General features: G+C 38.3%; 11 protein-coding genes and 2 pseudogenes across 11 annotated transcripts in view; 12 read left to right on the top strand and 1 right to left on the bottom strand.

Annotated features, from left to right (window-relative positions):
• The first annotated feature begins 1405 nt into the window (after positions 1-1405).
• Positions 1406-5671, top strand: LOC107326580 (vomeronasal type-2 receptor 26-like). The gene is made up of 5 exons (XM_088143931.1): positions 1406-1783; positions 2300-3154; positions 3400-3627; positions 4262-4388; positions 4770-5671. Exons 1-5 carry the CDS (start codon positions 1406-1408, stop codon positions 5669-5671), a joined length of 2490 nt encoding a protein of 829 aa, XP_088000057.1.
• Positions 5672-20130: 14459 nt separating this feature from the next.
• Positions 20131-27340, top strand: LOC103065027 (vomeronasal type-2 receptor 26-like). Its single transcript, XM_088144085.1, has 6 exons — positions 20131-20342; positions 21410-21584; positions 21767-22627; positions 23727-23956; positions 25276-25400; positions 26439-27340. Exons 1-6 carry the CDS (start codon positions 20131-20133, stop codon positions 27338-27340), a joined length of 2505 nt encoding a protein of 834 aa, XP_088000211.1.
• Positions 27341-34880: 7540 nt separating this feature from the next.
• On the top strand, positions 34881-37331 carry LOC103065263 (vomeronasal type-2 receptor 26-like). The gene is made up of 2 exons (XM_088144084.1): positions 34881-34989; positions 36430-37331. The coding sequence occupies exon 2, from the start codon at positions 36432-36434 to the stop codon at positions 37329-37331; it is 900 nt and encodes a 299-aa protein (XP_088000210.1). The 5' UTR covers positions 34881-34989; positions 36430-36431.
• Positions 37332-47241: 9910 nt separating this feature from the next.
• Positions 47242-48771, top strand: LOC148215244 (vomeronasal type-2 receptor 26-like). The gene is made up of 2 exons (XM_088143930.1): positions 47242-47359; positions 47870-48771. The coding sequence occupies exon 2, from the start codon at positions 47872-47874 to the stop codon at positions 48769-48771; it is 900 nt and encodes a 299-aa protein (XP_088000056.1). The 5' UTR covers positions 47242-47359; positions 47870-47871.
• Positions 48772-59444: 10673 nt separating this feature from the next.
• On the top strand, positions 59445-62235 carry LOC148215243 (extracellular calcium-sensing receptor-like). Its single transcript, XM_088143929.1, has 3 exons — positions 59445-59663; positions 59902-60735; positions 61984-62235. The coding sequence occupies exons 1-3, from the start codon at positions 59445-59447 to the stop codon at positions 62233-62235; spliced, it is 1305 nt and encodes a 434-aa protein (XP_088000055.1).
• A 1463-nt stretch (positions 62236-63698) lies between these two features.
• LOC148215242 (vomeronasal type-2 receptor 26-like) lies at positions 63699-66452 on the top strand. Its single transcript, XM_088143928.1, has 2 exons — positions 63699-63807; positions 65551-66452. The coding sequence occupies exon 2, from the start codon at positions 65553-65555 to the stop codon at positions 66450-66452; it is 900 nt and encodes a 299-aa protein (XP_088000054.1). The 5' UTR covers positions 63699-63807; positions 65551-65552.
• A 77-nt stretch (positions 66453-66529) lies between these two features.
• On the bottom strand, positions 66530-78277 carry LOC103065753 (vomeronasal type-2 receptor 26-like). The gene is made up of 8 exons (XM_088143927.1): positions 78261-78277; positions 77352-77643; positions 75887-76732; positions 73902-74129; positions 72362-72488; positions 70979-71229; positions 68222-68341; positions 66530-66559 (listed from the first exon to the last, which is right to left on the bottom strand). Exons 1-8 carry the CDS (start codon positions 78275-78277, stop codon positions 66530-66532), a joined length of 1911 nt encoding a protein of 636 aa, XP_088000053.1.
• A 1657-nt stretch (positions 78278-79934) lies between these two features.
• LOC148215241 (vomeronasal type-2 receptor 26-like) lies at positions 79935-86846 on the top strand. The gene is made up of 3 exons (XM_088143926.1): positions 79935-80080; positions 85426-85717; positions 85953-86846. The coding sequence occupies exons 1-3, from the start codon at positions 79935-79937 to the stop codon at positions 86844-86846; spliced, it is 1332 nt and encodes a 443-aa protein (XP_088000052.1).
• A 4226-nt stretch (positions 86847-91072) lies between these two features.
• Positions 91073-99147, top strand: LOC103066005 (vomeronasal type-2 receptor 26-like). Its single transcript, XM_025173769.2, has 3 exons — positions 91073-91968; positions 96245-96536; positions 99121-99147. Exons 1-3 carry the CDS (start codon positions 91073-91075, stop codon positions 99145-99147), a joined length of 1215 nt encoding a protein of 404 aa, XP_025029537.2.
• A 1598-nt stretch (positions 99148-100745) lies between these two features.
• On the top strand, positions 100746-103213 carry LOC103066242 (vomeronasal type-2 receptor 26-like; annotated as a pseudogene).
• Positions 103214-109960: 6747 nt separating this feature from the next.
• LOC148215240 (vomeronasal type-2 receptor 26-like) lies at positions 109961-120429 on the top strand. Its single transcript, XM_088143925.1, has 4 exons — positions 109961-110715; positions 112665-112920; positions 115826-115952; positions 119513-120429. Exons 1-4 carry the CDS (start codon positions 109967-109969, stop codon positions 120427-120429), a joined length of 2049 nt encoding a protein of 682 aa, XP_088000051.1. The 5' UTR covers positions 109961-109966.
• Positions 120430-120607: 178 nt separating this feature from the next.
• LOC148215239 (vomeronasal type-2 receptor 26-like) lies at positions 120608-134738 on the top strand (annotated as a pseudogene).
• Positions 134739-141877: 7139 nt separating this feature from the next.
• Positions 141878-144179, top strand: part of LOC103057796 (vomeronasal type-2 receptor 26-like) — a 6396-nt gene continuing 4094 nt past the window's right edge. Inside the window, exon 1 of the mRNA XM_088144083.1 lies at positions 141878-142696. Within this exon, the coding sequence (XP_088000209.1) occupies positions 141878-142696 (819 nt within the window). The remainder of the gene's footprint in view (positions 142697-144179) is intronic.

Raw genomic sequence — 144179 nt, 5'->3', positions numbered from 1 at the left:
ATTGCAGGTCATTTGCACAGAACAGTCATGGCTTAAGTTCTAACAGTCAGCAACCACTTAGGTTGAACAGTGCTAGAAAGAGACCTTGCTGGGTCAATTCACTGCAGTGTGATTCATAGCCAGAATAGTTCTTGAAAGATGATAACATTGGTGTTGCTGATATTAGTGCTGCTTCCACTGGCAGTGTGCACAATTCCTAGCTTTAGATGTAATGTTAGTGAGCCTCTTCCTATTCATCATAAATATTATAAGTCTGGAGATTTCATAATTGCTGGCATCATTTCTCACACTTACTACTTTTCAAATCCTACTTCATATGAAAAACGCCCTTCTTCTGCACTCTTTGGTGATTTTGTGTAAGGCACTCAATTTTATTTGTTTGTTTTTTGTTTATTTATTTATTTATTAAATTTGTATGCCGGCCATCTCCTCCGAATTAAGGATTTTCTTAATCCTACCATATGTGTGTTCCAATTATATTCTAGGTCTGTTTCTCTGTTGTTCTGTGTTGGAGGGGACTTTGTCGATCCTGGTTTGTTTTAGTCATTTCTGAGAAAATATTGGATACTGTTTCCCTTTTCTTCTTTAAGAATGGTGGCAGACTCCTATCATGATGAATTCTACCTTCAGGTCCATTTTTATGCTGGTTCCAGTCCTTATACACTAATAGTTTAAAAATGTGAGGGTTAGGGTTTTTCAAAATAACAGTCATTTGTCTGTGATGTCCCTCCAAATTTTGTGAGTTTCCATCCTAGGACATTTGGAAGGGAAGCAGATTAGGAATTCTTCACTGTGAGATGTATCTGCAAATTATTACTTTTTTTCCTGCTACCCATACTACTGGGTGATAGATATCTTTGACTTTTAAGAGAATATTTTGAAAGAGTAGAAACAAGTATGCGTGCACATTCTAATATAATTTACTTCCCAATGTTGTAAACTGAATGAAAAGCTTGTTTGTGAGACTAATTATCTCCTCATTGCCCTCACCCTAATCTTTGTATGCTCCATGCAAATGGTCTAAATATCTTATACTACAGAGGTTGAAGGATGGAGAGGATAAAAGGAGAGGCAGTTTTAAACTTGCCCTGCTATATACAATAATTTCAGTCTTAATCTGAATGTTCTGCACAAGTTGAAGAATGAGAGGGGAATAAGAAGGACAGGAAGTTCAAAGTTGGCATCTAAAATACAATATTCTCAGTCTGAATCTGGGTGACCACCATTTATTTGAGGGTGACAAAGGGAGAAAATAAGCCATCCACTATGATTGTCATGGATCCTGTAGTTGTTGCTCTTTTTCCTCTAAAGAGAAGATGGCCGATAACAGAACCAAGAACAGATTCACAGAGAGTCTCCCAGAAGATACCAGAGTTGTTTTGTAACCTTCCCAAAAGTTATGATCATGGGTATTAAGAGGCCAAATTTAATTTCAAACAAGATCTTTGCTAAAACATCAACATTTTTCACTGTTAATTTCTCTCATCATAGGGTCCTGAAACAGCACTACCAACATATCTTGGCTTTGGAATTTGCTTTAAAGGAGATAAATGACAATACCAAATTCTTACCTAACATCACCCTGGGCTTCCATATTTATAATAACGATTTTAGTGCCAGTGTAATTTATCTTGCTTCCATGGAGCTTCTGTCCACAAAAGACAAATTCCTCCCAAATTACAAATGTGATGCCCAAAATAATCTGGTAGCAGTTATTGGGGGACCTAACTCTGATGTCAGTCTCAACATGGCAACCATTCTCTGCATGTACAAGATCCCACAGGTAGGCAGTGTGGATAGACCTTAAGGATTTAAGAAGGGAGAATCTCTTCTATCAAATGTGAAGTATTTTTGTGGCCAAGTTATGGAAAAAAGTGAACAAAATAGAGAGAAATCTAAGGACTTAACTTAAATAGAAACTCCTCCTTCCAGGAAAGAATGTATTAATTCCATTTTGACTTGTCAATTCCTTCCTTCATGAAGATAGATTATGTCATGTGAACAGGAGCAGCTTTTTATGATTTGCTAGCCACATTCTTGTAAATAAATTCAGGCAACTGGGAGGGGGGCAGGAGGAAGACTTGCTTTATACAAGACAATGCTAAAATTTGGTGCATTGGTTTCATGCCATTTGAAACAGAAATACATGATAATTGAATTGTGAACAATAAAACAAGAAATAAAAATAGAAGAGAGAATTTAGATTTTAATTAGATGATCCATCAGCGACCTGTATGTACAAACACCCATACTTGTTTTATTTTGGAAATATCTTTTCCGGTGTTCCCTTTTTATTAAGCTGACATATGGCTCTGCTCTGATGATGGAGAACCAGACCCAAGGAGTTTTTTTCCAGCAGATGTTCCCAAGTGTGGCCCTCCAATATGAGGGTATTCTGAAGTTATTGCTGTATTTCAAATGGCGATGGGTTGGAGTGGTTTATCTGAATGATGTTAATGGAGAGAGATTCATACAGGAAATGCTTCCCATGTTCTCCAAGAGTGGTATCTGCTTTGACATCATACAAAGATTCCCACAGCTAACTTTTTCTGTATTTGCTGATCAAATGGTGAAGGAGGGCTTTGAAACATTCCTGGGTATCATGAAAAGCACTGCAAATGTATTGATTGTACATGGTGAAATCCAGACCATCATTATTTTGAGAATGGTACTTCACTTCCCAAAATTTGAGAATATACCAATGGTAACAAAGGTCTGGATTATGACAGCTCAAATGGACTTCACATCACTTCCCTTTCAAAATGATTGGAATTTAGACTTCATGCATGGTGCTCTATCACTGGCAATGCACAGAAAGGAATTGTTTGGCTTCCAGAACTTTGTTCACGCCAGAAATCCTAAAGGGACAGGAGAAGATGGTTTCATCAAAGCTTTTTGGGAACAAGCTTTTAACTGTGTATTTGCTATTTCTCTGGTAGATCAAGAGGAGAGCAAAATCTGCACTGGGGAAGAAGAACTAGACTCTCTTCCTGTAACTGTTTTTGAAACACATCTGGCCGCTCACAGCTACAGCATCTATAATGCTGTCTATGCTGTAGCTCACGCTCTGCATGACGTGCATTCAACCATGTCCTTGCACAGAGCAAGAGCACAGGGAGGAATATGGAAACTGCTGAATCAGTCACTCTGGCAGGTAATGGTATTCCAAGCTGAAATATATATGCCTGTTCACCACATCTGTAAGAGTGGAAATCTAGGTTATATACTGTCTTTTTAGATACTGTATATTAGTATTTCTTTAACCTAGATAAAGCTTCTGGGAGATAAGAGAGAGGGAGAGAGAAAGAGAGAGGGAGAGAGAATCTCAGATGTGAAAGTTTGCTGCATTAGCTCTTTTTGAATATCACATTCATATTTTTTCATTCTTTCTGATTTCAGTTCCACCGCTATCTGAGAAGCGTTTCATTTAACAACTCTGCTGGTGAAAAGCTTTCTTTTGATGAAAATGGTTCAATAATAGCAGGATTTGACATTTTAAATTGGGTCACTTTCCCAAACCAATCCTTTCGGAGAGTAAGAGTTGGCAAAATAGAGCCCCCGGCTTTTTCGTTAAGAATGTTAAACATTCATGGAGATAATATTGAATGGCCAAGTAGATTCAACCAGGTACGAACTGAACTCAGTTTGTGAAATTGGGATTTTCTGATGTTGAAAAAAGTGCAGGCTATTCAGCCCCTGAAGTAACTGATCTGTCATTGGATAATTCTTTGAATTTATCTCACTTTATCTCACTTATTCCCTCTAGATATTTCAGAATTCTACTTCCATTCATTCTAGCCTCCCAATGTAAAGACATCATTGTTTGACTTGTGGTCCAAATCATCTCTAGGGCCACATCCCTGGGTGACTTCTCTTATTTTAGCCAAGTTTGCACCACATTAGCTGGGAATGCATGATATGTGAATCCCTCAAGCTATAGTTTATGAAACACAGTGGCAAAAAATAAACCAATCACATTATGCCAGCTACTAGTCTGTCTTCTGTACCTATCATACAGGGAAAAGCAAAACAAAATTAAAAACCAGACCTAATAGCTATGAAAAACTATAATGTAAAACAACTGAATAGAAATAACTTAAGGTAGTGGGCATGGTTGCCAAAGCTTACATCATATTTGTTAAAGAGTGAAACTGCTATATATCAGTCCCCAAATGCTCTTGAAAAGTGATGCTAGTATGCCATTTCTTAGCTTATTTCATAAAGTAACTTTCAAAAATTTTAACTCACTTACCCTTTTCAGGCATGGCCCCTTTCTCTCTGTAACAACAAATGTCATGGAGGCACCAGTAAGACAAAGATAGAAGGGAAGCCAAACTGTTGCTACAGTTGCCTTCCATGCCCTGAAGGGAAAATGTCAAACCAGACAGGTAAGAGATACGATACAGAGAGGTTTTCAAAATATTGGCTGTGATCTTGAATCCCACAAGATCATTCAAAATTTGGGGGTGATTGCTGGATTAGAGAAGGGAAAAAAAAAAAGGTCCATGGGCTCATCTCTGTGTTCTTGAGTATAGCTTACTTGGTATCTTATTTGACAGAGACAGAATATATAGGGATACAGTCAAGGGCAAGAAGGAGGTAACTTCTGTGATACGCCTGAGTCCACTTTTATCTCTCTCTTCTACCAAGATGCATTTTCTTTCACAATGTCTAACTGAAGTAGTACATAAATCTACAAAATTTCAGTAGAAATCTACATACATTTCTAAATCATCCCAGAGATATCTTGCTAATGCTTTCTTTTCCAGATATGGATGACTGTATCCAGTGTCCAGAGGATAAATATTCAAACTATGGCCAAAATGCATGCCTTCCAAAAGATATAAGCTTCTTGTCTTATGAAGATTCGTTAGGGATCAGCTTGGCCATATTTGCTCTTTCCTTCTCTTGTGTTACAGCTTTGGTGCTTAGAATCTTCCTCAAGCACCAGGACACTCCCATCGTGAAGGCCAATAACTGGAACCTTACCTACACTCTCCTCATCTCTCTCTTCCTCTGCTTCCTTTGTACTTTGCTATTCATTGGGCAGCCTGAGAAGATACCATGCCTCTTCCGCCAAACAGCTTTTGGCATCATCTTTACAGTGGCAGTCTCTTGTGTACTAGCCAAAACCATCATTGTGGTTCTGTCCTTCATGGCCACCAAACCAGGATCCCAAATGAGAAAATGGGTGGGCAAAAGACTGGCAACCTCCATTGTTCTTTCTAGCTCCTTTATACAAGCCTCTATTTGTACTGTGTGGTTGGCAACCTCACCTCCATTCCCAGATTTTGATACTCACTCAGTAACTGAAAAAATTGTTCTGGAATGTAATGAAGGTTCTGCTATCATGTTTTATTGTGTATTGGGTTTTATAGGTATCTTGGTCATTATCTGTTTCACTCTTGCTTTCCTGGCCAGAAAGCTACCTGACGCTTTTAATGAAGCCAAGTTTATCACTTTCAGCATGTTGTTATTTTGCACTGTTTGGTTGTCCTTCATTCCAACCTACTTATGCACCAAGGGGAAATATATGGTAGCTGTGGAGATCTTCTCCATCTTGGCATCCAGTGCTGGTTTATTGATTTGTATCTTTTCCCCAAAATGCTATATAATTGTTTTCAGGCCTGAGATGAACAGCAGGGAATATCTAATCAGGAGAAAGAATTAAAGAATATCCCTTGTCCTGATGAAATTATCTATAATTTAATTTTATTTAATTTTAAGAGACTGGGTTTAGTCACAATAACATGTTCTATTTGCACAAACAGTATCTGATCAGAACTAACCATAGATGGAGTGGAACAATCACTTTTGTTTTTTGTATTTCTTCACTGGAATATAAATTTCATAGGAATAATGTTTAATTTTGGAATAAAACAAAACTATTGTAAAAATATTTGCAGATGTTCCTACTTTTGGAATTACATTACAAAGACCACTCTAACTGCTATAAATATCCATTGCACCATACAGACAAGGCTTCTTCATGGATATTGTACATTAGAAACATGACCATTTCTGCTGAATGAATTGCCATTCAAGTCAGAATCCAGGACTCATATCTTCTTGAATTTTGTTGTATGCTTTAATGAAAGATTTTGGAAAGCAGATGGTAATGCAGTTTGTTGGTGTTAATGATGCTGGTATTAGTGATGTTGCCTTCTATGGTATGCAAATGTCCTGTGGGTCAGTGGGCTACTCAGATACTTCTTCCAGCTTTCATGTTCAATAACATTTGACAAAGCTCCCTCTCCTGAATTCTTTGATGACATCATGTAAGGAATTATTGGTTTACTTATTTAAAAAGAAATAAAAATATAAAACACACTATTGAATAATATTCTTCAATAGGTTATTTTTATGTTGCATCCATTTTGGCAAATATATTCATTAAAATGTCTACTATGATCTCATTCTCCAATTTTTGCACATTGTACAGGATTCCTTTTAAACTTTAAGGAACATATCAAGGTGGGTACTATATGATTTACTTTCCATTTTAAGAAACATTTTATTGCTAAATCCTTTTTCCAGATTCTTTTTGTTCCCCAAAATTACATCTGCTTTGTCGTAAAATAGTTGCACATCCCATAGATTTCCCATTACACTCATGAACTGAACAGAGTGGTCCAAATGAGCTCAATGTTTATTTAAGAAGAAAGAGCGAGCACATTTTCTAAACTTTGAATGAAGTAGTTCAGGCTGTATAGTCAGATGTCTTGGAGAAAAAATTCATGGAATTAAATTGTGATTTGCCCTCATTCTTTGGTTGTAAAATGGTGTGTCAGTCAGAACTGATGTCTGTTCATTTGTTTTGTAAATTTGAGTTTATTAAATTAAAGTAAGACTAAATGGAATACTTCTGAAAGCTGCATATAGCCTACTCATACAACATCAGGATGCTCCATCCTAGCATATTCCACAACTCCATTCATAACTTTTCTCTGGTTTGGCCAATCTACCATGTTTGCATGCAAGGAATATTTGGGTAGGAAATCTTTCATTCTGGCATTGCATCATAAGGTACGCTGGCACCATACAGGTTACAACCCATGCTAGTTCGTCAAGAGAACTCAAGGGTATAATTGTGCCTTTAAAAGGAGTGACAGTTGACTGTATTTTTAAGGCAGAATATATTCATGATTCCTGAAAGTGGAACCCAATTGTCTGATTGGTAGTCAAGTTAACAATTAAAAGGAGAATTTTGTAAACCTAAATTGTCATTTATCATTTCATGGAGAATTGGAACTGTGTTCCACCTGTTACCATTCACGCTTATGTCTTTGTTCTGTCAACAAAATATCTGTAGCTAAAATGAAGTTTTATGCAGAGAGGTCAAATCAACCTCTCTGCATACAACTGTGGCTTTTGTTGATTTTATTTTTGTTTTCTTAGCTCTTCAGCATGTATTTGGAGTGTTTCCTGGAAAAAATGCAATTATCAGTCTGGAAGGATACTGATGAGTTAGTTTAGGGTTAGAGTTCTGTTCAGCAAAACATTGCACAGTTCTTGGTCAAGCTTCATTCATGTGTCCCTTCTACAACCCTTAATAGGATGATTCCTAGATTGATTTCAGCCACTGCTTTCCTCCCATGACAAAGAGGATCAAACATGAATGGAGATACAGTCAATCTGCTTTGCCTTTCATTGTGTAAGGAAACCAAATGAGTGATATTTTCTATCATTTTCAAGTTCATGGTGATTCCTTCTCTTCCATGTCCCCAGAGAGTTTTAGTGGCTACAATCACTACGGCTAATTAAAAAATAAATAAATAAATAAATAAATAAATAAATAAATAAATAAATAAATAAATTTCTATATGACCCTTCCTACAGTAGTATGAATTAAAGTGTTTAGGTTATTTAATGTATTAAAATTAATTTTTATTCAACTTGATAGGAGACATTGATAGCAACTTTTCCACTGATTTGAATACACACCAAAAAATGTCAACTAACTTGCTCTGGGCCCAACACATTGTTTTCAAGACTGTAAAGCAGTGGCACTTCTGAGTAAATTATTATTATCAAAATCACCATAATTAAATTGGCACCTTTCTGTCTATCAGCAGTAGCAAAACTACATATCAAAGATTAATGAGTCTACCATTCTAACAGTTGATCTATATGCTCAGTGCTCTACTTTTCAGGGCAGTTTTCTGCAGGAGTAGTAATTATTTAAATCAAGATGTGATGCTTAGATCTTCTCAATTATCGTTTTTTGAATCAATGAAGAGTTTTCTAAAAAGGAGATTTGAATGCAACATGGTGGGGGTAATAATGTTGGTATTAGCATTGTTACCTCATGTGGCTGGCAAATGTCCTGTTGATCAATGCCCTACTCGGGTTCTTCTTCCAATTCTTCACAAATATTACCATTCTGGAGAATTCAACATTGCTAGCATTACTTCTCAGAGTAATGTGCTTTCACATGCATTATCCTATGAAACAATTCCATCTCCAGAGTTCTTTGATGATATTCCATAAGAACCTGGGATATATTTGAATAACAATGTGTATCTCTCCTAACTATATATCTGAGCAAGTTGTTTATAGATGAACTTTTATTCAGATTCATATAATTGTAATATGACATAATTCTAGTTTTAAAAGAATAATGAGACCATGTTCCTTTATTAACAGAAGCCAGAAATTCTGTTCTTAATAATGTTTCTGTCCTCAGTTTTTTCTGGGGCTGGGCAGTTCAAGTTGTTTTTTTCTAACATTATAAAGACTGTCAAGTGCTAATAATGTTTTGATTCTCCAGCAAAAGTAGGAAATGTTTTCTGATTATATTTATTTCAGCATTTATTTGAGAACAAGACCTGCAGCCCAAATGAAGATGCATGTTAATTGATTTATTTTTCAAGATACATTTTTTCTACAGCCAGATTCTTTTGTAATCATTTGCTTTGGCTCCATAAAGTACATCTGCGGAATTGTAATCTATCGCTGTTGTAATAGTTTTTCCCCATACTGGGGAAAATGACCAACTTTTCAAAACTGGGACAAACTATATTTTAAGTTCTGAACAAATTAGTTGGAACAGAATTCTGAACTAGAGATGAATGATTTTTGGAACTTGTTTGTGTCTTTGGTAATAAATGGAAGCTAATTATTCCCAATCCTTGATTTTATTAAAAATAATCTTCCTCTTCTTCCTGCTTCTCCTTCTTCTCAAAATATCTTCTTAGCACATTGATGTGTTTGCCTGTCTGCATGTCTCTGTGTGTGGTGGTGGAGTGTTATGTTATGACACAAATATGAATTCTTCCCACCTATTGAATATCACTCTCTGAGGTTTAGTCCCTGAGAATATGTGCCACAGTAAACCTGATGGCCATTAAGATGCTATGGTAGGATTTTTCCTATTGTTATTTTAGCATATTGACATCCTTTTTTTAATTGAATAGACCATATGAATCTAATTTTGACAATGCTTTGGACCCCAGGTTAAGATATTCTACAAGTGAATGAACTGGAACATTGGGTTTCAGCTTCTTAGGTTATGCAGAACAATCGAGTCAGCCTGTGAATGAGTTAAGGAGTGTCAGCCACAAATTTATAATCTAAATGCGAATGTATGAATAGTTTGCCTTTACTGACTGCAGCCAGTTGCAGTAGGTAACAAAATTGTTGCACGCATGCTAACTAGAAGTTCCAAACTAAATTCACATTCAAATTTCAATAAGTGATGCCTTAGGGGAGTAGATTTTTTTCCCAAGTCACACTTTCCATAATAGAAGCTATATACTCTATCTGAGATACAGCATCATTTGTTTGATATATATTTAATTACAATATAGCACACATCACATTTTGAAGCATATGGATGCAACTTATATACTTCTTTGTAGGGTATTGATTCAGCATTACCAGCATATCCTGGCACTGGTGTTTGCTGTAAAAGAAATAAATGAAAACCCACATATTTTGCCAAATATCACCCTGGGCTTCCAGATCTATAACAGCCATTTCAGTGCAAGCTGGACTTATCTTGCCTCACTGGAACTTCTCTCCACCTGGAAGAGGTTCATTCCAAACTACAAGTATGATAGCAGGAACAAGGCAGTTGCAGTCATTGGGGGACCTAACTCAAACGTCTGCCTCCATATGGCCCCCATCCTAGGACTCGACAAGATTCCACAGGTAAGGAATATCCAGACCTCTGATGCCTCCATTATTGGTGTGATTAAAATAAGAGGAAAACTCTGTGGCCTCTTTACAGTTGAGGCTAACATGTTTACTTTCAACCTTCATATTTGAATGTCAGAATTCCTCTGCTTATAGAGACTAAAAATATTTACCCACATTTTTTTTTCTTTGAACAAAAATTTGCACCAGGTCCTCCATTTCTTTTCAGAAGGTGTGTCCAAAACGAACTTCAAACATACAATTCTGTTTGAAAGGCCCATACCAGGGTCTCCTTACCCCGAAATTGAGATTAATAGATGCTTACCCTTGACTCTTCATAATCTGATTTAGAAGACTCTTAGTTTCTAGAGGCTAAAAAGAACTAGAGGTGCCTTCTGTGATCAAAAGCCTGTACTAACTACCCTGTGTACATTTACAGAAGTATATTTGGAAAATTTGTTTCTTCTTATCGATATCTTCCTATTGATATCTCATAAGAAACATAGGATTTCGGCAGCTATAATGCTGCAAATATATTCACCCGTAGATATTTGGATATGTTTAAAAAAATAATCTTTTTCTTTTTAAAAAAGCTTACATATGGATCTGCTCCAGTACTGGATTACAAAAGCCAAGATGCCTTTGTCCAACAGATGTTCCCAAGAGGCACTCATCAATATAATGGGATTCTTCACTTACTTCTGCATTTCTGGTAGACATGGATCGGGGTGCTTTATCTCGATGTTGACAATGGGGAGAGGTTTGTGCAGAATGTCCTTCCCTTTTTCTCTGAAAGAGGCATTTGTTTTGATTTCATACGAAGACTCCCCAAACAAGGATTTGCTGGGGAAATGCAGAAACTTATAGCTGAAGGAGTTAAAACTTACCAGACCATTATGAGAAATACTTCCAATGTTTTGTTCATACATGGAGAAATACAGACTATACCAGTTTTGAGAGTCATGATAGCAGGTTCTGATTATATGGATGTGTCTTCAAAGCCAGGAGATAAAGTCTGGATTATGATGGCCCAAATGGATTTCACTTCCTTTGCATTTCAAGGTACTTGGAACATAGACTTCCTTCATGGTGCTATATCCTTAGCAGTCCACTCAAAGAAAGTGTCAGGATTTGAGGAGTTTCTTCAGACCAGAAACCCTATCTCAGCAAAAGAAGATGGCTTTATCCAGATCTTCTGGGAAAGTGTATTTGAATATTTTTTCTCAACCCCCACCCCAGAAGACTTGTCTGAGAAAACCTGCACTGGGGTGGAAAAACTGGAGTCTCTCCCTGGCTCTCTTTTTGAAATGAGGATGACTGCTCACAGCTACAGAATGTACAATGCAGTCTATGCTATAGCACATGCCCTGCACTTCATACATTCCTTGAAATTCAAGCAAAGGGCCATGGTAAAAGGGCAGAGAGAGCAGCTTCTCAATCAGTACTCTTGGCAGGTATATCACAAAGGGAAAATCACTTACCACATTTTTGTGTGCAAAGGAAGGTCCCCAATAACTTAGAAAGGAAAAGGTGACCACTCTTTGTATGACAGATTTCAACATTAGCTCTGCTTACAATTAGCTGATAAGAAGCTCATGTCTTGAACCTGGGGAAGCAGTGTTGTTAGGCTTCTTTTCCCTACAGAAAGGGAATGTGGTGGTCAGTGTGTTTTCTTCTATCAACGTGGGAGAAATCCACTTGCAGTGAATGCAGCTTTTGTCTGAGTAGATTGCCATAAATACAGTATTTGCCTGTGATATTGAAAAGGAGAACTGTGTTTGAAAGTTGTCCGCATATCTCAAAATGATGATACAAAATAGAGCATTTTGGAAATTACTAATAGATCACAACATTTTATGGAATTACAGGGATCTGCAATGAGAATTAACTTGATGGATAACTTATGTCCTATACTATCAGAAGTATTTAGAACAATATATCTCCCTCTGTCTACTCTGGATAAGCAACTCCATCCTGATCCAAATTTGAGAATTCTTATTTCCATCTCTGATATTTAGCGACTTATTCAAAAAACGTAGACTGGGATAACCAATGATGGTTTGATCATAAAGGTCACTGTGACCTGAAGAGAGAATCTAACAGATGTTCCTAAATTAATCTAGATTTGTGGAAGGAAGATCCCTAATAGCATCAATGTTGAGGTTATAAATAAATATTTATTTCAGGTCTAATAATTTCCACACTGTTGCAATTTGGTGCTCTGTGTATTTTTTCCAATGTAAGAAAACTTTGCTTTTGTCAGCTCTGTATCTCTAGCCCAGTGTTTCTCACCTTCTGCAACTTTAATATGTGTGGACTTCAACTCCCAGAATTCTCCACCTAGCACGCTGGCTGGGGAATTCTGGGAGTTGAAGTCAAGATATCTTAAAGTTGCTGAGGTTGAGAAACACAGTTCTAGCCTAATAGGATAAATTAGCAATTCTGTGTTGCTTTTTCAAAGGTCTGATAGTACTGTTCTCAGTAGTAGAATATTATCTGCCCATTGATCCTTGTGTGTTGTTTAAAACTTTTTCCCCAATGTGATATTAGCTTAATCACTTTCTACGAAAAGTATCATTCAACAACAGTGCTGGAGAGAAAATTTCCTTTGACCAAAATGGAGAAAGAATAGCTGGATTTGATATTATCAACTGGGTAACATTTCCAAATCAGTCTTACTTTAGAGCAAAAGTTGGAAAGATTGACCCACATGCTTCTCCAAAGAGTACGTTCATCATTAATGACAATAGCATTGTATGGCCCAACAGGTTTACTCATGTAAGGATCCATGTCTTTCCTGTGGTATTTCCAGATGTAATGGTATGTGGGAATGACCTTGGGAGATGGGGAAGAGCCACAGCCAGGGAAATGGTCAGATAAGAGGCAGCTGAGCCCACAGAAGAAATGGGGGCATGGCAAACATCTCAGAAGGGACCCTCCCTTGTTTCTTAGAGTGTAAAGGCAAAGGAGGAGAGATGTTCTTTCAGTCTTGCAAGATTCTGTTAATATAACCTTACAATAAAATAGAGTTAGTTAATATGGGCCTGCTTCCTGTTATTTGTTATCTGTTAACATCTGAATTAGTTAAAAAAAAAGGGGGGGACAAGGAAGAAGGCTTTTGAACAATATCGGGGGGGAAATGGAATTGTTGTAACAGAATTTGCCAGCTCCCCTTTCTTTTTTTGTTTACTATGTATTATGATTTTTATGTTTTAAGTTATATTATTTTGTTGACTGCATTCCATACATGTGTATTTTTCTTTTGCTAATTAGTTCAGACCATATGATGTAATATAATATGAACTTGTTAACAAAGTTCACACCAAATAATTTTTAAAAATTCCATACCCAAGGGCCATAACAATAGCTAAATGTAAACACTTCAGGATAATCTATATACATATATACATGTAGCCAACTATATATAAACTATCTGTACAGACAAGCAACACTAAGAAAAACCATCAAAGTACCGAAGGTTATAGAGAGTTGTACTTTTGGTGTTGTGATAGATATATTGAGAAAACCTTTAAAACAGGGGACTTTTTTTTTTCATAGTTATCATAATTAAACATTACCATTTCAATAACTCTAAAAGCCCAATACAGAAAGAGCATACCTTAACAGTTTTGCCATACCACCACCAAATTTGTCCTTAATTATATATCCAATTTTGTTTCAAACTCTCTAGACATATTTACTGACAACTTGATACTATTTCTTTTATATAAAGACACAACCTGTTTCATTGTGTAATGATAACTGCCATCAAGGATTTTATAAGAGAAAGAAGGAAGGGAAGCCATTTTGCTGTTATGATTGCCTTCCATGTCCAAAAGGGAAGATTTCAACTCAGAAGGGTGAGAAAATACATACCTAGAGTTTTCAGATGTTTTGATATTAGACATATGCAATTCCTTTGTCTTTACAATGATGTATGTAATTCATCAGCATCATGTTTAACAGTTCAGTTCATGATCTGGTAGTATAAATTTGAGATCAGGTTTGGGAAGGAGCAGGGAGATGAAGAAGAGCGAGAGATTAAATGTTTAAACATTAAAGATTTCTGTTTCTACTTTTTAGAACGTTTATCTCAGTCTTTTCTGAAGGCCTGAATCTGCAGGGCCATCTTTTCCACTCAGAACCGAACCATTTGGCCCACCCAATATGTACATGACAGTAGTCCTTCCATCTTGTGAGATGAAGGGGATTGAGGCCTACAGTGTTTTCAGTTGTGTATCCTATATTCTGGAATAGCCACCCTCTTGAAGACAGACAATCACCCTCAAAATGGCCTTCTGCAAATTATTCAGGAGCCAATTCAGGGACTGAGGAATGTTGCCATTAGCATGCATCTGCTTTTTTAAAGAAAAGTTCATTGGATTATTTAATCTATTTTTAATATATACTTTATTGTTTTAGGATTTAGGTTTTTTATGTTTTATTGATGTAAACTGCCAGTAGTTGGTTTGGATTATGGTAGCATAGAACAATATTATCGTTATCGTCATTATTACTACCTTACCACAACTACTAGTAGTGATGAATGCTGATAAGAAGATAGAATCTGATACAATCTTTGTCCTGTGTATAGAACAACCATTCTTAAAGCAATGGAGCAGATTTTAGGAAGGGAATTAAGAGTAAAATAAGTGAATGTGTAATTAAAGTGCACCCCAAAGGTTTGGAATTTATCTATTTATGAAGACATTTTGATCTGTCATACTGAAGGGTCAATAAAAGGACTGTTTTTGGAAAGACTCTTGTGTACCTGACATCAAAGTCTCACTTGATGAAAAGTGCATACTGTCAGCCTTTGAACTGGTTCTTCATCAATGAAATAGAAAGAATGTACAATATAATTCCATGCAGTCAATATTTAATCTGATGTTTAAAAACTGAGTTGTGTTACTCTATGTACCCATAATTATTCTTTATCTTATTCTTTATATTTTATTTGTTGTTGATTTTTGTTTGCTTTCTTTCAGTTTTCAGTCCCCCCCCCCCCAATATTTAAACGTATGTGATATATCTAGTTATCTTTTGATTTATCTAGTTATCCATCTGTCCATCCATCCATCCATGGCATCCTTATTTGGACTACAGTTAAATGCAGAACTAGTAGATGATAGCAAAGAGATATAGCTCTGCAACCCCAACAAATGGCTGGGAGTTTTTCAGCCTACACCTGATAGCCCTAGTGTGTATCTAGGCAATAAGGCTGTAGATATCATTAATGTATAGATTAAACACTAATGGGGCAAAGATACAGCCTTCTTTTACCCCCTTTAAGGCCAGGATAGGTCCACTAAGTCTCCTTTACAATTTACCAGAACTTGCACTGTTGTATCAAGATGTAGTGATATTATCAGTTTAAAAAGATGGCCACCAACCGATGTGGCAAGTTTTCTCCAGTATCTCTCATTTGATATGGAGTTAAAGGCTGCCTTTAGGTCCATTAAAGTGGCATAAAAGGACAGACTTTACTATTGGACAGACTTTACTATTCCTTGGCTAGGTGGTATAATATTGTACATTGGTCCATGGCTGAATGACCAGGTCTAAACCTGGTGATCTAGGGCCAAAATGGTCTCAGAAAGCATCCAGTCCAAAAGTTTGTAGTACAAAAATCTGGTATATAAATTTCCTAATTATAGATTAGGAAATTATAGATAAGGCAGTAATCTGCAGGATCTGACTTGTCCCCTTTTTTGTATATAGGTAGAATGATGAAATTAAACCATCCTTTGGAGATATGTAAGGAATTATTTATGGCAGTAAAAATGGGAGCTAGCACAGACACCCAGCAAGCAGAGTTAGATTTTAGAAGTTTGTCTTTGCTAAGTGCTTTTCTATTTTCAGCTGAAAAATTAACTTTTGAACTTCTGAGTGTGAGACTAGAAGCCATTCTAAGAGGAAGGTCTCTGGTGGTAAAACATAAGAATCGCCACCTGGAGATGTATTACAAAGGCCATGGAAATATCCCTGCTGAGACTCAGGAGAGATCAAATGGCCATTATTAGGTGGGTCAGATTTTACTGAGGATCAGAAAACAGGTGCCAGAACAAGCAGTCATCTTTGCTTGTTACAGCCTATTGGAGTTTAGCTCACTTCTTTAATGCATAATTTTGTTTCTTCTCTTTTAGAAGCCTCTTGTAACTCTCTTCTAAAGGTTTCCTGTGAAGAAAGTTCATTGTAAGTCTGGGCATTCTAACATAGAAATATTAGCAGTGCTTTCCCTGCAGCACATTCTCTATCAAACCAGGGTTCGGATCACTGACTGAACTGAAGAGGAGAGAGGTTAAACCAATTGAGCTAAACCAGTAATTTGTTGGGATATAGTGATTATTTCACAGGCATTACTAGCCATGCTCATAGATTGTTTCCAAGAAACAATTGCCAGAGCAACAAAGAATTGAGCCATAGCCACAAACAGCTTATTGGATCATACTGGGTGGAAGTAACTGTTGATAGCAAGGAAATCAAGGGCTTGTAAATATTGGCTCCATTCAATTAATAGTGAAGGATCCTGCCAGGGGTAGTTTGTCACTCGCAAGAGAAGGTTTGATGTGTTTCTTTAAAATTTTAACCCAATTAATTCCTTTCAGAGTTTTGACATTACAGAATGATGTTTTCCAGAGAATAGCAAGGAGAGATAAGAAGGCCTTCTTAAATGAACAATGCAAAGAAATCGAGGAAAACAATAGAATGGGGAAGACTAGAGATCTCTACAAGAAAATTGGAGATATGAAAGGAACGTTTAGTGCAAAGATGGGCATGATAAAGGACAAAAAAGGCAGGGACCTAACAGAAGCAGAAGAAATTAAGAAGAGGTGGCAAGAATACACAGAAGAACTATACAAGAAAGATCTTAATGTCCCTGATGTCCACGCTGGTGTGATCACTGACCTTGAGCCGGACATCCTAGAGAGTGAAGTCAAGTGGGCCTTAGGAAGCATTGCTAACAACAAAGCTAGTGGAGATGACAGTATTCCAGCTGAGTTATTTAAAATACTAAAAGATGATGGTGTTAAAGTGCTGCACTCAATATGCCAGCAAGTGTGGAAAACACAACAGTGGCCACGGGATTGGAAAAGGTCAGTTTATGTTCCAATTCCAAAGAAGGGCAATGCCAAAGAATGCTCAAACTAACACACAATTACACTCATTTCACATGCTAGCAAGGTTATGCTCAAAATCCTACAAGCTAGGCTTCACCAATACATGAACCGAGAACTACCAGATGTACAAGCTGGGTTTCGAAGAGGCAGAGGAACTAGAGATCAAATCGCCAACATTCGCTGGATCATGGAGAAAGCACAAGAGTTCCAGAAAAATATCTACTTCTGCTTCATTGGCTATGCAAAAGCCTTTGATTGTGTGGATCACAACAAACTGTGGCAAATTCTTAAAGAGATGGGAGTACCAGACCACCTTACCTGTCTCCTGAGAAATCTGTATGTGGGCCAAGAAGCAACAGTTAGAACCGGTCATGGAACAACCGATTGGTTCAAAATAGGGAAAGGAGTACGACAAGGCTGTATACTGTCACCCTGCTTATTTAACCTATATGCAGAATACATCATGAGAAATGCCAGGCTGGAAGAATCACAAGCCAGAATTAAGATTGCAGGGAGAATCATCAACAACCTCAGATATGCAGACGATACCACCCTAATGGCAGAAAGTGAAGAAGAACTAAAGAGCCTCTTGATGAGGGTGAAAGAGGAGAGTGCAAAAGCTGGCTTGAAACTCAACATTAAAAAAACTAAGATCACGGCATCTGGACCCATCAATTCCTGGCAAATAGAAGGGGTAGAATTGGAAGCAGTAACAGACTTCATTTATTTGGGCTCCAAGATCACCGCAGACGGAGACTGCAGCCATGAAATTAAAAGACCCTTGCTCCTTGGGAGAAAAGCTATGGCAAGCCTAGATAGCATATTAAAAAGCAGAGACGTCACCTTGCCGACAAAGATCCGCATAGTCAAAGCTATGGTTTTTCCAGTAGTAATGTATGGCTGTGAGAGCTGGACCATAAAGAAGGCTGAGCGCCGAAGAATTGATGCCTTTGAACTGTGGTGCTGGAGAAGACTCTTGAGAGTCCCCTGGACTGCTAGGAGGTCAAACCAGTCAATCTTAAAGGAAATCAACCCTGATTGCTCATTGGAAGGATCGATAATGAAGCTCAAGCTCAGATACTTTGGTCACCTAATGCAAAGAGAGATCTCTTTGGAGAAGACCCTGATGCTGGGAAAGATTAAAGGCAAAAGAAGAAGAGGACGGCAGAGGATGAGATGGTTAGATAGCATCACTGAAGCAATGAGCATGAAACTGAGCAAACTCAGGGAGGCAGTGAAGGACAGGAAGGCCTGGCGCAATATGGTTCATGGGGTCACGAAGAGTCGGACACAACGACTAAACAACAACAATGATGTTTGAAATGAATTACATTATTCATATATATTTTCTCTTCCAGACATGGATGACTGTGTTCAGTGCCCAGAAGGACAATTTCCAAATGATGCTGAAGATGGATGTCTTCTGAAAAAAATCACTTATCTGTCTTACAAAGAACCTTTGGGGATTGGTTTGACCATCCTTGCACTCTCACTTTTTTTAATTACAGCACTGATGCTTATGATTTTCATTAAACATCAAGGCACTCCAATTGTCAAAGCCAACAACCAGAATCTCACTTACGTTCTCCTTATTTCTCTCCTGCTGTCATTCCTTTGTGCTCTATTGTTCATTGGCCAGCCTGAGAAGATGACATGTCTCTTTCGACAAAGTGCCTTTGGCATCATCTTTACAGTTGCTGTGTCATGTGTCTTAGCCAAAACCATCATTGTGGTTCTAGCTTTCAAGGCCACCAAGCCTGATTCCCAAATGAGGAAATATGTGAGGAAATCCCTGGCTATTTCTATTGTTTTTTTCTGCTCCTTTGTCCAAATCACTATTTCTACTTTAGCAAGAATTCCATCAGGGTCTACTGGAAAGCCCATTAATATCCCACTCCCAAACCAATACATAAAACAAAGCTCTTTAAAAAAAAAATACTTATGATATGATTCTCCAATCCCAAATGCTCACCAAAAAATGTAATGTAGTGAAAAGTATGCACTGAAATATGCATAATAATGGAAAAAGTACACATACTTCTTGTTGTTTGCCTGTGAAATACACATGTTAAAAACATTGTATATTGTATGAACAGATTGAAACACAAACAGCAATGTTTCTGGACTCATTATTATTATGTTTTTGTTGTTGTTGTATTGGTAACAATTCAGAAGTGATTTTCCATTGCCTTCTTCAGGGAAACTTTTTCAACTTTTTCTATACCCTTGAGGTTTCCTGGCGATCTCCCATCCATGTTTCCACCTAGTCTCGCCCTGCTTAGCTCTTTCAAGTTCAGCCAAGACAAGCTAAAATGCCACCTGCTGTGACATATTAGGCAGAAGACTCACAAAAATAATAAATAGATAATAAATAAAATAGATAATAAATAAAAACCTGGAAAGATACAATCAATTGCAGTCAAAAGAACTTAAATCTGGGGAAAAAAGGACTAAAGGAAATGGAAATTAAGTTATTTGTCCATATATATAATTTGAACTATAACTTTCCTGCAATGGGAAATATATCTTCCATTGAGAGTGCACAGAATATCATCTAAGATATGATAAGAATATTTTCTCTGCAATACTGTAGAGAACCTATAATTGTGCAGATATGAAGATCTGCCCTCCCCCACTTATCAAATTAACACTGTTTATTCCTTTCTTCAAGTGCCTAGAGACTCTGATGCAACTATTAGAAAGGCCATTTATCACCTCCAAGCCAGATCTGCATCGTAGATCCTACTTTATATGGTAAAATTTCACCTTCAAGTGTAGAAGTGATCAGTCAAATTAGTCCATGATGTTGAGGGACACTTGGATAATATAGGAATGTGTGAATTGATGTCTTAATAGGACACTGTCACAAAAAATGGTGATATTTATGGTCTTCCTACTACTGCCACAGACAGTATGCTTGCTCTCTAACATGAAATGCCATGTTGGTGAACCCCTTCCTATTCTTCACAAATACATTAAGTCAGGAAACTTCATCACTGGTGGCATTATGTCTCAGGTTTACATCCCTTCTGAGCAAATCACATTTATCAGGCATCCTTCTCAAGATCTGAACACTGAAGTCATGTAAGGAATTGCTGTTACTTAACAACGCCAAATGTTCAAGACCTTTTTGAGACTTGGTGAGGTCTAGGGGCAGAATCTTGCAATGAGTCTCCTTTTCTTCTCACCATGTCCTATGTCTTTAGTGTCTTTTAAAGTCAGCAGTCCTAATAAGCAGGAGTGAAAGTGGAACCTAACATCATGAAAAAATTCTTCGTATTGCAATTTGGGATACGTTTTACTGCTTTGAATGAAAATATTGATTCTTCCAATTGTTTCACATCATAAAATATACATTTGATGCCTCCCCCCTCATTTTGTGGGGCCCAAGTTACTTTCTTGCAAAGAGATCAAGAGGGACAGAAAGTTTATTTGAGAGTTTCATTTTCTGTTCTCTGCATCTTTCATTAAAATTATTTCCCCCCCTCAGCTTTTTTAACCACTGATGTTACCATTCAAAAAACATTAATTTCTAATGTCCCAACATGCTAAATAATTTGGGGATGAAAAGTAGAAAAAAACAAAGAGAAATAAAGTGGAGTGGCTGGAATCCTGAATATTAGCAGTCTGAACTGCAGCAAGCTAATTTAGAATAAGCTTATTTTTGTTTTAATTCACCAGATAGCTGTCAGTAGTAAGAGTCTGTCTGATCTGTTAAGTATAGTTTTATCTACAATTAATACATATTAACTGTACATCATAGATATTAATACAGTCTGCTGTGAACATTTTATCTCAACCTATAAGTTCATGTTTATTTCAGTCAAAGATCAGAATAAAACTTTTATCTCAACAGTTCTGATTACTGATACTTGGCTATAAAATGTGATTTGTTATAGAGTGAAAGCATTTCTTTCTCCTTCTTCTCCTTCTCCTTCTCCCTTTTTCAGTGCAAGGTAAATATAAATATATTATTTTATAATGTCATTTTGTCAATAGCAGATATATTTCCAGATAATTCATAATTCTCATCATAGGTTCCTGACTCATAACTACCAGCACATCCTGGCCTTGGCTTTTGCCATAAAGGAGATCAATGAACATCCCTCGATTTTACCGAATGACACCCTTGGCTTCCACATCTACGACAGCCATTTCAGTGCAAGCTGGACCCTTCATGCCTCGTTGGAACTTCTTTCCTTGCAAGGATTCATACCTAATTATAAGTGTGACATCCAGAAGAATTTGGTAGCAGTCATTGGGGGGCCAAGCGCTAACATTTTTCTGCACATGGCACTCATCCTCTGCTTGTACAAGATTCCACAGGTAAGATGATGTTCAGAAAGTGAGAGTGAAGTAAGTTCTCTTCATTTGCTTAGAAACAGTAATTAACCTGAAAGAGCTGCAGACAGTTTGACCTGCACATTGTACATTTAAATGTACACAGCACACTGAAACAGAGATATAATTTTGGAGATTTATCTGCTCTTTTCTTTCTTTTCTGTGAGATGGCATATGGATCTGCTGCAGTGGTGAATAACAAAATGCAGAGTGGTGTCTTTTATCAGATGTTCCCAAAGGGGGACTATCAATACAAAGGGATCCTTCAATTGCTGCTTCATTTTCATTGGATCTGGATTGGTGTGATTACTCTAGATGATGATAATACAGAAACCTTTGTGCAAAATGTGCTTCCCTCCTATTCCAAGAAAGGCATATGCTTTGAGTTTGTAAGAAAGTTGCCTCAGTTAACTTATCTTACTGGCTTCCACCAGATGATTGAAGAAGGTTTTGAAACTTTAAATATTCTTATGGAGAAAACTACCAATATTTTGTTCATCCATGGAGAAATTCATACTATAATGGTTTTGAGACTGCTGCTCCATCTCTCAACATTTGGAGATAGGCCAATAGAGATAAAGAATAAAGTCTGGATTATGACAGCTCAGATGGACTTCACATCATTACCCCTTCAAAGAAATTCAGGCATATATTTTCTCCATGGTGCTATGTCATTTGCAGTTCAATCAAAGGAAGTTCTTGGTTTCCAGCAGTTTGTTCAGATCAGAAACCCTGTCTCAGAACAAGAAGATGGGTTTATCAGGGCTTTCTGGGAGCAGGCATTTCTTTGTTCATTCCCTACCTCTGGAAAAGGCCAACAAAATGAGAAGATGTGCATGGGAAAAGAAAAGCTGGAATCTCTTCCTGAATCTGTTTATGAAATGAGCATGACTGGCCACAGCTACAGCATCTATAATGCTGTCTATACAGTGGCACATGCTTTACATGACATGCTTTCATCCACACTGCAAGACAGAACAATGATGGTTAAAGGCAGGAGGAAGAATCTGAATCAATATTCATGGCAGGTAATTACTTAGTTATTATCCTGCTAAATCAGAGCAGCTCACAATATTTTTGCAGGCAACCCCAAGTTTCTGAACTAGTAAAAGGCCCTTTCGTAAGGCTCATAACACGGGCTTTTCCCCCAGGCACTGGCCCAGAATACTGACTGAACCTGCCTTTAGGAACATATGATAGTGTATTGATTAGTCTTTGGTTGCCAAATTGTTTTGTTGTTTTGATATGTATTTTTAATGATTATTTTCAATTTGTTTCTATCCTGCCAACAGTTGAGGTGAGTTGGGTGGCCATACAAATTGAATGAATGAATGAATGAATGAATGAATGAATGAATGAAAATATTATATCTCTACGAAGATGAGTGTTTTGGTATCTAAGTCTTGTTTACATTTCATTGACTTCATGTTTCCTAGCTGTTAATACTAGCAAAGTCCTTTTCATCCATGATGAGAAGCAGCATAGCTGGTATACCTTTAGCACTTGCAATGTTTGGATATATTGTGGTGTATGCTTTCTATCACATGTACTTACCCACATTGTAAGCTAGAACAATGAAATAGTGAGATGATGGTTTTCTCAATCAGCATCTTTTGCAGGTATCCATTTGGTCTTCATCTAAATTTCTAATCATTGGAATGTGCCTTCAAATTCCAGATTAATTCTATGGGACTAGATGTTTGTCATTTGGTCTACATATCTTGCCATCTGTTTTGGTTGGCTTTTTCATTGGTGTTTTCTGATTTTTTTTCTGTGTTTTAATTTTGGGGATGACATATTGCTTATTGTAATGTAATTGGCATTGTACCTTGGCTATTTTATTGTTCTGACTACACAACCACCAAGAATTCCTTGACTATGGTGCCCCCATATTTGAAACAATTGAATTATACAAGCAATATGAAGAAAGGTATATAGTTCACATGTTCAGTGGATTTTGTTCATGTGTAATCTTAAATAAGGCATGCCTCTTGAAATGAATGGAACTTAACAGAGCATCTAACTCAGGTCCTATGGATTTCAGTGCTTCAGCTTAATTAACCTGATTTTTTAAAATCTTTATGCCTTTTAACATTTTAATTTATTTTATTTTATTTACTGATTTAGCTCCATCACTTTCTGAGAGGCATCTCATTTAACAACAGCGCTGCAGAAAAAGTTTCCTTTGACCAAAATGGTGAAATCGTGGCTGGATTTGATATTATCAATTGGATCACATTCCCAAATCAGTCCTTCCAAAGAATCAAAGTTGGAAAAATAGATCCCAAAGCTCCATCAGACCAAATGTTCTCTATTTGTGAAGATGCTCTTATATGGCCCAATGGGTTTAACCAGGAAAAATCTGGGCACAAGATATGTTATGGACAACATTTTACAATATTTAAAACATGCTGTTGAGACATGGAAATAGACTTTTTTTCATGGCTTGGATTTAAGAAAAAGAAATAAATGTTTTCCAAGAAATAGACAAGAAGGTTTCTCTGAATTGAAACCAGACCAGGGGAGTGCAAAAAAATCTAAAAGCAAATTCAACATTCAGAAATTCAGTGATGATAGCTTTTTGCTAATGCAGTAGCAATAGCAAGTTTCCTTTTCTTTTTGTAATATGGTCCAAATTTTTAAGGCTGATTCAGATGTCTTGGATCAACATTAGAACTGCAACTCTATTATGTATCTGACTGTGTATTTTTATTTGGTAGAGAGCTATGACAGAATAAAAGTGCAACTCTCCTAGAGTAGACAAACCATTCCTTAGTTGGGGAGTCAGGTGAATATGTCGAGTAGGGCTGTGCATGTCTTGAAAATGATTACAAAGTGCTTTGAACATGCAGGAGCAAAAGTGCAGGAGACAAATATATATACATATATATATATATATATATCAGCTTTAATGAGTGAACTCATTTAACCCACACTGTCTTTAATCAACTGGTGTGTGTGTTAACCAGTTGATTAAAGACAGTGTGGCTTAAATGAGTTCACTCATTAAAGCTGCCATGTCTTTTTCCATTCTTATAAGTAAGCCTAGAAAAAAAATGTGGCTTCTTTAAGATGATGTGCTAGTCCTATTCCCATGTATTTCAGCACATGTAAAGAGCTTTCTGAAAATTTCAAGAGCCTCATCTCAAAACTTTCAATTTTTGCAGGACTGCAAAGGTTTGGAAATCGTTCCAACAACACAACTTCAGAAATAAAAGTCTTGGTTGATAAATATATATTTTTATCTGAGTAATTTTAGCTGAGTTAGTACAGCATGAATTAGGGAAGTATGAAAAATAGAGTAAATTTGCAGAAGACAATGAAAAGAGAACACAAAAATATAAGGATGCCCTTTATCATCATAGAAGAGTAACCAATAAAGGCAATAGTCTCTTTGTCTATAACTAGTCCCACCTAGTAGAATATTTCTATGTTTGACAAAAGTCCTACTTCCTGGGGTCACATTTATTTAATGACTCAAGATATTTCTAAAATCAAAGAGCATAATTATAGAGATGGTTGTGGAAATCCATTCAATATCAAAATCCAGAGAAAGTGGAACTTGGTCAACATCAACCCATCAGCCATAGAATTTGTAGATACCTCTTTCAAAACTTAAGCCATGAATGATTTTTAAATAAATAAAACACACCATCTTGTTCATTTATGGACAGGCACTACCCCTTTCTGTGTGTAATGAGAATTGTTATCCAGGTTCTGTCAAGAGAAAGAAGGAAGGCAAACCATTTTGCTGCTATGATTGTTTTCCATGTCCAGAAGGCCAGATTTCAAACCAAACAGGTATGGATGTCAGAGAACATAGCAATTGAATCTTGATAACCTTGAGATTCTTATCATAAATTTAAAGTTAACTTTCAATATGTGTGGATTTTCTGGGAGTAGTTTAGACAGTGCAGTTAAGTTATTCAGTTAAGTCAGAGCTTAGGCTATGGCTAAATTATTCAATATAGCATTTGTGTCAAAGGCTCAGCAGACAATCAGCTGGTAACCCATTTTCAAGGTGGCTGAACAATACCGGATATCTACACAACTTCCCGCTTTCATGTACTCTGTATTCTGGAGAATCTTCTTTTAGCTGCTTAAAAGACTTGTCCGTTCTCTCTCCTTTATGAAACCTCTTTACATATTGATTTCCCATAACCTTTTAGGAGGTTGAACTGTTTTATTTGTGCATAGGAGCACCCCTGAGAGTGGGAACCTGACCAATGATTAGTGAAGCAGGTTTTATAAGTATAACAGAAAGGAGATTTATTTACAGGAAATATGTTACAGGGAAAGACCTAGCACCTAGCCAACCACATCCTAAGAGGAGAAGAATCAAGCAGCAAGTGCTCTGTGCCCGTGCCAGGAAAGAAAGGCAGAAGGTAGTGACCGCTGACTAGCCATTTCATATATTCATATATCAGAAGCAGAGTTGCAGATGGTGCTGAATCAGGAATAAAGCAAATCAGAATCATCCATTTCACCTGTTGTGGGATTAAAAAAAATATACCAAATGGCCACAATACATGGGAATTTGCAGAGTCAATGCATAGATCTCTTTAAAAAGAAAAGAACAACAAAATAACAGAAAAAATAATCCAAGCATGAATGAAAACAACTGGCCTGAGGATATAAATGGAGTACTGAAGTGAGAGAGCTTCTGTATATAATCATACATTCCTGCCAAAGCTTGTAAATCATGCATCCATTTGATATTTTAAGAATATAATAGTATGACAAGGCTTATAGAGGTTTTGTTCAGAACATTCATACAAATTTGAGCATTGTTTGCAGAAACCTTAGAAACCTCAATGACTTGTTTGGCTGCTTTTTCAGATATGGATATCTGTTTCCAGTGTCCAGAAGATCAGTATTTGAATCCTGAACACAGTTTATGCATTCCAAAAACAACGAGCTTCTTGTCTTACGGAGAACCTTTAGGGAGCGGTCTGGTCATTCTTGCTTCTTCCTTTTCTCTCATAACAGTAATAGTGCTTTGGATTTTCCTTAAGCACCAGGACACTCCCATAGTCAAAGCCAACAACCAGAACCTCAGCTACATTCTCCTTGTTGCCCTCTTGCTCTCATTCCTTTGTGTTTTCCTATTCCTTGGCCAGCCTAAAAAGATAACGTGCCTCCTTCGACAAACTGCCTTTGGCATCATTTTTTCTGTGGCAGTTTCTTCAGTGCTAGCAAAAACCATCCTTGTGGTTCTGGCCTTCATGGCGACCAAGCCAGGATCTGGGGTGAGGAAATGGCTGGGAAAAAGGATGGTCACCTCCATTATTGTTTGTTGCTCATTTATTCAAGTTACCATTTGTATTATATGGCTGTCAATATCTCCCCCTTTCCCAGATTTTGACATGCAGACAATGGCTACAGAAATTGTCCTGGGCTGCAATGAAGGATCTGTCTTCATGTTCTATTGTGTCTTGGGCTTTATGGGCTCCTTGGCAGTTATGAGCTTTACAGTGGCGTTCCTAGCAAGAAAGCTGCCTGACAGTTTTAATGAAGCCAAATTTATCACTTTCAGCATGTTAGTCTTTTGCAGTGTTTGGTTGTCCTTTATTCCCACTTACTTGAGTACAAAGGGGAAATATATGGTAGCTGTGGAGATCTTCTCCATCATAGCATCCAGTTTTGGGTTACTGGGCTGTATTTTTTTCCCCAAATGCTATATTATTTTGATTAGGCCTGAAGTAAATAACAAAACTCTTCTAAGAAGAGGAAAGAACTGAAAAAGTATATGAGGAACTTGAACTTAAAGGACACACTTATGCAAGATCTGGAGAATCGAAAAGTTCTACCACTGAGACTTTTAGATAAAGTCTAAAATTCAGTCACATATTTTGCTTTTTATGTTATTGACAGAAGATGGTAGACATCTGGATTTAAGAAGAAAAGCTATCTCATCTATGTAGAAATATGGAGATGTCAATGAGGTTCTTCATATTATGTATGTGATCTATCACTAAGTTATTATCCTTTTGTAACTACTCTGCTGATTTCTCCTGAACTCTCTCTCCATAGATAATACTATAATAGTTGTTGTTATTGCCTTACACACCCACATTGATTTTTTTTTCACTTAAGTAATCAAGGAAATACTTATTCTGCATACTCTGGATGCTTACTTCTGAAGCTTTGCAAAAGAATTATTTCACAGACCCCAGAAAAAAGACAATATTCCTGAATCTTCTTTCTACTCAGCAAACCAAAAGCCTTTTCAATAAGGTGTTTGGAGCACACCCTTTCAGAGTGAATGAAAAGCAATGGTTTTGGAACAGAATTACCAATATATCCTGGCTTTGGCATTTGCTGTAAAATAAATAAATGAAAACCCACATATTTTGCCAAATATCACTCTGGGCTTCCAGATCTACAAAAGTCATTTGAGTGCAAGCTGGACTTACCTTGCTTCAATATAACTTCTCTCCACAAGTGGGATAGCAGGAATAATGCAGTTGCAGTCATTGGGTGACCTAACTCAAACACCTGCTTGCATATGGCCCCCATCCTAGGTTTATACAAGATTCCATAGGAAGGTTCTTTCTAGGTTTCCCTGGGCTTTCTCAGTGCACAGCTTTGCTCCCTCACTAATGGTATTTCACTACTTCTAAAAATTTAATTTTTAATGTTCTGTGTTCATGATTCTCTTTCTCTCCTTTCTCATGCATTGTTGATTATGCATTGCTATTTATACATTACACTTTAGCAGTTGCATTGTGGATTTTTGTTTTGCTATAATTTTAGATTGCTATTAGATTCTTTTTTTAAAAAATGGTTGCTTTCATTTTCTAAATATAGAAAATGGAAATAATGTATTTATTTCGGTATATTAGGTGGAAAAGTAGGATATACATTTCTGGAATTCATTAAAAACATAATTAAATAAACCATGTTTCATCACAAGATTGCCATCTGAGCTTTATCTGGGTGCACATTAGTATGAAGTGGACATTTGACTAGGGTTAATATGTTCTGAATACAAGGAGTGATCTAAAACAGCAGGATAATCTAGAAGGCAGAGTACAGTTCCACCTTGATCTAGTCAAGCAGTGTTTTGTAAGTAGGATTTTTTTTTTTGTCCCAAATGTAGGTTCTGTGGTGGTGGGTTGAGGGCTGGAAAGCTATCCTCAGAATTTTTTATCCTGTCAGGTAGAAATTATATATATATGGAGTTCTTGGGGTTCTCTGAGCTTGGTTCTTTTCTTGCAAACGTTTCATTACCCGGCTAGGTAACAACATCAGTGCTAAAATGGGATAGGGTTTGCTTTCTATTTATATACTGTGGCATGCCTTGCCAGTGCTGGTGTGTGTGTGTGTGTGTGTGTGTGTGTGTGTGTATGATCAATGAGTTCCAAGTGGAAATCCAGAAATATCAGTTGGAGATGTGGGGAAAAATCAGCCACCTCATAAATAAGCCACAGCTTCTGCGTGTAAATGTCTGTGGTGTGGGGGAAGAAGGAGGAGGAGGAGGAGGAGGAGGGGAGGGGAGGGGAGGGGAGGGGGACTGCAGATACCAGAGAATGATGACAAAGAGAAGCCTACAGAGGAAGTGCTGGAAATTATGCTTATCAAGGCCTGTAGAAACAGACTCCCCCACCCATCTATGCTGCCTGGTTGGGACCTGGCTCTTATATCAGGCTCTCAATAGAGCTGGTTCCTCTATTGGCATTTATTATGTGAGGAAAGGAAGGCACCAAAGCCTTCACAAGTAGGGACTTGCCTGTTTGCTGGGGCTGGGACGCCCAGTGAGTCTGCTGTGTGAAGGAGGATAATAAGCCTCAAACTGCTGCCATTTATTTACCTTGGTTTGACATTTTATTTTGAGAATTTTTAAGATCTTGGATTGGGCTGCTGACACTCGAAAGAGACTGTCTTTGTCTATTTCAAACCCCTGACTTTGAATGTTTAAGGATCTGGAACAATAAAATGCAGCAGGTTTTCTATATTGTTGGAGTCATGCCTTTGTTTGCTGTTACCTACAAGTCAGCTCCCTGCCTCTCTGTATACTAGCGATTTTGCCACAGATGTGTACCACTGGAAGATCTGAAGGACCAGGCTTGTAACAGATCATCATGGAGAAATTCTCTCTCTGTAGCCGCTAAGAGTCAACACTGAATTGACAGTACATCATCATCGTTATTAGTCTTAAATGCTAGAGACTATCAACTGTCAAAACTAGCTTCAGTTCTAGTATTATACTTTGTTGAGTTTCTGAGGAGTTTCAACCAGGTTGGCGCTCATTTTTTGGCAATATATAGGGACTTGCAGTTAGTGGGTGAGTCTGAAGTGAAACGGTCGCTTGCAAGCCAAAGATTCTGAGGATTGTATAACTATAGACACTGTCCCCTTCACCTGAGAGACAGGTGTGGGACTCAGAAAGGGAAATACTTTCTTTGTCTCTAGATACTCTTGGCTGGAGATCCTCAAAGAAATAAGGGTATTATATAAGTAGGCCTAAGTTTCAGGCCCTCTGCTGCAAACACTTGAGTGAGTGGGAACCAATAAGAGAAAGTTGGCATGAAAAACCATAGAGAGACACACTGAGATTTTGCATTTCTTCTCACTGCAATCTTTGTTCCACTTCTTGGCTCCTCTGTCCTCTAAATACATATGCTTTTCCTTCCTCAGAGAAATGATTTAAAGACTACCACTTTATGATGTCAGGTAATGAATCATAACATCTAACAAAATCTGAATTCAAGAGACTTCCTACCTACCCTTCTATACTTTAAATTTTCTTGCTTTCCTATGTTGCTTTCAAGAGCATTTTTTTTCGTTTTCTGCACTTCTGTGAAATTGTTGAATCAAACCAGGAATGATTACCTACCCTGTAATTATGAATTGTGAATTGGCCTCCAGTGATTTGGGGCTATGAAGAGCTCAGTGGCTGTTAATGACACTACAGATCAAAGGAAAGAAGGCTTAAATATCCCCTGGGCACTTCAGAAATAGGGATGCTACAGAGAGAGACTGTATTAACGGCTAGTAAGAGATGGTTTGCCTGATGCTTCCTGGGCTTAGGGTACCTCAACGTTAATGGGCCAGATGGACAAATGCTCTTTTACAGGCAGATTTTCAGTCATTATGATAACATTCAGATTATTGGTATTAGTGCCTCTTCCTAAGAGTGTCAGTAGGGTTCCAGTGTCAAAATGCCCCAGGACCCAGCCCATTAGTATCCTTCATAAATATTATCAGCCAGGAGACCAGATCATTGGTGGCATCCTCTCCCAGACCTTCCCTTTTTTTGACATAACGGAATTCAAAAGACACCCATTCCAGGACATACTTTCAGACCACTTGTAAGTAGCTGCGTATTTTACAATTACACGAAACTTTTTTCCCGTTTCCTTTTTTAAAAATATATTCCAATCCTTCACTACTCATATGCTTATTATGCCTTATCAACATATGAGAGAAGAACTTCTCCTTATGAAAGGTTCTGCAATTCCAAAGAGAATACAGTAATTTTCCAATTTTTTTCCAGATTACTGACTCAGACCTACCAACACATTTTAGCCTTGGCATTTGCTGTGAAAGAGATTAATGAAAGACCCCTCATCTTACCCAACATCACCCTAGGCTTCAACATCTATAATGACTATTTTAGTCCAAGATATACTTACGCAGCTACAATGGAACTCCTCTCTAATCCAGATGGTAGATTCATCCCTAACTACAAATGTAGTCTCCAGAATAATCTGATAGCAGTTATAGGAGGACCAAGTTCTGTTGCTTTTCTTGATATGGCCACCATCCTGACTCACTACAAGTTTGTCCAGGTAAGTACTTTGGTGAAAATGCAGGGCTAGTTTTTAAGTCTGTTAATCCTAGTAATCTATCATTACTTTTATTGTACATTTTGGAGACATAAAATACCATTATTGGATGATCTCACTTGAAGGTCTAAATGTAGCAAGGATACTAATAAAAAAAAAAAAAAAGAGTCACAATTCCCAGTGGACCTAACTATTTACATTTCCCATTTCTTTGTTTCATTTAGGTTGCATATAGCTCTACTCTAGAAACCAAGGCCCAAACCCAATCTGGGTTCTTTTACTGGATGCTCCCAAATGCAATCCATCAGTACAAAGGACTTCTCCAGCTCTTTCTGCATTTTGGTTGGACCTGGATTGGGGTATTTTACCTTGATATCGGCAACACAGCAGAGATTTTGTGGAGGATTGTTTTCCCCACGTTTTCCAAAAAAGGTGTCTGTTTTGAATTTATAGAAAAAATACCAGGTGGATTTCTCACTCAGGACGAAAAAACTATTCGCAAATCATATGCAACTTTCAACACTGTCTTCAATAGTACAACTAATATAGTGCTGCTGCATGGCGAATTTCAGAGTATGTTAAATTTAAGGTTTTTACTCAACGCCTTGGAATTTAATAATGTGGATTATGATACAAAAGTCTGGGTTATGACAGCAGATGTAGATTTCTCATCGGTTCACTTCCAAAGGAGTTGGGATGTTAATTTCATTCATGGAACTCTGTCCCTTTCAGTACAATCAATGGAGGTATTAGGATTCCAACATTTTGTTCAGATGAGAAATCCCGCTTTGGATAAAGGAGACAGTTTTTTAACCCAATTCTGGCAACAGACATTTAATTGTTTGCTCCCAACCTCTCCTCTTGATGAAGAGGATGAGAATATCTGCACTGGGGAGGAGAAACTAGAGACTCTCCCTATGACTGTCTTTGAAATGAGCATGACTGCCCACAGCTACAGTATTTATAATGCTGTCTATGCAATCGCGCATGCTTTGCGTGTTCTGTACTCTTTCCAAGGCCAGCAAAGGTCAGGAAGGAGACAGAAATTCCTTCGTCAAATGTCATGGAAGGTGAGCAGACTATTTAGAACATCTCACCAGGTACTGTGCATTGATTCAGCTGCAAAGTTGTCTCTCAGCCTTTTCTTCCTTAAGCCTATCAGATATATTTTCACCCTTTAGTAACTTCCAATATTTGTGACCGGTGGCTGACCTAGCTGCATATTTTGCAACTGTTAGTCAGGATGTATCTGGAGAGCACCAGCTGTTATATACTTTGTGGTTTGCTTTCTACATGGTATATATTTTTTCCTTTCTAATTCTGGTATTATCTCAACTGCTAATTTATACTGTTCAGAACATTTGACTGCGTTGCTTAAATATCTCATCGTTGTCCAATTCTAACATCACATCTCCTGGAGTAGCAATGCCATTAACATATAATATAATGTATTAATTTATTAATATAAAGTATTTATTTTATTTGCTGGGTACATTTTCAAATTATCGATTTATGGTGATCAATCAGAACGGATTAAAATTACATCCTTCTTTTGCCCTGAGGAAAATTGTGAAACATAATTTTAGCTTAAGAAAGACAAATTTGGCCATTTCTATGGTATAGAGAATATGATTTATCATTTAGATTGCTCTGTTGAACTGAAACACTATGCATTAAGAAAATATTATATTTTTATTAGTAAACTGTCTCATCACTTTAAAACATTCCTTCATAATTTATGAAAACAGCATGTTATATCTGGAGAAAAAGATATTTTCTTTGGGTTATCTGGATCCTATATCATTCACTAGTAAGAAAATATATGGTTCTCCAATTTACAGCACTTTGTCATAATATATGCAAGATATAAGTGAAATCATTATAATAATGGTTACTTCTAAATACTTTATAGGTTGTGTATAAAATGATTGCATGTTTTATTTGTTGAATTCCTAGAATCTATTACAGTAGCAAAGTGAAAGTTTTGAAGGACAGTAAACTACAATATGGACGCTGATCTAAACCTTTTCATCCCCTTTTTTAAAGCTCCACCACTTACTGCGAAGCATATCATTTAATAGCAGTCCTGGAGAGAATATTTCCTTTGATAAAAATGGGGAATTAGTTGCAGGTTTTGACATTATAAACTGGATCACTTTCCCAAACCAGACGTTTCTTAGAGTCAAAGTTGGAAGGATGGATCCAGGGAGAGCCTCTCACAAACTGCTGACTATTTCTGAAGAGAAGATCATTTGGCCCAACCGGTTTAATCAGGTGAGGTCCATCTCATTTCAAAATGGACTGGTTCAGTTTTACAATGGCCACTCATGAATATTCAGGTTCATACCTCAATAGAAAGCATATATATGCTGTTCCCCATGTTCTGAAGAAATGTGCACTTCTGATCAGTTTCTTTTTAATTTGCTTTGCAGATATCCTATTGTATAGCAACAGTGATTTTAAGTATTGTCGAAGGCTTTGATTTTGATTTTAAGATTGGTCTTGCGGAGTTTACCATTCTTGAATATAAAGATTTTCATGCAAATTTTCTGCATCTAAATTTATCATTCTGGAATTGTATAATCATATTGCTGAAGTGAGGAAATATCATTCCTTCCCTCTGAACTGGATGATGAGTGCCCTTTGTAGAAACAGAAGGACTATCATAAAACCCAGTACAATTTCTTACTGATTGCACTGATGTTAAAATCATTGTCAACTATGGAGACATTCCTATTGGATACAGAGGCATCTTGGAGATCTTCCTTTCTTTTTCTCTAATCATAGTTAATTCCATCTGGATGATTGGAGGAAGTACATCCCCCAGACTCTCTGAAATGGTTTCTACTAGTTTTGACTTTTTCAAATTGCATATTCAGGCTAGATCATTGCTCTTTTAAGCAGGGACCCTATTGGGGTAGAATTTGGAGAGATAAATTGAAGGCCTTATCCAGCAGAGTTGGATAAGATGACCACAAAATATCAATTATTATATTTTGAAACAATCTAAAATCATGGTGCATGTACTTGGCAGCATCTAATTACTCTTGGTGGAAATTCTCTGATTTAGGCTAGTTGAGAAGTCGAATAATTGCATAAATAAACAAATAAAAAATAAATGCAATGGAAACCTACACCAGTATTATAGTCAACAAAGAACGAGATGGGTCCATCTACTCAACAGAAGTTGAGCTTGATTCTAGAGGGGTTTCACCTGACTAAAAGGAGAAATTTCATAATATTATGTCTTGTTTCATCAAGACTCATCTGAGTGTTTCGGGAAACAGTTTGTTTCTATGTTTGATGAAAGCTGAAATTGACTATTCAATTTTCAGTTTTGTCTTCACACATCTAGTTTCCTTTCATCTACTTTGCCTTCTAATGTCATAAACTGACTCCAACCTGAGTAACAGGAGGGATTTGAAAACTCATTTTCTATAGTTCAAATTATCTTTTTTTCATTCTTGGACAGGAACGGCCTCTTTCACTCTGTAATGAGAAGTGCCATTCAGGTTACAGGAAGATCAAAATTGAAGGACAATCATTTTGCTGTTATGATTGCACTCCATGCCCAAAGGGGAAGATCTCAGACCAGACAGGTAAAAAGAAAGAAAGAAAGAAAGAAAGAAAGAAAGAGAGAGAGAGAGAGAGAGAGAGAGAGAGAGAGAGAGAGAGAGAGAGAAATAATATTTGGTAGAAGGACACTGGGTGCTGTGTGAGGCTAGGGTTTTCTTATATTTTCTCAATTCAACAGGAAACTGACTTGTGAAAAATGGGACTAGGGGGATATCTCCTCACAACTGGACATAAGAGGAATTCTGATTGTTAGAAAAAAGCAGTTCAACAGTGAAGTTGATTATGTATAGATATGAATTCTCCTTCACTATCTGTGCAGAAGCAGAGGCTAGATGTTTTTATGTCAATTCCTACTCTGAGGAGAGTATGGTTTGGACTAAGTTATTTATTTTTTTATATATATATATTTCAAATTTAGTCACCGGCCATCTCACTCAGCACCTTTGTGTGGTTTATAAAAAAAAATAATAAAAATCTATTAAAATAAAATAAAGAGAATGTTCATAAATAAGTAATATATTCCAAGGAATTGATGGTATATAATAGGTTATTGATCTATGGGAGCATCTTCAGGCTGCTGACCACCAGCAAAGTTAGTTACCCTTCCTCAAGCCCCACGTAAACTGGCAGAGTCAGGTCTTCACCCTTTTCTGGAAGGTGTGGAGTGTGGGGGCCCGCCTCACCTCTTGGGGGACAGTATTCCATAGGGCAGGAGCAATGGGGGAGAAGGCCCTCTTCCTGGTCCCCACTAGTTGACATTCTTTAACTGATGGGTCCGTAACATGCCTTCTTATTTCCCATCTAATTTCCAGGTTCCATATACTATAATTAACAGAAATACAACTGGAGTAGCCCAATGGTTTGTGGAAATTTGATTTCTATTGAAGAACTTTCTGAACAAGACATCTTAATTACAATAGTCATATGCACACACAAACATAAACTAAAATTGTTTATTTCTGTATAATTAAGGATTAATTTCTCTTTATCTAGAGAAATTCTTAAGATCAATATCGGAGGGAGGGAGGGAGGGAGGGAGGGAGGGAGGGAGGGAGGGAGGAAGGAAGGAAGGAAGGAAGGAAGGAAGGAAGGAAGGAAGGAAGGAAGGAAGGAAGGAAGGAAGGAAGGAAATATGTAGCTGTAATTCATCTAAAAGCAACAAGCTGGTACACAGTACAAAATAACATGCTTTCATACCAATATTTAACAAGTATAAATATTCTTTATACTATGAAACCTGGGCCAAGGAAAACTGATTCCACTGGAGTTCATTCGTAACAGCTACTCACAGTACGTACATACATACATACATACATACATATATATATATATATATATATATATAAATATGTGCACCTTCATGTACCTTTTTATATCATGACATAAAAAGAACTTTATTTCATGATATTTACTAAAGGCTTTCTGGTCTATTTTGACTTAAATATGTATATTTGGTTTTCCAGATATGGATGACTGCTTCCAATGCCCAGAAGATCATTATCCAAACAATGACCAGGATTTATGCATGTCAAAGCATGTAACTTACCTATCCTACAAAGAACTGTTGGGGACTGGCTTAGCCACATCAGCTCTTGTGCTTTCTTTTATCACGATATTGGTGCTCGGAATCTTCCTGAAGCATCACAACACTCCCATCGTCAAGGCCAACAACTGCAGCCTCTCCTACACCCTCCTCATCTCCCTCCTCCTCTCCTTCCTTTGTTCTCTACTTTTCATCGGTCGACCCACAAAGGTGACATGTCTCCTTCGACAGACCACTTTTGGGATCATCTTCTCGGTGGCCGTTTCTTGTATGCTAGCCAAAACCATCACTGTGGTTCTTGCTTTCATGGCCACCAAACCAGGATCTCGGATGAGGACATGGGTGGGGAAAAGACTGGCTCTTTTCATTCTTCTTTCCTCTTCTCTTATTCAAAGTACTTTTTGTGCTGTATGGCTTGAAACATCTCCCCCCTTCCCAAACTTTGACATGAGGTCCATAAGTAGTGAAATCATTTTAGAATGTAATGAAGGATCTGTTGCAATGTTTTATTCTGTTTTAGGTTTTATGGGCTTCCTGGCCCTTGTCAGTTTTATTGCAGCTTTCCTAGCCAGAAAGTTACCAGACACTTTTCAGGAAACCAAGTCGATTACTTTCAGCATGCTGGTGTTTTGCAGTGTCTGGCTCTCCTTTGTCCCTGCCTACATGAGCACCAAGGGGAAATACATGGTGGCTGTGGAGATCTTCTCCATCTTGGCCTCTAGTGCTGGGCTTCTGGCTTGTGTCTTTTTCCCCAAATGCTACATCATTATGGTGAGGCCTGATCTGAATAAAAGGGAGTGTCTAATAAAGAGAATTAATTAAAGAACAGTGCTTTTAGATTTCATTTGTTAACAGTGGGTTCAGCCATTAAGCACTATGAGATCAATCACCTGAGGCAGCAGGTACTTCAAAGATCACACATTCCATTTTCATGATGCTTCAAGTAATACAAGGGGACAGGCATAAAGGGGAAAACAGATGTTACATTTCATCTTTTTGGAACTTGTTATGTTGTCTGAGCAACTCCCTTTGTTAATGTTCTGAGTACCAAGATAATTGATTAATTCATTAACCAGGTTAATCATGTGGGATGAGAGCCAGTTTGGTGTAGTGATTAAGGTGCTGGCCTAGAAACCAGGAGTTGGTGAGTTCTAGGCCTCTCTTAGGCATGAAAGCCAGCTGGATGACTTTGGGCTAATCACTCTCTCTCAACCTATTGTGGGTAAATAGGAGGCAGGAGTATATACATACATTTGCTGCCTTGAGTTGCATATAAAAGATAGGATAAAAATATAAGAATAAGAATAATGAACAAAGGTGTTGAGTGGTTGAAAATAAAGAAACCAGTATAATGTTTGTGTTCCAGGCATGAAAAGAAGAAGAGATATTACTTTTCAAAGGAGATTTGGATACTTGGGACAATACATGAAACCTCATTAGAAGAATGAAGGAGACTTAGCTAGACTGATGGTTTTTCCATTTATCAGATCTCATATCTTTGGGTTAGTGGCAATGAAGCCCCTAAAATAGTTACAGGAGTTGATTGGGTTCTCCCTGATGTAGAAGAGAAAAAAATACTTTCCTTCTCTGTTAATTCCATGCATATGGTCCTATGTTTCTTCTCCGTACTGCTTAAAACAATGCAGTGTGATTGGCCTCTTCTGAGTCCTACAATCAGAGACCTTTTTGATCACGGAACCTAATGCATACAATAGTCTCTCGTCTGCTGGACTTGGGCCCATAAAAAAGCAGGGATTTATGGATAATCCAAAGTGAATACCTGAACTATTGGTAAACCCAAAGGGAATAAAGGAGTTTGCCTTCTCTTGTGGTCTTTGGAAAGATTTCTGGGGGTTGGTGACAGGGAGAACCACTTTGCTTCTTGACCAGTGCATCCATGTCTTTTGTGCGCGCATCTGTAATTCCTTCTATTCTGGGATGTAGATAGTTTTGTTCCACAAAACACCTCCCAAACCTGATGTAGCAGTAGCCTTCTCCATTTCTGCACCACTCTTGTATTGGTATATATGATCCCCTAGCAATTTTGTAATGAGAGAGAGAGACAGAGAGACAAAGGCAGAGCTCTTTTGCTACCATTTTAATATCCATGTTTAAAAAACACTAACAAATCTGGGAGTAAGAGAAACAGAATATAGAGTTAACTTGACATATTTTTTAAAGATTTAACTGTTGCCTTTCAAATTAATGGCAGGATATGTTATTTTTAGCATGAATTCCTTGGATATGAGTGACACAGTTCAAGTTCAAGGTTATTGAAGTTCAAGTTCAAGGTTATTAGGAAAACGTATTCAGATTTAATATAGATCTCACAAAACACAACCGCACAAAAGGTATTTATTTTAAAAGAATGCATTGCAGATCCCAGACTCAGACCTATCAACATAGCATGGCTGGGGCATTTGCTGTATAGGAGATTAATACAAAACCTAAAATTTTAACTAATATCACCCTAGGCCTCAATATCTATAACTATTTTAACCCAAAACGTATATCTGCGCTGCAGTGGAAATTCTCTCCACACCGGGCAGAGTCATCCCAAACTATAAATGTGATTTCCAGAATAATCTGGTAGCTGTTATAGGTAGACCTAACTCAAATGATTTTCTTGACATAGCAACTATTCTGAGCAAACACAAGATTGCACAGGTAGTTCTTTTGGGGGCATGCAGGAGGAATTGAAGAAATTATCCGCACTTCACTCTCTGGTTAGATGAGTCATTTGATCAGTACTTGTAAGTATAATTTTTTTTCTCCTACAAAGTTAAAGGCTCAACCAAGGATGTAAGTGAAGTACCCCAAAATATGGCATCTTTCTCTGTCTCTGTCTGACATATACAGTATATTATATTATATTATTATTTTATTTTATTTTTTATTTTATTTTTATTATATTAGGGTGCTTCTGTCTATTTGTGCAGGGAAAATGGGGAGATGAGTCTTTCCTTTTTTTCTCATATTATCATGTTGAGAATTGTTCATTGAATGTCTAAATTGTACTAAAATTTACAGGGTTTCAATCCATGTTTTTTTTGGTGGGGGAGGTTGCCTTTGAGTCTGCTTTGAATTCTGGAGAGTGCCTGGGCAAGTCCCTGCAGTTTTCTTGGCAAGGTTTTTTAGAAGTGGTTTGCCTTAGCCTTCTTCCTAGGGCTAGTGACTGACCCAAGATCACCCAGCTGACTTTGTGCCTAAGGTGAGACTAGAACTCACAGTCTCCCAATTTCTAGCCTGGTGCCTTCTCCACTACACCAAACTCTTGTTATCTGTGTTAGAGTTCATAATATACAAAGTGTTTTACTGCAAAGGAAAGAAGTCTAAACCATGGTTTCTTGTGGAACTAACCCTTTTATTTGAGCCCTAAGAACTCTGGTCCAATACTGCAACAATGATCATTTAGAAATAAACTATCAGAAAACCAAGTTTATGGCATTTGCCAAAAGGCCGAATCTCCGTTCATGGAGAATTAATGGCCATAGAACAAGTGACTTGCTTTAGGTATTTAGGAGTAGTCATGCATGCCACTGACTCAATGAAAGCCCAGTGTGAATATGCTGCTCTACTGGACAAAGATCTGCCAATACCATCCTCAAATTTTTCTGCTCCAAGGGAGGATACTATGTTCCAGCCGCACTTAAGCTTTTTCAGGCTAAGCCACTAGCCCAGCTCCTTTATGGCATCTTGGTCAGCCCCCCAGCTTCTTGTTTCACCTCCTTGGAGACAGTACAGTCTAAACTCATCAAAGCACATTTACATCTGGAGACAGGTATGATAAAAGTTGAGTCAAGACTGTGTTTAGCTTCTATAAACCATTGGTTAAAGCTTAAATTTTACACATCTCCTGGTTTCCAGCCTGGTGCCTTAACAACTACACCAAACTGGCTGTCTAACAAGCACTTACAGATAATTAAAAGAAGATAACTATTAATAATCCTGAAGGTAATAAAAGAGTTCTTGCAATCTTGTTGAAAATGGGCTGACTTTTTTTTTCTGCTGAATGCAAACTGCATGGCTACTTCAAGAAAAAAACATGGTTAGAAATTGGCTTTTCTGTTCCATCTTCCTTTGCATGTGGTCATTACAAATGTTGCCTCTGCGGTTGCACCATGGGAGTAAGCTGAAAAGTTTGTGCAGCACCAGGAAAAACATGTTTCCTTCCACAATATTGTAAATAATGAGGCACAGTTTGGACATAATCATCAGCCCGATTCCTATCATCTTAATTGACTTCTCCCTTGACTTTGGAAATTCCCTGTCATTACCAATTTCGTAATTCAAATCTAAAGAATTAATTATTCCTTCTAACCATTGAAATTGTGAATACAAAACAGTTGTGGTCCACCTGTTCGGAAGCAAGCATATTGTTCTAATATTTCTTGAGTTTGGCTTTGAATTCTGGCTATATAGTTTAAGAGTTTTTCACCAGTAGTGTGGGAAATGAATAGCTTTTTTACAGGAAGATTTTCATATATGTTTCTAATCGTTGGAGTGTTGGTCTTAGTGTTCCTCCCGATAAGTGTTTGCCAGATTCCTTTTGCAAAATGTACTAGGAGTGACCCCAATCCCATTCTTCATATATACCATGAACCAGGTGAAGTCATTCTTGGTGGCATAATTTCTCAGAACTTTGCTGCTTCTGAGGAGATCACATTCAAAAGACACCCCTTTCAAGACATATTTGTTGATTTCATGTAAGGAGTTGGATGTTTTAGAACCATGTTGTATCTCTGTCCTAGTAATAGTCAGAAACCAAATGATATTCTTGTTAGCTTATTGCTTCAGAGGGGTGGGAAATCTCTCCTGAAAATGAATCTTTTTCTTTATTTGACCAGATTAATTTATTATGGAGGAAATGTCCTTTCAAACTGATATTTTCAACTGCTGTTATATAGATCCAATCCACACATATGTATCTCTCTATCTCGATCATCTTTTGTTCTGAAAAGTAAAATAGTATTCAAGATAATATATACAACCAGTATGTGTTGAACAGTGGAGCATCATAGGTCCAACATTGTGCTTTAGGAGAGATTTATAATTCTTTTATTTTCGGGAAGAAGTCACTGCATTTAGCAGAACTTACTACTCTTGCAAATCCTATGATAGAAGAAGAAGAAGAAGAAGAAGAAGAAGAAGAAGAAGAAGAAGAAGAAGAAGAAGAAGAAGAAGAAGTAGAAGAAGAAGAAGAAGAAGAAGAAGAAGAAGAAGAAGAAGAAGAAGAAGAAGAAGAAGTTGTTCTCCCACAAAGGACATGAAGTGTACAAAGACCATATTCTATTCACTCTCATAATCAACATAACCCAGATATAAAAACTGCTAGTGTCAGATCTACCATGAATCTGCTGTAGAGAAAGATACTAATTCAGAACACATAGGAAAAGTAGTAGAATTAGTTTTCTAAGCCTTAGTTGTTATCTTCCAAATTAATGGTGGTAGTTATGAGCAGTGTTTCAGGGAGAAGGGCAAAGAAGAACAACAGCTTAATGTTGATGCCATGCAAGCATTTGTATGTGACAATGCACACATGTGTGAAAGAGGTGACGTGTGCATCTTGACAATGCAATAGTGCATTGGTCACTTTGACAAAAGTGCTAGCAACTGCAGGCACCTCTCAGAGCTGTGCTGAGTTGTTTCCAAGATGTATTCCATTGACATAGAAATAGACACAGGTCTATTTCTATTCTAATTAATTTCAAGATTGTTAGGAAAACCTTACCTTTATTTCAAGTGGAGGTAAAAACACATAATTGACTGAGTCTATTTATTATTTTCCAATTGAATTGCAGATTACTGACCCAGAGCTACCAACATATCTTGGCTTTGGTTTTTGCTGTAAAGGAGATACATGCAGATCCTGAAGTCTTAACCAATATCACCCTGGGCTTCAACATCTATAACAACTATTTTAATCCAAAATTTACATATGCAGCTACAATGGAAATTCTCTCCACACCAGACCGATTCATCCCAAACTATAAATGTGATTTCCAGAACAATCTGGTAGCGGTCATTGGAGGACCTAACTCAAAGGATTTCTTTCACATAGCAACTATTCTGAGTCAATACAAGATTGCACAGGTAGCTCCTGTTCATAAAGGAAGAGAAACTGAAGAAATCCTTCACAAATCCCTTGGCTGTTAGATACAAAAGACTAAGCTTTTTGGCTGCAGAATGCTTATTTGAGCACTAATTAAACACAATAAAAAAACAAAAACAAAATAATTGAACCCAGTAAGGGGGAATACGTGAAATAAGCCAAAATATGGAAATATTTATTTATTTAATTTTGAAATTCAGGTTACCTTTATTACTTCCACTGAACTATATTTTACCGTAATAAGCGCCTTAATTAGATATTTTAGTTTTTTGTTTTTTTTGTTTTTTTTAAATTGGCTTCAATTTAACTGCTCATAAAAGGCATACATTACATTAATATCAGGACCAGGTGATTTCAATCAAAGAAAGGCAGTACAGACTTAGAAATCACAACACACCGAGGGCTTTACTGCATAAACAAACCAAAAGAAATCTAAATCACTATTCCTTCTGAAATGAACCCTTCTCCTTTCTCCTCCTCCTCCTCCTGCATTCTCTTAGCTTGCCTATACTTCTGCTCCAGAGACAAATGGACCAAATCAAGCAGTTTCCTTCCACTGGATGTTCCCAAATGTGGATCATCAATATCATGGAATTCTCCAACTGTTACTACATTTCAAATGGACATGGATTGGAGTATTTTATGTTGGTATTGGCAGTCAAACAGAAATATTTCTCTGGAAAATATTACCCTTGTTTTCACAGCACGGGGTCTGCTTTGACTTCATTAAGGAATTAACAGGGAAGAGCTTTGATGGAGCTCAAGCTGTTGCACATGCCGCACTGCCAAATATAAGCGTTGCTTGGAACAGCACAGTTAATACAGTGATTTTTCATGGAGAATATCAGGCGATAATATATTTGTGGATTCTACTCAAACTTTCAGCATTTTTTAATATGTCAGAGAAAGCTAAAGTCTGGATCATGACAGCAGATGTGGACTTTACATCAGCCCTGTTTCAGACAAACTGGAGTGTGGATTTCCTCCATGGTGCTATATCCTTGGCAATCCAGTCAAAGGAAGTATCAGGATTCCAGACATTTGTTCAGATGAGGAACCCTATTTTGCACAAAGGAGATGGCTTCTTAAAAGAAATCTGGCAGCAACTATTTAATTGTCTGATTTCAAACTTTACTATTGAGCCACTGGAAGGGAATCTTTGCACTGGAGAGGAGAAGCTGGAGACTCTCCCTATGACAGTTATTGAAATGAGCATGACTGCCCACAGTTACTGTGTCTACAATGCTGTCTATGCTGTTGCACATGCTCTGCATGCGCTGTATTCATCCATGAACAAGCCAAGATCAGGGGTGACATGGAAACTTCTTCAACAGCAGTCATGGAAGGTAAGTCTGCTTAGCAGAGTAGTGCAGGATATCTCACCATATCTGTTGATGCAACAATAACATTATAAACTTATTTTGTTTCACTGATCCCTGCAAGATGTTTGGGACCTGAGATCTTCATATTTCCATGAGGAAGAACTCATGTTTTCTTCAAGTCATGTGCATATATGAACATCTGTGGCCCAAGCATATCAGCAGAGCAAAAGGTTGGGGTGAGCTGCCTCATGCTGTACATTTCTATTTAGCAATTTTGTTTTGATTTCTACAACTGTCCTAAGTTCCAGTTCTCATCCAGTACAATTCTACTCCCATAAAAGTATATTTCAAACTGGATGTGAATTGTTTTCCTTCATTTGATCATTAGAAGCTTTTCTCCATGTTGGACTCTCTCCATTATCCTTTTAGGAATGATTAACATTCATTGCAAATCTTTATTTGGTTTTGGTTTTGCACTATTTTTCAAGCAATTGAAAAGCAGCAATTGTCCAGAGGAAGGAATCTGGTCTCATCTTCATCCTCTGATCCACATTCTTCTCATTTTTCAAAAGGAATCTCCTTATAAAACCCCACCAACTAGATCTATGACTTCCTGAGTCTGCCAGATACATAGGGATCGCATGTCATTTCAAAACAGAATATTTCCTTTCTGTACTTCAGAGGGGCTTTGTAGCAAAATATTTTATAAGATGATCTTCTACTGCAAGCTCTAAGTGCAATTCTAGTTTTCACTTCTAGAACTATGCAGTTTTCCTATTTTCAGGTATCTGATTGAGAACCCTGTGCAATTTTATTCTACTTTGCATAGAAATTAGTTTGTTATACCTTACAGCTATTATCACATATTCATCTCACTATATCAGCATTAGGTTGCATGAAGTTACTTGCTTATCTATATTTTTAAATTTTATTATTTTATTTTATTTTCATGCTGTTATCATACACTTTTGGAAAAGAAGAGGGAGGTGATGAGAATGATACCAGACTCATTTTGACCTGTCACAACTGAGATTTTTCAAGATATCTTTCCATATTAAAAAATAATAATAATCCTATGAATCTAATAACTGGTCAAGATCCTTATATAGACACAGACTGGTTTGGAGGTTTTCAATATATTAACTAAGACATGTTAGATTTGCAGAAGAATGACATATTTTGTCTGTAAGAAATAAATAAATGTTTTATAATTTTTGGAAAATCTGTTCAGAGATTAAGCCTGCAAAACCTTATTATTTTTTTTAGAATGATAAGAAGCTTAAGATTCCACTTCCATGAAGACAATGATGCAATCTTACATCTAATGTAGTGTAATAGTGCTGAGTATCTGTTTTCTTATTTGCTGGCATTCATTATATTGTTACCATTATATTGGTAACATAAACATATTGCAAAGCATTAACAATAAACCATCATAGAATACTTTTATCTCTTTTCCAACTTTCTTATCCTTGCTGTTTAGCTTTACCATTTTCTGAGAGGTGTTTCATTTAATAACAGTGCTGGGGACAAGATTTCCTTTGATGAAAATGGTGAATTTGAAGGAGGATTTAATATTATAAACTGGGTCACGTTCCCAAACCAGTCCTTCCTCAGAGTTAAGGTTGGAACCATCGATCCAGAAGGACTCTCACATCAACTGCTGACCATTTCAGAGGACGACATCATCTGGCCCACCTGGTTCAATCAGGTAGAATTCATCTCATGTCAACATTGACTCATCACTTTACCCAATATTCCAAGGATGTTTTTGTAAAGCTAACACAATTGCATTATTTTCTGTTGAGTATATTTGTCTTAAAAAAAAAATCTGACTGAGAACTGAGCAAACCACATGACATAATATATTTATTTAGTAGATTGTCAGGGGATTATTCTGGTAAAATATATATTCTATTTTGCCTTGTTTGGGTTCAGTCATGGGAGTTGTTTGGGAATCTGAGTCCTTCTAGGGATAGGTTCAATACCCATGTACATATGGGGGCAGAATGGGTAGGTTAGATGACTAATTGTGCAGTGGGACCCAAACTTTACACTTTATGGGGGCACCCTCAGCTATGGTCACTGGCTTCAAAGCCCTGTTCCTCTTTATTGAGCAAAGCATGCAGTACACATTAAAAAGGGTAAGGATTTGATTGCTGGATGTATGAGCCATTTGGAGCCAGTGACTATCACTGTAAATGCTCCTAGAACTTTATCTTCTTGTATGCAATGCTGCAATGCAAGTATCAACCAAGGGCTTCTGTTGTGATGTCACAATATATGTTTCCTTATTCTGGAGTCACTCTGCCTGCAGACACATTTGTTAATTTATTCACCAATATATGAAGGATATAATGTTATGAAATACTGTTTTGTTATTTTGTTATTGTTTTCCTTGGAATAGTTTTATGCATCTTATATTAAGATATAAGCAATGATCTCAAAAAGGATATTGGTAAATCATATTTGTGAGATTCTTTTCCAAATATTCTCAGTATTTTCTGCATAGTTCTGGTAAATTTCTGTTAAATAGTGAGTTTTCTTGTGGGGAGAATTTCAGTCCTTCCCTGAAAAAACGTGACATGAGCTCCCACCCCATGTTGCCAAAACTGCAATGGGAGAAGAATTCTGAGCACAACTCTGGTTCTAATGTTAATATTGCTGAAGTTCATTTACAGAAGCACACATTCTCATCTTGCTATGCCTTACCAGGACAAACACAATATACCAATGGCAGAAAATCAGTAAGGAAAAGCAAGCAAATTCGGATAAAAGGGATTAAGAGAAAAAATTCAGAGTGGTTAAATTTACTTGCATATTCCTGAGGAAAAGAATCTGATACCAATCAATCATTTTAATGGGTTTAAGTATAGTATTTTATTGGGGTTGGCCAGAGGTCTTCTTTCAAGTGTGTCCCTTTGGATTACTTAGCTTTGATCTTCATCAGAACCAGAGGCAGCCATAGGATCCAGAGGTTAACCTGGCAATAATAAAATGCAAGTCCTTAAGCTCATAATTTAGGTGATATAACAGGAGCATTGCCTGAAACAGCTGAAACATCCAATTGACATGTGGAGTAAGGAGGAGTCCATCTTCCTCTTGGCCTGATTGCATCACTTTTATGACTCATGGACCTGGAATTATTTACGTTTCTGTGTGTCGTTTCAGCTGAGTCATGGACAATGGAAAGATGCTTTTCAACACTACAATCTCAACATGTTGCAACAAGAATCTGTGTGCACGATCTCCAAATATATTAACGTATTTTTCTTCCCTTCATGACCAGGTATCACCTCTCTCCCTGTGTAATGTTAATTGCCCTTCAGGTTACCGAAAGGCCACAAAAGAAGGAGAACCATTTTGCTGCTATGACTGTATTCCATGTCCACAGGGAAAGATCGCAAATCAGACAGGTAAGTGATATTATGAAAGATACCGGATATCCTCCATCATTTAGACATCACACTCAAATTCCTAAACATGTATAACTTTTCACAACTGAGTACCCCATTTCTACTGGAAACAGAGGAGTGTCTGAGCCAAAATTGTTCTTTTCAAAATTCTTTCTTTCTCTTTTGTGATTTACTATCAGGTGAAAGTTTGTGAAAATAGTGATTAGAGGAATATGGAATACATGTTCTATCAAAGTATCTTTGAAGTCCTTCCAAGCTTCGGTTGAATTCAAACAATCTTGATGTGATTTTTTTCTTATTCACTGTAGGATGGTTCATCAATATCTTTGAGATGTTCATGCTTTTTTTTTAAATAAAATGGACCTTAGTCAATTATTATTAAAATTTCTAGACCACCCAACTCTCTGTCTCCCAAGGACTCATTTCCAATATATGTCTTTTATATCATCATTCTCAAACTGGGGGCCTCTCAACCATTTCTTGACTTTCTACTTATATTTGCTTTCCCAGATATGGACAAATGCTTCCAGTGCCCAGAAGATCAGTATCCAAACCATAACCAGGATTTCTGCCTTCTCAAGTATATCTCTTACCTCTCTTATGAAGAAACATTAGGAAGCAGCTTGATGACAGTGGCCATTATCCTTTCTTTCACCTCAGTTTCTGTACTAGGAATCTTCCTGAAGTACCACAACACTCCCATTATCAAAGCCAACAACCGCGGCCTCTCCTACACCCTACTTATCTCCCTCCTCCTCTCCTTCCTTTGTTCTCTTCTCTTCATTGGGAGACCCGTGAAGATGACTTGTCTCCTTCGACAGACTGCTTTTGGGATCATCTTCTCAGTGGCTGTTTCTTGTATGTTGGCCAAAACCATCACTGTGGTCTTTGCTTTCATGGCCACCAAGCCAGGATCAAGAATGAGGACGTGGGTGGGGAAAAGATTGGCCTTTTCCATTGTTCTTTCCTGCTCTTTTATTCAAATTCTTCTTTGTACTCTGTGGCTGGGAATTTCACCCCCTTTCCCAGACTTTGACATGCACTCCTTCATTTCTGAAATCATTGTGGAATGCAATGAAGGGTCAGTTTTCATGTTTTATAGTGTCTTGTCTTTTATGGGCTTCCTGGCTATTGTCAGTTTTATTGCAGCTTTCCTGGCCAGGAAGTTACCAGACAGCTTCCAGGAAACCAAATCCATCACGTTCAGTATGTTGGTGTTTTGCAGTGTGTGGCTGTCCTCTGTCCCTGCCTACATGAGCACCAAGGGGAAGTACATGGTGGCTGTGGAGATCTTCTCCATCTTGACCTCCAGTGCTGGGCTTCTGGCTTGTGTCTTTTTCCCCAAATGCTACATCATCATCATGAGGCCTGATCTGAATAAAAGGGAGCATCTAATAAAGAAAATTATTTAAGCATGCAATCTTGCCTTTTGTCTCTCTCCAACATGGGATTAGCATTGTGAGGTGAATCTCTTGAAGCATCAATTTTGAGAGGTACTATAAAAGTCAGATAATCCATTTTAATGGTACTTGAAATAAGTCCAGTGTATCAACTGAAGATATAAAAATTATGCAGTGGAGTTTGTATTGATTGGCCCTATTTACATAACATTCTGAATTAGATAAATCTAGCAGCTGCATTCTCACACATAATAAGCTTGTTTGGTGTTAAATTTAATAACTTTAGAGGTTAACATTATTTATTGATTATATTTGCTAAAAAGCATTTTATACAATGTTTAGAGAGAGAGAGAGAGAGAGATGGTAGGTAGGTAGGTAGGTAGGTAGGTAGGTAGGTAGACAGACAGACAGACAGACAGACAGACAGACAGACAGACAGATAGATAGATAGATAGATAATCATCATCATCATCATCTTTATTACAGTCACAGACCAAAATTTAGATGATAGATATCAGTGACTAATCATATGTAACAGGAAACAAAAACACAGAACAGCACAGAAGGCATAGAAAATGTTGCATATATGTGAGATCCTTAAATTAGGAGAACAATTTCCTGCCTCAGAAATGGTCACTGAAATTAATGTTATGACCTCCTGGATATTTTAGGGTTCTGGTCTGATTGTGAAAAGCAAATAACAGAACCCTAACAGAACTGGTGAAGCTTGTATAATCAACCCACATTTCTTAGGGCAGGGTGGTAGCTGCTGTAGAAAGGACAGGGAAGGCAGATACAGCCTAGAGTGTCAGGAGACAGGAGCTGGTGTGTTTTTCAAAAGAGGGATTGTTACACTTTCTCTCCAACACTAGGAATATAGGAAAGCTCTACAATGCACTGGGCAGGTAATATTAAACTGGAAATTTGCTGGTGTAAAGGGTTTCCGGTTCATCTCCTGCCTAAACTGGGTTGCCTAATTTGGCTTGCTCTACCTGGAGAAGTAGGTCAACCCCCTATTGGTGGATTGTGTTTCTAGCTCTTGATAGCCCCACAGCCCAAAGGCCTTTACAAGAGAAGCCACATTGTTGTCAATCATTCTGGATTCTGGATTTCCAAAAAGAGCGGGGGCGGGGGGATGAAGAAGGATCATGGCAACCTGGAAATTGCTGGAAAAGTAAACTTTGAATTAGAAATAGAACCAACATCTGTGGGCCCTAAATTCCAGGGGAATCATCCCAATTTCTAAATGAAGTGCTACATCTGAAATGGAATGAAGTACTCAAAGAGAGCCACTTTGGTGTAGTGGTCAAGGCACCAGGCTAGAAATCGGGAGACCATGAGTTCTAGTCCCACCTTAGGCACAAAACCAGCTGGGTGATGTTGGGCCAGTCGCGCTCTCTCTCAGCTTTAGGAAGAAGGAGGCAAAGGCAAACCATTTCTGAAATTTTGCCAAGAAAACTGCAGGGAGTAGTCCAGGAAGTGTTGACCAGGTGTCAACACTTATTCAAAAGCAAAAAAAAAAAAAAAAGGAGAAGTACTCAGAATAGTGCTCTAAGGAATCTGGATCTAAGGGCTTTGAGTTATATACCTGTATCTTGGAGATGGATTGAAATTTAAAAACTATGATGGCAGCAGGTGTGTTCTTGCCTCCTTTAGTATGAAAAAGGCCCAGTATCTCCTTAGCATTCTTGTTTGCCTTTCAGAAATAGATTGAATTGGTTCCTTCCAAATTCCAGAGGGTTGGAATATTACTCCAAGATAATGAAAGGGGGGGGGGGGAAACGCTCTATATTATTATTATCTGGCAATGACTTTTGAGGCATCAATGTCCCTTTGAAAAAACATCATTTGGGTTTTGGAATAGTTTATTATGAGCCTTTCTTCCCTGCAGAAATCCCCCAGGGGCCTCAGACATCTTCTCAGGCTATCCTAGGTTCAGGAAACCACAGTCCTATCATCAGCATAGAAAACCAGAACCAGCTGCCCATTGATAATATTAGAGGGCTGGCATTCTTCTTTGGTTCAGGGGGTGACTATTGAGTTCAGAGCAGGCAGGATACAGCCCTGTTTCACTCCAACCCAAAAATACAGACAAGGTTTCCTAAGGAAGTGAAATAACAGGTGGAAATATCCTGTTGTGTCTTATGGAGAGCCTTACCTCAGGTTGAGTTTCTGCATCCCCTTCTCATTCAACTTATTGATAATTCTAGTCACTTTAAATATATACATAGCAGATGGATAAAGTAGCGATTAGAGCACTGCCCTTTGATGCAGAGACTGGGGTCCAAATCCCAGCTGGTACCTATCTTACCAGTAGGGATCCTTGGGCAAAGACCCCCTAACGCTTCACTTGCCTACCTCGAATATGAGAGTGATACAAACTAAGAGAGTAATGCTGGTCAGACGTTGCCCAGATTGACAAGGTCTGCATCAGATGCTGGGGAACCAGGACAATCTGACGATAAATGGGCTACTGGAACAAACCATACATGGATGAGACAAGAGAACCTGGAATTGAGGGGATGCTACTACAACAGTAGATCTAATGAGAGGGGATATATGAAATGTATGAGGGATGGAGAAAAGACCTACATCCACACTAACTGAGAAACAGCTAGTTACCCAACACTTCAACATAGTGATGAGGAAGCTGCTATCACAGCTTGAGACAGACCAACTACACATTACACCCCAGACTCAAGAAGACCTGGAAGAACAACTGAATGTGCAGCCAACACCTGACGCTGGAACGTCACTGCCACCCCCTCCATTACCAAGCACAGCAGCTGATATGAGGCATAAAATTATGAATAAACTAGCTACAATCAACCCTCGAGACTGATTACCAAGGCTCAGTGGAGAAGTACCAGCAGATAGTATACTAGAAAATGCCAATAGAGCCCTCACGACAATCCCTACTACCACCATAACTCAAACCAATGAACTGGTATATGCTATAGCTGCTGTACACCTGGAGATGCTTGGTTACATGATCAAGAAGAACAGCAGTACATACCCCCCTGGAAAATGAGGTTGGAGGCTAAGTTCAAGGCAATTCAGAGAGAAGTTAGTCAGCTAGTGGAACTACAGAAGGGTGTGGAGATTAAGGATAAAACTCAGCTACTGAAAAAAATACATGGGGCTGACTCCATCTGTAGCCCTAGAGACTGCTAAACAAAGGCTCACAGCACTGGCTGCCAGGCTAAGGAGATACACTAGACAAGCAGAGACCAAGAAGATAAATGCCCTGTTCTCCAAAGAACCATCCAAGGTGTACTCCCAACTGCAGTGCAACAAGACAGTAACAGCAGAGCCAACAACAGCAGAAACTGAACAGTACTGGAAGAACATATGGGAGAAAGAGAAGACGCATAACACCAGTGCAAAGTGGCTGCAGGACCTGAGAGCAGACCATAGCAATCTCCCAGAACAGGAACCAGTCAGCGTCATAGTAGCAGACATCCAACAACGGGTCAAGAACATGAAGAGCTCGACAGCACTTGGTCCAGACATGATCGTCACCTACTGGTTAAGAAACAACAGTGCGTGAATGCCTAGCAGCGCAGATGAACCAGCTGCTAGCAGCAGGCTCCCACCCAGACTGGCTAACACAAGGAAGGACAGTCCTGATCATGAAAGACTCTTACAAGAGAACAGCACCGTCCAACTACCGGTGAATAACCTGCCTCCCCACAACATGAAAAGTCCTATCAGGCATCATAGCCGGCAAGCTACAGGACCATATGGGCCAGTACATGAACACAGCTCAGAAAGGCATTGGGGACAACACCAGAGGCTCAAAAGACCAATTTCTCATGGATAGAGTAGTTGCCCCAGAATCAAGGTCTAGACAATTTGGCAATTCCTTGTAAAATACATCAGGACATTACCATCTGGCACTTTAAGACTAAAGGATGCTTCAAACATTTCCTTTAGTCTTTGAAATTATGCATACAGAGGCTTTGTAGCTCAATAGCTAGAAGTTTGTTCTCAACTTCCTTGGCTTTCCACTTGAATCCTGGCTGTTCCATTGGAGAATATTCCACCAGTGATAGGGGAAGTGAATAGTTTTTTTACAGGAAGATTTTCATATCTTGCAGTTGGAATGTTGGTCTTAGGGATACTTCCTAGAAGCATTTGCAGAGTTTTTTTCAAAAGGCTCTAGCAGTGACCCCAATCAATATCTTCATAAATACCACAAAACAGGGGACCTCATTCTTGGTGGTATAATTTCTCAGAGCTTTGTAGCTTCAGAGAAGATCACGTTCAGAAGACATCCTTTGGAAGACTTTTTTGTTGAATTTATGTAAGGAGTTGGATGTTTTAGAGCTCTATTGTATCACTGTCCTGGTAATCATCAGAAGTCATGATAAGACCATTTCCTTATTCTTTTGTGGGTGGGAGGGAGATTGGGTGGGGTGGGGAATTTTTGCTTGCAAATTATTCTTTCTCTTTCATTTCACCAATCTAGAGGAGGAGAAGGAGCACCTGGAGGATTAACATTGGAAATAATATTTATACACACATACATACATCTATATCTACAGTATCTATCTATCTATCTATCTATCTATCTATCTATCTATCTATCTAATCAGTTCTTGTGAAAGTCAAAATTGTTTAAGTTTTAAATCCTATATGTGGATCTTTTGACTGTGAAAGAGCAGAGAATCAAAGATTCAGTCTCTTTCACAGTCTGCTTTCCAAGAGATAGATGACAGAGATATGACAGAGATACAGATAGAAAATATTTATTTCAATCAATGACCAGATAAAAAAGAACATAAACTAATGACAGCAGAAAGCTTTCTAAGAGGTATTTCCAACTTGGCAATTGTTTAACTCTACAGAGGTGACCATTTCTTACTACCTTTGAAAAATCACCAAGTATTTTATTTTAGAAAGACTACAAGGATTTCTCATCTGAATTAACTCCCTTGGAGGTACCAAAGTTTGCACAATGCTGTTTATGCTGTTGCACATGCTTTGCATGGCCCGTACTCATCCTTACACAAGCAAGGATCAGTGATGTGGAAACTTGTTGCACAAAAATCATGGAAGGTAACCTCTTGAGCGCAGTACTGCAGGACCTCTCACCCTAACTGTTGATGGAACAGCATATAGGCTGTTCTCTCTCCGTATAGGCTGCAATCTCTTCTGCAAAATTTTCAGCAGTAACTTGCTGGCAAGTGGCATTAGGTCTATTGACCTGTAATTTGAGCATTCCTTTTTCTCCTTCTCCTTCTTCTTCTATATAATAGGTAAATATCTGTAATTTCCTAATAGTTAGACTGAAAGATATTATCCCATAAAAAGGTTTTACAAGGTATTAAATATAGGCTATCGTAAAGTCATAAATTCTCATCTCTTTCACCATCTTTTCCTCCTTCCTCTACAGCTTCTCCACTTTCTGAGGCTTGTAAATTTAATAACACTGCTGGAGACAAGATTTCCTTTGATGAAAATGGTGAATTTGTATGATGTTATAAATTGGGTGACATTTCCAAACTAGTCCTTTTTTCGAGTTAAAGTTGGAACTATAGATCCAGAAGGACTCTCACATCAACTGCTGACCATTTCAGAGGACAACACCTGGCCCAGCCCATTTAATCAGGTAGAATCCATTTCATGTCAACATCAATTGATTTCTTCACCCAGCATTCTAGGAATTGTCATGTTACATTAACACAGTTTCAATCTTTTTGAATAATTTTTCACTTTAAAAAACAAACAAACCAAGAGCTAAGCAAATGTGATATGAGTATATTTACCGTATATCATATTTTTCAATATGCTGAAGAGATTATTCTGAAAGATATGCTATTTTGTCCTTGTTTATTTTACAGTATAAATTGTATACAAGTCTGAGTCCTCCTTTAGATACTGTATGTCCAGCGTGATGATGATTTGTACAGGACAAGTGCAGGGGGATGGGTGGGCAAAGGGTTAAGTTATGAAATGGGAATTTTGAAACAAACCTTGCCCTTTTCCTACTGGCAACAAATATCAAGATGCAAATTCAATACAGCAAACCTTGTGTTGTGATGTTGTGGAATCAAAACACAGGACCTAAATGCAAAATAATCAAGGCTTCACTGCAGTGTTTATTAGACAGTATATACTGGAGGAGAACCATTCATCTGGAGCCTCTAGAAATTTACTTTGTTCACCCAAAAAAATGTGTTCTCCCCACAATGTCACAATACCTGCTTCCTCATTCCGGTGTCACTGTGGCTGCAGATACCACAGAGGAGGTCTTTACATCCTTTTCATTATTCATCAGTATATGAAGATGTAATATGGTTGGAACAGCATTCTGTTTTACTGGAATGATTTTGTGACAATTCAACTGAAACCTAAACAAAGGTCTCCCATAAAATATCTTCTGAAGATACTGATCAATTTTTTTCCCCCTAATACTTGCAGAAGATTTCCTGATAAAATTTGGTCATTTTCTATTCCATGTTAACTTTTTCTTTTCTTTTGGGGGACAATTTCAGTCCTTCCACAGACAAACCGAGCTTTCCAGTTCTCCAAGTTCCCCGTTCTAGAATGCTAAATGTATTATATAAAACGGTGGATTCTTTTCCAGTATGTGGAAGTTAGAGGAGAAATTCTGTCTTAAGCACTTGGTTATAACAGGAGATTTTTTAAACATTAATTGATTTGTTTAAAGAATTTATAAAACCACTCCACTCACAATTTATTACTCCGAGCAGAGTACATCCATAAAAATGGAAAACACTGAAAACAGTGAAGAAATAAATGCACTAGAAAACAAATCTAACAAAAAAATGATTAATACATAGCTGAGGTTGGGCATAATAACCATTCACTCTCAGAATAGACTCATCTACCATCTTCACAGCTCTAGAACACCTATGGCTACTACTTCTTCTGTTACTACTGGACGGTGGATGGTTTGGGATGGGGGTGAGGTCCAAAAAAAAAAAGGCTTTGTTTCTGCTCTGCAGAAGCCAACAGTCCAGCCAGGAGAAATAGATTTTCTGCTGAGAAATCTTGCCACACCCCAGAAAGCTGCAGCCAGCCCAGATCATGGCCAACTGCAGTCGCCCTCGCCATCCTGCCCTCTGAAACCCCTGCGGCTTGCACTCCATTGCCCCTTTGCCACCTCCTTGCTTCAAAAACGCCCTTTGCAAAAAATCTCCTTTGTAAAAAAAATTCCCAGAGTGCAGCGCGCCAAAACGCCCTTTGCAAAAAGCTCCGGGGAGGAGGACTTTTGCTTCGTGCTGCCAAAAAAAAAAAAGCAAAGCAGCGCCCCCTCCCACCACCCCGTTGGCCGCGATAGGCAGGTAGACCGGGCCCTCGTGGCCCCTTTAGAGGTTAAACACTGACTTGCATCTGCCGCTAGGTAGACCGTGGCAGCCTTAATCCTGCGGAAATAAAGTTTTTTGGCGCGGCACACTGCAGGACCTTTTGGCAAAACCTTACCCAAAGGGATAACGCTAAAAATCGAGGACTAAGTCTAGCACGGCCTACTCGGTGGCCGCCGGTGGGACCGGTTTACCCGCCTTGCCGAGAAGGGACCGCTCTACCTGCCTATCGCGGCCAGACGACGTTCCTGGGAGCGCGCCGGTCTACCCACATGTGAAGTTAAAAAAAAAAAGGGAGAGAAGGCGGCGATGCTTCTTTTTTTTTTTTTTTTTTTCCGGCGCGAAGCAAAGGCCCAACCCTGCCCAGGACCTTTTTGCAAAGGGGCTTTGGGGGCTTTTTTTTACCCCTCAGAAGTTGAGACTTCTCCCTCTCGGCCTCAAGTGCTGGGCTTCTGGCTTGTGTCTTTTTCCGCAAATGCCACATCACCACGATGAGGCTTGATCGGAACAAAAAGAAGAATTTAATTTTAAAAAAATGAATTAAACCATTTTGTCAATAAAATTGTCTTTCTGGTTTCTTTTGCCAGGGGTGTAGCCATCATGAGATCATTTGCAGTGTCTCTCTCCAGGCAGCAGTTTTGAGCATCGTTCTAAAGAGCATTTTATGAGCATTTGTAATTCTTTCTATAATATGAGGAGTTAGAGGTCAATATAGTTTCAGTTAGTGCAGTGGTTGAAGGTAAAATGGCAGCTGTATACATTCTTAGTCAAAGCAGCTACAGTTAGTAAATCATTTTTCAAAGCAGGCTGTGATAATTAGGGATTTTCAAAAGGTAAGATTGGCACACTTTGAGATAACCGTGGCACAAATCCCCCAGTTCATTGATGGAGTCTTTATTTCACAGAGTGGACATATGTAATTAAGAACCAAGCTTTTGAAGAGCTTCTAGAGAGAAATGTGTAAGATCCAGCAATATAAATGTGGTTTTCTAAGGAAATCACATGCTTTGCTGTGCCAAGTGTCAGAAAACGACAGACACGGGTTCGGTTGTCCAGTAGACAGAAGTTTTTATTGGGCACGTTTGCAAAGGTGGGTCCCTCCCGCAGCAATGGAGGAACCGCGAAACAAGGTCTGACAGGTTTTTATACCCCCTATCTGTCCTCCCCCTCCTACGAGGGCTTGGCTCACAATCTCACCTTTTTTACCGCCCCGGAGCGCCGCTAATTAACCGCAAAACCGCAGTCATTCCACTTTCCGAATCCAATCAGCGCAATACACATTCCAATCCCCACTTGACCCGACAGCCACCCCCTGCCGTTTCTCTTCACTCTGGTGCGAACGTGCCTTTTGCCTGCAGTCTTTCCTCCCTCCTGCCATCCCTCTCCACTCTGGTGCGAGTGTGCCTTCTGCCCATCCTCCCTCCTGTCATCCCCCCAAGGCTGCCCCATGGTGCACAGCGCTCTCCCCTAGCAAACATGGTTCGTTTGAGGCCCTCACTTCTCCCTGCCTTCTCACACAAGGGACTGCACCCTATAAGTAAAGCATGCTGAGATTCTACCCATATCATAACTGAGGGTCATCAAACATTACCTTCAGAGTCTACCCTCCTGTTATCACTCACATGCCTTTGGGCTAGCCTCTCAGGTCTCTGAAGTTTAACCTTTTAGTTGTGGATTTTCAATCTGGCTACAATTAGATGACATACAGTAACTTCAGAGTCAAAGTTACTGGCAGTTCCACTAGAATGTCTAAGCCCCGCTGACATGAGAGGTTGGCAAGGGTTACCTTCACCACAGGAACATTTCATTATGAAAGAAGTAGACAAGTTAAGGTGGGTGGCTTACCACATTCAAGAAGTGGTAAATGAGAAAGCTGAAACAACTTAAGGTTTACACTCCAAGAGATTTCAGATACGCTGAGGTTTTAATGAGTTGGCTAACACGTATGGGTTACCTATTTATCTTAGTTTCAGAGAGTAACTCATACTATTCAACTTCCTTTATCATTCTCCATATATAAAACTAAAGTTGCATCCTTTTACATTATCTGTCACAACCTCAGAAACAGCTGAAAAGCCATCGAATCTGCAGGCAGTTTTGATAGAGTTTGTTTAGCAGCCATCCTGTTCTAATTTCTCCCCTCAAAGTCCCCACTTTAAGTCAAAATATTTTTAATGGGGTGATTCAGATAATCTTTGATCATCAAATCAAAGCAACAGCGCCAAGTGAAAAAAAAATCCTTTGTTTAAAGTTACATAGAAAATTACTAGGTAATGGCATTCTCTAATTAAGCTTCATGTTTACTTCTGTCTCTTGTGAATATGCCCAATAATGTATTTGAAGCTGTAAACATATGTTCTTCTCCCCAATTACAGAAATGCTAATCTCAATTACACGACAACTAATCACATTGACTGGGATTTCTCCATGGCTTTTCCATCCCCTTGCAGGATCATTGCCAGTAACAAGGAGCTATTGATCAAGACTGATAGAAGCTTTAAATACAACCAGTGATCTTCAGATTTGGGGCAATACAGAGACATCCTGTTCTATCCCTTTAGGGTATGATAGTGAAATCTTTGCTGCCCTGTTTTTCAATATGTCAACTTCTTGAGTGATCAAAGGCTGCTCTGACAATAATGTGAGAGCTTGAAAAAGTTACAGAAATTATTGTATATAGGATGGCAATATTTTTAACATTGCTAATGGTCTTGTTTCCTGAAAGTGTTGGCAAAGTTCTCTTTATAAAATGCACACACGATGAGCTAAAGCAGCATCTTCCTCAATATTACCAACCAGGAGACTTCATTATTGGTGGCATCATTTCTCAAGCATTCCTTGCTGTAAAAGAGATCACCTTCACAAGCCATAGCTTTCAGGACTTTATTGTTGGAGAAGTGTAAGGAGCTTGATACGTTCAAACTGCCTGACACTGCATTGTTCATTTTCTTCTAAAATTATATGCCACTCTTACTTACTATCCAAGGTTTATGCAATGCGCAAAACAGTATTTCATGTAAAAAATCCCCGTCTTTTCTGATGGTTGAACCATTCATTTTACTATCCTAATGTTTGGTAATGTACAGATTAATTAATGCAGAATTTCTAACAATAGTTCCATAGGACTTCAGTTTGGAGAAGTTCCATGCCCTCTCTCTTTCCCCTACAACTGTTAAAGGATGACATTGTTAGGAAATACATATTCTACTCTTCATGTCACATCATAACTCTCTGAAGCAATGCTTGATGGTACTTATGAGTTGTTAATTTCATTCCAGATTATTGACTCAGTCCTACCAACATATTTTAGCCTTGGCCTTTGCTGTAAAGGAGATTAACGGCAATCGAAAGATGTTACCCAATGTGACTGTAGGATTCAACATCTATGATAACCATTTCACTGAAGGACATACTTATATTGCTGCAATGGAGCTTCTCTCTACATCAAACCAATTTATCCCTAACTATAAATGTGATCTCCAGAATGAGCTGGTAGCAGTTATTACGGGACCAAATTCCAACCAACTTCTTGAAATGGCAAACATCCTGGCTTACCACAAGATTGCACAGGTAACAAGTGTCCTAAGCCCTAGGTCTTCTACTTCCATTGTAATCATTTCCTTATGAAAAATGGGTAATCAGAAATATTTACTGAGCAAATATTTTAGCAGAAAAATCTGGATTAGTCAACCTAGATTCTATTTAGGTAGAGAAATCTTCAGATGACAAGGGAATTTCTGCAGAATACAAACCATTTTCTTGATTTCCTGTAGATTTCAGCCTTTCCTGTTCCCTTCCTTTTCTTCAGTTTGCATATAACTCTGCTCCAGAGACAGATCTCCAAGGGCAAGCTAATTTTTTCCACTGGATGTTCCCAAATGTCGAACGTCAGTGTCGTGGAATTCTCCAGCTCTTGTTGCATTTTGGCTGGACATGGATCGGAGTGTTCTACATTAACATTAGCAACACTGCAGAAGTGCTGTTTCGGAAAGTGCTTCCCATCTTTTCCAAAAGCGGTATCTGCTTTGAGTTTGTTGAAGAATTGCCTAGTGGATATTTCAGCGGCATCTCTGAAAAAGTGGATGGGACCAAGCGAGTATTAACACGTGCCTTCACCAGCCGAGCAAAAGTGATATTCTTTCATAGTGAATTTCTGAGTCTTCTCAATTTAAGGGTGTTACTTAAACTTTCAGAATTAGAGGATGTAACATATAACACAAAGCTCTGGATTATGACAGCAGATACCGATTTCTCATCTGTTCTCCTTCAAAGAAATTGGGATATTGATATCATCCATGGTGTTATATCCCTTGCAATACATACAAAGGAGGTTCTGGGATTCCAGAATTTTGTTCAGACAAGGAACCCCACTTTAGATAAGGAAGATAGGTTTCTAACACAATTCTGGCAGGAGACGTTTAATTGTTTGCTCCCAATGTCCATGCTAGAAACTGGAGATGAGATGATCTGCACTGGGGAGGAGAAACTAGAGAATCTCCCAGTGACTGTGTTTGAAATGGGAATGACTGCCCACAGCTACAGTATCTACAATGCTATCTATGCTGTCGCACATGCTTCGCGTGCCCTGTATTCATCTCTAAGCAAGCAAGGACTGAAGCAGAGACAGAATCTGCCATGGAAGGTAAGCACTTGAGAAGGATAATGTGGAACATTCAGCCTTCCAGAAACTGGTACCTGCCGGAGGTAATGAACCACAATTCCATGAATTTCCAGGCAGAAAGAATATCACTATGCTTGCTGAGCATTGTAGGTGTTCTTATCACTGAAAAAGGATAGACAGATAAATCTGTCTGTTTAGCTCTGTAGTGCTTATAGCATCCAGTTTATTCTAGACACATTTATCCTACAGTTGAAGTGATTGTTTCCATGGAACCAATGAGTTATAGCTCATTATGTTTCATTTCCAGGGTCACCTATGTCTGACTATCTGGATAAGGCTGATTGTACATCTTCTGTACTTTTAACTCTGTTTGTCTTGAAATTGTCTCTGCATGAATGGAGAGTAAATGAATGCAACCTTGTTTTGCTCCTGCTGGACCTTTCAAATCCCAATGTAGCTAGTTTTGAATTTATCTTGTTATACAATACCAGTGTTTTGGTCAAGAAATATAGAAACAATTCAGCCTGCCAAATTCATTGGGTTGCAAGAAAGATTCAATGTATTGTTATTTCCTTCTGTTTTTATTGTCAACGGCTGTAATATAACCAATGGTTTTTTTTAAAAGATTAGATTTCTCAAGTATAATGCAAATACCACACTCTGAGATGGCTATGTCTGTCCTTCCTTCCTTCCTTCCTTCCTTCCTTCCTTCCTTCCTTCCTTCCTTCCTTCCTTCCTTCCTTCCTTCCTTCCTTCCTTCCTTTTCTTTCTCTCTCTCTCCAACTCTCCCTCTCTCCCCGTTTTCTCCTCCCTCTCCTCCCCTCCTCCCCTTCTGTTCCTCTTCCTCCTCCTCCCCTCCCGCTGCCGCCACCTCCTCCTCTTCTTCTTCTTCTTCTTCTTCTTCTTCTTCTTCTTCTTCTTCTTCTTCTTCTTCTTCTTCTTCTTCTTCTTCTTCTTCTTCTTCTTCTTCTTCTTCTTCTTCTTCTCCCTGCCAGCACATATTACCACTTGAAAATGATTCCTTAGCCATAAATTGTACTATTTTTCAGTCATGTAACACTTTTAATATTATAGAGAATACTGATCTTCCACTGAACATTCCTATTAATTGCATTATCGGCTTCCTTTAAACACACACACACACAGACACACACAGACGCAAACCTAATGACATATCTTACATCATATCAGCCCACATAATTAATGACAGATTCTGATATGAAGAAATTGGTTTCTATCATATGACATGTTTCCCTCTTTTGTATTTAGCTCCACCACTTTCTGAGGAGTGTATCATTTAATAACAGTGGAGAAAGGATTTCTTTTGACCCAAATCATGATTTCCTTGTGGGATTTGATATTATGAACTGGATTACATTTCCAAACCAGTCCTTTGCTAGAGTCAAAGTTGGAACGATCAACCCGTGGGCACCTCCTGGCAAGCAGTTGACTATTTCTGATGGTGACATTGTTTGGCCCAGTTGGTTCAATCAGGTAGACTTCCTATCATTCGATATCTAGTTTCCTTCTTTTCCCAGTGTTGCAATGTAGTTGGATCTTCAGGGTCAGGAAACAGCATTATTTCCCATCAAGTGGCACTTCTAGTTGTTTGTTTTCAATCAAATCTTGGCCTAAGCCTTTAAAAAAAAAAAAATTGAAAAAAATCTGGCACATTTATCCTGTATCGTTTTTCTCCTGTAAACATTGTAGGAAGAGAGCCTGACCTGTTGGAGAACATTTTAAATGTCCTTTGCTGGACAATATTTTGAAAATAGCTTCCTCACATTCCACATTCTAGAACACAGTAAAGATTTCTCATGCACTTACTGTATTTTTCCAACTATAAGACGATACTTTTTTCTAAAATCCTTACCCTAAAAATTGAAGGGCGTCTTATTCAAGGAAGTCAGCCAAGAATCACGCGGTTGCAAAACTGCCCATACTTTGTTTCTGCAGAGGGGCTTCCTCCTATTGCTAGCCTCCATTCACGAGTGAAATAGCTTGTCTCCCAAACAGACTTCCTCCAAGCACGAGCCTGATGTAACTGACGTCAGCTGATGCTGAACAAACCAATTAGAGGAAGGCTGTTTGCAGAGACAAGCTATTGGCAGTTTCACTCGTGCTTGAATGTAATCAGTTATGCAAAAGAGCCTGGAAATAGAGCTGCAGAGAGACGGTTTGGGCCTCCTCCCACCGAGTGTATCAGGTAAATGTTAACTAATTACTAAATAAAAATGTGTTCTGCACTATCTTTAAAATATTGATTTCTTAATTTTGGGTTGGAAAAGTGGGGGTTGTCGTGTACATGGGGGCGTCTTATTGGTGGAAAAATATGGTAATGCCCTACCTATAAGATTCTGCAATATTTGTTGGTTGTAAATTTGAAAAGTGAACAAACAACTCAGTTCCTCTTTCAGTATTCCTCCCTTGCCACATCTGGGACCCTAACAAATCAAGCAAAATTAATTCTAAATAAATGGGGGGGGGGGAAAGATGGCATTCTCCACTCATGCTCTAAAGAATTCCTGCATTTTATTCTTAGTTTATGACTTCATCTACATGAAAAGAAGAGATTTTATCCCATGGTTTAGTCAGAATTTGAGTTTGCATCAGAGATGTGCTTTCTGCTACTGCTTTGACTAGTTCTAGGCACAGCTTTCAACAACGTTGTGTTCTTATAGCCAGGTATGCTCTTAAAAGGGCTGAAGCTTTCTTGAATATTGGTGATGTATAGTTCAGAGGGCGTACACAATTTTCATTCTCCCTGCTGCCTTCCTCATCTTTGTCTCTTCACTTCATACAAGTGAATCCAATTGTCAGTGTTTTCTCCTGTGCATCTCAAGGTTTGTGGCCTTGGTGGGCCAAGTTTCAACCCTCACTGCAACCCCTCTCTACACTTTGCAGATTCTGGGTTTGAAAGCTTGTTTTCTGAATGCCTTACCATCCTCTTCTTTCACTTGTGGAAGGTGCAGCCTCTTTCACTGTGCAGTGATAAATGCCGTTCAGGTTACAGAAAGACCAAAATTGATGGGAAACCATTTTGTTGCTACGATTGCACTCCGTGTCCAGCAGGGAAGATTTCAAACCAGACAGGTAAGAGAAATTGCAAGGCAGAAAGGCTGTTTTGCAGCATTTGAACCATTTCAACACTGATTTATTTATTTATTTATTTATTTCAATATGGTAACATTATATGAAGCAATCAAAAAACGAGATACAAAGTCAGAGAGAGAGAGAAAAGAAATAAGAAAAGAAAGAAAATACACAATTATTGAAGATATAATAATCCTATAAGAAAAATTTCCTTATAGGATGTTCTGCATTAAATATGTGCTGTGCAGAAAATGCAGTTCCCCCCCCACCCCCCAATGTTGAATTTTTCTTCCAGAGCCCTTCATACACACATACCTTTTGGAGGCTTAGATTAAACGTTTCAAGGGTTTTATCTAATCAGGATGAAAAGAATGTCAACAGGCAACTACCCGTTAGATTGAATTGTAGGAATCAGAAAGCAAGCTTATCATTTCATTTTGAATCCAAGAGGGTGTAAAGTGGAGTGTTAGTGTTAAATGCCACATGCTATCAACTGGCACAAATAACTTTAGTCATGGTGTGATAATTGATTTTAAAAAATCAGTCTTTATCCTGCCATATTGAATTTCTAGGAAATTTCCATCAGTGCTGAGGTTGCCCAAGGGATCTGGACACTAGCTGAGTTATACATGTTAATGAGATAAAAGGGGATTATTATATGATTTTTTAAACATTAGATTTCATATTTTTCATATATATTTCAATGTATAAATCATATATAATGTTTTCATGTTACTAAGATATAATGTTGCTTTTGGCTCTCCTTTACACTTTGACTCCATATACATTTTAAAGTATTCCCAACCAAGAGGAATAGGCTACTTTAATCTTATACTATCATAGACTTTCATGGCTGTTCTTTGTTGCACCAATCAGAAACCAGCTCAGCTAAAGACCAATCAGAACTCAGGATACCTGGCATAAAGACAGGAGTCCAGTCAGTCCCTCCTCAGTTGCCTGTGGGTTGCATAGCAGACCCCCTTGCCTCTGAACATGCCAGCCACAGTTGCTTGTGAAACATCAGGAAATCTCTTCTCTAGACCATGGTCCCTAAACTCTGAAACCCAAGACTGCCCACTTCAATCTTGTTGGGAGAAGCAGGTCGCTGTGTCCCATTTCTGGGAAGTCAGAAGTCAGGAGATGCTTTTTTTCCCCAGTGGGGTTGGTTCTCCATATGGGCCTCTCATGGGAGGTTTGATGGGGTCCAACATTATCCACCTTCAAGAAATACCTGAAAAAGGAATTTTTCCAGAGGTTATTTAGGGTTTGATGCCAGGTACTGTTTTGGGGTCCATATGTATTCCTCTTTAAATTATGATGATATTTTTTTTTCTTATTTGTGAGCTGCTAAGAGTCTATGATGATGGACTAATAAATAAATAAATAGTCCCCTCTGGCCCCAACTGTTCCAGCTCTCAATGCAAACTGGGTTAATCTACCCTGTTCTTCTTTATCTCATTCTGTCAAACTTTCTTTAGTTTAAGAGGAAAAAGCAAAGGAAGTTAAAATCCAAGCACCTAGGTGTGATTCCGTAGTATGGCACGTAAGACGTTATGGCTTTGATAAATATGTGCTGTTTGGTATGGAACTGCATCTTCTGACACTGCTGTCAAAAAACAATTCATACCAACTTTGCTCAAAATCTTTTTTGCTTAATAATAATAATAATTATCACTATTATTTTTATTATTAGAAAAGTTTCCAGGTGTATCTTAACTGAACTATGTATATTTGCTTTCCTAGATATGGATGACTGCTTCCAGTGCCCAGAAGATCAATATGCAAATAAGCATCAAGATTCATGCCTTCTCAAGGATTTAAGTTACCTGTCCTATGAAGAGACTTTGGGGACTGGTTTGGCCACTTCAGCCCTTGTGCTTTCTTTCACTACAGTTGCTGTGCTAGGAATCTTCCTGAAGTACCAAGACACTCCCATCGTCAAGGCCAACAACCGCAGCCTGTCCTACACCCTCCTCATCTCGCTCCTCCTCTCCTTCCTTTGTTCTCTTCTCTTCATTGGGAAGCCCATGAGGGTGACCTGTCTCCTTCGACAGACTGCTTTTGGGATCATCTTCTCAGTGGCGGTTTCTTGTATGTTGGCCAAAACCATCACTGTGGTTCTGGCTTTCATGGCCACCAAGCCAGGATCAAGGATGAGGACGTGGGTTGGAAAAAAACTGGCCTTTTCTATTGTTTCCTCATGTTCCTTTATTCAAGCCACACTTTGTGCTGTCTGGCTGGGAATCTCTCCCCCTTTCCCAGACATCAACATGCACTCCATAATGAGTGAAATTGTTGTGGAATGCAATGAAGGGTCAGTTGTCATGTTTTATTGTGTCTTGTTTTTTATGGGCTTCCTGGCTATTGTCAGTTTTATTGCAGCTTTCCTGGCCAGGAAGTTACCAGACAGCTTCCAGGAAACCAAATCCATCACGTTCAGTATGTTGGTGTTTTGCAGTGTGTGGCTGTCCTTTGTCCCTGCCTACATGAGCACCAAGGGGAAGTACATGGTGGCTGTGGAGATCTTCTCCATCTTGGCCTCCAGTGCTGGGCTCCTGGCTTGTGTCTTTTTCCCCAAATGCTACATCATCATGGTGAGGCCTGACCTGAACAAAAGGGAGCATCTAATAAAGAGAATTATTTAAGCAGTCTTGCCTTTGCATTGTCTTTGTCAACAACATTGTGAGGTGGCTCTTTTGAGATAGCAGCTTTGAGAGGTTCTTCAAAGATCAGAAAATCCATTTTCATGATGCTTGAAATAACACAAGGGAACAGGCACAAGGGGGAAGAAATTTTGCATGGTGATTTTGAAGGCACTCAGTGTCTTTATTTACACAACAATCTAAATCAATTGTAGATCTAGCAGCTGCAGTCTCACGAGATAGTAAGGTTGTTTCCTGTTAAATTTCATTATTTGGGAGCTTGGTGTGTTCTTTGATTCAAATTCCCTTTGTTATTGTCTTGTCCTTATATAACAGACATGTCCCCAGGTCCTTATCTAATCAGATAATGGTTTAATTCATTTAGCCATGTTAAGTGGGTGAACACAGCTCTAGAGCAGTTAAGAGTAAAGAAGTTTGAGGTTTCTATTCAAGGACAAACGTAGGAAGACCTATCAGTTTTCAGCATAGATTAGGAGACCTGGGGATTTTCAGAAGGTAGTTTGCACACATGAGGCATCATGAGGAAATGGATTGCACAAAATAGAGCTCAGGACGCCCTTAAAAATGAAGAGTTTAAAGAAACTGTTGGGTTTCTCAGATCTCATTTCTTTGGGTTAATGATGGTGAAGCCCCTAAGCTAGGCACAGGAGCCCTGACATAAGGGGGGAAACTATTTTCCTTTTTCTGGCTCTTTTTATGCTTAAGGTCATATATTTCTTCTCAATAATGCTTAAAAGAAATTACTATTGTGCCCTTCTTTAAGCCCTGGTATTCGTAGAGCTGGCTCACTACAGGAGCTAAAGGCAGAACACACTGTCATCTGCTGGACGTAGGGCCTTGAAGGGACAAGGACTTTTTGTTGTTGATGTTGCCTTCAAGTCAGTTTTTGACTTCCTGGCAAGTCCCTGCAGTTTTCTTGGCCAGGCTTTTGAAAAGGGGTTTGCCCTTCCCTTCTTATTAAGGCTGACAGAGAGTGCCTGGCCCAAAGTCATCTACTGTAGCTAGCTACATGCCCAAGGCAGGAGTAGAACTCACTGTCTCCTTGTTTCTAGCCTGGTGCCTTCACCACTAAACCAAACTGGCTCTCTAAGAAGCACTTACAGATAATTAAAAGAAGATAACTATTGATAATCCTGAAAGTAATAAAAGAAATCTTGAATTGTTTTGTTTGATTCCATGGGGAAGGGAGAAAGGGAACTATTCCTCTTCTCTAACCAGAGAGATAAAATATAAAAAAATAGACATGGATTTATATAAATTATATATACAGTTCCCCTCTCACTCTTATGGGTGGTAGGTGTCTACCTCAATCTCGGGTCCCCTACCAGAGGCCTGGGAGTTTAGGGGTTATGCATAGTATATTGGCTAAAACCATCACTGTGGTTCTTGCTTTCATGGCCACCAAGCCAGGATCTTAGTCGAGGACATGGCTGGGGAAAAGACTGGCCTTTTCCATTGTACTTTCCTGTTCCCTTATTCAAACTCTTCTTTGTACTGTGTGGCTGGCAAGGTCACCCCCTTTCCCAGACTTTGACATGAACTCCTTCATCTCTGAAATCGTTATGGAATGCAATGAAGGGTCAGTTGTCATGTTTTATAGTGTCTTGTCTTTTATGGGCTTCCTGGCTATTGTCAGTTTTATTGTAGCTTTCTTAGCTAGGAAGCTACCAGACACTTTCCAGGAACCCAAGTCTATTACCTTCAGCATGCTGGTGTTTTGCAGTGTGTGGTTGCCCTTTGTCCCTGCCTACATGAGCACCAAGGGCAAATACATGGTGGCTGTGGAGATCTTCTCCATCTTGACCTCCAGTGCGGGGCTTCTGGCTTGTGTCTTTTTCCCCAAATGCTACATCATCATGGTGAGGCCTGACCTGAACAAAAGGGAGCATCTAATAAAGGGAATTATTTAAGCAATCTTTTGTCTTTCTCCAACATGGGATTAGCATTGTGAAGAGAATCTCCTGAGGCAACAATTCTGAGAGGTACTTTAAGGTCCATTATTTAATTTAATCCATTTTCATGGTTCTTGAAATAAGTCCAGTGTACCAGCCAAAGATATAAAAATTATGCAGTGGAGTTTGTTGTTATTGGCTATATTTATGTAACATTTTGAATCAGATAAACCTCTGATACATAATACACTTATTTGGTATTAAAATTAATAATTTTAGAGGTTAACATTATATCTTGATAATACTTACTAAAAATCATTATATACCATGCTTATAGGAAGTTACAGTACCTAAATTAAAATGTGAAAATATTTTCTGAAAATAGATAAAAGTAAATGAAATGGTTCAGATTACTGAATAATTTAAATACTAAAATTAAACTAACAAAACAGCTGCATACAAAATTAATTGAATAAGTTATATGGGCATGTAAAAAACTAAAAAACATTGGGTCTAATACATACTTTAATTCAGAAGATTTTAGATTAATATACAACTGGAACCAGAGATGTTGGGAGTCATGGGAAAAAAAGTTGGGAGAAACTCATGGAACTTTGTTTTTATATATGATAGACAGCACAAGGCTTTGATATGCACAACCATGGAAAATTTTGACATGACCCACAATGGAAGAGTGGATGGTGAAGATGATGGAGTTGGCTAAGATGGCTAAATTGACAGTCTTGATTAGAGAAAAGACCCTGATTAAGGGATTGTAAAACCCTCTTAGACTTTTTGCATGAAAGAGAAAAAAATGAAATTATGATATATGGGTTTGATGATTTGCAAAAATAGTAGATGATAGAAAAAATAAAAGTTACTCAATTACCATAGAGTAAGAGTTTAATTTAAATTTGTACCGATAAGTGTTATAAAAGAAAACCAGAAGTTGTTTCTTAATATTGCTCTTTTCTTTTTCTGCACTTTTGGGTTTTTTGCTCTTTCTTTACCATTTCTCTTTTCCTTATTTTAAATATTAGTTTGTTAGTTTTTATCTTTCTTGCTTAAAAACTTAATAAAGTTATTACAAAATTAATTGACTAACTTTTAAAAGTACTTTTTGAATAAAACATTGAAATGAAAATATGCTGAGTTATTAAAATATTACGTGCTTATATAGATGATAGATATTGGTGACAAATTACTCTATAACAGAAAACAAAACAAAAAAAAATAAAACAGCATAGAAGGCATACAAAATTTTGCATATATGTGAGATCTTTAAATCAGGACAGTAATTTTCTGCCTAAGAAATGGTCACTGAAATTAATGTTATGACCTCCTGGAAATGTTAGGGTTCTGGTCTGATTGTGAAAAGCAAATAAGATCTTCCACAGAACTGGTGAAGCTTGTATAATCAACCCACATTTCTTAGGACAGGTTGGAAGCTGCTGTAGAAAGGACAGGGAAGGCAGATACACCCTAGAGTGTCAGGAGACAGGAGTTGGTTCGTTCTTCAAACGAGGGTTACACATTCTCTCCAATACTAGGAAAGTAGGAAAGTTCTACAATGCACTGGGCAGGTAATGTTGATTTGGAAATTTGCTGGCATAAAGGGTTTCCGGTTCATCTCCTACCTAAATTTGGTTGCCTAATTTGGCTTGCTGTACCTGGAGAACTATGTCAAATCCCCATTGCTAGATTGTGTTTCTAGCTCTTGATAGCTCCACAGCCCAAAGTTCCTTTACATGAGAAGCCACACTGTTGTCAATTATTCTGGATTTTGGCTTTCCAGAAAGACGGGAAAAAATGAAGGATCATGGCAATCAGGAAATTGCTAGAAAAATAAACTTTGAGAACCATCATGTGTGGGCCCTAAATTTCAGGTGGATCATCCCAATTTCTAAATGAAGTGCTACATTAGAAGCGGAGTGAAGTACGCAGAGAGAGCCCCTTTGGTGTAGTGGTTAAGGCACCAGACTAGTAACCGGGAGACCATGAGTTCCAGTCCCACCTTAGGCACGAAACCAGCTAGGTGACCTTGGGCCAGTCTCTCTCTCTCAGCCCTAGGAAGGAGGCAATGGCAAACCACTTCCAAAATCTTGCCAAGAAAACTGCAGGGACTAGTCCAGGAGTCAAAACTGATTTGAAGGCACCAAAAAAAAAAAAAAAAAAAATCTCTGTTCTATACAATTTTATAGAACTCTATTTCCTATCTAAGCCCATCCCGATCTCTTTTCTGTGAGCCTAATAGCTTGTGGTGCTCATCTAGAGAAGCTCTGTTTAGCTTTTTAATGATGCATCATCTACCGGTATTGTTTGTAAAGAATTTCTACAAAGCTACAAAATTGTAGAGAATCTCTACAACCAGACTCAAAGAACACTTCCGGCTGCTTTGAGTTCAGGAATACAAACATCAATTATACCTTTTTAGTATCAATCATTCTGTGAAAAGACACTGCAAAGGCATTGCATACTGATTATGGGCTATTTAAGATACTTCTAAAATTTGCTACCACAAGCCAGATGGAGTTCTAACTCTGAAGAAGGCAAAGACAATCTTATTTAGTGTATTCTTTTTATTAGATACTCCTTTTTGTTCAGATCAGGCCTCACCATGATGATGTAGCATTTGGGGAAAAAGACACAACCCAGGAGCCCAGCACTAGAGGCCAAGATGGCAAAGATCTCCGCAGCCACCATGTATTTTCCTTTGCTGCTCATGTAGGCGGGAACAAAGGACAACCAGACACTGCAAAAGACCAGCATGCTGAACGTGATGGATTTGGTTTCCTGGAAAGTATCTGGTAGCTTCCTGGCTAGGAAAGCTGCGATAAAACTGATGAACGCCAAAAAGCCCATAAAACCTAAAACAGAGTAAAACATTGCAACTGACCCTTCATTACATTCCAGAATTATTTCACTATAAATGGAGAGCATGTCAGCATCTGGAAAGGGAGGGGAGGTTGCCAGCCACACAGCACAAAGAGTACTTTGAAGAAAGGAACAGGAGAGAACAATGGAAAGGGCTAATGTTTTCCCAACCCATGTCCTCATCCTTGACCCTGGCTTGGTGGCCATGAAAGCAAGAACCACGGTGAGGGTTTTAGCCAACATACAAGAAACAGCCACTGAGAAGATGATCCCAAAAGCAGTCTGTCGAAGGAGACAGGTCACCCTCATGGGTCGACCGATGAAAAGCAGAGAACAAAGAAAGGAGAGGAGGAGGAAGATGAGGAGGGTGTAGGACAGGCTGCGGTTGTTGGCCTTGATGATGGGAGTGTCGTGGTACTTCCTGAAAACTCCTAGCACAGAAATTGTGGTGAGGGAAAGGCCAAAAGCCACGGTGGCCAAGCTCATTCCCAACATCTCTTCATAAGACAGATAACTTGTATACTTTAGAAGGCATGTGTCTTGATTATTGTTGGGATAATGATCTTCTGGACAGTGAAAACAATCATTCATGTCTGAAAAAACCAAAATGCACAGTGAGGGAAGAGATGCTCCAGAGTGTACCAGGCAGAGCATTAGCAATATGAATCACAAGACACAAATCATTTTCAAATAAAATAACATGATTTGCTGAAGCAGGTTCTATTGCAACATTGGCAATATGATCAGAGAAGTCCCTATATTTCAATATAATTTGGACCCAAACATTTGATTCAAAATCACATATAAATATCCAATATTTTTGGTGATATCTCACCCCAAACTGATGATCTCTGCCAGAAGTTATACATATTCAATAATGCCAGGGGTAAAAAGCTATTTGATCATTCCTTATTGATAATGTTACATCATTTTTTTTCTTATTTTTAGCCTTACAGAGAAAAGAATTGGAAAGTTTTGGTCCCAAGCACCTCTACATCCAGGACCAATAGGATTCATTAAATTGGGGCAACCTTTGGGGCAAAGTCTAGGTTTGGGAGAATGGTTGTGTAAAAATAAGCGTCCACATGTGAGAATGCAACCCAAACCTTTCATATCAACTCTTACCTGTTTGGTTGGAGATCTTCCCTTCTGGACATGGAGTGCAATCATAACAGCAAAAGGGGTTTCCTTCAATCTTGGTCTTTTTGTAACCTGAATGGCAGTTTTCATTACAGAGTGAAAGAGGTTGCACCTGTGCATAAATGAAAGACACATTTGGTTTGCAAAGGGGTTGAAATGCTGGTATCATATGGCACTCTCTCTCTCTTTCTGATTCATCTGAGACTATGCACACAAACATAGAGAGCTGCTGGACTAGGATTCATAAGCGATGTGAAGAGGTCAAGAGGAAGATGGACAACTAGAAGTATATATTGAGTCCTGGGATCTTAATATGTGAACTCTGTGGGTCAGTTATTAGTAGCCATTGTATGGATAGGCAGGCTTAAGCTTGAATTGGATGAGCACCTGAGATTCCCCACTTTAAGGAAGTGCATACTTGAAAATGTAGCAAGCCAGGAGAGCAGCATTTCTTGCATGGGAAATCTTTTGGTAATTCTGATGCGTGAGACTTGGATTTTTGCCCCAAAGATTTGTTCCAATGCAATAGTGACTGCAGGAGGAACGAAGCCTTGTTCAAATGAAAGGGATGTCGTTTCTGCAAAGAAATTAATGCTCTGACAAAAGCCATCTTAGTGACAATCAAAAGCAATGTCTTCTACATTGCTAGAGCAGGAAAAAGAACTCATGGAGAGGAAGAGAATCCAAAGCTAGAGGAGGCGCTTAATGTTGGACTCTGTACATTTTCACAGAATCTTCACTCTCAGTGAGGTTCTACTCAGAAAATGTGAGATTATGAGGGGATGAATATTGTTGGGGTGGTGGTGGAGAATAGAGAGGGACTCATTTTTCTTCCTGATATGTAGTATATTGTTAGTTAGTACTAATGGAGTCACTGTGGTGTAGTGGTTAAGGCATCAGGCTAGAAACTGGGAGAATGTGAGTTCTAGTTCCACCTTAGGTCCAAAGCCAGCTGGGCGACCTTGGGCCAGTCACTCTCTCTCAGCTCTAGGAAGGAGGCAATGGCAAACCACTTCCGAAAGACCTTGCCAAGGAAACTGCAGGGACTAGTTCAGGCAGTCACCAGGAGTCAACATTGACTCAAAGGCACCAAAAAAACCCTAGTGGATCACAGAGAATAATAAGTTAAGAGAAGATGAGTAGCTGGAAAGAGTACCAAGTCTTTTGCTGCTTTCAACAATAAGCAAGTGAAATTCATCGTCTTAGGACTGGATTCATGATTTTCCTCAGAATTCTTCACCCTCTTCAAGCATAGGAAAATGGGATAAACCATTATGTCAAATATGTTCTAGAGAAAGACTTAAATTACTTTATACTTTAGGATAGTTCTAAGCAAAGAACATCAAAAGCATTTCTTGAGTATATTAGGAAAAATGATTGTAGCATGAATTGATTCCAGATAACATCCCATATGAGATTTCTGCTAATTTCTAAAGTCACTTAATCAACACTATTCAATATTGGGAATATTGTAACTGAATACTCCTTAACCCTGGGTAACAAAATAAATATATCTCAATCTTACCTGATTAAAATGACTGGGCCAGACAATGGTCTTTTCAGAAATGGACAACAGTTGGTCTGAGGGTGCCTGTGACGCTATCGTTCCAATTTTGACTCTGAGAAAGGATTGGTTGGGAAATGTGACCCAGTTGATAATATCAAATCCTGCTATTAATTCACCATTTTCATCAAAGGCAATGGTATCTCCAGCACTGTTATTAAATGATACATGCCTCAGAAAGTGGTGAAGCTAAAAAAACAAGGCAGAAAAATGGTGAAAGAAATGGGTTTTGCATGACTTTACATAATAATCTAGAATAAGTACAATGAGAACAATAAGAATAATTTACTGTATGACATTTGTATGCTGCCCAATTCTCCATGACTCTGGGCGGCTCACAAAAATCAAACAAAGAAATTAGAATCAAATCAATAAAAGATAAAGATAAAAGATGGGAAGTGTGATGAAGCAAAGGGTCTCACTCTTCCTTCCCAAAGGCCTGGGTGAAAAGCACGTGTGTGTGTGTGTGTTTATAGTAAATGCTATGTAAAACCTTTATGTGGATGAACATTGTACATGCTAACAATGAAGATAATAAAATGGTTCCGTACTATTAAAAATCAGTACTGATATTTCATGAGGATGAATGAATATTCATACATTGTAAAATACCATTTAAATTCTATTTTAAAGTGATATGAATGTCTACACTGCAGAATAATCAATGTGTGACGATTTATATTATAACCAGAAAATCACACTGTCATCTATTGACGTCGGTACACCTTACCTGAGAAGCAAGAACAATTGTAAAATATACCGATATTTTACCCCAAAGACATTGGAGACTTTATAAAAAGGGTCTTGAACAGCTCCTAGTTGCAGTTGATGGGGCTATGTAAAAAGATACTTTAAAAATGTTATTGACAACAGAGAAAATAAGGGTGGAGTTATTCTCCTTCATCTCCCTGAAAACACATGTTAAAATCAGCCACAACAAGCAAGAAATAAGGATGGGCAAACAGTTTTATTCATCCATATCTTGAGGTGGTACTCCTATCAGACAGGAGAGAAGGTATCATTATGAGCCTAATCTCAGACTGATGAGGGTCGTCGATAAAACAGTTGATAACTTGAAGCTGGGATAGTTGAAGAAAAGAGAAGTCAACATATTTTCTCTTTTCACAGAGAATGGGGACCTCACATTATGAGAGAAAGTTCTGTAGCTGGGTATCATCCAGATTATGGGGTCTCCCAGATCCCAGGATATCTTGGCTTCTCGATCAATGGTCACGCAGACTGGAAATTTCACTACTGTGGTTCCAACCTATCTGAAAGGAACCAAGCTAAAGATGGTTGACATATAAACCTATACTGTTGCACCAGAAATTATAATGCAGTGACTCTCTGCTTACAATCAATCAATAAGGCATTAGATTTGCATTGCAGACAAGCCCTTTTTAAGGATCTGAGATGCCCAGAGGCAGAAGGATCATTTGAGGATCTCACCATCCAATTTTGTTTCACTGCATCCTATGTCCAAGTAATATTCCCTCTACTTTATTGTTGTTCAGTTGAAGTTAATAGCCCATTAATTGGGAATGAAGCACGAAATAATCCTTAGCTTATAGTTCAATATTCATTCATCTAGTCATTTGAAATACTGATCCATACTTTTGATGCACCAAACTCCATATCTGAAGTCTAAAACAACTGAGGAACTGCCCCAGTGATTCCCATTACCTTTTGGTAATGCACCATATGGTCTTGCCCAAAACATGGCCATCCCGAGTTGGCATTTCCAAATGTTAGAGTCTAAGTAGGGTAGACTCCAGCTTGCTGGCAAATGGAAAACAATCACAGAAGCAGCAATAGCAAAATATTTCTATACAACTTGGTACAGTCACCAAGAGTTGACTTGAGAGAGCCTTTTCTGTCTACTACTTATACTGTACCTTCACCCCTCAGTGAAGGAGGACAAAGAGAACATTTGCTCAGTAGATTACCTTCCATAACTGTTGCTTAAGAAGTTTCTTCTTCACCACAGATCTTTGCATCTCTAAGGATGAGTCCAGAGCCTGCAAAGCATGTGCAATTGCATAAACAGCATTATAGACACTGTAGCTGTGGGCAGTCATGTGCATTTCAAAAACCATCTCAGGGAGCATCTCCAATTTCTCCTCTCCAGTGCAGATATTCTCCTCCACTGTCTCACTGGTAAAAGATGGCAGCAAACAGTAAAATACCTGCTGCCAGATTTCTTTCAGGAAACCATCTTCTTTTTGCAAAAAGGGGTTCCTCTTCTGAAGAAATTTCTGGAATCCCGACACTTCCTCAGAATGAATTGCCAAAGATACAGCACCATGCATAAAATGAATACTCCAGCTTCTTTGAAGGAGAAGAGATGAAAAGTCCCCATCTGCTGTCATGATCCAGACTTTTGCTTTCTCTGACATATTATCAAATTCTGAAATTTTCAACAATAGCCACAAATTTAAAATACTCTGAAATTCACCATGGAAGAGCACTATATTAACCGTGCTGTTCAAGGCGGTGCCTATTATTCTTTGTGCTGACATTATCATCTTATCAATGTCACTGATATACCCATTTGGTAACTTTTCTATGAAATCAAAGCAGATACCATTCTTGGAAAACACGGGCAACACTTTCCAGAGCAAAGTTTCTGTTGCCGTTCCGAAATCAAGATACAATACCCCGATCCATATCCATCGGAAATGCAGCAAAAGCCTGAGCATCCCATAATATTGATGATTGGTGTTTGGGAACATCCAATGGAAGAAAACACCTTCTAACTGGCTATTCATGTTTGGAGCAGAGCTATATGCGAGCTAAAGAAAATGAAGGAGAGCCAAGGAGGCAGAATTGTTAGTTCCACTGTAAGTTATCGACGTGATTTGGGATTCTGCAGTAATGTACTTCTTCCATTGTCAGCCCTTTCTTCTAACCAAAACCATGCTAATGCAACCCAGGTTTATCATAAAGTTTGTCATCAATGAGTATCTCTGAGCAGAGCTAGTGATAAACATTTTAGTGTAGGGAGAAGAAGAAGATGATCATTTCAGGCCTCAAAGATGAAGGTAGGCTCATCAAAACAATGATTCATTAATTTAAAAAAGCTTGTTTAAAATAAATCAACTAAGATAGTAACAATACTCGGAATAAAATAACAAGAGTTATTTCCACATTTTGGATTTATCCTACTTATTGGGCTGCTGTATTCAAAGGATTGAAAGAAATCATACTGCTAGAGAATACCAAACATATCTTTTGAATAATAATGCTGACTCTCTCCCTGCAGTTATTTTAGAGCTTTAAACCCACCATTTCTGTGTGTATCATGGGATATAAAAAGATTGCAGTGTTGATTTAAAACATCACATATACTGTAAAAGAAGAGAAAAACTGAGTAATATGTCAGCTCTCCGTGCTTCATGAAGTAAAATTTACCTGAGAAATCTTGTATCTGCTGAGGATCGTTGCTATGTGTAGAAAATCATTTGAGTTTGGTCCCCCAATGACTGCTACCAGATTGTTCTGGAGATCGCATTTATAGTTTGGAATGAATCTGCTCGGTGTGGAGAGAATTTCCATTGTAGCTGCATATGTATATTTAGGAACAAAATAGTTATTATAGATGTTGAAGCCCAGAGTGACATTGGATAAGATCTGCGGACTTCTGTTCATCTCCTTTACAGCAAAAACCAAAGCTAAGATGTGTTGGTAGGTCTGAGGCATCAACCTGCAATTGAATTATAAAATAACACCACCACTCAGGGCAATGACGTCAGATGGTGATGTGAAGTCCCTTTCATCCTGTAATGTATTTTTCCAACTACATTGCTTTAAAATGAATTAAAATCTGAAGCACATATACAAGGGAAAGATCTTGGAAAGAACTTAATGTAGCATTAGCCATTCTGTTGGAAGACCATAGCTGGAGATTTACTTATTTTTAAACCCACTACTAATCCTACTTAGATTAAATGGATGTGTTTTTCTGCAGGGATCCATGGCAGATCTTACATGGGAATAAAGCTACCTGTAATTCTGGATCCTGTTCATTATTCCAGCCCAACCCAACCCAACCATTCATTTCATGAGCTGGTTGAGAGATTGCTTCTCCCTACCTCCCAAATAAAAAAATGCTGCATTAATGCACCTCTTCCTCTAGTAATGCTACCACCTCTGATTCAGTCGATAAGAGATAACATACCCTATATAAGGAAAGAAGAAAGGTGCACTCACAAGCAAAACTACCACCCCCTTGAATAACGTATAAATATGGATTTTACTTTTCTTCTTTGACTGTTATCAGGACAGAGACACAATAGATTTTGAAATTTTCCAGCCCCTTACATCAGCTCCGTGATCATGTCCTCGAAGGGGTGCCTCCTGAATGTGATCTCCTCAGAAGAGACTAAGATCTGAGAAATTATGCCACCAATGATGAATTCCCCTGATCCGTGATATTTATGAAGAATTACACTAGGCTCCTTAGTTGTGCATTTTGCAAAAGGGACTTTACACCCAGTGTTAGGGAGCCACATTAAAACCAACATCTCAAATAGTAGGACCAGAAATAGAAGTTTTCCTGTAAAGAAAATGTCTTTTTTCCTCATAATTGACACAGATGCCTCAAACCACATGTTAAATTCAGTCAGTTTTGAGTAAACTACTGGATCTGAGCTGATAAACCAGAATCTCTCTATATTCCCAGGTCTACAGATCACCATGGATCTATAATATACTTATATTTTCTAGGGAACTGTCTTAGTGGTGAGAGAAATCATAGTCAAGATGCTAATAATAGGGCAGGTAATTACCTACTCTGAGTTCTTCAGATTAGTAAAACAAAACATATGTCTTCTTTGTGACATGTTTACCATTACTTGCTTTCTGTAGAAATGTTGTAATTTTCTAGGGAATTGTAGCAGTGGTGAGAGAAATCACAGTCAAATGCTAATAACTGGGTAGATAATTACCTACTCAAAGTTCTATAGATTAGAGAAACAAAGGTTATTTTTTTCTTTGTGCCATGTTTAGAGTTACTCACTTTCTGTAGAGATGTTGTAATTTCTTTGCCAAATTGTCAAAAATAAAATTATGCAACCAGTTATGAGTTCTCCTGGTTCATATTTTTGAAGACTAAGATGAGGGTGAGAACTAGTGCATTTTGTAAAAGGAAACTTGCAAACACTCTTAGGGAGAACCCTGAATATTACCATTATATATGAAAATCTTCCTGAAAAAAAATCCCACATCATGGACAAAGAAGTGTGTCATTGTGTAGCCAAATATCACACTGAAAGCCAGGGCATCAGAGCGTAAGTCAGCATCTGAGTTTTATGGATCACAATTTCTCTATATTCTTAGCTCAGAAGGTCACTGATGGTATTGAGAACATCCTTCAGTCATGCAGTATCATATTAGTAATGGCCACATAAGTTTTCTACAGAGTTATAATAGCGGTGGGAGTAACAACAGTTTAAATTATAATCATGGGGGAGATAATAATCTAATCAGCATTCTACAGTTTTCAGTTTAGAGGAAGAAAATATATTATTCCTTATGCTGCAGGCCACATATATAGGCTTCCACCCATTGTCTAGACATTTTGGAATAATCAGACCTCTGGGCTGAATCTCTTATTTACTTCAAAACTTTTTCTTGTGCTTTGTGTAAGTCATACAAGCAAAATATTTATCTATATTTGGTTTTAGCATTACCTAAGCTTAGGGAACCAATGCTTTCAAAAGAAGAGTAATGAAATGAAACAAACATGAGACTTGTGTCTGGGGTTGGATCATGCTTCAGCTCCATGTAGTAGAAGTTCAGATTCATATCTATACATAAGCAAAGCAAGATTCTTTTTCCCTCTCTGCAATCTAAATGTAGGTGGGAGAGTTAGAGAATAAAACCTAACTGCTGACTTTCTATGAAGTTTTCTGCTGATCCTAAACTGCAGGTCCTTCTTTCTTCAAGAAGGTAACTTCCCAGAAGCTTCCCAGAATAGGAACCCGAATGTCCAGTATGGTAGCATCTGTACTGGGAGAACTCAGTGATCACCATAGCTTCAAGGGAGAAGCCAAAGATATGGCTATTATGGACATTAAGCATGATATTGTAAGCAAAAAGAAGCCAGAAAATGAAAATAGGGTTCCTTCTTCAGTGTCAGAGTAAGTCCAGCCTGGATAAAACTCATCTTTGCATCCAATTATGTATGTCATCTGATGAACCAAGAGCTCTTCCTGATCTTAGATGGCAGTTATGAAAAACAGAACCATAATAATTTTTGGCCAGCAGACAGGAAACTACCATGGAGAAGATGATACCAAAACTGGTTTTCTGAAAGAGTCCTAGACGCCATAGTAGAGTGCTCTCTAATTTGATAAATACAGTCTGTCACATACTAACCTTTATGCCCCCCTACGCATCTAATTCTCCTACCCCTTCTTTTCGCTTATTTTTAAGACTCTTGTTTTTTATATATTTTTTAATATTTTCTAGCTTTTCATGATTTTCTTTTAGATCCCTTTTAGATATCTATTTTCTATGTGGTACCATTTAACTTTTTATTATTATTTTTCTGAAGTATTTTCTATGCTTTTTAAACTGACTGTACCCAACCCTCCTCCTGCTGGTCTTTGACCATAATAAAGATTTGATTTGATGACACCAAAACCGGTTTTCTGAAAGAGTCATGGGCCAGCCAAGAGAATAAAAGAAGGAGAACAGGAGATAGATGAAGAAGATGTAGAAGAGGCTGCCTTGTTGGCCTTGACTGTGGGATCCTTGTGCTACCTCTAGTATGAATATTGTAATAACAACAACAACAACATACCAGAAAAGCAGGCGGAAGTCCCATCCTTCCTACACTTCCAATGTCAAAGAGTGAATGCCATTGCTAATGTTTCCAAAATACCCTACTGTCATGGAAAAGGAGGGAAGAATAGTTGTGCAGGGGGAAATATTACTCCAAGATACTGAAAGGAAGAAAAGAGCTCTATATTATTATTGTTTATCTGGCAATGACTTTTGAGGCACCAATGTCCCTTTGAAAAAACATCATTTGGATTTTGGAATAGTTTATTACGAGCCTTTTTTCCCTGCAGAAGTCCCCCAGGGGCCATAGACATCTTCTCAGGCCCTCCTAGGTTCAGGAAAGCACGGCCCTATCATCAGCATAGAAAAGCAGAGCCAGCTGCCCATTGTTAATATGAGAGAGATGGCATTCTTGTTTGGTTCGGGGTGACTATTGAGTTCACGTATAGCTTAAAAAGAAGAGCAGCCAGAATACAGCCTTGTTTCACTCCAATCCAAAAATGCAAACAAAGTTTCTTAAGGAAGTGACCGCTGTGATAAAGAAGGGGAGAAGAGTTGTGGAGGGGGAAATTCTAACCCAGGTTCCTGAAGACCAAACATGGCATTTGGAAACAGAATCTAAACTGACCAATATTTATGGAAATGAGAACCTAAGCTTCCAGAAGCACCAATCCTGAATTATAGTCAATATAATTAATTGCATTTCTATACTTCTTATCTAAGAGTTTTCTACATTTCTCCCCTGGAAAACAATCTTCCTTTAAAAGTAGAGTTATATAAGGTTAGAGAGATATAATATGCCAACAGAAGATTAATGTAGAAGCAGGCAAACTGCAATTACATTGCATGATGGGTCTGTGACAACCGCCCCCGGGGCTGGTACATCTCTCTGGGTCCTTTCCATTACTGGTTGTGTGCAATGCCAAAAACAGCTCAAGAAACAAGTAAATACTTTCCAAAATGAGGCTCTTTACTCACTGCTTGAAAAGAAAGAATTGAATACAAAAAAATATTTTTAAGCTGCAAGTTAAAACTTGCTCAATGAAAGCAAGCAGTCCCATAGAAGTAAAAAGCAGATAGATAAGTCCCTTTTCCGCCTGAGCAGCCTCACGTGAAGTAGCCTTCCAAGCGAGCCGTTCTCCCTCACACAAATGAGATCAAGGCTTGAGATTAGCAGCTTCCTTGAGGAAAGTGGATTCCACAGATCAACAAACATACAAAGCCAATGTCTTCTTCCAAAGCTCCCTCTATCCTCCCTCTATGGCTTCAGGGCTTATCTTAAGTACTCTTTCCAGGCTGGCCTCCACCCCTCTTCACAGGTGACAACAATTAAGGATACTGCTTTGATTTCAATTAACAAAGGTTTCAATAGTTACAAATCACATACAACTGGGGTTTCTCCACAAGATCTTATCTGATTACAACAATTTATAGCTTTCTAACATCTAAAGCTTGTCTTCTTTCTCCCCAGTGATAAAAAACCTCGTTCCCATCACTTCAAAGCGGATTCAAGAAGTTTCTCTATCTACTAATTTAGACAAGGAAACACACATAAAAACAGGTTAGTTCCCAGAATCCCGGACCTCCATCACAGGTTCGTATGATGGGTTAATGTCCACCTACACAGCACAGATACAAAGTCATAGGCCTAATATGCACACATACAAACTTGTCCTAAGAAACCTATTGGCCCAATTTATTCTTCCACCCTACAAATTTTGATTTAGCCAGGACGGTTGGATAGGAAGATATAAATCTTTGCTTCTGGCATCTCCTCCCCCATGGACCTTTTGGGGGGGGGGTTATCAGTGGCTGTGTTGGAGAGATGGTGGCACTGCCTGAGACAGACCCTGTGCATAATCTGGGGGTCCTCCTGGACTCATGACTCCTGCTTAAAGAGCAGGTGGCAGTCATGGCCAGGAGGGCCTTTGCACAACTTTATATTGTGTGCCAGCTGCACCTGTTCCTAAATCAAGGGGTTCTGCTCATGGCCACATATGCCCTAGTCACCTCATGATTGGACTACTGTAATGCACCCTACATGGGGCTGCCCTTGAATAGTGTCCGGAAACTTGATGTGATGGAATGGAATTATGAAGGCCAAGCTCAGGGAGATAAACATTTTCTTGCCAGAACCGCGTGGGAGGAACAAGATGAGACTGGCACCTCCCTGAGGAATTCACACTGTTGTGGCTGGAGGACTTTGGGAACTGGAGTTTGAGTCTGGGAAGATTCTTGCTAGAGGTTGTAGCTAATAAACATAGCTGGACTGAATTGGCATTGTCTCTTGGAGTTCCTTGGGCTAGGCCTGACATCAATCTTCCCAGACTAGAACCCCAGTTCCCAAAGTCCTCCAGCCACAACAGTGTGAATTCCTCAGGGAGGTGCCAGTCTCATCCTCTTGTTCCTCCCACACAGTTCTGGCAAGCTAAGAAAATGTTTATCTCCCTGAGCTTGGCCTTCATAATTCCATTCCATCACACTTAAACTGGTAGAGAATGCAGCAGCGCAGGGCTCTAGAACAACCCACGTTACACCTCTGCTTTGCAAGCTGAGTTGGTTGCCGGTCTTCTTCCGGGTCCAATTCAAGGTGCTGGTTTTGATCTTTAAAGCCCTACGTGGCATGAGGCCAGGTTATTTGAGGGACCGCCTGCCCTCTTCCTATCCCATTAGATGCAACAGAAAAGCCATGCTACAGGTCTCGTCTGCTAGGGAGCTACATTTGGCGGGTCCCAGGAGGTAGGCCTTCTTAGCTGTGGTGCCTGCCTTATGGAACATCCTCCCCCCTGAAGTGAGGCTGGCCCCATCCCTGTTGATTTTCTGGAGGTCCCTCAAAGCCTGGTTATGTCATCAGGTCTAGGGGCCCCAGGGGACTGGTGAGGCACTGAGGTGGCTCCATTGTTAACATCTGCTGTTCTCTCTTAGTCTTTGTGATTTTATACACACACACACACACACACACACACACTGTTTTATAGTCTTGTATGCTTCCCAGAGTCACTTTTCATAAGATGGGTGGTGATATACTGTATATTTGATGAATGAATGAATGAATGAATGAATGAATGAATGAATGAATGAATGAATGAATGAATAAGCCCTCCATTCACTTCTACATTGACAGGGCTCTATAATCACCCTAGAAAAAAGGAAGAATGGAACAGCATTTCTGGATTCCCAAGCATTATAGTGGATGCAGTTACCTCTCTCATCTTGATGCAGTATGAGTGCTAGAAAGGGAAAGCTAACCTTAAATGTAACTCAGCATCCTCTCTGACTCTTTGCCTTCTCTTGAATGGCCAATAATCAGGTTCAGATGATCTTATGAAAGACATTCATCCAGCAAGGCCTAGCAACAACAGAAGAAAACAGATATCAGAGAGTTAGATCTTCTGTTTTCCATCCTGAGAAAGATGTGCAGACCATGCCTTCTAGAAAGAAACCAATGACACAAAGATTTATATATGTGGAGAATAGCAACATCTGGTAAACATTTGAATAAAAAAATAATTTTGTATGTGAGGGTATTTTTAAGTCATCCACAATACATTTTGTTTTCAAACATTAAAGTTTGCTTGAATCGGAAAAATAAGGTCAGTTTCTACTATGTGTCAATAGTACTACTGTTTCAACAAACATATCCTTTGGAAATAAGGATCCATTTTATGTTGATTTTCACTGATCTGTTTCAGATAAACTAAAGTTAAGCTCAATTCCTGATCACTTCAGAGACAGGGGTCATTATACCTTTGCTGTCTCATTATGCTCAGTGGAAGCAAGTTAAAAAATGTTATCAACAGCAGTATAGTAATCAAAATCATAGGTCATTGTTTGGTTTGTAATTATCAAGTTAATTGTGATTTCTCTCTCTGTTTCACAATTCTCTGGACAATTTGTGGCCATAGGAAATACTATCAGTGAAAATTAAGAGATGATTAAAGGGGCATAAGACTTTCAGAGCCGGGAAATAAAGGGGTTGGGCTCCATCAACTCACTGGATCACTTTGTAATGTCTTGCTTTGTAACTGACACTTGACTCTGAAATTTGAAGCTATTCTGTCATCTGTGTGAGAGATGAAGAACTGTTTTCCAAAGGGGAAATTTTCATTTCTGATTGTAATACTTTGTGTGCTGATATTAGTTTTGTTCCCTAAGAGTGTCTGCAAAATTCATTTTGCCAAATGCACCAGCAATGACCCAAGCATTATTCTTCATAAGTATTATCAACCAGGAGAATTCATTATTGGTGGTGCAATTTCTCAGTTCTTCCACATTTCTGAAGAGGCCAAATTCACAAGACATCCCTCTCAGGACATGACTGATTTAATGTAAGGAAATGAAACTTTTCCAACTCTACCATGACTATATTCTAATAAAAGTCAGCAGCAAAATATTGGTTATTGGTTCAGGTGAATGGACAATATCTTCTTTCCACAATTTCTTCTACCCCAGTCCCCACTAGAAAGCTGTCAACATCTTCTGGCCAATGATTATACAGTGCTGGGTCTGACTTCCAGATGGTGAGGCTTGCCCTAAGGCTGGTGTTTTCCCTTCACCACATTAAGTAAAAGACATCTCTTACCAGGTGTCCTACCATATATTTTTCTTCAGTAAGATGTTAGCAAAAACCTTGAAATTAGTAACTAACCTCAGAAGCAACTCAGCTGGATGGATTTGTTATTCTTCTCTTTCATTGCAGATTACTGACTCAGGCCTACCAACACGTCTTAGCCTTGGTGTTTGCTGTAAAGGAGATTAATGGAAATCCCCAGATCTTAACCAATGTCACCCTAGGCTTCAACATCTATAACACTTATTTTAGTCCACGATATACCTGTGCAGCCACAATGGAACTACTCTCTACACCAAGAAGATTCATCCCTAACTATAAATGTGACCTCCAGAACAATCTGGTAGCAGTCATTGGGGGACCAAGTTCTAATGAATTCCTGGACATGGCTACCCTCTTGAACAACTACAAAATTGCACAGGTAAATGACTTTCATGAAACTGGAAGAGTTTTTAAAAGAAAAACAGATCCTCTCGGAAATTTAGATTGGCTACATTGATTTTGTTATCCATAAAGAACCCTCATAAATGCTTATTTGAAAAAATTAGCTAAAGTAGTTCTGTGAATTGGTTAATTTTACTGCAGAAATAAAAATTGGCCATGAAACTTTGGGGGAAAAAACCTCTTTCTCTCCTGCTTCCCTCTATTTACTTTAGCTTGCATATAGCTCTGCTCCAGAGATAAATGCTCAAACACAGTCCGTTTTCTTCCACTGGATGTTCCCAAATACACTTCATCAGTACAAGGGGATCCTCCGTCTCTTGCTGCATTTTGGATGGACCTGGATTGGGGTGTTGTATCTCGATAGTGGCAACGTGGCAGACATATTGCTACGGAATGTGCTTCCAATGTTTTCCAAAAGTGGCATTTGTTTTGATTTTGTAAGAAAAATGGTTCGTGCAATCTTTGATTCCCTTGATGAAATAGCAGAAGCAGCTGCGGAAACATTCCGATTTCTCTTGGCCTGTACAACTAATACAGTGATTGTTCAGGGTGAATTTCAGATTGTGTTTAACTTAAGGATTGTGCTCAAAGTAGCTGAAACTCAAGAAATACCGCAGTATTCCAAAGTCTGGATTATGACAGCAGATGTGGATTTCACCTCCATTCCCCTACAAAGAAGCTGGGACTTAAATTTTCTTCATGGATCTATGTCCTTGGCAATTAATTCAAATGATGTTTCTGGATTCTATCAATTTGTTGAAAAGAGGAACCCTTCCTTGGAGAAAGATGATGGTTCTCTGAGAGAAATCTGGCCACAAGCATTTAATTGCTTCTTCCCCAGTTTTGCCAATGTAATGACAGGTGAGGACATCTGCACTGGGAAGGAGAACCTAGAGACTCTTCCCATGACTGTGTTTGAAATGAACATGACTGCTCACAGCTACAGTGTCTACAGTGCTGTCTATGCCATTGCACATGCTTTGCATGCAATGCAATCCTCAGTGTTCAACCAAAGATCAAATATGAACAGATGGAGACAGAAACTCAGTCAACAATTGTGGAAGGTACCACTGAAACCATTGGTGTCCCTCAACTTCTTGCCATAAAGAATGATCATTCTGTCTGGGAATTTGTAAATAAAAGGCTACAGGTTACAGAAAACTGTCTTAGATAGCTCTTTCTTTAAAAAGAAAGAATTCACTTCTAAATTTACCATAGCTTCTTATTATAATGTCCTTCTTCTCCAGTTGTTTTTGTTAAACATGAGCAGATCTCATGAATATATCTGATTATCCACAGTGTCTTGTGAAATTCCCTATATCAGGATAAGGATATAAAAAGGCTCTGCTTCTCTTTGTTAGTGTCATGGATATTATTGTCCAACTCTCAATGTACAGTTATGTTAGACCAGTGATTCTCAACCTTTTTGAAGCTGCCGCCCCCCTAAGAAGCGGAAAATTTTTCAATGCCACCCTTTGTGAAAATCCTGTAATTTAGGGTATGGGGTGGGGGGGGAGTTACTGAATTATAAAAGGCAAAAATTTTAAGTAATTTTTTTCAGTAGACTTACACACCAAATTTGTTCGATTTAACTTGATACTTTTGCCCTGGAAGGTAATTGCATTCCTTTTATTAAAATTAAAATGACTAATGCAAAAAAATAAAGATAAAGAACTAATAAGCACACTTACCTAGCCGACTGGCCAAATAAACAATGAAAGTAAATTGTAACTGAGGGGAAAAAACAGAAATGAAGCAAACGAAAAGCAACTCAAGAAACACGGGTCAAATCAAACATTCATATTGAAAGGACGCTCAACGCACGCACTGTGATTAATCGCGCGGGAAGACAGCTGACGCACGGGCTGCGATTAATCGCGCGGGAAAACAGCTGACGCATGCACTGTGCTGGTTGGGATCGGAGAAGAATCGTAGTGTCGAGTTCTTCAAGGTCAGCCTACCTAGAATACAAATTCGTCTCACCATCCTTAGAAGTGCGTGAGGGCAGCCGTCGCGTAAGTTCGTTTTATTGCTGGTACAAATGGTGTAAACCGGATAATCGATTTAATAAATTTTTAAAATTAAGTTCGAATGCCAAAACATATCGCCCCTCTACCGCCCAAAACATGCCCACTGCCCCCCTACCGCCCAAAACAAGTTCACCGCCCCTCAGCATCCTCCCACTGCCCCCCGGGTGGCGGTACCGCCCCCGTTGAGAACCAATGTGTTAGAAGAAGGAATAGAAGGAGAAAAAAAATATCATCATCTTGTCCTGAATGAATTATTCAAATACATTTTAGCTGCTTTAAAGATATCTCCTTGCACAATCCCCATTGTGGGCTCTAGAAATATAGTAAACTTTGACCCTGCTTCCCTATATCGTCCCTAATGGTTTATTATTCTGTGGGTATTTGCTATCATACTTACTTTCCAAAATTCATTCTGATAGACGAAAAGAAACAGAAAGAAAAAATAAACCTATGTAAGTAAAGTAATGCTGACTTTACTGAGTGAAGAACAGTTTTAGACAGTAATGATAGGAAGAACTGAACGAACTGTTTATCCTAGTTAGTTTGTTGTTCATCAGAAGGCAAGCCAATTTGGCTAGTACTGTGACACAAGCGTACTAGCCCATGATAGTGATAACATTCTATTTGCCAAGATTATCCCACCTTGGTTGTGCTAGGGGATAGTAGGACTTTGCTGAAGATCTTAAGGGCAATATAAAGTGCGCTTTGATAAGAACTGTGATCCTGGTGATTTCTTGTTCATATCCATCTAGTTTTCTTCACTATCCTTGTTTTGGATTTTTTTTTCCCAACTTCCCTACCTAGTATACAGTTCTGGTATGCTTGGCAGCATTCGATTGAAATACTAAGAATGTCTGACCCTGTTTTGCCTCCAAAGAAGATCAGATACCTGGTGAGACAAAATATTTTTTGGCATAAAGGTCAGATCTCAAAGACTGCCTAGTCAAAGACAACTTTCCCAAGAGATGTGATGGGAATGCCATTGAACATTCAGCTGATTAAATACCTGGCAGGATGCCTTCAGTATAATTTAAAAGATTCAAAACAGTAAGACGTTTTTAAATAAGCCAGGGGAATCCAAGGGACTCCCTTTCTCCATTTCCTGGATTTCTTTTTACTTTATCTAAGGTAACAGCCACTTTCTTTTCTTCCCCTTCTGCTTTGCATTTACAGCCTCAAGACTTTCTCTTTTTTCCCTTTGTATAATTATAGAAATCGCCATGGGATGTGACATCAAATTAAAAAGTCTCCCTTCCATCCTTAGCTGTGAACTTACTGTACATAACCTATCCCAACTAATAAATAGAAATTACATTACAAGTAAAAACATTTTTTAACTGTTTCTTTTTTTCTCCCATTTAGATCCATTGCTTTCTTAGACATGTATCGTTTAATGACACCAGTGGAGGAATTCTTTCTTTTGACCAAAATGGCGAATTAGTAGGAGGGTTTGATATCATCAACTGGGTCACATTCCCAAATCAGTCCTTTCTCAGAGTCAAAATTGGAAGGATAGAGCCACAGGCACCCTTAGAGCAACTGTTGACTATTTCTGAAAAGAACATTGTCTGGCCAACCCAGTTTGGACAGGTAGAATCCATGTCATTTCAATATCTCTTTATTTTCTTATCCAAAATTCAAAGAGCTTCAATGTTCATATCACAAAAGAGTATTGTTTTCTACTTGTTCATTTGTTAAACAAGCCTCTCGCATTTTTTCTATGACTGTGAATTAGAATTGTTTTCCCCAAGTATTCTCCTGTAGGAATTCTTCTCCTACATCTTGGATTATTAGTTTTTTCTTGTTAGAACTCATCTCAACAGTAACAGACTTTCAGTCTTCCTTTAGAAAGTATTTGTCACAATGGTGAATAGCTTAAGAATTCTGACAGTAACCATTACTACAATTTTGGAACCATTGACATCTACTTGCATATCACTTAAGAATACAGAGGGCTCAATTCCTTCTCCATCTATCCTCCTCCTTAGCTTATTGGTGTCTTGTATTCAGGAGTCTACATTAACAATATGCCTGAAAGAAAAGTGGGGTATGTTGTGGCCTATGGCCACATTAATAAAGATTTGGATGGGAGATGTTTCTCTCCATAATGATCAATGAAATAGAAGATTCTTCTTACATTCCCTGAAAGTACCCTCAGTATGACTGAGGATTCAGGAAAATGTTAACCATTAATGGAAGACCTCACTGCCTAACATTATCCTGAATTTTTCTAGAGCCCTCACTCTAGAGATAGGAGGGAGGATGGTGCTTCCAGATTCCAACTCCATTGTAAACATGTAAGCTGCATGTGTAGAGGGTAACATGTGTGGTGGGTCTACCTTGCTTTGGTCTACTGTGAGAAAATCTTGGAATCTTCTTCATTCCTTGTAAATTCTGACTGAGCCCTTTTCTTATTTTATGCATGAGAAATCAAATGTTTCTTCCATTAATGGACAGACACAGCCCCTTTCATTGTGCAATGGGAAATGCCATTCAGGTTATAGAAAAAGCAAGAAAGAGGACAAGCCATTTTGCTGCTATGATTGTATTCCATGTTCAGAAGGGAAGTTCTCAAACCAGACAGGTAAGAAACTATATAAATATATGGGGAAATATATGGTGGTCTGCATTTTCACATGCTGTACTTAATAAGCAGTCACTTGTGGTGAAATTTCCTCCAGCTGACAAAGTAACATTAGTGCTAGAAATGAAGGTTTGCATATAGAAAATCAGACTTTCTACTCTGTTGCTCAGAAAGGCAATCATTGCATTTAGTATTCTGCTCCTTTGAAGATAAGAACTATTAGTACTTATTTTTACTATTATAGTTTTTAACTCACTATCTTAGAAAGACCTTGACAAAAATAAGAACAAATATTGTGAATTAGCCTTCCATAGATCAGTAATGAAGAACAGCATATCCAGAATAAATGGAGGCATGGCTATATAAAACTGTACCTTCCTTATGGATGTCCCTTTAAGCCAAATTTAGTCTCAGTTTTCATGGAAGACAGTAAGATAACTATTACTTTCCACCAATTTGTGATTAAAAATACAAACTTCACCGGATTGTGTAACTAAATGCACTTTTCCATGCAAGACATTTCTATGAATTCTTCTCTAAAATGTTCTGGTTTTGCAAGAACATTTAACAAATGTTAAAGAAAATTGTACTGTATGGTATTATGGAGAAGCAAAAACAGATGGAAATGCCATAAACATCCTCTCAATTGTCTATATGGAGAAATATGAAGAAATGTCAAGGATATTTTGATTTAATATATCCACTTGTTTTTCCAGACATGGATGATTGTTTTCTGTGTCCACATGATCATTATCCAAACAAAGACCATGATTCATGCATTCCCAAATATATAAGTTACCTATCTTATGAAGAAAACTTGGGCATTGCCCTGAGCACAGTGGCTTTTGTGCTTTCCTTCAGCACAATTTCTGTACTAGGAATCTTCATGAAGTACCACAACACTCCCATTGTGAAGGCCAACAACCGCAGCCTCTCCTACACCTTGCTCTTCTCCCTCCTCTTCTCCTTCCTTTGTTCTCTGCTTTTCATTGGACAACCCACAAAAGTGGCATGCCTCCTTCAACAGACTGCTTTTGGAATCATCTTCTCAGTGGCTGTTTCTTGCATGTTGGCTAAAACCATTACTGTGGTTCTAGCTTTCATAGCCACCATGCCAGGATCAAGAATGAGGAAATGGGTTGGAAAACAACTAGCTCTTTCCATTGTCTTCTTCTGCTCCCTTATTCAAACTATCCTTTGTGTGGTCTGGCTATCCATCTCTCCCCCTTTCCCAAACATTGACATGAATTCTCTAAACAGTGAAATCATTTTGGAATGTAATGAAGGATCTGTTGTAATGTTTTATTGCATCTTGAGCTTCATGGGCTTCCTGGCTGTTGTTAGTTTTGTTGTAGCTTTCCTAGCCAGGAAACTGCCAGACACTTTCCAGGAAACCAAATCCATCACCTTCAGCATGCTGGTCTTTTGCAGTGTCTGGTTGTCTTTTGTTCCTGCCTACATGAGCAGCAAAGGAAAATACATGGTGGCCGTGGAGATCTTTGCCATCCTGGCCTCCAGTGGGGGCCTACTGGGTTGTGTCTTTTTCCCTAAATGCTATATCATTGTGTTGAGACCCGATCTGAATAAAAAGGAGCATCTGATAAAAGGAATCAAGTAAATGGCATTGTCCATTTGACTATTTTGCCTCCTAAATATTCTGTAATGTCGCTATCTGCCACTACTATGAGACAATGTAAGGAAGACATTCTCCAATAACATATTTAAAAAGTACCTTAATGTGGAATTACTCAGTGTATATGAGTCTTTTCAAGAGTGGAAGAGTACAGTAATCAGGAGTAAAGTGACTATTGGAATGAGATAAGAGAAATAGGAGTATTTGGGAGAAAATATTATTATTTTTGCAGACTCAGATTTTTGGATGTATGACATGAAGCAGTCAAATCAGGTATAGGATCCAGAGTTCATCATGACAAAGAAAAGCAGAGTATCTGTACAAAGGATGTACAGTTCTTTCAGGAAATAAACTAGATCACTTGACTTACTACTGTTCTGATTGTGGATGATTCTGGGTTTGCTCAGTTATGCTGAAACAAATGATTGTTTTCCCCATATTTTCTACATTCCTTTTTGTGGTTGCTCAGATACAATCCTAATCTGTCCAGTCTTCAGCAACCCTCTTCAGATTGTACCTCATTCCTGGAAAACTTTGATATAATCTCTGAGTCCTAAAGTTTGATGGAGCTATTGTAGGGACAAGGTCCGCCTTCCTGCTCAGTATAGGAATCCAAATTAAGTATCCCAGAAAGATAGTTCTCCAGCCTCCACTTGAAGTCATCCAGTAGAGAAAAGGAACAACATAAAAAGCCATTTTTAGATATATATGGACATCATTGTCACTGCTGACTGCACTCCATGTGCAAAGGTCTCAGAAATTATGGATCAGAGATGTTCTAGATTTAAGCAAGAAAGAAGTTAATATCAAATAAACTGCTATCACACCTACAGTATATACCAAAAGTTTTCTTTCCTTTCTAAACTCTAAAAGGCTGCTAGTAATATTATGATAATTTATTATTTTGTTTACTATGAGACCAGAAAAAATAAATATTTTAACCAGTGAATGTTTTGGGAATTTTATTAGGAAATGTTCATTCTGTCTTGTACTATTTTTTCATCTCACTGAGGATGGTCATGAACCAAAAAATGCATGTATAAATAAAACTGAACTCAGTGTCTGTATATATGTGTGTGTGTGTGTACTTTTTGTATATACACAAAATAAAATATATGTATAAAAGTATCAGATACAAAAACAAAAAAGTAAAGAAAAAGAAAACACCAACATATACTTTTAAAATCTAATATTACAGTACATTTAAATGGATATGCAGTTTTTAAACATGCAATTACTTAATTATTTTATTCTGTCCTATAAAATTATTTATGATTTTTAAAAGAACTCATAAAAATATCTTTTTTTAAGTGTAAAATTTGCCTTGTTCTCAGTTTGAAACATAATAACACTCAAAATGTTCCCTAGAAGAAATGACTATAAATTGTTTACCACAATTTGGATGAAAGGATGAAAATAATTTTACAGGATTTTACTCATGAAGATCAATGTGGGTTTCTACCTAAAAGACAATTATGAGATAATATTAGAAATGTCTTGGGTATTCTGGAATATTTCAAGCAACATAATGAAAAACAATCTGCATTGATCTGTTAGACACGGAAAAGGCTTTTGACAATCTGAATTGGATTTTCTTGTTTAGAATTCTGGAACATATGAACATTGGAGATAAGTTTATTAAATGGATATGATCAATTCATACTTCACAGAAAGCACAAATAACTGTTAATGGAGAGCTAACAAAATCTTATAAGATTCAAAAAGGGACAAAACAAGGATGTCTGCTATCTCCACTCTTATTTTAGTTCTTGAGCTACTAAATAGAGACATAAGACAAGATGAGAGAATTGCAGGAGTTTAAAAGAAATGTATAAGTTAAAGGCATTTGCGGATGACCTAGTGTTAGTTTTGGAAAATCTGCTAGAGGGAATAGAAGCATTAATGGGAAAATTAAGGGACTTTGGTAGGTTAGCAGGTTTTAAGTTGAATAATCAGAAGATGAAGATGCTAACAAAAATATAAAAATTCTCCATTATGATGGAGAAAACTGGTTTTAAGATTGAGAAAAAAGTAAAATACTTGGGCATTATTATGGCAAATAGGAATTGTATGCTATTTCAAAATAATTATGTTAAGATATGGAATGAAATTAAGAAAGACATATTAAGATAGGAGACATTAAACTTGTCTGACAGATGCTGGACAAATTATTCCATATGCCATTATAGGGGGTTCTCTGAGCCCCCACCCACCCACCCAAGAGGGCACATGTCACCCGAAACAGAGCTGCAGGACAATTATCCACAGATGCAATAAGGGCAGAGAAGTGACAGCAGTTCGCTACCCTTATTGCCACAAGGTAGGCCTTAATAGCGGCTCTAACCTATGGATGGCCAAGTTTCTCCATTGCAGAATGCCAGCAATGCTACAGACCTCTCTTCTCTTGTTTCAACTCCCTTAGCTCCTCCGTGAACCAAGGGGAGTGCCAGAATCCATGAGAGGGGAGAGGCCGCATAGGAACAATCTAATCCAAGGCCTTACCTGCCCTCTTTTTTTTTTTTTCCTGGAATGGAATGATGGGATAAAATCACTTGAGTTTTTTCTAGTTCCCCAGGTAAAAAGAATAGGGAGTTATATAACTTCTGATGAAGAGGAAATGGTACAGGGGAAGAGAGCATTTCTGAATAATCTGTGGTAATTTTTTTCCCCCAAACTGTAAAGTGTGCTTGACCTGGAAAAATGGAATCAATTTATCCTATTTGAAAATTGTGATGCTCTTTCAACCAAGATACCCTTTGCAAACCAGCATATGACTTTATGTTGATTTTCATTTATTGAGTTAGATTTGAATTTAATGGAATTTGACCTCATGGATCTCATGGACCTCATTAAAACACTCATTTTGCTCAGTGGGGATAAGACAAAGATAGCAGCAGTATAGTAAACATCATCATACAGGATTATTTGACTTAATTATCATCTTAATAGAGATTTGTCAAGTCTCTTCCTCAGCTCCCTGAAGGCTCTGTGGGTATAAAAGATTCTATCAAAATTGGATGTTTTGTTTAAATATCCCCTGTGATCCTCAAAGTTGGAGATACAAGGATGTTGTGCTCCATCAACTCAATGGACAAATGTTTATTCTCCAGTGCCTTGGCTTGCAACTGATACTTACCCCCCAAATTTGAGGTTATTCTGTCATCTGTGGGGGAGATGGAAAATTTTTTTTGGAAAGGAAAAAAAATCATTTGTGATTACAATGTTTTGGATACTGATAATATGCTTGCTCCCTAAGAATGTCTGCAAAGTTTGTTTTGCAAAATGCAGTAGCAGTGAGCCAAGCATTATTCTTCATAAATATTATCAGCCAGGAGAACACATTATTGGTGGCATAGTTTCTCAGTACCTTGTTTTTTCTGAGGAGGCCAGATTCACAAGACATCCTTTTCATGACATGTTCCCTGATTTCATGTAAGGAACTAAAACTTTGCAAGCCATAGCATGATTCTATTCTGATAAGAATTGTGGAAAATAGTACTAGATTTTAGTTATTGTTAATGGGGTATAGAAAATATCTACTTTCCACATCTATATATCTGTATCTATATCATCTATGTTTATATTGCAAAAAGTCATGATACCTCATCTGCCTCCAATAGAATTAAGGATTACAGTAGTAGTCGATGTACTAATAGTTGTAGTAGTCATTAATTAATTTAAAAAATACAGAGGTTGGAAGAAAGAGGGAGGGAGGGAGGGAGGGAGGGAGAGGGGAAGGAAGGAAGGAAGGAAGGAAGGAAGGAAGGAAGGAAGGAAGGAAGGAAGGAAGGAAGGAAGGAAGGAAGATCACAGTGGTTTGTTTGCTATTCACATTATATTTGGTCTGTAATTTGAAGGTACTAATCACTTTTGGTACCTGTGAGAATCATAAGTGGTTTCTACTTTTTAACATTTCCCAGTGAAAGATAAATAGAAACAGTGCTCTTTCTGTCTCTGTCTCTTGTTCTGTTTTTGTCTGTGTGAGAAAGAGAGAGAGTGACAAGGAGATGGGGAGAGAGAAGGAGAAAGTATGTGCATACCTGTTTAACTTGTGTGGGTAAATGTATTAGCTGTTAACATCCACACAATACTCTATACATAGTGCTGGGTCAAGGCACAGAATCACTCTTCCCAGATGTCCCTCTATGTCTTAGTTCAGTACGATGTTAGCAAACCTGTATTGTACTGAAATGCAGCAAATATTTCCTCTGAAGCAATTTAACTCTATGTATTTCTGATTTTTGAATTTCACTCTAGTGTACTGACTCAGGCCTACCAACACGTCTTAGCCTTGGTGTTTGCTGTAAAAGAGATTAATAGAAACCACAAGATCTTAGCCAATGTCACCCTAGGCTTCAACATCTATAACACTTATTTTAGTCCACGATATACCTGTGCAGCCACAATGGAACTACTCTCTACACCAAGAAGATTCATCCCTAACTATAAATGTGACCTCCAGAACAATCTGGTAGCTGTTGTTGGGGGACCGGGCTCTGATGAATTCCTGGACATGGCAAACATCTTGACCAGCTACAAAATTGCACAGGTAAGTGGCTTTCATGAAACAATAAGAGTTTGAAAATAATATTTTTTAAAAACCCTGGATATTTATATCTTCCACTCTTAATGTTTAGTAATAATTTTTTATCTGAGAACATCAGATAGAATAGTATTGTGAATTGGAAAATGCTGTACTATATAAGCATAAATTGACTATGAAATGCTTTTATGGGATGGCAGGGAAGAGACACTTTTTCCCTCTTGGTTTCCTTCAAATGTTTTAGCTTGGATATACTTCTGCTCCAGAGATGAAGACCAAAGATACTGTCTTCCACTGGATGTTCCCAAATGCAATACATCAGCACAGGGGGATTCTCCATCTTCTGTTACATTTTGGGTGGACATGGATTGGGGTGTTATATCTTGATATCGGCAAACTGACACAGTTATTACTACAAAATGTGCTTCCCATGTTTTCCAAAAGTGGTATCTGTTTTGATTTCATAAGAAAACTATCTGATGGATATCTCAATGAGATTGGTGAAGTCGCAGAAGGGATTCATAAAACATTATGTTTTCTCTTGACCCGTACATCTAACACTGTGATTGTTCATGGTGAATTTCAAAGTATGTTATCTTTAAGGAATTTCCTCAAAATATCTGAATTTGAGGAAATGCCAATTTATTCTAAAGTCTGGATTATGACAGCAGAAGTTGATTTCATGTCCATTCCCCTTCAAAGAAGTTGGGACTTAAATTTCCTTCATGGGTCTTTATCCTTGGCCATTAATTTCAATGATGTTTCTGGCTTCCATCAATTTCTTCGAGGGAGGAACCCTGCTTTGGAGAAAGAAGATGGCTTCCTAAGAGAAACCTGGCAACAGGTATTTAATTGCTTCTTCCCTGGTTTTACCAGTGATCTGATGGATGAGAATAACTGCACTGGGAAGGAGCAACTAGAGACTCTCCCTATGACTGTGTTTGAAATGAGGATGACTGCCCACAGTTACAGTGTCTACACTGCTGTCTATGCCATCGCACATGCTTTGCATGCCATATACTCTTCTATGGGAAACCAAAGGCCAATTGCAAATGGATGGAGACAGAAAGTGCATCAACAGCTATGGAAGGTAACTCTTCAAGTAAACTAGCAAAGATGTTGCAGCATCCTCTTCTTGTAATCATAGAATCATAGGGCTATAAGGTCCACTGATATCCTTCCTCTTCCCCAATTTCTTTCCATAGAATTCACTGTACTATAGAATCCTGGAAATATCTAGAGAAAGTCAGATTCCTGTAGACTATCTAAAAGTGGAGAGAGAGTTCCTCTGTAAGAAAATTTGACAATATATTTCCACCATTATTAGAGTTTCTCATTATAGTTTTTCTGCTCTCCAGTGGATTTTTTTCCCCCAAGCTTGTCATTACCCTTGTAATGTAAGGTAATATTATCTACACCCTCTTGTAACATCCAATGTGTTGGGGTAAGGATGTACAAAACTTGTGGTTCTTGTTATTGTTTATCCTGGTTTGTTTTTCAGTTGCCCCTCTGTGGGTTGCTTGTTTGTTAATGTGGGGTCAAACATCCAACCTCATTTTGCCATGAATCAGTGGTGGGTTTGATTAGAGATTAGGCTGATTATTCTGTATTTGCTGACCTTCTAAAATTCATTTTGAAAGATTAAACAACACAAAATAAATATGTTCTGTTTTAGAATGTTTTAGAATGAAAGACCAGCTTTTTCTTACAAAGGAGGTTTCCTTAGTTTATTTTTAGATCATATGACCAGAAGGTTAGTTAAATGCTCTGAATCCCTTTTGTGTGCCACCTTTTTTTGGCTGAAGAGAAGATTTTGATATTACTTACAGGTGGAATTGGAATCAACTATTTATTGTGGGCATTCTGTTCTTCGTCAGAACCATCAAGTATTTTCTGACTTGAGGAAGCAGATAGTATTGACAGAAACCAATTTTGGCTTTTCCTGTGAGCCAAGAAAAAATGTGAAAGATACTGGTCTATGCTGGTGGTTACATTCTCTTAGCCAGGACTAGACTAACCCAACTTCCTTTCATGATATGATGATAGAATGTTGTTGAATGGTTGTACTACATCTTAAGATCAAGATAAAATGTCCTTTGATTTGAGCTTGATCACTGATGATTTCATAATCATGTCCATGTAGTTTTCTTGGCAACAGTCATGAAATTCCTTATTGCCTTTTTTGGGGAACCATTTTAAACTTCCCACTCTACACACTGCCATGAAAGTTTCCAATGAACTTCTCTGCAAACACTAACCACATGTAGCATTTTCAAGATCATCCAAGCTCAACTACGTCCTGCCATAGAGCCTAGCTTGAAACAGTTGGTACCTATGTTTCTTCTAGCCTATATTTATGTTCTGTTACATTAGACAAGATTCATTATGCTCCCCTGAAATTACATACGGGTGTATGAAATGGAAATTATTTAAGGACACGTCCACAGCTTCTTGGCTACAGTGCAGTGATGGTTTGCCATTTCTTCTCTGGGAACTTCTTTTTTCCACTTCCCCAACTAATACATCTGTTGCATGCTTGGTAGTATTCAGTCCAAATAATAAGAATGCCTGATCCTGTTTTTCCTTTAAGGAAGATCAGCCACTTGCAGCCACCTGATGAGATGAAATATTAATTTGAATGAATGTTAAATCCTAAAGATTACCTAATCCAACAAACATTGTAAGAGAAGAACCATGTTTGGTGGCAAAAACTAGAAGAAGTCTGATGAGACCTTTCCCAACTAACACATTTATTAAAAGGGATAAGCTTTTTAATTTTACTAAAAGGTATAAACTTCCGAAATTCACAAAATCATATGCCTTTTAATAAAATGTGATGGTCAGAAAAGGTGCTACAAGACTCTGATTTTTTGCTAATCATACAGAGTTTTCAAAGTGATGTGATGGGAATGCCATTGAAGACTTTTAAATATTGGATAGGACACATTCAGTATAACCTGACATATCTGGAACTACCACATATTTTTAAAAGAAGCCAGAGAAATGCTTAGGGACATCAATTCCCTATTCCCTATATTTTTATTTACTTAAGTTAATAGCTACTTTTTCTTTTCTTCTCCTTCTTTCCATTTATATCCCCCCCCTTTTTTTTTTTCACTTGTATAATCAGGGAAATCACAACATGGTCTGATGTCATTGTATCAATAAAGTGAAAAAGCCTTTCTCCCCATCCTTAGGTGTGAATATGCATAGTGTATGAAAAGTATTAAAGATACATTGCAATAAGAAGGAATATATTAAATGGTTTCTTTCTTACTCCCATTTAGATGTATCACTTTCTTAGACATGTTTCATTTAATGACAGCAGTGGCAAAACTATTTCTTTTGACCAAAATGGTGAATTAGTAGGAGGATTTGATATTATCAACTGGGTCACTTTCTCAAATCAGTCTTTTCTTAGAGTCAAAATTGGAAGGATAGAGCCAGAGGCACCCTTAGAGCAACTGTTGACTATTTCTGAAAAAAACATCGTCTGGCCAACCCAGTTTGGACAGGTAGAATCCATGTCATTTTAAGAACTTTTTAATTTTCTTATCTAAAGTTCAAAGAGCTTCAATGTTCAGCTTACAAAACCGAATACTTTTGATAAACAAAACTCTCATTGTTTCTACATCTGTCAATTAGAATTCTGTTTCCCAAATATTCTCCTGATTTTTTCGTTTCTTACAACTTTAGCTCTTAGCTTATTGCTGTCTCTCATTCAGTAGTATAAATTAGCAATTTCCCTGAAAAGAATTTGGGGTATGTTTCTCTGTAATACCAGTATATGATGTGGAAGATTCATCCTACATTCTCTGAAACCTGTTTCAATGTGACTGAGGATTCTAGAAGATAAAGTCGATTAATGGGAGATTTCCTCTGTCTAAGGTCTCCTTGTATCTTTCTAGAATCCTTAGTCTCAGTGAAATAGGAGGGAAAGGGGGGCTTCTTCCAATTTCCAACTCATTGCAAAAATGTAAGTTATATACACAGACGACAATGAGAGGTGGTCGGTCTGCCTTACTTTAGTCTGCTCCCTTAAACCAAAAGCAGAAATCTTTCTCAACTGTTCTGACTGAGCCTTTCTCTTATTTTCTGCATATTTAATCCAATGCTTCTTCTGTTCATGGACAGACACAGCCTATTTCATTGTGTAATGAGAAATGCCATTCAGGTTATAGAAAGAGCAAGAAAGAAGGCGAACCCTTTTGCTGCTATGATTGTACTCCATGTCCAGAAGGGAAGATCTCAAACCAGACAGGTAAAAAGCCTTATCAGAATATGGGGTATATTTCAACATTTTGATGCCAGGCTCTATCTTTAGTATCGTATGTAAAGTCCCCCTTCCATTTACTTAAACTCTCAGACCATAGAAATATGTATCCCTTTCTACAACTATCAGATTTTGTATAGCTCCTAAAACTAATGCAGTATTTATAGTTATCCAAAGTGCAATCTCCAGGAGGGGGGTTTCAAAGATCTGTGGCTATGTATGTCTGATGAGTCCAAAAAGACAAAACAAGTCACATACTGCTTCCTGATAACATCAGCTTGTAAATAAATATTCACTTTTCTTATAAACCGTCCCAGAAATTAGCATTAGCACTGGAAATGAAAGTTTTAATGTACAAAATCCCACTTTGTAGTCTCTTACTAAAAAAATAGAAAAGTACAAAACATGTTTCTTCATTATTCTACTCAATACTAGATGTGTACTCTTGCTCCTATGACTGTGTGTGTGTGTGTCCATGGGAGTATACATATATGTGTGTCTTTTGAGTCACACTTGGCATCTCCATGGACAAGACTTGCAGTTTTCTTGGCAACATTTTGAGAAGTTGTTTGCCATTCCCTTCTTCCCAGGGCTGTGTGAGAGCAACTGGGTCAAATTCCATCTAACTGGTGTTTGTTCTGTAATCAGCTGTAAGAATAACCTTGGGAGACAGGAGGAAGAGCTGCAGTCTAGACAGTGGTCTGATAAGAGAAATCTGAGTCCAAATGAGAGATGGGGGTGGAGAACGCATCTCCAAAGGGACTCTCCCTACTTCTCTGGAAAGAAAAGGCACGGGAGGGGGAAGTGCTTTCAGACTTGCAAGATTCTGTTACTACTACTTTACAATAAAGGTAGTATTAGTACTCACAGTTTGTGTTTCCTATCTGGACTACCTCAAAAGGCTGACATGTTCTAAGTTAACTCCTTAACCACTGGACCAAATTGTCTTAATAATAATAATAATCCCAGACTCAGGTAATACTTTGACTTTATTTGTAGGAAAATCCAGTTGTTCAAGAAGGGAGCACTACATTTTATCTTATTATTATAGATTTTTATCTCATTATCTCAGGACAAAAATGAGAGGCAATGTAGTGAATTAGCCTCCATTGATCTCCCATAGAGAACAGTACTTCTACTACCAATATACTATACATATACATATACTATTTTTGCCAAATGTCCTATAATCCTTATCAGACTGAGTTTTCATTGCAGATAGTAAGTTACCTATTACATTTCACCAATTGGTTTGTGATTAAAAAAACAAACCTCACCTGGATGTAACTGAATGCACTTTTCTCATTAGAAAAAAAAGTTTGCATTGATTCTTCCCTACATGTGTTTGTTTTACAAACATATCTGATAAATATAGTACTGTATGAAAACATAGAGAAGAGAAAAACAAATCAAAATGCAGTTAACAAATCTATTTTATATTCTTAATGGAGGGAATATACAGAAATGCCAAAATTATCTTGATTTAACATAGACTTTTGCTTTTTCAGACATGGATGAATGCTTTCAGTGCCCAGATGATCATTGTCCAAATAAAGACCAGGATTCATGTATTCCCAAACATATCAGTTACCTCTCTTATGAAGAAAATTTGGGAACCAGCTTGGCCACAGTGGCTCTTGGGCTTTCCTTCACCACAATTTCTATGCTAGGAATCTTCCTGAAGTACCATAACACTCCCATTGTCAAGGCCAACAACCGCAGCCTCTCCTACATCCTCCTCATCTCCCTCCTTCTCTCCTTCCTTTGTTCATTGCTTTTCATTGGTCGACCCGTGAAGGTCACGTGTCTCCTTCGATAAACTGCTTTTGGCATCATCTTCTCAGTGGCAGTTTCTTGTATGTTGGCCAAAACTATCACTGTGGTTCTTGCGTTCATGGCCACCAAACCAGGATCAAGAATGAGAAAATGGGTTGGAAATCAACTAGCCCTTTCTGTTGTTTTCTTCTGTTCTCTTGTACAAACTATTCTTTGTGTAGTCTGGCTTTCTACCTCTCCCCCCTTCCCAAACAGTGACATGAACTCTCTTAGCAGTGAAATCATTCTGGAATGTAATGAAGGATCTGTTGCAATGTTTTATTGCATCTTGAGCTTCATGGGCTTTTTGGCTATTGTCAATTTTGTTGTGGCTTTCCTAGCCAGAAAGTTACCAGATGCTTTCCAGGAAACCAAATCCATCACCTTCAGCATGCTGGTCTTTTGCAGTGTCTGGTTGTCCTTCATACCTGCCTACCTGAGCAGCAAAGGAAAATACCTGGTGGCTATGGAGATCTTTGCCATCTTGGCCTCCAGTGGGGGACTACTGCTTTGTGTCTTTTTCCCCAAATGCTATATCATTCTGTTGAGGCCTGACTTTAACAAAAAAGAGCACCTGATAAAAAGAATAAATTAAATTGTATTCTTCATGGCTTCTTTTTTTAATAAAGTATGCTACTCTTTTTCCTAAGGTCTTCAATACAAATTTAAGTTGTACTTTTATATGCAGATATTCAATGTGTATACATCTTTCAAATGTACAAAAGATACCTATTAGTAATAAAGAGACTCCTGGGCTCCCAAAGCAGATTTTAGAAAGTCCTTGGGAGATATATTAATAGTGTATCCATGCTTCTATAAAATAGAAAAGTCAGCAGCCTTCCTGATTTGGTAAGGCAGAGAAAGAGAGAGAATTGCTCATGTTTGGATATAAGCCAGCTGGACTGACCATTAGGATTTCTTATATAAGAATGTTAAAAAAAATTAAGCAACAAAGTTGGTGTGCAAAGTTATTCTGTTTTTTTAACACACACACAGATTTGGGTTTTTTTTTTCTGACTTCTAAGAAGAAAATTCTTAAATTTCTCTGTTTTTGTTTTGCTTTGTTACTACATGTAGTTACTACTACAGCTACATCATGGCTTTCTTTGCTCAGAAGCTGCCAGACACTTTTAATGAAGCCAAATGTGTTGCTTACAGCATGCAAAAACCGTGTTTTGCAGTTTATGGGTAACTTTTGTTCCAACTTATCTGAGCACCAAAGGAAAATACATGGTAGCTGTGGAGATCCTCTCCATTTTGGCTTCCAGCATTGGAATATTGGGATCTACCTTTTTCCCTAAATGCTATATAATTGTCTTGAGACCAGAACTGAACACAAAGGAGCAGCTAAAAATGAGAAACTAGCAATAGCTGTAATCCCATAATGTAGAAGAAGTTAGCTCTGGCCTTGAGAAGAATGTGGGAGAGGTAAAATGTTGCTTAGTCATGGGAAAGTAGAAAGTGCAAGAAAGAGACCTCAACCTTGCTATCCTTAAAAAGAGGACAGTGAATGTTTTGGACTGGCTTTCAAGTGTCTGTTAATATACCCTATAACAATAAAGTAGTATTCCTGGAATCCTTGCAGGGTCAGTTTCTTGGCCTGACCTACTTCAAAAGGTTGACACACCATTATGAAGTAAATATAACTGATTATAGTATTTCTCTTTAAGAACTTCAACCCAATGCATCTTGTCTTCTGAACAATAATGTAAAGATAAGATACTGTATATATCTCACTGTATAAACTGTATGTTTAGATACACTTTTATCCTCCATTTCACACTGTATATTCTCTAATTAAAAGAGTTCAATTATGACTTCTGTTTATTATGACTGGTACAGTGGAAGCCACACTGCTAGCCATTATGTAAAGTTAAAGCTCACAATGTGTAGAAACCCAAATACATTTTGTTGCAATTCACACAGTGAAAATATAATGTATAATGTGTGTGTAAGGGAAAAGAGCAAAGTCTAGGGAAATGACAAAAAAAAATTGGTTTGCTGGCTAAAGCAGTGTTTCTGAATCTCAGCAACTTTAAGCTGTGTGGTTTTCAACTCCCAGAATTCCCCAGCCAGCAGGCTACCCCATTTCAACCTGCCAGAATTCTTGGCCAACCTGCTACACAAAATGGGGTGGGGGGTATCAAAAATAGGAAACAAAAATCATTTATCAAGGTTAATATAGCTGATTTATTTATATCTAAAATGGAAACTATTTGCAACTAGGGACCCCATGTCCCCTCTCCCATCCAAGTATTTTTAAAAATATATATAACTTTATGGTTCTTTTGGGTCATGCTAAAAACTGTGTTAAGTACTGAAGAATGTAATACAAGATATTTAATGGATGAAGTTAAAGGACCATGAACTCCATCATGTTATTCCCTCAACTGATCAAAGGGATGCCTACAGAAGGGTTAAAGATGGATATGACCATGTCCTTAATGGTCAGCCTCAACAATCATCCTGTCTCTAGTCCTGGAAGTATGATATCAACCTTCTGCCTAGCAGCCATTGATAAATTTATCCTCACTTTTCCAGACAGCTCTGCATGGCTTTCTAAGGTACTGGTCATCACAAGATCACATGGAAGCAGATTCTGTAGCTGAATATGTTAATTATTTAGCAGTACTCTATTCCTTAGGCAGAATTCTCTCAAACAGACCATCTTACTTAAGCTTGTTTCAATGTTGGTGCCAAAGAGCTTCACTGGCCCAGTAAAACATATATTTACTGTGAAACTATGTGTCTTCTTCTCTTAGCATATTGGAATGTAATTACTTTTTTCCTAGCTATATCGTACAGTTACTCCTTGTCATTCCCCCCCCCCCCCAGCCATCATATTAAATCCAGGTGCCATTTCCATGTCTAAGATACCATAACAAGACCTGATAAACATGTTTTCTTCATTGTCTCTGCTGCACCTGGTGCCATGGAGGTTACAGTACTCAAGAGTTACAGTACTCTTGAGATGGTAATTCCTGTCATTATCACAAAGTGCTATGATTTAACTCCCATCCTGGGAAGACTGACTAAGCTTTTGAGACTGGAGGTACTTGCAATGGCCACCCCATCTCATTCTGTGTCTTTTATGATTCTTTGTAGACATCGTTCAGAAGCCTTGAAAGCACTAAGTGTTGCACTTCATATGATCCTGGACGTTAGACCGAGGTAAAGGATTAGGTGTTCAGAGAAGCAACTTCTTCATCCCTGCAGATGTCAGAGCTATTCCTTTTGCTGCTACTCTTAGTGTTTCCACAAATTGAGGGGAAAGCTCTTCCTAATTCGTGTAGTGTGAATTATCCCCTTCACATTCAACATGAGTATTATCAGCCCGGGGACTTCATCATTGGTGGAATCTTTTCTCAGCTCTTCATGCCTGCCTTCAATCCATTATCCTTCACTGAGAATCCTCAGACAATGATTGAAGATATGTATACGTAAGGAAATTCTTTTTTTTTGGTCCTCTCTGACAAAAAGGTCCAGAATTTGAATAATCACCCTAAATAGATACCAGAAGCAAAGGAGTGTGTAGTTGTGCTTTTTAATGAAAGGCAGGGCTCATCTTTTTCATATAAACAAAGCAATCAAATAATATAATCCTGGACCTAAATGAAGTTTAAAAAATTGACTTTTTCCCCAATGTTGACCATGCATGGAAGGAAGGAAGGAAGGAAGGAAGGAAGGAAGGAAGGAAGGAAGGAAGGAAGGAAGGAAGGAAGGAAGGAAGGAAGGAAGGAAGGAAGGAAATATTTGATTAGTATTATCAAAATTGTGGATGGAAAAAACACGCATTTTATTTGATCTTGTAGATGGACATCCAATCCTGCAACACTCTTGTGTTGTCCATACGTGTCTAAAATTAGAACCCCTTGACAAGAGTTAGAATCTAGTCCAACTGAAATAATATAGGAAACAATTTTGTTTAAAAATGAGTGTGAATGCTTCAGAAAAGCTCTTAGTCTGGAATTTGGCATTGTCTGATTGTTCGTTGCTCCTAACTATGAGGAAGTTTATTTTATAATAGAGCTATTACTCCTTAAGCTACTATAGAATTCTTCACTACAAGGCAATTTCCAACAAGTTGATATAGATAATGCTGTGACAATTTGATTATATTTGAAAGATTAATATTGTGGTTCTTTACAGTTTATAAAGGAACAAGTCCCACTGACCTCATGGAATATGTTCATTCTTCCATTATAAGTATAAGAAATTTGTAGAGAAAAATGTGGTTCAGTTTTCTGTTGATGGACTGCTTGCTGCTTCCATTTCATTGAGGTCACATATTTCTTTTTCTTTGCCTCACTATTACCAAGAAATATGCTTGTAAAAAAACAACAAAAATATTTGCCACAAATCATCAAAAAGAAGCTATCTTAGCATAATTATAGAAATATGTGTACACACAGAACAAGATTCTGTCTGCCATCTAAAATGGAGGCCTTCCTTCCTTCCTTCCTCAGAACTCTGACCATACAACTCTAAAGATATTTTCAAAAGTACAAAAGTATTTAAAGTACAACCACCTGCAGTTGCATCCACTTTGTTATATGTTAAGTCCCATTGTGAGTGTTAAACAGGAGGATAATTCCAGAAAGCATACAAGATTTTGTGTACATAAATATAATGTTATTCTTGTTCTAGCACAGTGCCAAAGAATTACCAACATGTCTTGTCAATGGTTTTTGCTGTGAATGAGATCAATGAGAACCTAAAGCTTTTACCCAACATTTCCTTGGGGTTCCAGATCTACGAAAGTTACTTCAGTGCACGCATGGCTTATCAAAATACTCTGAACCTTGTATCTCGTCATAACAAGACTGTCCCCAACTACAAGTGTGATGTTGAAAAGAATCTGATAGCAGTCATTGGGGGCCTTGATTTTGAAATCACTCTACATATGGCCTCCATCTTAACCCTCTACAAGATTCCCCAGGTAAGATGGGTAGAGATAATGAAGATTTCTAACAGTAAAAAGAAAATAACCAGTGTGAAAATAAAGCATCCACTTGAAAGAAACCAGACAGTAATATGTGGAAAAAAAGATTATTATGGAAATTCAGTGTTATTTGTTTATTCACTTGACAGGGAGATTCAAGACTGATTGAAAAAGGGAAAAGGGCTGGGTATTTAGCTGAAGAATCAGCCCTTTTAAACTGATGCCCTGGTGCAGGGAAGATGTTGACCCACTTTGCTTCAAATAATTGCCTTGATCTGGATTATTGGAACAATCCAATTTGAAGTGGCATGTCAACTAAAAAATAGAGTCACTTGCTCGTTGCAGCACTCAGCCAACCTTGTTAGCTCTCAAAAGCTAAACAGAGTTGGACCTTGTCTGTACTTGGGTGGGAAACTGTCAAGGTATACGAGGGCTGTAGGCTACATTGGGAAATTATATCTATCCATATCTATCTATCTATCTATCTATCTATCTATCTATCTATCTATCTATCTATCTATCATGTATCTATCTATCATCTCCTGCAAAAAGACAATGGCAAAACTTACTTCCTTCCTCATTCCATTCCATTCCATTCCATTCCATTCCATTCCATTCCATTCCATTCCATTTTTATTAGTTTGAGAAAGTGATGACAGCATTGTTAGTGATGATCAAAGCACAATCATCATTTGAATGGAGTAAACTTTAGGCAAGGATACTAAATCTTAATATAATGTCTTTCTAAGCACATTTGGTAGAGGTGGGAAAAACAATGCCTAACCTTAGTATATATTATAGAATATGTAATGGTCTCCCCTATGGTTCCATGTACTATATCACAGTATAGACTTCTTTCTTTGCCTTTACAAAAATTGTTCATATATAGAGGTGTGCAGTATTTGGATTTGAAGGAAGCAAGGATGCTTCAGATCCAGCATGACCATCCTTCCTGAATGGTCGGTTGCTCCTTAAGGGAACCTAAAGGAACATCGTGGACTTGGACAGTAGCTGCATGGGCTCAAGTAAATACGTTTGAGTTAAGAAGGGGTTAAGAGGCTGGCTGCCAGATCCAAAACACCCATGCCCACCTCCGACCTGAATACAACACCCTCCTATTCATATGTCTTATTAAGTTATGAAATTCACTATCCTGAGATGTAAGATTAGTCACCATCATTAAGGAATTAGGCAAACTCATGGAGAATATCTGCTACTAAGTACTTCTAGTCCTGGTGGCTACAGAGATAACGTATCTGAATGTCACTATCCATGGCACACGAACTAGAGCTCCTGTGGTAATGCACCTGAATGTCTTTCTGGATGCAACAAAATGGGGAACTACATGAGCCAAAGGTGCCCCCTAGAATGGGTGGGAACAAAAACTGGGTCCCATTTTGCAGTTTTCAGAACTTGGGTTGAATTTAAATGTTAAAATGGGTGCATTAAAATTTGCAGATGCTTAAAGATGCAGCCTTGGCATCACCTCATACCATGCAAAGGCTGGATGGTTCTCAGATCCACTAAAATTATTCAGCTATTTCATGGGCCTGAATCTGATCCAGCATTGATCTTCCCTTAATAGCATGATGTAGAATACCCCAGAAGGGAGACTAGGGCAGTTCAGGATTCTGGAGATTAAAATGACTTTAAAAAGAAAAGGAAAGAAGCTCTGGTGAAATCTAGAAGAAAAATGTCTGACATGCCCCAAAGTGAAGCAATTTCCACCATTTTCACTCTATTTTGAAGCCAGATTTCAAAGCTTTTTAGGTACAAGAAGGTCTCTTGGCCCAATACTCAATTATAAAAATTCTCTTTTTATAAATTTTAATTATGTATTTATTTGTTTTAATTTGTTGTAAACCGCCCAGAGTCCCCCATTGGGGGGAGATGGGCGGGGACAAGTCTGATAAATAAATAAATAAATAAATAAATAAATAAATAAATAAATAAATAAATAAAATGGGAGTAAAAGATTCTCTCTAGATTAAAATGAGATGACATTTTGTTTATCTGCATTGTTTGTTGAATATACTGTATGTTGCACCTTTTATAGTGCTTCCCATTTTTATCCCTCCCACCTCAAATAACAGCTCTGTGAGGTAGATTGGCTGAGAGAACAATTGTCCCAAAGTTTCCAATCAACATATGTGGCTGAGGGGAAATTAAAACCTAGATCTCCTCAGTGCCAGTCTGACACCTCAACCACTACGTCAAATTGCCTTCCCTGAATTTCTTCAAGAATATCTGAAACTATTGAAGGAAAGATGAAATCCTGCAGGTGTCAGACAAATGCATGAAATTCACTAACACATTGATGAACACCTCTCTGATCTTCTCTAGATCACCTATGGCTTATTTTCCCCAGCAATGAGAGAAAAAAATCAGCTTGCTTTCTTATACCAGATGGTTCCTAGTGAAACCTATCAGTTGAATGGACTTGTCCAGCTTCTGTTATATTTTCAGTGGAAGTGGGTTGGGATTATTGCCTTAGGAGATGAGAAAGGGGAAATGTTTGTGCAGACCTTAACGCATCTGCTTTCCCTGAGCGAGATCTGTATAGCCTTTACAGAGAGAACGCCTAGTCATGAGTATTTTTTCCAGCTGGATGAACTGATAGACCAATTAAAGAATACAGTTGTATCTCTACATGAGACAAATGCCAGTGTCATTGTTGCAAAGGCAGATACGCACACCATGCTGGATATTCATTGGTTGGAGTTTGTGGTTAACAGTTTCGAATTACAGCCTATTCACAAAGTGTGGGTTGTGACCGCTCCTTGGGATTTCTCATCCGAAACATTTCACAGACAGCTGAATATACAAATCTTCCACGGTGCCTTATCATTCGCAATTCATTCCAAGGAGGTGCAGGATTTCCAGAATTTCCTTCAAAATTTGAATCCGCGTTCTGAAGCCGACAGCTTTATCAAACTTTTCTGGGAACAAGCATTTGACTGTTTATTTGAAGATGCAGATGCAGGGGACAATCAGATGACATGTTGCACTGGGGACGAGAAGCTGGAGAATCTTCCTGGACCTCTTTTTGAGATGCAGATGACGGGTCAAAGCTACAGCATCTACAATGCGGTCTATGCTGTGGCTCACGCTTTCCATGCTATGTATTCCTCCAGAGCCAAGCACAGATTGGGGCTGTTTGAACACTCTGTTGGGTCTTCAAAACTGCGATATTTTCAGGTAATGTCCTTCACATTAAGCAAGCCTACCTTTTTTATGAGTAGATAGCTATCTAGGACTGCAGGATGCCGAAAATGTGCTATTCCTACCAAAATAACAGGGACTATGGCTCATTCATCAAACTATGAAGAATTGGGTTTATGAAGAATCACACATAACTGTGTGATTATGCAAAAAATAGTTGCATGTGGAGTCCTTGGAGTTCACTGAGCTTGGTTGTTTCCTTGCAAATGTTTTGTTGCCCAGCCAGGTCACATCTTCAGTGCTACAATGGAGTGGGGTTTGCTCTCTGTTTATACACTGTACCCTGCCCTGCCAGTGTCAGTGGGGGTGTGGGTTTGGTTTTGTTTTTTCCCTCTGGCAGTTCCTTGATTAGGGTATTGTTTACTGCTTGATTGTACTATATGTCTTGTGATAATCTTGGTGTTACTTTCTGCTTATCTGGGTGATGATACCAAGCTTACATACAGTGTAAGGACTGTACCAACCATTATGTAGAACAGACAGGCAGAAGCCTTGCAGAGCACATTCATGAACACCAACTAGCAATCAGCAGACACGATGAAAACTCCTTAACCTCACAACACATGGACAGACTTAGCCATAGTTTCAACTGGGAAACTGTCAGCATCTTAGACCAAGATAAATCCAAATATGCAAGGGAATTCTTGGAAGCCTGGTATTCAGACAAGGCAGCCATCAACAGGCGCATAGAGATAAACAACATCTACACAGAGACGTGTAGATCTATTCAAAAGAGACAATAGAAAGGAAGACAAAAGACCAGAACATCTCACCAGCAATCATCACCCAGATAAGCAGAGATTAACACCAAGATTATCACCAGACATACAATCAAGCAGTAAACAATGCCTTAATCAAGGAACTACCAGAGGGAAAAAATAAAACAAAACCCACACCCACACCAACACTAGCCACAGTATATAAACAGAGAGCAAACTCCACTCCATTCTAGCACTGAAGATGTTACCTAGCTGGGTAACAAAACGTTTGCAAGAAAACAACAAAGCTCAGAGAACCCCAAGGACTCCACAGTTCAACCCTGAGCTACACATATTCTCTTCTATTGGTAGTTGCATGTACAGCTGTTCATTTGAGTGTGGACACAGTACCAAAGCTGAACGGGACTGAAAAACAGTGATTTTTTTCCTTGTCTCTCTGCAACATCTTGTCTTTCATAGCTAGTTTCCTTCATGAGCTTGTAGTGGAATAAAAAGCAACAAGTAGATCTACAATAATTCATTTGCATTTCTAGCATAGGCATCTACAATAAGCTGCAGTGCCATCAAAATGACAACATATGGATCAGGACATCATCACACAAATCATGCAGTTCTTTACTTGTGTCATGACTTGTGATGCAAATGTGTGAAAAAGATGGTGGGGAATAGACAGTTCGGCACAGGTGGGCCAGCAAGCCATTACAAGGGAACAGAGATGAGTAATTTAAGGATTCTTCCCCTTTTCAGAGACCTTGAGATCTTGAAGAGAAGCTCCAGTCCCTCAAAGAGCCTGGTTTTACTCCTCAGTAATGCCTGGTTGGCACAAAATAAAACAGAGATAATCCACTCTTTGATCATGGATGGGAAAGCAACTTGTATAATAAAATTTGGAACATAGGCTGGGCATAATATCTTTGCCAGCTTTTTAAAAGTCTCTTAAAAACAAATTTTTGTACTAGCTTTTTAACTGCTGATGTTGTTAATTTTAATTATTACTGCTTCTTGTTTCCTTTGTTTCTCTAAATTGTAAATTTAACTGTTTTAGTGCCTTGATTTTCAATTGGCATATTTATTACAAACTGAAAATTCTGTAGTGCTGAGACATTTTGAGAGCGGGTGGTAGATATAGTTCGGAAACAAACAGGCAAATGCAATTCAGTGAGACCTACTCTTGGTTTTCTTCCGCTAAAGCTCCACCCTTTTCTGAAGGAGATCTCATTTAACAACAGTGCAGGAGACACCTTGTTCTTTAATGAGAATGGTGAATTAGAAGGTGGATTTGACATTATCAACTGGATAACTTTTCAAAATCAATCTTTCTTAAAAGTGAAAGTCGGGAAAATGGATCCTCAAGCTCCATGGGAGAAACAGTTGTCTATTAATGAGAAGATTGTTACCTGGCACTATACATCTGGGGAGGTAGGACCAAACTGCAAGATCTAAAGCTTATATCTTAACTAAACCTGATATGTGATTGGGTCCCACTCACCCTCATTAAGGTTAATGAGGAAGATGGGACTGTAATCCATTAATCAGAGATGGGAACTGTAAGGAACTTATTTCCCAGTTCATAATTCCTTGCAGCTCTCCTCTGATTGGTTAGGTCAAATAATAAAATACCATTACAGAACTAAAGGCTGGACACAAGAGATAGTGCGGTGACTGAAGATCCAAGGATGAGCACCAGAGAAGTAGCTTGGTAGAAGGCATCTTAGATAAATGTAAATATGGAGCAAATACGTAGGTTGTCTCATGAGACCATTTGCTATAAGGTGGGCCATAGCACTATGTTTGAACAAAATGTTTGTGAATAAATCAAGTGACAGTGTAAAATATGGTATTGGATGAAGAGGTTGAACTAGAATTTGAGAGAGCCAGGTTCAAATCCACCCTCAGCCATGGGTGACTTGGAGCCAGACACTACCTCTCACCTCAACCTACCTCACGAGGTTGTTGCTGGAGGAAAAATATGGATTGTTATGTATGCCACTTTAAAGGCAAAATATAAATGTAAGAATTTTTTTTCAAAAAGTTTCAAAGCTTCTAGTCCTAAGGGTTATAGAGAGATGTCCAAAAGATATTAGTTATATATTCAGAGGAATAGCTGTAGAAAACAGAGAGAGAATGAATGGGGTCTAATGCTTTGTATTATTCACCATCACTGTCCATTCACTTGCATAAGGACCATGGAGTAGATAGGATATGGACATTTATTTGATGATTTTTCTCAGAGTTGGTTGATTGGTTTGTTTTACTAGGCTTATAAACTGCTTCAGTCATGTCTGATTCTGATAGGTTTACAATCTCCAAAACTGTAATAAGATCAAAATCTAAAACATAAAAATATAACAGTAATTTTTTCCAGCACTGAGGAACAATTAAAATTCATATATACAATCCCCTTCCTAAGGGAAGATAGCAACAAGAGACAAGGTTGTAAAATTCCTATATGAATTGAATTGTACAGCTGAAAAATGTTGAGTTTTGGATTTTTTTTTCAACACTGCGTTGAGCCTTTGTCTAGAGTTCATAAATCTTAATTATGAAGCCAACTGATTAGGACAAGCAATACCTTAGTAGTAGTAGCCAGTTGTGAGAACTAATTGAGAAGTTAGCAAGTTATGAAGGATCTGGGAACTAGACATACAGTAACAATACCTTAGATTGCATTTTGTCCATCTTGATTTGACGGGAACATAGAGAGTACAGTGACCATATTTTCTTGGAAAAAATAAAGGACAAGCCTGAAAAAGGGGCAAATCTTAAAGAGGTTCATCAGGATTAAATATAGATAGCTCTCCAATTTTTTCTCTGCAACAATCTTGAGAAGTAACCGAAGATGAGAGAGAGAATGGTTCTCCAAACTTACCCAGTGAGCTTCTGTGTATAAAGTTAGACATGATTCTGGGTCTCCTCAGTCCAAGTCCAACACTTTCACCACTCTACAGTGTTGGCTTTCACACTTGGCACTTTAAACCTAGAGCAAAATACGCCCACTCCTTGTTTAGTGACCAAATTCCATTCCAACGACCAGATTATTAAGCAAAATGGTTGCTAAGTGAACACATGACTGAAAGAGAGAGAGACGTGAAGATCACTGGTTGCTACTATCTCATTCAGGTAAAGTTCTCTTGTACAGATATGCCAGTGTTATCTCACTCCAGCATACATTATGGTTGGGTGCACAAAATTTGGTCGCAAACGTGCTCATTGGTTGGAAAATGGATTTTTTATTATCATTGTATTCGTGAATGGTCGCTAACTGAAGTAGTCACTAAATGAGGAGTGAGTGTAAGGTCAAAGCTGTATGTAATTTTAAAACTTTCTCAACCAATATATAGGTAGCTTGGAAAGCCAAATGTTACTAAGTCCAGTGGTCTTCTGGTTTGAGAGGTTGGCCCATTTTAAAGAGTGGAAATGGTTTTTCTAAATTTCCAGATTTAGAAAAAATGGGGTTGAGGAAAGAGAGATTCTCTGAAAATTTCTCAAAGGCAAGACATCTCTTTTGCAAAGGCAGCATCAGTAGCATTGCTACGTGAAAAGTCCAGTGGAAGGAATATGAAGACACCTTCCTGGGTTATTTAACTGAAATGTGAAAAAGCAAGGAGGTTGCAGATTGTTGGAGACATAGGAGGGATGGGAAAAAGGAGTAAGGGACAAAAAGTGTATTATGATGTCATAATGTAACCCTCTTGACTTACGTATTTGTGTCAGATGTCAGGACATTGGTGTGTAGGGTGAGGTTTGTGTTGTGATGACCCTTCGCAAGTGTCATCATTTTTCCATCATCATGGCCTGCTGTAGATACCTAGAGTGAATGATATAATGAAAGATGAGGACTTCACAGTTTGTAATAAGAAAAGGTCAAGGATATCACATTTCATTCATGAGTATTTCTTTGCAATTCTCTTCTGCCTGAAGTGCATTCTAAAGCAAATTCCTTTTGTTAAGTGACAACTGGAATTTAAAAAAACAAGGAGGAGAATTGTTCTGCCTAGCGTATTCACGATTTCTCAAAGTAATGTGCAGCCATTTCTGAGAACTCTGGGAATTTACATTCATACCTATGGAGAGTGCCCAAGGCAAGGAAGGCTAGAATGGAGTATCTCTTCAGCCAGTGTTGCTTCTATCCATGGCATCTGATAGAATTCAAAGCAAATGCCTACAATCTGGGAGCTAAGCATCTCTTCCTCCATGGATTAGCTATATTCCAGACACAAAATCACCCTGAAGTCCATGATGCCATGATTTGAGTACAACACCCTGTTGAGACTCAACTAAACAACAAATGAGGATAAAATGGATTCTTCTTTTCCATGGGTAGGCCGTGCCCCTGTCCCTGTGTAATCCCCGCTGCCTTCCAGGTTATAGCAGACAAAGCAAAGAAGGGGAACCGTTTTGTTGCTATGCTTGTGCTGAATGTCCATCAGGGAAGATTTCCAACCAGACAGGTAGGGAACATCATACTATAAACTGTAAATAAAAGATGTATGTCATAAATTTGGTTTCATTGAACAGCAAGATGCGGAGAGGAAGATATGCCAAACACCTCTCCTGTTATGTTATATATCTGATATGAGCTTTAAGAATATATGGTGCAAAAATCCTTCATAAACAACCAAAGTTCATTCTGCTTCTGTACCTGAAAAATTATTGGCAGATTTGGGCCTGGATGTGACCTCTCCTCCCCATTGGCCCCCAGTTTCATGTTCAGAAATCAGAAATACTGTATATATATCTACAGGATAAATTAATTGACTGGCTTGAATCTGAAGACATTCTGATGGATGAACAAGCTGGATTTAGAGCAGGTTGATCAACATTAGACCATGCTATGGTGCTGCAACACCTAGTAGAAAAGTATACCCATAAATCTGGACAATCTCTTTATGTGGCATTTATTGACTTTAGGTCAGCTTTCAACACAGTATCTAGATCTAAACTGTGGTGTAAATTTAAATACACCACAAAAGATAGGTGTCTGCTTCTGCTGCTCATTAAAACTCATGAGAACGCAAGATTGAAGGTCAGGTGCAGTAACCAAGGACATGTCACCAAGGAAATACCAGTATGGAAGGGAGTTAAACAGGAATGTGTATTGGCTCCAGTTTTATTTAACTGTTATATAGACTCATTGGTTCTTCACTTAAATAACTCTACTTTTCATCATCCCAAATTAGCCCATAGACAACTTACTACTTACTATCAACTTACTACTGTATGCCAGTGATGCAGTAATTTTGTCACTGACATCCATTGGCCTTAAAAGAGCCTTGAGATCATTTACATATTATTGTACTGAGGAGGAATTAATAACAAATTATTCCAAGACTAAGATTCTCACTTTCTCCAAATGCCCAAAACAGAGAAGCTGAAACTTAGATGGGTAGTCCATTGAGCAGGTTTAGATTTTTAAATATTTAGGGATAGTTTTTCAAGCTTCAGGAAGCAGAAATGCCCACCTGGGTCATGTATCTCGTAATACACAGAGATCTGCTTCAGCTATTCAAACTTATTCTTTTGCCAGAGGAGCACAGTTTGTCCTTCTTGCAATTAAGTTGCTTGCAGCTAAAGCCCAAGCACAACTGCTAAATGGGACCATCAATTTGGACCATCTAACGGCATGATGACCTTAGAAAGAATTCCAACAAAATTTTTGAGAAGCATCTTTCAAGTTACCCTCTGCATCCAGATGCAGTACTTCGATGGGAAGCAGGAGTCAGTAAACTTGAATCCAGTCTCAAAAGCTGGCTTGAAACTCAGCATTAAAAAAACGAAGATCATGACATCTGGACCCATCAATTCCAGGCAAATAGAAGGGGTAGAAATGGAAGCAGTAACAGACTTCATTTTTTGGGGCTCCAAGATCGCTGCAGACCAAGACTGCAGCCATGAAATTAAAAGACGCTTGCTCCTTGGGAGGAAAGCTATGGCAAGCCTAGATAGCATATTAAAAAGCAGAGACATCACCTTGCCGAGAAAGATCCGCATAGTCAAAGCTAAGGTTTTCCCAGTAGTAATGTATGGCTGTGAGAGCTGGACCATAAAGAAGGCTGAGCGCCAAAAAATTGATGCCTTTGAACTGTGGTGCTGGAGAAGACTCTTAAGAGTCCCCTGGACTGCTAGGAGGTCAAACCAGTCAATCTTAAAGGAAATCAACCCTGACTGCTCATTGGAAGGATTGATAATGAAGCTCAAACTCAGATACTTTGGCCACCTCATGTGAAGAGAGGACTCTTTGGAAAAGACCCTGATGCTGGGAAAGATTGAAGGCAAAAGGAGAAGGGGACGGCAGAGGATGAGATGGTTAGATAGCATCACTGAAACAATGAGCATGAAACTGAGCAAACTCAGGGAGGCAGTGAAGGACAGGAAGGACAGGCGTGATATGAATGACTGAACAACAACAACTGGCTAAAACTACGCCACAATCCTGGTGAACGGATCCATCTAACATTGGCAGACAACTTCAGATCTTCTTGGCAAACAGCTACCCAGAAGAAACTGAGCCACTATGGCTTTTCCAGTGACGCCAACTTTACTTTAGGGCTAGATCAATATTAAGGCAAAGGATCTTAGACATAAATCAAAGGCCAAACAGAAATTCCTGCTTTCTCTCACAACATATTTGTAAATAACCACATTTTAGCTCCTATACCAGCTTCATATTTCTATCACATCACGGTTCCCAAATTCAGGAGAGCTTTATCTTTAGCTCGATTTAATGCTCTCCCCCACAGCTGTTTTGGAAGGGAAATATAGGAAAAGCCTTTATGAAACTTGACACTGCCCCTGTGACATGGGTGCTATAGAAACCACAGTCCATGTTCTTTTGTACTGCTGGTTCTACAGGGACATTCACCACCAGCTGACTACCCCTTTTTATCCAAATTTCTGGGGCACTCCAATAATTTTTGTTTGCATTATTTGTTAGATGATGTCAGCCTTACTAGATAGACCAGACATGAAACATGAAAATGATGTCACATGAGTCATATGGTAATAATGCAAATTTATTTATTTATGTACTTACCCAAACTATGCAACATACTTACCCAAATTATGTAACTCTGGCCAGTATACAAAAGACAAAAAAAATCAGAAATAATTGGAACAAAATAACATAACACATTAAAACATATGAATCAATAAAATGATAAACAGAAGTGAAAACTTCTACAACCCACCCAGTGGGGATTCCACTCAACCTGACCCCAAAATCTGGAGGAAGAACTACATCTTAAACTCCTTCCTAAAGGCCTGTAGGGTGGCAGCCAATTGTTCATCCGTACAGTGCAAATTTCATATTGACTGTTATTATGACATACTGATGTGATTATTGCAAATTGCATAATTTACCTCATTGGTATGTGACATCATCATGGCTTCTCCTGACACTGAATCATCATCTAAGCACAAGGGTAGGGTTCACATAATGCACCAGAATGCATTTTCATTTTGTGGTTGAGTGTGCCTTGTAATCACAGACAACAAGGTAATAGAACACTGGAAAGATGAAACAATTGGTGGCTGGAATGATAAATGTTTTCACATTTTATTAATGATAGTCCCTATCTCAACTGCTCTTGAATTCAGATTCTGGTTAGTAGAGTTCATCTTTCCTATGCCATGGAGATATTTAAACCCTAACACTAGACATAAAGTTCTGGGATTGTTTTTCAGTGAAAACTGGGTTAATGCATTGCTTTGTTTTGTTTTTTTAATGTATAAACTAATTATCTAGCTAATTAATCTCCCAGCTGCAACCAAATTATCCACTAGAAAACAGTTTGGGAATTTCAGAAAAAGTGCATCAGAAGGATTCCACTTGCAAGGATCCTAATTTTTGTCCTAAACTAAGAGAATATTTTGGAATTGCCCTAATTATTAATTACCATCTATTATACTATGAGAAAATCTAGATCATATCTATAAGGCTGTCAGCCCCATCTCATATACTTTATGCCTGAAGACTGAATTGGCCTTCTCTGTTTCTCTCCCTTTCTTCAAGATATGGATGACTGCTTCAAATGCCCAGAAGATCAATATCCTATCAAAGAAAAAGATCAATGCCTTTCTAAGGAACTAAATTACCTGAGCTATGTTGATCCTTTAGGCAAGGGTTTGTCTTTTATGGGTCTTGCCCTTTCTACAACTACAGTCTTGGTGCTTGGAATCTTTATTAAGCACTGGAACACTCCTATTGTCAAAGCTAACAACCGAACTCTCACTTATGTTCTCCTTATTTCACTCTTTCTCTGCTTCCTCTGCTCTCTATTATTCATTGGCCACCCCCAGTTACTGACTTGCCTTCTACGACAGACTGCTTTTGGTATCATCTTCTCAGTGGCCATTTCTTCTGTCCTAGCCAAAACAATTATAGTGGTTCTTGCTTTCATGGCTACTAAACCAGGAACTAGAATAAGGAAATGGGTGGGGAAAAGATTTGCATCTGCTATTGTTTTGTGTGGCTCACTTATTCAAACAAGTATTTGCATGATATGGCTGGGTACTGACCCTCCGTTTCTAGATTTAGATATGAAATCTCTGCCTGAAGAAATTGTAGTGGAATGCAATGAAGGATCAGGCAACATGTTCTACTACATTCTGGGCTACATGGGATTTCTGGCTCTCATCAGCTTCATGGTAGCTTTCTTTGCTCGGAAGCTACCAGACACATTTAATGAAGCCAGATTTATCACATTCAGCATGTTGGTCTTTTGCAGTGTCTGGGTGTCTTTTGTCCCAACTTATCTAAGTACCAAAGGAAAATACATGGTAGCTGTGGAGATCTTCTCCATCTTGGCTTCCAGCACTGGATTACTGGGTTGCATCTTTGCTCCAAAATGTTATATCATCATTCTGAGGCCTGATCTTAATAGCAAAGGACAACTAATAAGAAATAACAAGAAGGAAAATAGCTTTTGAAAGGTCTCTACTTGTATAAAATGGTGATGCAAGCTGCAATCTGAGAAATAAATACTTTGTACATGTTCTTATGCATTTGCCCATCTATTTCTCATTCTCTCTCTCACTCTAAGTTCTCATTTTTTAAGTATTTTGATTAATACTGTAGTATTCTGGGTGATTTATTTTAACAATAACAATGGCAAAAGGAATGCTTGACTTATTTGTGTTTAAGCAAAATGATCACATCTCCAGGAAAGGTACAGCAAAGAGGGATTTTATTATTCCCTCTCGGCAGCTATCATCTTTCATGATATGATATTTCTTTCTTTTTTAATTTGCAAGCCACCCAGAGTTGTTGTGAAGTTGGGCAACCCTAAAAATGTATTTTATAAATTATAAATGAACAGGCAACCATAAGGTTGCATGTAGCCCCTGAAAGCACCCCAAAATTCTGTGGATAACCTACAAAGACTTTCAAAATCTGTTTCCAAATTGTAACTTTTATTGTAACAGAAGGGGGAAACAATAAACCCATGACAGGGGAGTAATCTTTTAAACTGTATTTGATTTTAATTCAATACAAATGAAATTAAACCCAATTAATTTACTTTGCCTCCTTCCACAATGTTTCTGTTTCCTTAAAAAATTTAAATCTTAAAGTTACAACATTGGACTATTGGAACAAAGTTACAAAGCTTCAGTGAATGCTACTCTGAATTTGAATGATCAGTTTCTCCTTGCCACAAAACTTTATGAATCCATAATGGAAAGAAGGAATGAAGGAGCAATGTGTTCCTTTTGCTTGAATCATTGTAGCATCAAAACTACAAAGGTACAATTAGGTGGGAGGGAGAGAGAGAAGCGGACTTCTGTTGAGAAGCAAATATTCCCTAAAAGGAAAAGTTCCACCTAGACAGAGGCCAGTGAGCCTTGCCTTCTCTGCATGAATGGGAAGGGCAAGAAGCCGGAGTTCAGCCAATAAGGTCCTGTAAAAGCCATAATCCAAACTGGACACTAACCTATCCCCATTGACAAACCACTGCAATCTGAACTTGATTTGTTTAAGTTTGCTATAAGAACAGGCAGGAGCAGTAGGGAAGACATTCAGCTTAGGCTGCTATGTCCTTTCTTTGCCCAGACTGTTTACAGGTAAACAAATTATTGTTAATTTTGGCATACAAATCTCAGTCTCATGTAATTTGATATTGCTTTGTTGTTCAGTCGTTAAGTCGTGTCCAACTCTTCGTGACCCCATGAACCATATCGCGCCAGGCCTTCCTGTCCTTCACTGCCTCCCTGAGTTTGCTCAGTTTCATGCTCATTGCTTCAGTGATTCTATCTAATCATCTCATCCTCTGCCATACTCTTCTCCTTTTGCCTTCAATTTGATATTGCTAAACTCCCTCAAATTCTTTTGTCATCTTCATTAAAATAAAAATCCTTTATTTTTCTTACTTCAAAGCCCTTGGGCCTAGTAACTCTAGTTGATAAAGATGAAGTAGATACATTTGTTTCAAAATTTATTCCCAAGGAATGAGAACTCTCCTTTTCTGCCCATCCAGATTCCCCCATCCTGAATCAGCTGAGTTAAAGTACACCATGCCTGACCTTCAACTTTTAATATGTTCTGTTGGTATGAGCTTGGAAAGACAGCGAGAACGTATACCCACAGAAATCACACCTATAAACCAGTGTTTATTTTCTTTTAGCCTATTAGTACCTAATAATCAATGCACACTAATTACTATTTATAGTATAGCTAATTAACATTGTAATTAAAATATATTTAATGAGCATCATACCAAATGTTGGAAGCAATTCTGGTTTTATTTTAAATAAATAATTTTGAATGAATAACGTTGATACTTTTTGGGTAGACGTTTCAAATTTTTGTACTACTTTGTACACTTCAGCCTCCTGGAGACTGGAATGATTTTTGTTGTTGTTGTTTAGTTGTTAAGTCGTGTCCGACTCTTCGTGACCCCATGAACCATATTGCGCCAGGCCTTCTGGTCCTTCACTGCCTCCCGGAGTTTGCTCAGTTTCATGCTCATTGCTTCAGTGATGCTATCTATGTCAGGATTTTCTTTCTCATGGGAAAGGATTCATCCCGTTATCTTTACAACCATAACAAATAATATTTTGACTACAGAGATCATGTGAAAAACACCTGTTATTGTGTGTTGTGTATTGTGCTATTTACTGCCACCTATTGGCGTGTGTATGCTAGTTACCCAGTGGGGGTGGCATAGAGCTATAATACAAGGGGAGGAAAATGTTCAGCTTCTCTGAGTAATTGTTAGTTGTTTTAGTGTTAGCCACTATGTAGGTTTTATGGGCTACGTAGTTGTAACAAAGTACCAAGTAGCGTACCTCTTCTCTAAGAGTTTGTAGCTAGAGATTTTGTTAAGCTTGTGTTGCTAATAAGTCTTGGATGCTACATTAAATGAGAAGATGTGTTTTTCTTTATATTTTGTATGATATTTGCATTTTATGGAATTTTGCATTTTTATCAATAAACACCAGTTAGTATATATTTTCTGACTGGATTTCTTTGGGAAACAAGAAATGGACATTGCATTGTGTTTGCTGTCATGGCTAATATTTTCCTGGAGTTTTTGCTGCGCTCTGCACTGAGCTTGAGCTTCATTATCGATCCTTCCAATGAGCAATCAGGGTTGATTTCCTTTAAGATTGACTGGTTTGACCTCCTAGCAGTCCAGGGGACTCTCAAGAGTCTTCTCCAGCACCACAGTTCAAAGGCATCAATTCTTTGGCACTCCGCCTTCTTTATGGTCCAGCTCTCACAGCCATACATTACTACTGGATGGAATGATTTGCAAACATATAAATCTAGCAATGAACAAACAAATAAGGGGGGTGAGGAGGAGATTCTTCATCTACTTCCAGAAATAAATCTCTGTTAAAATAATAAGACAGGGTGCCAAATAATGCCAACAGCTTATTTAGATGGAAGATATAAAGGGTTACCAATTACAGGTTTTTTTCCCTTTCATCAGCATTAAAAACCCAACCTTGAGAAACAAATGGTCTCTAGGCATAGGTTAAACCAGTGTTTTTCAAACTTGGCAGCTTTAAGATATGTGGACTTCAACTCTCAGAATTCCCGAGTCTACACACCTTCAAGTTGCCAAGTTTGAAAAACACTGGGTTAAACTGTTGTGTGTCTCAGCACTGGTTGTTACCTACCTGAATAATCAAGTCGGGACTGAGACCTCCCATCAGTGCTCTACATACATCAATGCAAAATAGTCCAGCAGTAGATGGAGACACTAATGTTCTATTTCTGAAATGTTTCTCTCCCTTTCTCTTTAAATTTTCATATGGTTCATTTGAACATTCAGTGAATAATCAGCTTGATCCTGATACCTTTTACCACATGGTCCCCAATGAAGCCCTTCAGTACCAGGGAATTGTCCTCTTACTTCTGCATTTCAGATGGAAATGGATTGGACTCATGACTTTCAATGATGATGGTGGAGAACATTTCTTGCAAACTCTGGAACCGATGCTTTCTGAGAATGGAATCTGTTCAGCCTTTACAAACAGAGCTCCAAGCCATATCCATGTGCATAATCTAGGGCACATAAACAATTACGTCGTAGATACCATTTCACTTTTCTTCAGCAGCAAAGCCAATGCTATTATTATACATGGTGAAAGTGCCATCATTATGTGGTTGACTACTATTATAAAGGGGGCTGAAAAGCAGTCCAAATATAACAAGAATCACACTGGAAAAGTATGGATTACTACAGCACAGATTGATATTATTTTTTGCATACTTCAAAGGTCCTGGAATATACAAATGCTCCACAGGGCTATTTCCTTTACAATTCACTCGAATAAACTTCTAGGTTTCCCAGAATTTATCCATCTTTTCTGGAACAAAACAAAGTGGTTTTCTCAAGGAATTCTGGGAGCAAGCATTTGACTGTTTAATCCAAAATTCTGAAACACCAAAAAACATCAGTATACCTTGTAATTGAATGGAGACAATAGAGCACTTCCTGCACCCTTTTTTGAAATGGGAATGATCGGCCACAGCTACGGTATTTACAATGCTATCTATGCTCTGGCACATGCCATAAATGCTTTTCACAGACTGAGACCTCATCATAAAGCATTGGAAACTTGGGGCAGACACCTTCAGCCCTGGCAGGTAATATCTCTTAAGAAACATCAATTTTCATGACTTTCACTCATCATGCACGCTGATTCATAGGTACACGTAGTAACATTGGGAGAAACATTAATCTTGCTCCCATCCTTCTAGCAAAGGGAATAAAAATCAGGACCTTGCCCAGGTCATTTTTTCATCTCTTGGCTTATCATTTGTATTTCCATTCTATCACCTCTGTTTTATAATCCACAATTTCTTTATTTTTCCAATGTTTCTACATCATCTACAATGTTTCACCTCTTCATCCTGTTGGTCTATAAGTTCTTCCATGTTGTTCTCTTTCACATCTTTCTTTTCTACCTTAGATTCTTCTTCAAAAAATAAATTTGCAGGTGCAGAGATTATTGCTGTCAGTTTAACTATAAGTTTCTCTCCCAATTCTTTAAAAATGCTCAAGTGTCATACCTTTGTCATTTTATAAATTTTATTGCTCCTCTTTTGGTTCTAAAATAAAAGACAGGTTTTTTTAAAAAAAATTCTTTCTCCTGCCTGTAACTTTAGTCCCGTCTAGTGTCCCATTTCTATAATCACAAAGTCTCAGGTTTCTTTCTTTTTTTCAAATTTCAACCAATCATCTCTTTCCTGATAAATTAAACAATCTGTTTTCCCACAAAGATAATAATCTGCTTACTTAGTTATTTCAAAAGTCTTAGCAAAAGTTCTAATATTCCAAATTTGTCTGGTCCCTTAATTTGTTTATAACTTTCTTGAATTAATTCATATTTAGCTTTTTGCCATTTAGTTTGTACAGGTAGTCCTCGCTTAATGACCATAATTGGGACCGGAATTTAGGTTGCTAAGTAATATGGTCATTAAGCAAATCATCACCTGACCAAACCCAATTTTACTACATTTTTGCACTGGTCATTAAGTGAATCATGTTGTTCCCCACTGATTTAGCTTGCCAGAAGCCAGCTGGGAAGGTCGCAAATGGCAATCATGTGACTCCAGGACACTGCAACCATTGTAACTGCGAGCTCATTGCCAAGCGTCTGGATCATGGCCACGTGATCATGGGGGCACTGTGCTGGTCCCGGTTGTAAGTCACTTTTTTAGCACCATCGTAACTTTGAACAGTCACTAAACAAACGGTTGTTAAGCAAGGACTACCTGTATTCTTTAAATTCTTTAAGCTGGTAGTTAGTTTTTCTTCTATTTTGGGATTATGTTTTAGTCACCAGGTACTTTTTCAAACTTGTTGCTTGGAAGATCTCTTTTAACTCTAAAATAATTATAATTCCAAAAGTGGTTAAAAAGTACAGTTCCTCGAAGTCTTTAGCTTGCTTGCCCTTTCATGATCAAAAGGAAAACTTGAGCCTAGGTGTCCAGGGAAAATACAAAGCACACAGCAAGGCATCAACAGAGTATTAGCCTGGAAGTTGTTTTTAAAAATTATTTCATAACACCAGCTCTGGACTTAGCAGTGTTACTCAAGGAATTAAGCATTCCCTCTAGGCGTAGAGGGGAACCAGATCAGAGATAGCCTACTGCAAAGATCATGAGGAATGGGTTTGGAGAGCAAGAAACTGTTCAGCGTGTGGGTATTGGAGCTGTAATCTTACTTACTTCTGTCTTTCCACTAAGCTCCATTCACTGCTCAGAAATATTGCCTTCAACAACAGCGCCAAGGATGAAATTATGTTCAGTAAATATGGAGAACTAGAAGCTGGATTTGATATTACAAACTTGGTTACTTTTCCTAATAACTCCTATATCAGGGTCCAAGTGGGAAGATTGGATCAACATGTTCTGCCTGGCATAATGCTCACCATTAATGAGGAGAGAATTGAGTGGCACAGAAATTTGACTCATGTGCAAGTATAACCTTACTGTCTGATCTTTCACTTGTAAACTGTAGGCCTGCATGGATTGAAACAGTCCCTCTGGTTTAGACATTCAAGGCTTATCTCCCTTGAGAGGTGGCTGTTTCCCAAACAGGAGCTCCTGAGTTTTCACACTGTTACTGAACAAAGTGAAGTTGTTCCTCTGTGAAGTAGAAGTAGACTTCTCCTTTGTGCAATTCACAGTGTTGCTTTGAATGGGTGCTTTGCTCAAATCTCTGATGAAGCAAAATGCTTTTTCAAAGACATAGTAACCAGTCAATATCACTCAAAAATGAGATATATATAACATCAGCTACTTGAAATAACTGAGATTACTGATTTTGATGACAAGGAGCTAAATGTCTTCTTAAATTATAGAAACTATAACAAAGAATATGTTAGCCAAAATGTATATCCTATGTCTAGCATGTTATTTTCATTGTCATACAAGTACTTTGGGAAAACTGTGTCTGGAGTCTAAAATATGTTAGATTATATTCCCCATCTCTTAAAGCTTGCAAGCTTCTCCCTGGCCTCCAAGATGATGGCCAAGTTCTTTGCCCATGAATGGAAAAATTCATCTTGTTCAGTTTTGAATGTGCCATCCTTTTGGGCAGAGGTGGAACCCTCCCATAGCTTTTGTCTTTGGATTAACAGCAGACTCTTGGTAAACCATAATCTCTCTAAAGTTCTTAGTGCTAATGTCTTCCTTTCTCCAATAATAGTTACCTCCTCTCTCTGTGTAATGATCATTGCCATGCTAGATACAGAATGGAGAAGAAGGAAGGGAAGAAATTTTGCTGTTACAATTGTGCTCCATGTCCAGAAGGAATGTTCTCATACAAAGATGGTAGGAAATACATTTATACATCTTAATTTAATTACATAAGAAAGTATAATTTCTTACGGTTTGCTGAGACTTGTGGCAGAAGGTAGAGCCTACCTGGTATATATTGATTATGAGCCACCCAAAGTTTGATACGAGATGGGCATCTATATAAATGTTTAAATAAATAAATATAAATCTGTACTGCTTATGAGCCTGAACTCTAAGCAATTATGCAAAAGCTTAGACATAAGATGAATTTTACTTTTTAGTTATATTCTTCAGCAATTCAGATGGGATTGCTGCTACTGAACCAGCCTCACTGCTGCATAGCAGCTTCCCTGACTTGATGCTGTGGCTGAGGTTGGGGGCAGCTTGGGAGTTAATGGCCACCATGGCAATCCTGTTCAACATGACTCAGTCTCTCCTGGACAGGGATGAGTTGTGAGGAACATCTGCAGGGTAGCTGTGAATACTATTTATGGCTTGGATCTACTCTGACTTAGATTCTGGCAGTGTACACGTTTGGGACTTGACCAAGGTGTGGTCCAGCATGGTTATCTAGGAAGAATTTCAGCCTGTTAGTCCCAAGGAAGTAGATAGGATCCTAGGGGCTATAGACACCTGTGTATTTAGATCCATGTTCCTCCTGGATTGTCAAGGCCTCCTGGGAGACTACCTGTGGCTAGATCCAGGTGGTGGTAAATGCATCCTTGAGGAAGAGGGTGATTTTTCTGGTTCTTTACACCCTTCCCTCAGGAATTCAGTCTTGAATCCAAGCCCTGGACAATTTTTGTTTTATCTTCAACCTTCTCTTTTTAAGAAAGGGCTAAGAAGGTGGTTGGTTTGCAATTCCAGAGAGCCCTGGAGGAAATGGATTATCTGACCCTTGCCATTTGTGGTTCAGAATGGTATACAGTATAGAGACGACACTGATTACAGCTGTAGATTACCTGTGGTGGGACTGGGATGGAGGTGGCCAACCATCCTGGCCCTCCTTGATCTGTCAGGAGCCTTTGATACCATGGATCATGGTATTCTTCTGAATCAGAGTCAGGAGTAGGGGGCATGATGTGGCAGTAGTATTCCTCCTTCCTCTGGGGCTGGTTGCATTTGGTGTTTGTAGTGGGGGAGAGATCTAGACCTAGACCCCTGCTTTGTTGCTTTGTGGGGTTCCTTAGGATTCTACTGTCTCTTCATTCCTATATAATATCTACATGAAGCCACTAAGTGAGGTCATCCATTGACACAAGTTAAGTATAATCAGTATGCTGATGATACACAGCTTTAGATCTTTTCCCTAGGTCTATTAATTTTGTTGTCAAGATTGTTCCCCAGCATATGGAGGCTGTGGGATTCTGGATGGAGAAGAATAATCTTCAGCTCAACCCAAGCAAGGTCATGTGGCTGTAGGTTTAGGTCCCATGGATCTACGGACCTTCCATCTTTAGTTCTACATGGGGTTGCATTCCACCCGACAGAACTGGTGCACAATTTAGGTGTCCTTTGGGACTTATGACTGCTGCTTGAAGAGCAGGTGGTAGCTGTGGTCAAAAAAGACTTTGCACAACTCTTAAGCACCAATTTTATCTCTTCCTGTATCAGGAGATCCTGCTCATAGACACTCTTGCCTTGGTCATCTCCTACTTGGGCTACTCCAACTCACTGTACATGGGGCTGTCTTTAAAGACCATCCAGAAGCTACAGTTGGTCCAGAATGCAGTGGCATCAATAATTATGGATGCGCCATAGAACCCCATGTAATATAACTACTTTACAAGCTGCACTAGCTTCCTATAGGCTTCTGGATGCAATTCAAAATGCTGGTAATTACCTTTAAAGCCCTTCATGAGACATGGCTATGTTATTTGTGGAACTGCCTGTCTCTGAAGATATCTGCCTGAACTATAATATCTGACACAGTGGGAGATATCTGTCTCCCTATCATAGTATACCCCCATGATTTGGGTGGCCCTAATGCTGTTAGATTTCTATAGAAAAACTAGTTTCCCCTGGGGATTGGGCTGGGACATTGGATAAGCCCATCTGTTAAATGGTCTCACACATATGTTACAATCTGGCGTGAGTTTGTATCGTCTTATGTTGTGGACCCCCTTCATGGATCACTGCCTTGTCGTGGCGAAGGGGCTTGCATAACTCAGTGAAGCCATGAGCTATACCGTGCAGGGCCACCCAAGACGGACAGGTCATGACAGAGAGTTCTGACAAAATGTGGTCCACTGGAGAAGGAAATGGCAACCCACTCCGGTATCCTTGCCAAGAAAACCCCATGGACAATGTTAAAAGGCTAAAAGATATGATGCCGGAAGATGAGCCCCTCAGGTCGGAAGGTGTCCAATATGCTACTGGGGAAGAGCGGAGGGCATTTCCAAGTAGCTCCAGAAAGAGTGAAGCGGCTGGGCCAAAGCCGAAAGGACGTTCAGCTGTGGATGTATCTGGAAGCGAAAAGAAGGTCCAATGCTGTAAAGAACAATATTGTATAGGTACCTGGAATGTAAGATCTATGAACCAAGGCAAGCTGGATGTGGTCAAACATGAGATGACAAGATTGAACGTCGACATCTTGGGAATCAGCGAACTGAAATGGACGGGAATGGGTGAATTTAATTCGGGTGACCATTATATCTACTACTGTGGGCAAGAAACCCTTAGAAGAAATGGAGTTGCACTCATAGTCAATAAGAGAGTGGGAAAGGCAGTAATGGGGCACAACCTCAAAAACGACAGAATGATCTCAGTGCGTATCCAAGGCAAACCATTCAATATCAGAGTCATCCAAGTCTATGCCCCAACCACTGATGCTGAAGAAGCTGAAGTTGACCGCTTCTATGAAGACCTACAACACCTTCTAGAACTAGCACCAAAAAAAGATGTCCTTTTCATCACTCTTTTCCAACAACACAAGAGACGACTCTACACATGGATATCACCAGATGGTCAATACCAAAACCAGATTGATTATATACTTTGCAGCCAAAGATGGAGAAGCTCTATACAGACAGCAAAAACAAGACCAGGAGCTGACTGTGCCTCAGATCATGAGCTTCTTACTGCAAAATTTAGGCTTAAATTGAAGAATGTAGGGAAAACCACTAGACCACTCAGGTATGACTTAGATCATATTCCTTGTGAGTACACAGTGAAGGTGATGAATAGATTTAGAGGGTTAGATTTGGTAGACAGAGTGCCTGAAGAACTATGGATGGAGGTCCGTAATATTGTACAGGAGGCAGCAACTAAAACCATCCCAAAGAAAAAGAAATGCAAGAAAGCAAAATGGCTGTCTGATGAGGCTTTACAAATAGCTGTGGAAAGAAGGAATGCGAAAAGCAAGGGTGAAAGGGAAAGATATAAGCAACTGAATGCAGATTTCCAGAGAATAGCAAGGAGAGATAAGAAGACTTTCTTAAATGAACAATGCAAAGAAATTGGGGGAAACAATAGAATGGGGAAGACTAGAGATCTCTACAAGAAAATTGGAGATATGAAAGGAACATTTAGTGCAAAGATGGGCATGATAAAGGACAAAAAAGGCAGGGACCTAACAGAAGCAGAAGAGATTAAGAAGAGGTGGCAAGAATACACAGAAGAACTATATAAGAAAGATCTTAATGTCCCTGATGTCCACGCTGGTGTGATCACTGACCTTGAGCCAGACATCCTAGAGAGTGAAGTCAAGTGGGCCTTAGGAAGCATTGCTAACAACAGAGCTAGTGGAGATGACAGTATTCCAGCTGAATTATTTAAAATACTAAAAGATGATGGTGTTAAAGTGCTGCACTGAATATGCCAGCAAGTTTGGAAAACGCAACAGTGGCCACGGGATTGGAAAAGGTCAGTTTATGTTCCAATTCCAAAGAAGGGCAATGCCAAAGAATGCTCAAACTATTGCACAATTGCATTCATTTCACATGCTAGCAAGGTTATGCTCAAAATCCTACAAGCTAGGCTTCAACAATACATGAACCGAGAACTACCAGATGTACAAGCTGGGTTTCGAAGAAGCAGAGGAACTAGAGGTCAAATCGCCAACATTCGCTGGATCATGGAGAAAGCACGAGAGTTCCAGAAAAATACCTACTTCTGCTTCATTGACTATGCAAAAGCCTTTGATTGTGTGGATCACAACAAACTGTGGCAAATTCTTAAAGAGATGGGAGTACCAGACCACCTTACCTGTCTCCTGAGAAATCTGTATGCGGGCCAAGAAGCAACAGTTAGAACTGGTCATGGAACAACCGATTGGTTCAAAATAGGGAAAGGTGTACGACAAGGCTGTATACTGTCACCCTGCTTATTTAATCTATATGCAGAGTACATCATGAGAAATGCCGGGCTGGAAGAATCACAAGCCAGAATTAAGATTGCAGGGAGAATCATCAACAACCTCAGATATGCAGACGATACCACCCTAATGGCAGAAAGTGAAGAAGAACTAAAGAGCCTCTTGATGAGAGTGAAAGAGGAGAGTGCAAAAGCTGGCTTGAAACTCAACATTAAAAAAACTAAGATCATGGCATCTGGACCCATCAATTCCTGGCAAATAGAAGGGGTAGAAATGGAAGCAGTGACAGACTTCATTTATTTGGGCTCCAAGATCACCACAGACAGAGACTGCAGCCATGAAATTAAAAGACGCTTGCTCCTTGGGAGGAAAGCTATGGCAAGCCTAGATAGCATATTAAAAAGCAGAGACGTCACCTTGCTGACAAAGATCCGCATAGTCAAAGCTATGGTTTTTCCAGTAGTAATGTATGGCTGTGAGAGCTGGACCATAAAGAAGGCTGAGCGCCGAAGAATTGATGCCTTTGAACTGTGGTGCTGGAGAAGACTCTTGAGAGTCCCCTGGACTGCTAGGAGGTCAAACCAGTCAATCTTAAAGGAAATCAACCCTGATTGCTCATTGGAAGGATCGATAATGAAGCTCAAGCTCAGATATTTTGGTCACCTAATGCGAAGAGAGATCTCTTTGGAGAAGACCCTGATGCTGGGAAAGATTGAAGGCAAAAGGAGAAGAGGACGGCAGAGGATGAGATGGTTAGATAGCATCACTGAAGCAATGAGCATGAAACTGAGCAAACTCCAGGAGGCAGTGAAGGACAGGAAGGCCTGGCGCAATATGGTTCATGGGGTCACGAAGAGTCGGACACGACTTAACGACTAAACAACAACATGTTGTGGACTTTTCTTTTTTAATGTATATTGCCCAGAGTTGCAATTTGTGAGTTGGCTGGCCACGTAAATTGCATAAACAAGCAAACATGTCCTAGATTTACCGTATTTTTCCATCAATAAGATGCCCCCATGTACAAGACGACCCCCACTTTTCCAACCCAAAATTAAGAAATCAATATTTTAATAGTGCAGAACACATTTTTATTTAGTAATTAAGTAACATTTATCTGATACACTTGATGGGAGGAGGTCCAAACCGTCTCTCTGCAGCTCTATGTCCATGCTCTTTTGCATAACTGATTACATTCAATCACGAGTGAAACTGCTGATAGCTTGTCTCTGCAAACCGACTTCCTCCAATTGGTATGTTCAGCATCAGCTGACGTCAGTTACATAAGGCTCGTGATTGGAGGAAGTCTGTTTGCAGAGACAGTATGGGCAGTTTCACTCGTGATTGGAGGCTCGTGATTGGAGGAAGCCTGTTTGCAGAGACAAGCTATTTCACTCGTGATTGGAGGCTAGCAATAGGAGGAAGCCTGTTTGCAGAGACAAAGTATGGGCAGTTTTGCAAACGCGTGGTTTTCTCCTCGGCTTACTTCCTTGCATAAGACGCCCTTCAATTTTTAGTGTAAGGATTTTAGAAAAAAGTATAGTCTTATAGTCGGAAAAATACAGTATATCAAGCTCCCAGAAGAGCTCAAAATCAATGTTCAATCTAAAATTAGGTTTAAAAGTTCAGTACATCAAAAAGGCCTCTCCACCACCAGTAGCTATAGTTCATAACAACAGCAGCAGCAGCAACTCAACCTGCTTATGGGAAAATCATAACTAGCTAATAAGGTTTGTAAAGTCTGTTGTCTTATTTCAAATCCCACCAGCTGTACCTGTGAACATAGTATATAGCAAGGACCCTTCATGTTTAGGGGCCACTGGGCATAGCTGGTATTTTGAGAGCTAGTTATGGGCACTCCCACAGAAAAGAATATTTGACAAACACCAGCTGAACAAACCTCAGAATTACAGGCCTTTCAGAAAACCCTGAAGTCTGACTTATTTCCCAGATTCCTCTGGGAAGTCTGCAGTGATTTTTTTTCCAAATGTGTATGTGGGTATCTCTCTATCTCCATCTCTATCTATCTCTATTTCCATCATCTTTGCCTCTGCTCTCTATCATTTCTACCTCTATCCTCTGTGTGTGTGTGTGTGTGTGTGTGTGTGTGTGTGTGTGTGTCTTTGTATTTGGGACAAGAACTTGATTAAGGCTGATATTTGTTGCAATCTTGTTTTCTTCTGCAAGTTGCCTTGAGAGCTTCTGGAGGGTGGCTGAAAAATATTTTAAATCTATAGTAATCCTAAGTATTAACCCTCTTTTTCAGACACAGATTACTGCATCAGATGCCCAGAAGATCAATACTCAAGTGAAACCAGAGATCACTGCATCTCGAAAATTCACAGCTTCATTTCTTTTGAAGAACCTTTGGGCATCACGTTGGCTTCTTTGGCTCTTCTCTTTTCTTTGATTACACTGTTTGTGCTTGGAATCCTCATTAAAGAAAGGGACACTCCCATTGTCAAAGCCAACAACCAGAGCCTCACCTACCTTCTTCTCATTTCTCTCTTTCTTTAATTCCTCTCTACTTTGCTATTCATAGGTCAGCCCAATAAGGAGATCTGCCTCCTCCGGCAAACAGCTTTTGGCATCATCTTTTCCATTGCTGTTTCATCTGTTTTGGCCAAAACTACTACAGTGGTTATAATTTTCATGGCTTCCAAACCAGGAAACATTTTTCAAAAATGGGTAGGAAAAAAACTGGCCTGTTTTATTGTCTGTTCTTGCTCCCTTGTTCAAGTTATAATTTGTGGTCTTTGGATTTTTACTTTCCCTCCATTCCCAGATTTGGACATGCACTCACTACATGGAGAAATCATTGTGGAATGTAATGAAGGATCAGTTACCATGTTTTACTCTGTCTTAGCTTACATGGGTTTTCTGGCCATTCTCAGCTCCACAGTGGCTTTCCTAGCCAAGAAATTACCTGATAGTTTTAATGAAGCCAAGTTCATCACCTTCAGCATGTTGGTCTTTTGCAGTGTTTGGCTCTCCGTTGTACCCACCTACCTGAGCACCAGGGGAAAATACATGGTGGTTGTGGAGATCTTCTCTATCTTGTCCTCTAGTGTTGGCTTACTGGCATGCATCTTTTTCCCCAAATGCTACATTATAGTTTTGAGCCCTGATCTGAACAGAAGAGAACAGCTGGTAAGGAGAAAGCAATGAAATACAAGTCATCAAGTTATCTCACATAATCTTGTATTTCCTCTTCATGAAAAACACACAAAGCATTCTATACAGTGTCTGGAGGGAGAAAGATCATCCTTCAACTCAACATCTCTGCAAAATATTCAAGATAAACATGTAGATGAAATCTTGTAGACTGGAAAGACGATAGTCCTTCAGGTATTGTTGGCCTGTAATTCCTTGGGAGACTAGATTGAGAAGTATGCAAATCATTCTTGATGCAACTTGATACATTATACTGTTTCAACTTGAAATAGTTTCCCCATTCAAAATGTTAAAACAAGTTGAGCTGAAGCCTCAAAGTGAGTCAATGTGTTGCAGATCACTGATTGCAAATCTTTTGGTATATCCGGTCACATGAATAGCTTTCTAATCATATCTCCAAACTGAATCTTTGCATGATCCTAGGTCCTGATGTAAAAGAATAATCTTTTGAAACTATAAAATTGATGTTCCTTGTTTTGATTTTCTGTTCTGATTTTGAGAGCCTGTATTCTGACTTTGACTTATTTATAGCATCTGCTTGGCAGTGTACACAACTGAAACATTATTGATAAAACAATATGATCTAGATCTTTTAGAAGCTTCATTATAGTCTCCTGTGGACAGTAAAGTCTGGCCAGTGAATAAGAGTTTTGGTTCAGAATGATCACCAGGGGATCCTTTCTCATCTACAGTACGAAAAGGAATAAGTTACCTCTTTTCTATATGCTAAACAATCTCATCAATCTTCCTCTTCTTGCAGTCCAGGAAAGAGAAGGAAAAGTAGTTTCCTCCTGTTCTTTTGTCTGACTACCCACATGATTTTGGAAGTATGATGGCCATCCTGAAGTGAGAACTTGGGAAATGGGACTAGAGTTCCAGGCAGGAGAAAGAAAAGAGAGAGAGAAAAACCTGTCTTTTATTTCAGAACCAAAAGAGGACCAGTAAAATTTATAAAATGACAGATAAAGGTATGACACTGAGACATTTCAAAGGATTTTTGAAGAATTGGGAGAGAAACTTATAGCTAAACTGACAGCAATAATTATTACACCTGTTAATGCATTTTTTGAAGAGGATTCTAAAGAAGAAATGAAAGATGGGAAAGAGAACAACATGGAAGAATTTATAGACTGACAGGATGAAGAGATGAAACAAAGTCCAGCTGATGTAGAAACATTGGAAAATAAAGAAATTATTATAATTTTATTATATTATTTATAATGCTATATATTTCATTATAAATTATTATAATATTATTATTTTATTATTATGTGGAATTACAAATGATAAGCAAGAGATGAAAAGTGACCTGGGCAAAGGCTTATCATTGGACTTACAAAAACCTTCTAAAGTCTTGAAGAAATCTTTGAGATGGGAGAAAAGAAGTTTGAATGGAGATTCAATCCTATAACACCAACTTGATGAATTAATGATCAAGATTGTCAGAAGCAAAAGAAAGGAATACAAAGTTGACTTGTTTGATCAGGGTTAAAATAAGAAATACTTCTATAAGATTCTGGAAACCCTTTATAGACTTTTTGCCAATACTTGGATAGAAATGACAATTTTTGGATTTGTGAATGGATGGGCAGGTATGGGAAGAAGTGAATTATGTATAATCTTATAGGGGGTGGGGAAATATTAAATCTGCCTGCACTTGTTGCAAGGAAGATCAGGAGTCACTTCTTTAAATATTCTTCCTAAAAAAACCTTGCTTCCTTTTCTTTCCTTTTCTTTTTGTACTTTGTATTTCTTTTCTTCCTATTTTATTATCTCTTTCTGATTTCAGATTGTATTATCTTTTAGGATTGTTAACCCCTTCAATAAAAAATATTTAAAAAAGAAAAAAAGAGACTGTGTAAGTGCAAACAAACACGTCTGGTCCCCGTAACTGTTTCCAGTGATGCCTCAAGAAAACACAAACCTTTGCAAAAGTTACTATTTCCCTGTAACAATTAAAATGGTTATAATTAACTCATCATGTCAAATCTCCAGACATCTCTGAGATAGTTGGATATAGTCTGGTGTGCTGTTAAGAACTAAGATTAGAGATTAAAATCCAGTTGTACTCCATTGATGGAATACCTTCTATCTTCCCTCATATAGATCAAATATTTGTGGTGTGATTCTGTAAATAATTAAGGTTAAGTAGTAGGAGGGCATTTGTCTCTTTGGAAGTGTGTTGGCTGAGTCAGCTCTTCTCTTCACTATTTCTGTAGTGTGACACATATGGGAAGTCACTAGAATAGCAACTTCATGCCACTGTCCTTGATGCCAGACTCACATTATGCACCCTTTGACATGTACTGGAAATGATCCTGCTTCTATTACCCATGAGTGGTACCAGCCAGCTGAACTTCTGATTGGTGGGATTGTAAGTCACATCAACTACCTTTTCCTGGCAATGTCCTTCAAGGAACACCCTTCTCAGGAATGGGTTGATTCTCCACTGTAAGGAATTCCTATATTTTTCCCCTGCAAAGGGATCTTGTATGTTTGCATTCCTGATTACTTTGACTATAACTCATTTGATTGTTTGACAGGATGGGAACATAAGTGTGGGTACATCTGGATATGTGTGTGTGTGTCCTCCCTGGAATGCTCAGCAACTTCTAAATGTGCAGAACACATTATGCCTTAGACTAGCTTTTTGTGAAGCAGCTGTCTTCAACCTAACATAAATAATTTGGATGGAGATCATGCCCACTTTAGAAAAGGAATGGTGGGGTAACCTTTTCATTTTTAATTGAGAAACCAGTCCTCATCTGCACACACATTGTATAACATTTAATCAGAAATACTGCCTTTGCTTCTTACTCATTTGGTTAAAGGATCTTCACTCTCATTCTCATTTTGTTGTAGCCCCAAGAAAGCTTCCCCTTTCTATGTTGATGATACTACTACACATTATTTGATCTATTTTAATTGCAGGTCAGCTGGAGGCTCAGCTTTTTCTTACTTCTGAAGCACTTTAAAGAAATCTGGCTTACACTTCAGTAAAACTGAGCCAAGACTTCTTTTCCTTATATCCAGTGAGACATTTATTCATTCATTTTTCTGGATGATTCCATGTCTTGGCAACATAACGTTGGAAGGGTACTTGGGACCTACAGAAATCAAGGGCTAGCTGAACATGCACAATCTAAGTACAGAGAGTCCATTTGAACCCACAAGTGCATGGAAATAAAACAGCATGCTAGGATGGGCTAAAACAATGACATGTCAAAGACCAGGACTGTCTGATGGATAAAAATAGCAAGAGTTAAAACAGAAACTTCCATGGCCAAGAACTGCCCAAGAAGACAATTACCTTAAATTGTCTTCTAAACTGTTACAACATTCCATGATAAGATTGATGAAGATCAGCTGATCACTTTTAGGTTATACAATAGGAGACAAAAGGGAACTCTATGAGTTCGCATCTGTGCTTGGGTAACAGTGAATGTAAAATCTTCTTAATTGTACAACTTGCTATTTTATTTGCTGCTTTTGGCCTGTTATTCCTCTATCATTTTTCTACACCGGGAAATCTTTCTGGAATCAGGGAACCACAAGGTAACTTTTGGTAACTCTGTGATTACTAATTTATATCATCTCTCTATTTGGGCAAATTTTATTGATCGGTGATGCACACTTCTCATTTCTTGTGCTGGAAGTGAGAAATGTACTAAAGGACAACTATATTCAAGATTTATTTATTTATTTATTTATTTATATCAAATTTGTCACCACCCATCTCATTAAAAAACAGCTCTGGGCTGTTTACAGAAAGGATAAACTCAATTAAAATACAATATAAAAGAAGTCTTAAATAATAAATAGATTGCAAGAATGGGTGGAATTGGTGAGTAGCTCGGAGAGTGTCATCAGGGTGCCAGCCACCCCCAGAAGAGTACTCTCAAATATTGCAGAATTAAAGCATCTAATTTTTCTTTGCAGGGTGGTGGCAAAGTTCTACCAGCATATCTTAGCCTTGGTGTTTGGCGTCATGGAAATCAATCAAAATATTGAAATCTTACCTAATGTCACTCTAGGCTTCCATATATATGACAGCTATTCCAATGACAGAATGATTTACCGAACTGCCTTAGGTCTTGTCTTTAAATCACAGAATTTTGTACCCAATTATAAATGTGGCATCCAGAAAAATCTAATAGGAGTTATTGGTGGAATTGACTTTGATACCTCCTCAAAAATGTCAGACATCTTCAGTCTATATAAAATTCCACAGGTAGGTTATGAGCATTCATTGACAAACACTTAAGTGCATACATAGATATTTTCAAGGAGCAGTTCTGGTATTCTGAATAAGAAGAATTCAATGGAATTATAATATATATCTAAGAATTTAAGATATCTTACCTAAACTGTAGAGGTTTAATCTCATGGGTGCAACATTATTAATGTATCTTATTATGCAGTTTTAAACAGTGCCATACTGTGCAAAAATCTCTCTAATCTGCAAAAAGTATAAATAAGAGATACTTTTCTCAGTAAACTATTAATTACAACTTCTAGGATTACCCACAAAGTTAGACTGTTTTCTGTAATCTGAACTCTAAGACTGTTTCCTTTTTAGGAAAGGTTATTGTAATTGTATTGTAAACTTCCTTCTTTTGCTTGATTTGTTTTAGAGATTACAAATGTTTTCTTTAGAACTTGATTTTTTTCGGACATTCTATCCCCACTTAGCATATTCTCTCCTATCTTTTTATGCTCTTTGCAATTTGAAGTAGCGGAATATGAAATTTAAATATTAACAGAAACAGAAACACTTCTAGAATACATATCAAGGCATCCTGTTACAAATTAAAGAAAAACCTGAACATATCCAAAAGTAGAATAATAGGATTATCAATGCAGTTTAATGTTCAATCTGAAATAGATTGCATTTGCATAAATATTACCCAAATCAACATAATTGTAAAAAATGTGTTCCATTTCATAGCTTTAAATTGTTGCGTTAAAAACAAAGTTTTCATGTTTCATTCTATGGAATGAATGTATCCCTTGATAAATCCAGTATATATAATTTTCCTTAAGCTCTCAGAGAAGAGAGATAATGTTACATCAGTATTTCTCTGCTTTGAGAGCTTAACCGAAGCTGGACTGTATACACTGCATGCACAATTATTAGGCAAGTTGTATTTTTGAGGATGAATTTCATTACTGAACAACTACAGTGCTCTCAGTCAATCCAAAATGTTAATCAACCTCAAACCTGAACATTTAAGAAAGTAAAAAGTGAGGTTTTGGCTTTCTTAGGAGCATATCTATGGGTGCACAATTATTGGGCAACTCTTAGTGTGCACAATTATTATGCAATTAACTGAAAAACAAAAATTCCCCCATCTCACTCGTTTATTTTCATCTGTTAAAGTGAGAATAATAAACAAACAACTCAAAATTTACAAATAAACATTTCTGACATTGCAAACAAAAAATCAGTGACCAATATAGCCGCCCTTCTTTGCAGTAACAGTCATAAGCCTTCCATTCATGGAGTCTGTCAGTTTCTTGAACTGTTGACGATCAGCTTTTTGTGCAGCAGCAACCACAGCCTCCCAGACACTGTTCAGAGAGGTGTACTGTTTTCTTTCACTGTAAATCTCCCGTTTGAGAAGGGCCCACAAGTTCTCAATAGGGTTTAGGTCAGGTGAGGAAGGGGGCCATGTCATTATTCTTTCATCTTTGAGGCCCTTACTGGCTAGCCACGCAGTGGAGTACTTGGATGCATGCGATGAAGCATTGTCCTGCATAAACATCATGGTCTTCTTGAAAGATGCAGACTTTTTCCTGTACCACTGCTTGAAGAAAGTGTCCTCTAAAAACTGGCAGTAGGTTTGGGAGTTGATTTTGAGTCCATCTTCAACCCGAAAAGGTCCAACTAGCTTATCTGTAATAATACCAGCCCATACCAGTACCCCACCTCCACCTTGCTGGCATCTGAGTCGAAGTGGAGCTCTGTGCCCATTACTGATCCAGCCACGGGCCCATCCATCTGGTCCATCAAGAGTCACTCTCATCTCATCAGTCCATGAAACCTTTGAAAAATCTGTCTTCAGATATTTCTTGACCCAGTCTTGCTGTTTCAACTTATGTGTCTTGTTCAGTGGTGGTCGAGTTTCAGCCTTCCTTACCTTGGCCATGTCTCTGTCAGGTTCAGCCCAAGGAACTCCATGAGACAGTGCAGATACAGTTCTGTTGCATTTATTAGCTTCCACCTCAAGACAGAATCTCTCCAGACTGAACCTAAGTTCCCAAGCCAGCCAGCCACAACACTATGAATTCCTTAGGGTGGTGCCAGTCTTAACTTCTTAAACTCCCCATGCTACTGCTGGGGGCTAAGGAAACGCTTATCTCCCCGAGATAATATCTTAGCAATTTCAAGAGTGCTACATCCCTCTGAAAGACTTTTTACAATTTTTGACTTTTCAGAGTCAGTTAAATCTCTTTTTTGGCCCATTTTGCCTGAGGAAAAGAAGCTGCCTAATAATTATGCACACCTTGATATAGGGTGTTGATCTCCTTAGGCCACACCCTCCCTCATTACACAAATACACATCACCTGATATGCTTATATCCAATAAGCATTCAGGTTTATACAGCTTGGAGGTAGAAAATATGCATAAAATTGATGATATGGTCAAAATACTCACATGTATACCATTCTGAAAGCTTCTATATATCACATATATTTAGAAACCACTTTTCTAAAACAAAGTGGGATTATGGCACTGTAATAGTTGAGGGAAGTGTGGGCAGAGGACAGCAGACTATAAGAGAAGACTTTGGGAAAAGCAAGGATTGGATTGCTCGAATAGGTCGGAGAAAAACTGAGAATTCTTCACTAATTCAAATTTTGATCCAAGGTAGAGAAGTATTGTGCACCATCCTGTATATGAAGAAGATTCTGCTGAATACTTAGAAATTCAGATCTGAGCCTGGCTCAGGAAGTACCATCTCAGGCAAACGCACATATTAACTTATGATGAGATACCTGCAAGTTCTACAGTACTTGCTGCAGTCCCCAGAATCTCTATTTATGTATTATTTTCCTTGTTGTGTAGATCTCATATGGTGCATTTCAAACTGCAATGAGTTGTGAAGCCAACATCCCTTCTTTCTATCACATGGGTCCAGATGAAAACCTTCAGTCCCAAGGCATTGTTCATCTCCTCCTGCATTTCAGATGGAAATGGATAGGACTCATCACTACAGATAATGATGTTGGAGACATTTTCCTGGAGACCATCGAGCCAATCCTTTCTGAAAATGGAATCTGCTCCGCTTTCACAGAAAGGGTACCAAGTAAACTCCCTTTTACCGGCCCAGATTTAATCAACATAGCTCTCTTCAGAAGCGTAGATTTCCTACACAGTATGGCCAGTGCCATTGTTATGCATGGGGAAACCAAAACCTTTATGTGGATAGCCGTCCTTCTTTGGGTTTCAACAACATCCATACATCTTATAAATCCTGAATATAAGGCCAATACCTCTGTAGCAAAAGTATGGATTTTGACAGCTCAGATTGATTTAACAATGAACATCTTCCAAAGGTTTTTTGATGTACAAATGTTTCATGGTGCTATCTGTTTCTCCATTCACTCAAAGGAGCTCCTAAATTTCCCAGAATTTCTTCAGACAGTCAATCCATTTTGGACAAACAGAGATGGTTTTATCAAAGATTTCTGGGAGCAAGCTTTTGATTGTCTTATTCCAGATTCTGATCTCTTGACAAAAAGTAATGAGATGTGTACAGGAAAAGAGAGGCTGGAAAGCCTTCCTGGGCCCTACTTTGAAATGAAGATGATGGGCCACAGCTATACAATCTATAATGCTGTCCATGCCATAGCACATGCCTTGTATACCATGTATTCTTCTGGCTATAAGCGCAAGAAAAAGATGGATGGGAAGATGGAGATACCTCTGAATGTGGAACCATGGCAGGTATTAGCTCCTTACAATCAATCATTTTTACTAACCTCAGATAAGGCAATATCTTGAGGGTATCTTAGTACACTTATGCCTCTTAGCTGATGGCATGTTACCTTGGGAAATAGTCTCTAGTGTACAAATCCTAGCTTATATTTCATAGTGTGAGCATACTTATGGTATATTGGCCAATATATGTCAAAAATGGCTGGTACTGTCCTCCAGATTGCGGGGTAGGGTCTGCAAGCAAGGTTATGACTAAAGCTGGTAAGTTGGTCTATGCCTTCTCTATCATATTAAAAAGCATTATGTGACACGGGCCAATATCTTTGGGTCCCATTTAGGGATGAGCAAAGCATATGAAGGATTAAGACTTAGAATGTAAAAGGAATAAATGGCAATCAACATGAATTAACAAATAGGTATAGTGCACATCTGTGAAACTAACAACAAATAAAATATTTTCTTATAGCAGGCACCCAACTGGAGTATGGTTTAGCCACATCAAAATTAAGAAGTAAAAACAAGTAACAGTTAAATTACACAAAAGCAATGCATTTAATATATACCATGATAGATTTTCAGTCACGGTAAAAATAACCCTTAAACACCTAAAACCTATATCTCTGTAAAATCCTAAAACCTATATCCCTGCCATCTACCTTTGCTAATAAGTGTTACAATACAAATAGCTTCTAAGGGTATAAATGTATAAAACAAATAATAAAGTAAATAAAGTAAAAAGTAAATAAAAGGGGGGAAGTTAGAAACCCAATAGTTATTTTTCTTGTTTCTTCTTTTTTCTATTTTTTGGAATTTCAATTCTTGTTAAATTTGCTTTTCTTAATCTATTTTTTTGTTATTAACATGTATATATAGTAACAATACAGTGGAGACCTTAACACTAGTAATCAACTCAAGACCGAAACCTTTTTCATACAACAAATACTTTGATGCAATCTGCAACTTTTTTTTTTTAATGTTATACTCAGCTTTGCATGAAAAGGTCAAATAATGTTATGCTTGTAATTCTGACATCCTAAATTGTAATTAATATTGATATGGGCGGTGTCCAAATTTGAAATATAGATAAATAAATAAATAAATAAAGTTATCTAAGTAATAGAATGTCAATCATTTTCAATTAATATTTTATAAACCTCATTGTATCAAAACAATACAATGTATTAAGATTGATAACGACATAATAAAAAGGGGGAAATAAAAAAGTAAATAAAATTAAATTAAAAAGAGGAGCAGGAAGATTGTGAAAATCATAGATGGATGGAGTTGTTGAGATTCTTTTTAAGAGAGCAAAAATTAGAACAAATGACAATGTATGGGCTCCTGGGACAGAAAGGTAAGTAGTAGATACAGCTTTGTTTCTTTTACTTATCTTTTAGCTAGATGTAGCCATGTTTCTTTTTCTTATTTCATGCTTTTAATGCCTTTGGCTTTCTATTTCATATTCCTTTTCTGGGCTCTGTACTGTATAATA

The sequence above is a fragment of the Python bivittatus genome, unplaced genomic scaffold (assembly GCF_059951505.1).
Source record: "Python bivittatus isolate LINGU-HERP-01145 unplaced genomic scaffold, Pbiv_v1 ctg000430_np1212, whole genome shotgun sequence".
Classification (NCBI taxonomy): Eukaryota; Metazoa; Chordata; class Lepidosauria; order Squamata; family Pythonidae; genus Python; species Python bivittatus.
This window is presented reverse-complemented; position numbering and strand designations above follow the sequence as displayed.

What these genes read in the sequence shown, in the direction of transcription:
- LOC107326580 (XM_088143931.1), top strand. Translation starts at nt 1,406, where the DNA reads ATGGGTATTAAGAGGCCAAATTTAATTTCAAACAAGATCTTTGCTAAA. An exon ending in GCATGTACAAGATCCCACAG is followed by an intron (nt 1,784 to 2,299) that starts GTAGGCAGTGTG and finishes CTTTTTATTAAG; the next exon opens with CTGACATATGGCTCTGCTCT. An exon ending in TGAATCAGTCACTCTGGCAG is followed by an intron (nt 3,155 to 3,399) that starts GTAATGGTATTC and finishes TTCTGATTTCAG; the next exon opens with TTCCACCGCTATCTGAGAAG.
- LOC103065027 (XM_088144085.1), top strand. Translation starts at nt 20,131, where the DNA reads ATGGTGATATTTATGGTCTTCCTACTACTGCCACAGACAGTATGCTTG. An exon ending in GCTTGTACAAGATTCCACAG is followed by an intron (nt 21,585 to 21,766) that starts GTAAGATGATGT and finishes CTTTTCTGTGAG; the next exon opens with ATGGCATATGGATCTGCTGC. An exon ending in CCAGATTTCAAACCAAACAG is followed by an intron (nt 25,401 to 26,438) that starts GTATGGATGTCA and finishes CTGCTTTTTCAG; the next exon opens with ATATGGATATCTGTTTCCAG.
- LOC103065263 (XM_088144084.1), top strand. Translation starts at nt 36,432, where the DNA reads ATGGATGACTGCTTCCAATGCCCAGAAGATCATTATCCAAACAATGAC.
- LOC148215244 (XM_088143930.1), top strand. Translation starts at nt 47,872, where the DNA reads ATGGACAAATGCTTCCAGTGCCCAGAAGATCAGTATCCAAACCATAAC.
- LOC148215243 (XM_088143929.1), top strand. Translation starts at nt 59,445, where the DNA reads ATGTTACCCAATGTGACTGTAGGATTCAACATCTATGATAACCATTTC. An exon ending in CTTACCACAAGATTGCACAG is followed by an intron (nt 59,664 to 59,901) that starts GTAACAAGTGTC and finishes CCTTTTCTTCAG; the next exon opens with TTTGCATATAACTCTGCTCC. An exon ending in GACAGAATCTGCCATGGAAG is followed by an intron (nt 60,736 to 61,983) that starts GTAAGCACTTGA and finishes TTTTGTATTTAG; the next exon opens with CTCCACCACTTTCTGAGGAG.
- LOC148215242 (XM_088143928.1), top strand. Translation starts at nt 65,553, where the DNA reads ATGGATGACTGCTTCCAGTGCCCAGAAGATCAATATGCAAATAAGCAT.
- LOC103065753 (XM_088143927.1), bottom strand. An exon ending in GAAGATCTCCAACCAAACAG is followed by an intron (nt 71,230 to 72,361) that starts GTAAGAGTTGAT and finishes ACTCTGTTTTAG; the next exon opens with GTTTTATGGGCTTTTTGGCG. An exon ending in CCAAATGCTACATCATCATG is followed by an intron (nt 68,342 to 70,978) that starts GTGAGGCCTGAT and finishes CCTTTTGTTCAG; the next exon opens with GTCAGGCCTCACCATGATGA.
- LOC148215241 (XM_088143926.1), top strand. Translation starts at nt 79,935, where the DNA reads ATGGTAGCATCTGTACTGGGAGAACTCAGTGATCACCATAGCTTCAAG. An exon ending in GTTCCTTCTTCAGTGTCAGA is followed by an intron (nt 80,081 to 85,425) that starts GTAAGTCCAGCC and finishes CTTTCATTGCAG; the next exon opens with ATTACTGACTCAGGCCTACC. An exon ending in ACAACTACAAAATTGCACAG is followed by an intron (nt 85,718 to 85,952) that starts GTAAATGACTTT and finishes TATTTACTTTAG; the next exon opens with CTTGCATATAGCTCTGCTCC.
- LOC103066005 (XM_025173769.2), top strand. Translation starts at nt 91,073, where the DNA reads ATGGATGATTGTTTTCTGTGTCCACATGATCATTATCCAAACAAAGAC. An exon ending in CATCTGATAAAAGGAATCAA is followed by an intron (nt 91,969 to 96,244) that starts GTAAATGGCATT and finishes ATTTCACTCTAG; the next exon opens with TGTACTGACTCAGGCCTACC. An exon ending in CCAGCTACAAAATTGCACAG is followed by an intron (nt 96,537 to 99,120) that starts GTAAGTGGCTTT and finishes TTTTCCTTTAAG; the next exon opens with GAAGATCAGCCACTTGCAGC.
- LOC148215240 (XM_088143925.1), top strand. Translation starts at nt 109,967, where the DNA reads ATGGTTCCTAGTGAAACCTATCAGTTGAATGGACTTGTCCAGCTTCTG. An exon ending in GCCAAGCACAGATTGGGGCT is followed by an intron (nt 110,716 to 112,664) that starts GTTTGAACACTC and finishes CAATTCAGTGAG; the next exon opens with ACCTACTCTTGGTTTTCTTC. An exon ending in GAAGATTTCCAACCAGACAG is followed by an intron (nt 115,953 to 119,512) that starts GTAGGGAACATC and finishes CCTTTCTTCAAG; the next exon opens with ATATGGATGACTGCTTCAAA.